This window comes from Sparus aurata, chromosome 13, assembly GCF_900880675.1.
Source record: "Sparus aurata chromosome 13, fSpaAur1.1, whole genome shotgun sequence".
In the NCBI taxonomy this organism is placed as follows: domain Eukaryota; kingdom Metazoa; phylum Chordata; class Actinopteri; order Spariformes; family Sparidae; genus Sparus; species Sparus aurata.
Window position 1 is genome coordinate 30,287,456 of NC_044199.1, and position 143,745 is coordinate 30,431,200.

At 40.6% G+C, this 143,745-nt stretch overlaps 11 protein-coding genes and 1 long non-coding RNA gene across 17 annotated transcripts; 7 read left to right on the plus strand and 5 right to left on the minus strand.

Moving 5' to 3' along the window:
• Positions 1 to 2,581: 2,581 nt before the first annotated feature.
• On the minus strand, positions 2,582 to 7,051 carry LOC115593590 (E3 ubiquitin-protein ligase RNF26-like). 2 transcript variants are annotated; one of them, XM_030437174.1, is made up of 2 exons: positions 6,545 to 7,051; positions 2,582 to 5,437 (listed from the first exon to the last, which is right to left on the minus strand). In XM_030437174.1, the coding sequence occupies exon 2, from the start codon at positions 5,429 to 5,431 to the stop codon at positions 4,181 to 4,183; it is 1,251 nt and encodes a 416-aa protein (XP_030293034.1). In that variant the 5' UTR covers positions 5,432 to 5,437; positions 6,545 to 7,051; the 3' UTR covers positions 2,582 to 4,180. The 2 variants fall into 2 exon arrangements, with proteins under 2 accessions (XP_030293034.1, XP_030293035.1); XM_030437175.1 differs by lacking the exon at positions 6,545 to 7,051 and adding an exon at positions 6,302 to 6,521.
• Positions 7,052 to 8,091: 1,040 nt separating this feature from the next.
• Positions 8,092 to 9,073, plus strand: LOC115593603 (histone H2B 1/2-like). The gene has a single exon (XM_030437189.1). The coding sequence runs from the start codon at positions 8,192 to 8,194 to the stop codon at positions 8,561 to 8,563; it is 372 nt and encodes a 123-aa protein (XP_030293049.1). The 5' UTR covers positions 8,092 to 8,191; the 3' UTR covers positions 8,564 to 9,073.
• A 3,003-nt stretch (positions 9,074 to 12,076) lies between these two features.
• Positions 12,077 to 13,887, plus strand: LOC115593591 (uncharacterized). The gene is made up of 2 exons (XM_030437176.1): positions 12,077 to 13,054; positions 13,867 to 13,887. Exon 1 carries the CDS (start codon positions 12,108 to 12,110, stop codon positions 12,966 to 12,968), a length of 861 nt encoding a protein of 286 aa, XP_030293036.1. The 5' UTR covers positions 12,077 to 12,107; the 3' UTR covers positions 12,969 to 13,054; positions 13,867 to 13,887.
• Positions 13,888 to 14,706: 819 nt separating this feature from the next.
• Positions 14,707 to 16,489, minus strand: LOC115593592 (uncharacterized). The gene is made up of 2 exons (XM_030437177.1): positions 16,362 to 16,489; positions 14,707 to 15,848 (listed from the first exon to the last, which is right to left on the minus strand). The coding sequence occupies exons 1-2, from the start codon at positions 16,428 to 16,430 to the stop codon at positions 15,096 to 15,098; spliced, it is 822 nt and encodes a 273-aa protein (XP_030293037.1). The 5' UTR covers positions 16,431 to 16,489; the 3' UTR covers positions 14,707 to 15,095.
• Positions 16,490 to 23,062: 6,573 nt separating this feature from the next.
• LOC115593602 (histone H2A-like) lies at positions 23,063 to 23,549 on the plus strand. The gene has a single exon (XM_030437188.1). It carries the CDS (start codon positions 23,114 to 23,116, stop codon positions 23,495 to 23,497), a length of 384 nt encoding a protein of 127 aa, XP_030293048.1. The 5' UTR covers positions 23,063 to 23,113; the 3' UTR covers positions 23,498 to 23,549.
• Positions 23,550 to 24,002: 453 nt separating this feature from the next.
• LOC115593597 (histone H3) lies at positions 24,003 to 24,549 on the minus strand. Its single transcript, XM_030437182.1, has one exon. The coding sequence runs from the start codon at positions 24,462 to 24,464 to the stop codon at positions 24,054 to 24,056; it is 411 nt and encodes a 136-aa protein (XP_030293042.1). The 5' UTR covers positions 24,465 to 24,549; the 3' UTR covers positions 24,003 to 24,053.
• Positions 24,550 to 28,417: 3,868 nt separating this feature from the next.
• Positions 28,418 to 29,142, plus strand: LOC115593594 (histone H1-like). The gene has a single exon (XM_030437178.1). The coding sequence runs from the start codon at positions 28,473 to 28,475 to the stop codon at positions 29,085 to 29,087; it is 615 nt and encodes a 204-aa protein (XP_030293038.1). The 5' UTR covers positions 28,418 to 28,472; the 3' UTR covers positions 29,088 to 29,142.
• Positions 29,143 to 29,652: 510 nt separating this feature from the next.
• LOC115593610 (histone H4) lies at positions 29,653 to 97,652 on the plus strand. Of its 2 annotated transcripts, XM_030437198.1 has the most exons (4): positions 29,653 to 32,220; positions 33,630 to 33,848; positions 76,557 to 76,875; positions 96,620 to 97,652. In XM_030437198.1, exon 1 carries the CDS (start codon positions 30,344 to 30,346, stop codon positions 30,653 to 30,655), a length of 312 nt encoding a protein of 103 aa, XP_030293058.1. In that variant the 5' UTR covers positions 29,653 to 30,343; the 3' UTR covers positions 30,656 to 32,220; positions 33,630 to 33,848; positions 76,557 to 76,875; positions 96,620 to 97,652. The 2 variants fall into 2 exon arrangements, with proteins under 2 accessions (XP_030293058.1, XP_030293057.1); XM_030437197.1 differs by lacking the exons at positions 76,557 to 76,875; positions 96,620 to 97,652 and having other exon boundaries at positions 33,630 to 33,886.
• LOC115593612 (uncharacterized) lies at positions 33,165 to 34,817 on the minus strand. The gene is made up of 3 exons (XR_003986336.1): positions 34,714 to 34,817; positions 34,241 to 34,328; positions 33,165 to 33,860 (listed from the first exon to the last, which is right to left on the minus strand). It is a non-coding gene; the product is annotated as an uncharacterized LOC115593612 (long non-coding RNA).
• On the plus strand, positions 33,709 to 45,206 carry ponzr2 (plac8 onzin related protein 2). 4 transcript variants are annotated; one of them, XM_030437185.1, is made up of 5 exons: positions 33,712 to 33,848; positions 40,339 to 40,451; positions 42,952 to 43,062; positions 44,360 to 44,517; positions 44,772 to 45,206. In XM_030437185.1, the coding sequence occupies exons 3-5, from the start codon at positions 42,960 to 42,962 to the stop codon at positions 44,892 to 44,894; spliced, it is 384 nt and encodes a 127-aa protein (XP_030293045.1). In that variant the 5' UTR covers positions 33,712 to 33,848; positions 40,339 to 40,451; positions 42,952 to 42,959; the 3' UTR covers positions 44,895 to 45,206. The 4 variants fall into 4 exon arrangements, with proteins under 4 accessions (XP_030293046.1, XP_030293045.1, XP_030293044.1 ...); XM_030437184.1 differs by having other exon boundaries at positions 40,357 to 40,451; XM_030437186.1 differs by lacking the exon at positions 40,339 to 40,451 and having other exon boundaries at positions 33,709 to 33,848.
• A 4,647-nt stretch (positions 97,653 to 102,299) lies between the features above and the next one.
• Positions 102,300 to 106,382, plus strand: LOC115593595 (heart- and neural crest derivatives-expressed protein 1). Its single transcript, XM_030437179.1, has 2 exons — positions 102,300 to 103,110; positions 104,807 to 106,382. The coding sequence occupies exons 1-2, from the start codon at positions 102,631 to 102,633 to the stop codon at positions 104,900 to 104,902; spliced, it is 576 nt and encodes a 191-aa protein (XP_030293039.1). The 5' UTR covers positions 102,300 to 102,630; the 3' UTR covers positions 104,903 to 106,382.
• A 1,831-nt stretch (positions 106,383 to 108,213) lies between these two features.
• sap30l (sap30-like) lies at positions 108,214 to 118,697 on the minus strand. The gene is made up of 4 exons (XM_030437180.1): positions 117,936 to 118,697; positions 115,403 to 115,525; positions 114,913 to 115,011; positions 108,214 to 111,326 (listed from the first exon to the last, which is right to left on the minus strand). Exons 1-4 carry the CDS (start codon positions 118,119 to 118,121, stop codon positions 111,198 to 111,200), a joined length of 537 nt encoding a protein of 178 aa, XP_030293040.1. The 5' UTR covers positions 118,122 to 118,697; the 3' UTR covers positions 108,214 to 111,197.
• Positions 118,698 to 143,745: the final 25,048 nt, after the last annotated feature.

The window sequence follows — 143,745 nt, forward strand, 5'->3', positions numbered from 1 at the left end:
GGAAAGTCTGGGCTGCTAAAATAAATAGTCGAGAGCAAACTTTCATCATCAGGTGCCCCAAACATGACTCTAATTAATAATCATGTTGATTCATTACAGCCAGATGTGGTCAACCTAATCACCAGAGGCATGCTGAAAATTGGGGTGACAAAAAAAAAAAAAAATAATAAAATAGAGGATTAATTTTTTTCAAGAAAACAGTTGAAATGTCAAGAATTCAAGTTGACCTTTTGATGCTGCATCAATCAGCGCATTAGACCGCCTCAACAAAATGCCTTGTGTAGATGAAATGGTGAGACTGTTCTTCAGAATCAGCTTTGGTAACAAGAAAGTTATTTTTCTTTTAGCCCCCCACACAAGCTGGGAAGAGGCGGCTGCACGAAATTGTATTTTGACTTTTTTCTTTAAGTGCATAATGAAACAAAAAAGCGTTTGACTAGAATTGTCTCCTTCAGGTTTAAGTGAAGCTTTGAATGCACAACTCGTATTTATTTTGATTTAATTCATTAGGGACGATACAGTTTTGACATAGGTCCAATATAAAGCATGTAACTGATGTGCTGCTAATTTCCATCCATTGTCCTTAGTTCGGCTTCTAACAAGTAAAACATAAAACACACACCTTTCAATGGTTTAACTGGTTTTGTTTTAGCCAGCACTTAACCTTTGTTGTAAAAGATTTTCATATCTGAAATAAGTTCTATATCAGTTGCCAATGTGTTGCAGAGTTGACAACCTCTTATGGAGAAGGCTGCTTGTCCAAATTTAGAGGTACTATGATAACTGAGCATATCTGTAGTGTGATATTACAACTTATAGAACAAGTACAAGATCTGAGCACTTCTTCCACGCCACCCAGTGATGAAAGTCTGGACCACGCAGGCACCATGAGCCTGAGCCACCTCCATCACTCAGTGTTTTATTTGAATCCTGCCGACGGAGCTCCTGTTACAGCTTGTTTGTCACAAACTCAACTAACCGTGAGGAGCGTCATCATGATGACGGAGGAGGACGCTGAAAAGAGTCTTTCTGAAAGCTTCTCAGAATCAGAGTGAGGATGTCTCCACTTCAGACACCTACCAGAAACCATCTGCTGCCTCTCACTGACTGGAAAACTCCATCTTTCATTTTCCAGAACAATTAAAACATTAAAGACAGATTTTTTAAATTCTCTTTATTTAAGAATTGCAGGTTTGTAAAAGCAGCTACAACACAAATATAAACACAAATCTTTAGATTTCAGTTCCTTTTTTTGTACAAGTTGATGAAAATATCTAAGACTTCTTCTCTCAGGTGGACAGAAGAGCTCACTAACACTGATTTGACTTTTTTTTTTTTTTTTTAATATTGTTGTCAAGTCTATACCATACAGACATTATCTACAAAAACTATTGACCCTCTTGGATGTTTTCTCCTTTTAATGCTTTCACAATTGGAATAGTGTTCAATATAATTTGGCTTTTTTGACAATAATTTATAAAAACAAACTTGAGGAAACAAAAAATCAACAAAACACAGGGGTTCATGTTTTTTAAACAGTGTTGAAATGAAAAATATAACACAAAAAAAGATGAAAATAAGATACATTTTAAATTGAATCATGTTATTTCTTTTTATTTAATTCATTTTTGACATTATGCACTGAAAGAGGATCAGGGAAACTGTGAAAAAAAGTATTTGAGATGTGAGAAAAAAAGTCAGAATTGAAATACATTTTCTAAACACAGAACCTGCTACTGCACAAGACAAAATCTACAGTATATTGTGTCCTTTGTAAACACAGGTTTTATGTAGGAATTTGGTATTTAAAGTGTATTTAAAGTGTATTTAAATACCAAAGTGTGTTACTTTATTTTGTTGCTTAATGTCCCAACGAATTAACTTCATCTGTCTTACTTCTTTGTTATGTTCTGTCAATGTTTTATTTGAATATTTACTTTATTGTCATTTATGTTGTATACAGGGTTCGTACAAATTTTTCAAGGTCAAATTCAAGCACTTTTCAAGCACTTTCAAGGGTCATTTTTAAGATTTTCCAGCACCTTATTGCTAGCGTAAAATACGTATCTAAAGGAATATATATACTTATGATTTTTTTCTTCACTTTTTATCACAATTATGTACAATATATTATGCTTTAAACATCTAAAATTATACTTCATAACAGCAAAAACTTCAGAAATTAATTATCCAGTGTGATCCCAATTTTGTGAAAGACACAGAGTTATAATGTCAAGCACTTTCAAGCACTTAAACTAAAATCCAAGCACTTTTCAGACCTTGAAAACACAACATTGAAATTCAAGCACTTTCAAGGATTTCAAGCACCCGTACGAACCCTGTGTATAGGTTTATATGTTGCATTCAATCTCACTTATCTGTTCTAACAAATAAAATTGTTTTCCAATCCAAAATACTCAAAATGGGATGTAATCAGTAAAATGTAGTGTGAATGAATATCTGCTGAAAAAGACTGAGTCTTCATTCTCAGAATATTCACCTATATTTTTTTCACAGTGGCCCCGATCCCCTTCCGTACACAGTGCATGATATGTAATAAATAAAATAAAAACAAGTAACATTAAATTTCAAATGTGTTTTATTTTTCTTTAATTCAACACTGCTCAAAAACATGAAGCCTTGTGTTTTGTCCATGTTGGCATTGTTTCCTCATTGTCCCTGCCGCTGTCTATTTAATAATAATAGTAATAATAATAATGATAATAATAATAATAATAATGATAATTTAAGTTCAGTCAGGAGCATGAAGAGAAAAAAGAAAAAAGACAAAGTACAAAAAAACTTACGTACAATAAAAAGAAAAGAACACCACACAGGCTGAATAAAAGGAGATTAAGAAATGTTTCAGTTTGAAATCAGCCAGTGTGTATATTGACAATTATGTAATAAATACTAAGACATGACTTCCAGTGACTTGGGTAGATTATAAATTGCTCACCTTCATACAAGAAAACGCTTGAGTCAGAGATTTTTTCTCAAACTATTGGAATGGAAATGGTGAAGTTTGAAAGCTCACATGAAGGACATTTTATAAATGTGTGGGAATGAGAACAAAGTGAGGAATAAATAAAAAGGAATGAAGTTTAAACTCAAGCTTTTTACGGAGCCGGTATTCTTCTTTACACATATTTGACAACTTTTAATAAATAAATATTCAGAATATAAATAACTTAGATAAACTTACAGAAACAATCGTAGCAGTCGCAAAGTATTTGGCACAAATCCTCAGCTGTATTGATCCAGTGTTAATAATCAGCAGCCAATCACTTCAGCTGTTATGAAATGAGCGTCCACACTTCATTTAAGAGCTTCTCCTTGTTTTGGCATTTTAAAGTTGATGGCAAACATAAATAAGATAATTTTTTTTTATCATTTCAAGTGTTAAAAGCAGGACGCACGAATACTGTTAAACTAGAGAAGTCTCCTGCCTTGGATTACAAAATATTAGGCCAAAGAGTAAATTAACATAAACACACAAATTAACATACCAGTAGTTGGCACTTTGCGATACTCGATTCTACAGACACAAATCGGCTCAAAAGCTTTTAAAGGAACTGTTCACCCAAAAATTTACATTCATTCATTATCTCCTCATCCCCATGCTGATGGAAAGACAGGTGAAGTTTTGTAGTCCGCAAAAAACATTTCTGGAGGTTCACAGTAAAACAGCGCTGCAGCATTCTCCTAAACAACTGAAGCGACTGGGGACTTGTTTTAAAGCATAAAAAACAACCCAAAAAAAGAAGAAAGAAAAATGGCTCCACACAGATCGTTTGTTGTGATCCAAGTCTCAAGAAGCCCCGAGATCCCAGACTGATTTGAAGAGATGTTGTAAACACCCTCAACATGTAGGCGAGTTCATGTACACAATACTTGTAGCCTAACATCATCATTGAAGATTTTGGCTTAAAAAGGGCGTAAATAACAAATCAATTTGGGATCTCGGGACTGATGGAGATTTTGATTTGACTGGACGAGCTGTATGGAGCCACTTTAACACAACTCCCCATCTACAGAAATGTTTTGTGGACATTCCATCAGCAGTGAGGACATAATGACCTGTTCCTTTAAGCTCAACACCCAGAATTTACAAAAAAAGTGACTATAGCTCCTTTGTTTGTCTTGTGCTGCAGTTTGTAGTTCTCTGATCCATCACCCGTCAGAGAAAGACGTCCATGGTCTGTGTGATCGGCTGCCTGCAGAGCGGACAACAGCGCTGCTGGGCGTGTCGGCGTTGGGTCAGGATGTCGGCGCAGTGCCGGCAGAGACAGAGGTGGCGGCAGGGCAGCAGAAGCACCGTCTTGCTCAAGTCCTGACAAATGACACACTTCTTCCTCTCCTCCTGCTCCTTCAGCAGGCGGAGCAGATCGCCATCAGTGGGGGGGCTGCTGCCCTCTGTCAGGGTGGAGTTTGGTCGGGACATTCTCGTCCTGCTGCTGCTCGCTGACTTGCGGTCCTGCTGAGAGTCCGGTAGGCTCGGCTCATTCGCTGACGGCAGGTTGGTCTCAGTGATTAAAGCATCTGTGTGCGGCAACCTTGTTGTACTCACTTCCTGTGCTGTCCTGGTGTCGACCTCCTGATTGGCTGCAGCTTGTTCCTGGATCCTCTGCACACCACGAGCTCTTGGCAGCGCGCTCACCAAATAAAGACTCAGCTGTCTGGCGAGGACAGGAAGCCTCGGGTTCAATAACAGCACAGCCACTGAGACGATAACCGCTGTGATGAGCAGGCCGTGTGAGTCCACCATGAAAACCGTGAAGAAGACACGTCCCAGTCCTCCCAGGAAGTCCAGAAGCAGCTGGCAGGGCGTCCACAGCAGCACAGAGGCACCGACCAGACAGCTGTAGAGGAAGGTGAGCAGAGTCAGAGCCAGCTCCACCACTTTGTGCACGGGGTCCGCCACCACCTCCCAGACACCCGCCAGCACAGACAGACAGTTCTGCATGCTGATGAGGACGATGTTGACCACCGTGTTGACAAAGTAGAGGACGAGGCTGAGCGCGATGCAGAGGCCTTCGCACGTCTGACGCAGGAAGCAGCTCCCTGAAATCAGCCCGCGGTGCAGCACATCCTTGATGCGCCACGCGACATGACAGGAGAGGTGCCCAACCATCTTGAAACTCTCAAACACTCCTCCCAGCGTCTGTAGCCAGCCCTCCACAATGTGCACAGCTCCACAGGCTGCACTGGAGACAGCCTCGCTGGCCGTGAGGAACGAGAAAAGGGCAAAGTTCCAGTATTCGACCAGAGTGGATCCGCTCAGCACGACCAGCGTGTTGTGGAGGGACGCACACATGCTGGACAGGACGCGAAACAGCCAGCTGAACGTCCTGATGACCAGGTCGAGCAGCAGGCAGCAGGCGTCCAGACATCTTCCAACAGCAAGAACGACGATGTTCACTCCATCCATATTAGGCTGCAGAGAAGAGAAATTGAGTTAGAGCTGCACCAGTCAACATACATTATTTATGCCAGGCAAAGATATATTTAATTTCTCTGTGAATTTGAATAATTCAGAATGCTTGAAAATCATATCTGACTCTGTTATGACCTCTGGTGGCATTAAGGTGACTTCTACAGGACACAGCAGCCTGGGAAAGGTTGAACTACATCTTTTTAACAGATTGAAATAGGATTTTATTCCAGACAGCACACATTTGAACCCATCTTAAACCCTAAGCTGTACCTAAGTAAAGACATAGCAACTGCCCTGCAAAGATCATTGTTGTTGGGATATTACACTTACATGGTACTGATCTCAATCATAACGCTACTACCACAAATTTCCAAATTAATAGGATGCACCCATGTTCAGTATTTACTGTTTTAACTGAAGACGTGTCCAAACATTAACAGGCTAGTAAAAGTAGTCCATGTGGGAAGCTCCCATTAAAAACACCAGTTCATTCAAATTGTGTTGAGCACAGATCCCAAAGTGGCACGAAAAGCCTGTAAATGCTACTGACATGCTCACTGAATTGAAGTAGAATTGGTGATGTATTTAAGTGGACGGATTGTAAGAATAAATGACAAGGAAACAAATTATTTAAGCTGAAAATCAGTCTAATTGAGTCTTGCTGTGTACGCCGAATTTAAGAGAGGCTCTCGTTAATGGTGGAAAATTATTTAAGCCGTTCTTCTCATGTTTGTCTAGACGTGTAAACTTAAAATTTACAGATTTCTAAAGGGAGTTTGGTATTTAAAGCTAGAACCTTTAGCTACTAGCAAACGCGAGTGGAGTCATCTGTGGATAGACAGCTAACGTTACTATCCTACTAACCTTTACAAACGTCGGTTACTCAACTAGCACATTAATTTCTATACATATTTATCCTTTATATCTTAAGTCCTTTAGCAGTCATTAGCAACAACATCATGCCGACCTATCGTTGCTACCGTTACCGAGTAGACCACACCCATTAGCATCAGCTAGCCAGAAAGAAATATATATCTCAAACAAAAACAAAGAGAAGCTTACGGGGGAGAATCGGTTGGGGGCCGTTTTTGAGTGGACATGACTCACCGTAACAGCATGGCGTGGAAATGCTTAACCGCTGGCACGCGTGAAGATAACTTCAAGTGTTAGCCATGATGTTTTAGCATGTTGTCATTAGCTTCTTCTTCGCTGTGTTTATCGCAAACGGACGAAAAGTGTGTGTACCGCCTACTACTGTCCGAGACCCTGTACTACAAGTCAGAGGGGGATAATGTACACTACACTGACAGCTTTACTTGTTACTTAACAAATTCAGAATTTTATATACGAAATATAGAATTTGACAATGACAAAATAGTTCCACAACTTCAACAGTTAATCCTCCTTATATATCATTACAGAGTATGTCAAGAGTATGTTAATACTTTTAGTATTTTCCTGATTTTGTTTTATCTCATATTTCTTATTTTATGTATTTGTTACTTTTATTCTATATAAGATACATTAAGTTAACATTTTCATTGCAGAACGGCTTAAAATAGAGTATTTTTACAGTGTGGTGTTGGTACTTTTCCTCGTGAGACCTTATTTCAGAAAAAAAAAAAAAAAATAATAAATCTTTGTATGTTACTATACAAAGACAGACAAATAATGTTTCGATCCAGCTTGATTTGTGTCATGAATCATGCATATGTTTGTCGTCGGCTTCAAACATAATAAAGTCTCAGCTGGCTGTAAAGAAATACAATATCAACACAAATTATCAACAACAACATGGCCGCCAACTCGGCATTGAAAATGTACTAAAATTATATTAAATCACAATAAATCTGTACATATTGACAACTGCAGTTATGTGAAAGGAGAGTTCGTCAGTTGTGTGAGCTGCTAATATACAAGAGCAGCTCTACAATGTTTAATTATAGGGTTTGGTGAGCGTTCAATGAGACAATATCACTAATGCCATTTAACTATTGAACCAGTGACCACAGTGTTACCAGACTCCCTTAACAAATCGCATCATTTTAAGAGTTTACAAATGAGGAGGAACTTGACAAACTTTGTAAAACTTTCCTGCGACAAATACTAAATATCTAATGTCTTGTTGTAAATTCAGCATTAATTGCAATACATTAAGATGTTTCTTTCCTCAAAGAAAGTGTCAGTTTGTCGCAGCATCTGCCTCTTTGCCTAAAGTGCGTCTTTTTCCAGAAAACTGCCTGTAAATAAAAACAACATCAAAATACCAGAATCCCTTTAAAATATCACTAAATGTAGTTAAATGTCGAGATATGAGAAATCCTGTCAACTCTGAACCGCGGTCTGTAACAAAACCTCAACTATTAGGGCATTCTCATTTATTCGGCAAACGTCTTATATGAATACATTTAATTATCTGTCCACAAAGTCGTTGACTTGTTTGTAGACGGCGCCACTACGTCATATGTGTGATTCATGACATTGTTCACACAGGATCAACACATAATTTGCCTCTCTGGATTCACTACCGTATAAAGTTTTTTTTTTTTTTATGAAATAAGGTCCCGTTGAGCAAACCGGAAGCGCCCGTCCGACGTGAGTTTGCAGTCATGAGGCGCATGCTCAGTCGCGTTTATATTCAGCCAATACTGTACGAGAACTAGCACAGTCTCATTTGCATAGAGCTTATATAAATACATTACTCTATCCTAGAGGCACCACCCGTCAAAGGAAACGAAATCGGCAGAATCAAAAATGCCTGAACCAGTCAAGATAGCGAAGAAGGGCTCTAAGAAGGCCGTTTCTAAGAGCGTCAGTAAACCCGGCAAGAAGAGGAGGACCAAGAGGAAGGAGAGCTACGCTATCTACGTGTACAAGGTCCTGAAGCAGGTCCACCCCGACACCGGGATCTCCTCCAAGGCTATGGGCATCATGAACTCGTTCGTGAGCGACATCTTCGAGCGCATCGCCGGTGAAGCCTCCCGTCTGGCTCACTACAACAAGCGCTCCACCATCACCTCCAGGGAGATCCAGACCGCCGTCCGCCTGCTGCTGCCCGGGGAGCTGGCCAAGCACGCCGTGTCTGAGGGCACCAAGGCTGTCACCAAGTACACCAGCTCCAAGTAAACCCTCTGAAACCATCAACACAAAGGTCCTTTTCAGGGCCACACACAACAAATCCTCAAAGAGTAATTTCCTTTAAGATTTGCCCTGTTAAAATTACAGTCCGACATGTTTGATGTGATTGACGTCCTGATATTGTGAGATAAGCGCAGCATATAAAAACTGCTGACTCATTGTATGACTCAAACGTATTTCGCTGGAAGTGGCGCAGTGTAGTTAGAAACTGTAGCCCACTGGAAGCTGCTCAACTGTCCAGCTGTGTCCACTCTCCCTCACTTGTGCTTAATAGTCAACATTTCTGTAAACTTTACTGTGTATATATTTCTGGGAGTGATATATTTAAATAATTATTACATAATATCCCAGTCTGGGATCATTAAAGTAATTCTATCTATCTCTGTTGGCCATACAAACACGTTTTAAATGCACTGTGATGTAACAGATCAAACAACATTCAGTTGGTATGAAAGTTATTGGTTTCAAATAAAGATTTTAAGTAACTTTTATGCCTGACGTTCGTTTCTCTCTATTATATATCAATTAATCATGTATGCTTGGATGTACTCAAACATAAGAAGGACAAGTATTCCAGGAAAGTCTCAGTGATATTTTGTAACAGTGATTTCATAATGCACTTTCAAAACCCTCTTCAAATCAATGTATTTTTTTTTTTAATTCAATTTCAGTTAAATGTCTAAAATAAGGTCTGTGTTTACCACATGCTGAAGATATGAACACATTGTTTTCTGCCATGTAAAAATACATCACATGTCACACAGAAATGGTATACAGATATTGTGGTCTACAGATACTATCCAGAGCTGGCTCTGTTGGCTGTTTGGGACAATACGATTATGAAATATACAAAATATCATGTAAATAAATGTAATTAACGAGTACTTACCAGACAGTAAATTACTTAATGAGTTAGGAATGTCGTAGTGTTACATGTGATTTTTTAATTCCCTGGTAAATCAGAATTTTTGTTTTGTGTTTCTTGAATATTTTTGATCAACAAATTTAATTTCACTTTAATTGCATATCACTAATGTTGAGTAGTGTAGCGAATTTCGCTCGGTGCAAGACCCTACTTCCGGTTTACTTCCTGACCTGATCTGCCCAAGCTGACCATATCGGATGCCCACAGACTCGTCCGAAAGGGATGCTCTGCCCCCCGGAGTAAACGGGAAAAGGGGTACAAGATGTACCTTTCAAGTTTTATTGACAACTATGAAGTTATGTTTGAAATTGATAGCAAAACACATCCACATTGTGGTATCGCTAACTAGCTAGCAGTAACTATGTAGCTAACATTTAGGTCAGTTGTCCTGTAGAGATTTTAGATTTGTAGAATTATCCATTGTTTTTAACGTTTAACGTTTTCTAGTTGAGGTGCATACGACCAAAAAAAAAAAAAAAACAAACCCCGCAGCACCCTGAAAAAGCGGTAACTTCTCAGAACCAGAAGAAATGATTATATCGGGCGCAGAGAAAACATAACCTATCGCTATCGGACACTGGCTGTACACACGGGCGAAAACGATCTTTTTTTCCTCCGTCTTCCTCGGCATCGTTTTAAGAATATTTGCGTCCACACGGATCCACTGAAAACGACCGAAAACGCTGTCGTTCATATTCCAGAACAGTAAACAAACAGTAGACGGAGAAACCGAACACAACAAGAAGAAGATGAAAATGGCTAGTGCAAGGAAACCAGAATCGTGTGGACCGTTAATGAGGTCCAACTGCTGCTGCGCTTGGCTAGTTGCGTAGGAGACGATCTATCAACTTCCGGTTTGAGGACGGTGGGCACATGCATTTCCGGTTTCCAACGCCGGCCAGTGTGTCCAGAATATAGAAACATGACTTTCTACACGCGCTGTCTCCAGGATCTTCCAAGTTTAACAATAAACGATATTAACCGCATCATTCAAGCTGCGACATCAGCGCCAAGGAGTAAGCGAGAGAAAGGCTTCAAAATGTACATTTCCACGTACATTGACAATTACGAAGGTAAGCTAATTTACTAGCTTAATAGCTAACGTTACCTAACATAAACAGTACTGAGGATTAGCTAGCTTGCTAACCAGCTAAATGTGCTATCTAACGTTGGTTATTTTGACAACTATGTGACTACTATGACCCAGTTTTAAGTTTGTTGATGATAACTTGATATTTTCCCAAGTATCAAATAAAGATCAACGGACAGGGAGAGTGAGCGTCCGAGCAACCTGCCACAGGTCTATGAGGAAACATGAGAAACCTCACAACCTCAGAGTAGGAAGATAGAAGATAGTTCAGCTGTTCGTCAGTTCTGCTCCAACCTTTTCAGGGGATTTGAAGTGGCTAGGATAGGTTCTGGAACTCTATAACATTAACGGCTGAAGTAGGTAAGATAAGATGGGCACCTGTCTCGTAAGGGTAGCATTCAAATATTTAGCCTTCACGAAACCCCCAGAAACTGGTTGTGGTGGCTGTTCTTTGTATGTTAAGTTTCATTTATCTGCATGCTGTTCAGTACTGTTGAACAAACTATATTTGAACGTAGGTTTGAGTAAATTAAGACGCTAACATTATAGACATCTCAGACTTACCTATTTTAATTTCCTTACATTGCAATGTTCCAAAAACAAAAGAGAAATATACTACTCTCTTTTTGTGATGTTATTGATAATTTGATGAGCCTACTACCACAGTTACTCAAAACAATCTGATCAAGTTTCTCATTTCTCTTTTTCTGTGTAATATTTAAGCTGATGTGTTAATATCTGCTTTATGACTCTTAACATGATAACGCTTTTTTCCCAAGATTGTCCTTGAGGACTCCTCCCCTGTGCAGATGACTGATGCAGAGTGTTCATGTGTGGCTGGAACAGCACTGTGCAACCATAATGTTGCACTGCTGTACCAGACCGCACACTACTCTCAGCTGAACATTGCTGCTGTTCCCCCAGTCCTGAGTTGTACAGAGACGGAACAACGCTGGCACAAGCCAAGAATTATGGTAAGTCGATGAGTGCTATAAAACCACATTAAACAAGGATTTGCTATGTGAATTTGCAGTACATTTTTTTTAGTCAGAGCTGAATTGTGTAAATGAATTGATTTTCATGTTTTTTTTTCAAGATTTTTTTTGTAAAAAAAGCCAACTTTATATTTGTATACTCTGTCAGTATCACACCCTACACCAGACAAACTATGAAGGAGACCCAATAGTTTTTTTAACGACTATTTCAATAAATGTTATTATTAATAGGGTGTGAAGCCAGGCCGGGTCAGTGACATGGTGGTGATGTCTACCAAGCCAAAGCCGAGGACTGTTGCTAATGGTGTAAGGTAATTATGTCTTGCTTTATAACCTGTTATACAAAACTGTTATTGTCTTTCAGTGTAAAATAATTCTTTCTTATTTGAATTATGAAATGTGATTCCACACAGGAGCACACTTTACAAAGCAGTGAGGGGGGACCTGCCTGATCCTGATGTCCTTAAATAGGCTGAGGTTTATGAGGACTTTTCAGCGGACATCGCACCACTCGTCACCACCATGGGAATCAGTGCTGATGTCCCACTGGTTGACTCAGCATTTGGGAAAGTTCAGGAAGGCAGTCCCATCTCCTACGAGCACCCAGTGCCTGTGAGCCGGACTGTGTTATTCCACCCAGATGCCCCTCCACCACCACCTCCACCTCTAGATGGTTACAGGTTGGAGCCTACTAGCTGTCAGTTTGTGTGCAGCCTCCAGCAGCAGCTACATCTGCAATCTCTAGAAACTCATTTGGAAATGGCCAGGAAAATAGAGGTTGCTACAAGGGAGCAGAGTGACTCTGTAGAGTGGCATAGAGTCAGGAGGAGTAGGATCACATCTTCCCGCTTCAGGGAGATATGCCATGTCCGTGGTCAAAGCTCAGCAGAACGCCTTGCTGAGCGAATTAAAAAGGGTGTGGCTCAAACGGCACCAATGAAGAGGGGCCTGGCACTGGAGCCTGTTGCCATTCGGGAGTATTGTTGCGCAAAGAGCACCAGTTACTGGCCTTGTGGCTTTGTCATTCACCCTGATGCTCCCTGGTTAGGGTCATCTCCTGATGGGGTTGTGTTTGATCCAGCTGAAAATCCACCCTTTGGCCTGCTGGAGATCAAATGCCCAAATGCCAAAAGTTATGTTGACTGTACATACTTGAGACTGCAAAGCGACACGATGAAATTAAAAAAGCAGCACAGCTACTACTGGCAGGTCCAAGGCCAGCTCCTCATTACAGGAATGGAGTGGTGTGACTTTGTTGTATTTGCAGAAGAGGACATGGTAGTCCAGAGGATCTACAAAGATGCCGAGGTTGCTGCAGTCCTTAGGGAGAAGGGAGATTACTTCTTTTTTTACTTTTACATGGCAGGTTGCTTGAAAATCTAAAGTCAAACTTTCACAGTTTAAGCTAACGTTAGCAGCTGTCCTGTCTCTAATTGATGTGTGAAAGTTTACACTCTAGCCCCTAACAGTTCCAGGGTTTCCTCTACATGTAATTGACTGTGGCGCACCGCCACGGCAAAATAAAAGCCGCCACACCTTAAAAATTCAGGCATAAATAAATCTAGTGTTGGAGAAAGGAAATATTTTACCATCGTCTTCCACCGCAGTATTTGACGTTAACTAGCATGTTGGACATTTAGCTTGATAATTAGCTAGAGGATTAGAGCAGAGTCCTGCACGGGTCTTATTTTGCAAACCAGCCCGAACCCGCCATATATATATAACCACATCCGACCCGTTTTCCGACAGTAGCACAAATTACATTCCGTACCCGAGCCAACCCGCTATAAATTGATACCAACGTCCGAAGGAAAATTGGACGGACGCAATTTTTAAAAGTGAAAGTAAGCCAGCGTGGGAATGGGAGTTCTGGGAGGGCGCACTCACGCATTAATGAGCTCATATGAAATATAAATGCTTATCATTTGTGTCGCTAATAATGACTGATGATAAGTGACGCCCTGAAAATGGCAATCGTAAAACCCGACCCGCCTCTCCAGGCGTCCGACCCGATCGCATCTGTGTCCGACACAGTACAATATTTTTCACCCATGCAGGACTCTGAGTTGGATAACTCCTCTCTTAAAACAAATAATAAAAATATTTCTTTACAACATGAATCTTCATTCCAAGCCCATGCGTTCATGATGGCTGTGTGAGAGCATTCCCTAAATAGCCTATGACATAAGTAAAAATATTACATTATGATGACCCAAACTGTACACCCCCCACCCCCCGCCCGCCAGCGCCAGTCTCGGAAAATACTGGAGGAAACACTGAGTTCCCACAATAAGTTAGCTCTATTTCAACACATTGGTGTCCTCTCAAATATACAAACGTTATATGCAAGTTAAACCCTCAGTCTTAAATCATATGAGCCATTTAGACCATTTTACAGGGTTTTTATTTTACTGTGTCATGCTAGAATAAAAAGCTTGATACAACATTGAAATGGTTGACTTTTGAGGTGTCTTCCACTTACCTGTTCTATGTTGTACATGCATGTTTTTCTGCAGTGTAAATGTTATTTTGATGTATCGGGCACCTTGGTACAGCCTGTCACAGCCACCCAGAGGAATTGTTTTTGGTCCCACAACTGGTAATTTTTTTCTGTAATTCATGGTGTGTGATGAGTAATGACCGACAAAGACATGTCTGTAAATGAACCATAAATCTTTCATGTGGCCTGAGGTATTTTTCTATTTTTAAACATCACCTGATACATTTACTTCTGTGTAATTAAAGACTTGAAAGACAGAATGGTTGTAGTATTTTACTTTTTTCATCAGAATAAGCCAGTAGAGTATTTTAACAGCACAGTCTTCAAGCTCTTTGAATTAATTTACGATAATTTACAATCTATTTTAGTAACAAAACAAATATATATATATATATATATATATATAGAGATAGATATATGTATCTCTATCTCTATCCATCCATCAATCTATATATATGCATATATACATGCAGTAGAGTATTTTAATGGTACAAACATAGTCTTCAAGCTCTTTGAATTAATTTACAATAATTTACAATCTCATTAATAACAAAACGAATATATATATATAGAGAGAGATATAGATAAATATATATAGATATATCTATCTCTATCCATCCGTCCATCAATATCTATCTATCTATCTATCTATCTATCTATCTATCTATCTCTGCATATATACATATAGTAAAGTATTTTAACAGTACAAACATAGTCTTTGAATAGCTCTTTGAATTAATTTACAATAATTTACAATCTCATTTATGCCAAAACAGAAATATATCGATCTATATATCTATGTGTATATCTATCCATCTATACACACACGTAGAATTGACTATATACAGTTGACTGTCATATTTACATGTCAGCATTGTTAACAAGCCCAAAACATTCTACAAATTGTAAAGTAGATCTGAGATGACATGTTAATGTTATCTGTTTAGTGATAAAGACAAAACTGTACACAGCATGCTCATGTTTTAGATTATAACTTCCATGAGTCACAATCAATGTTTACCTGCCCATGCCTTCACCAGTGGTCCATTCTGGTAGTTTACCAGGAAGCAAGCCACACTGAACAGCTGATCAATGCTTCCACACACTGATAGCGGTATGACTTTATCAAAGAGTTTGTTCTCCTTAACCCTTTGGATACACCGCTCAACGTGGACTCTCAAGTGGGCAATAGACTGCGTCTGCTGAACATCCTCCCTACACATTTGGGTGTTCCTTGACAGAAAGACAGGTCGGTAAACCTTGCAGGGAACAAGGGTGTCCACAAGAAAGCCCTTGTCTACCATAATGGCCATGTCTGCTGTGAGGAGTTTGGCAATGCCAGACAGCTTGAAAATCTCCCTGTCGCTCATAGAACCTGCATACAACGCAGACACAAAGGTGATGGGACCATGTGGAGCAATACCAATCATGGCCTTGAATGTGGTGTGTGACGTGTATGTTGAAAACACCTCACTCTGCAAAAGGAGAGAGGAGGGAGTTTGGCAAAAGATTTCTGTACAGTCAAGCACCACTTGTGTGTCAGGGAATGATGAAAACTCTGGTGGTAAGTGAGCTTTGACGACTTCTGCTGTTAGCCACAGGCGGATGGAACCAAGTAGATGGTACAGAAAGTGTGTCCAGGTAGCAATGATTCTGCTGACTGTGGTGCGGTGAATACCAAAACGGTTGGCAAGATCCCTGAGAGGCAGGCCCACAGACAGGTGCATCAGGAACAGAAGCAGTTCATCTATGGGTGCAAGTTTCTGTGAAAATAAACAAATAATGAAGAAATAACAAATTAGCCCTAGTTATAGGTTCTTGACTTCTTATATTGACTTCTTATATAAAAGACAAATAGGTTGATACTTTTTACCCTACATGACTCAACTGCCAAAGCCTGCAGTCCTCATCAGAGGTGTTGCTCAAGTAAATCAGCTGACAGGAAGCTACAGCAACACATCTGATGAACACTGCAGGCTTTGGCAGTCGAGACATTAAAGGTAAATAATAACACCCTATTTGTCTTTATATATGAAGTAAAGAAACTCATTGAAAACAGTGAAATCAGTACATATATAGCTGTAATATAAGTTAATTAGCAGACTTTTGTACAAACAACTTACAAAATGTGCAATCACTAAAGTATGTGGAACAGATCTTAGCTCAGTCATTATCTTTATATTTAATAAAGCAGAGGCCAATTCAATCTAACCTGTCTAGTGTTAACCGTGACATTCATTTCTTTTGTTTTTTGAGACCCTAATTACATAACTTACTGTTGCTCTTAGTTGAGTTGGCTCATTGCTGTTGGCAGAGGCAGCATGTGCACTGGTGATCCGCACCATCTTAGTTTTGACAGCAGGCTCCACCAGTCGCCAAAAGGCTTGGAAATGCTTGTATGACGCAAATCTAATATTGAAATGATAATCGCTTTAGACTTTTTTAGATTATGGTTGTTAACTATGTATTACTGAGAAACACAGTCTCTCTCTCTCTCTCTCGCTCTCTCTCTCTCTCACACACACACACACACACACTCCCTACCTCCCTCACAGACACACAGGTTAATTTAATGTTAATCCAAAAAACAATGACCAACCTTGTGTAAAAACGAATGTCTTCGTCTGATCCTGCAAGGCGTTGCAGCCCAAAACGAGACTGGAGCTGTAAAGTTTCAAGCTGGTTTTGTAGCTCCTGTGCCTTTTTCTTTAGAGCTTCGTTCTCGCTTGCCAACTCATCTGACATTACTGAGGTCGTCGGAGTGACGCAGTAATCATGCTCATTCGCCACCTGCACTTCCATCTCGGAGTCGGAGTCAGAGAGAGGTTGAGACGATGCTATGCCCGGGGAACGGCATCGCGGCCGGCGGTCCCAAACATTAAGCCTCGGTGTGGGTATGGAGTAATCGTTCCAGGCAAACAGGGAAGGTACAGCTCCTTTGTTTACTCTTCTCTGTCCCCCAGCTGTCACAGCAAAGTCACCAGCCGGGAAATGCCGACTACAGAGGCGAGTATTTTGGGTGGGACTGAAGTTGTCCCTACGGATCTTAATGAGCCACTGAGCCCGTACCTCAGGATCGACTGGAAAACGATGAAAACTAATTTCGGAGTTGTATCTGGATGAATTAGCACACCGAGGCACGCAACAATGTAAAGACGTTTTCTTCTCTTGGCGTTGATAAGTAAGTCTCTTCTCCTTAATCTTAAACACACTCATTTTTGCAATCGGCTATCGTACTTCCTGCTTCTCCACTACAACCGGAAACAGTAATGCCCACCCCGAAGAACCCGGAAGTTAAGAGACGCCATCTTGTGCGCCGGGCCATGTAGTCCGCCATTGTTGTTGTTGGTGTTATGGGACGTCGCGGGGTGGGGCGATGGCGTAATCGTTTTGGAAAGTATGCGGATTCGCCGTCCACATGAAAACGGGAGGGCTGCGTTTTCGGATTTCTCCACCCTGAGACCCGTTTTCAAAAAAGTGCGTTTTCAGGATCCGTATGGACGGTCGGCCAAAACGATGCAATAGGTGTGTGTTTTCGAAAAAAAAACGTTGTCGTCTGGACGGCTGTCAAATTCGGATTTGTAGTTTCAGTAACGAGTAATCTAACGCGTTAATATTTATAAACCAGTAATCAGATTAAAGTTAATTATTGAAGTCACTGTGCCTTACTATTATTTTTGTAATTTTACGTAGTAAAAATATATATTTTTGCTTTGTTCTTGCGTCTCGGGGAGTGATGTCATGCATGCGACAAGTCACGTTTTTCAGCATGAGAACACTCACGTGTAAGACTACGCAGTGACACAAACACATGTTTACTTGGCGTTACTATTAAAAATGCACTGTCATCATTATGTTGAGGCAGGGGTGTTGTCAGCAGCTGCTGAACGTAACTAATAAAGTAACTTGTATTCTAACTTAGTTACTTCTAAAAGCAGTAATCAGATTACTTTTTCAAGGTCATTGTGGCAACACTGATTGGTTCAGAAAACTACAGACAAGTCACGCACCCACTCACCAGTGGCTGCGATCAAGATTATTTTCCACCCTTGTCAGTGCATCAGGTTGTTTGATCAACTAACATTACATGAATGATGTTGAATTCCCACAGTGTCAAACAAAGACCCTGCAGGGAGAGTGACGGTCAGGGCTGTTTGTTATAGGTCCATGAGGAAGCATGAGAAGCCTCACGACCTCAGAGTAGGGGAGAACACGTGTTGAACCAGTTCAAGTCAGACTCTGGGGTATTTTTGTGGCTATACTTGGTGATGTGGATGTAGAATAACAATAATAAAACTTAAGTCTGTTTATTTTACTTTAACCTGAACTTTACTCTCATGGAAATCCCAAAAACTGTTTGTTACTGCTCCCGTTCTTTGGAGCATAAGTTTAAGTAAGCCCATTCAAGGTGGGAACATTGATCAGTGAGGTAAGAGCTGATTTTGTACCCTCAGTCTAGGCTATACTAACTTGGTCAAGGCTTTAGTAACACTGTTTTTCTAACTATATTATTAAACCAATAAAATATTTTAAGAGATTAGGGAGGCAGGCTTATTTGTTCTGGTTGTTCTGGTAGCCTAATGAATCATACCGCTACTATGTGCTTGAACAGTTAGCCTGCTCTCACCTCTCTTTAGTGTTTTTTATAGTTATTTTGTAATGACTTAATGTAATTGTAATACATGTTCCTTTGTGTGCACTCTCCAACAACATCTAAATCTGATGTCGCTTAACATCACTTTCGGTATGGCAAGATCCATCGAGGTGGCCACAAGGGAACAGAGTGGCAGCGCAGACTGGCACAGCCTGAGGAAGATGAGGCCCGCCTCCTCCAGGTTCCGGGAGGTGTGCCATGTCCGAGGTCAGAGCTCTGCAGAGAACCTTGCAGAACGCATCTGCAAAGGTGGGGTTCAGACAGCCTTGATGAAGAGGGGGCTGGCACTGGAGCCAGTTGCTGTTCAGGAATATGCCCACATAAAAAACTTCAGCTACCGGCCATCAGGATTTGTCATCCACCCAGATGCTGTTGATATTGCGTCGCTGAATAAGTGTTGTTCAATATTAACATATTAAATTCTACATGTTCTAATGTCATCTCTGGTGTGTTTTTATTTTCCTTTCAAGTCAGCAAAAACCCAAAGCTAATGTAATGATGACAATGACAAAGAATGTTTTTTCAGAAGCAAGATATATCTTTATTTTTATTTTTTTTTTCAAAATGTTTCATTGAAATTTCCAACACAATGTCATATTGTTGTATCTAACAGTGTGGGAAAAGAGACATTTACAACAGTATGTCAACAAATCCCCTGAACCCAGTCCCACCTACCCACTCACACCAGGCTGGGACAAACAACACACACACATACAAAGAAAAAGACGGATAGAGAGCAGAGGAGGAGATAGAGATAGAAAGACCTGAGCTTAGTCCTCCTCAGCATCCAGATAGGTATGGAGAGCCAACAAACTCCAAGAAGGGGTGACAAGTGTCATGAAATATCTTGGTGGAACTTCTGTAACCCAGCAATTATATGATGGAGAGCTTCCAATCAAGCAGAATCAGCCGGCGAGCCAACAAGGCTGAGAAAGTCAGGGCCCGCCTCACCTCAGCAGAGAGGTCAATGTCAGGAGGGGAGCCAAAAATAGCCAAGATATATCTTAAAGGGATGTTCCGGTGTAAATTTAATCCATGGTCTAACACACCGTGAAACTGTGTAAGAAGCCCTCTCGAGAGATCAAGTTAGCAGACCGCTAATTGACGTAGTTTTGGCAACCTCATAAAAAGACTGCACGATAACAATACACTGCAGTCTATGCCTCCAACAAGAAACCGCCATCAAAAAGCCACAAATCTCATCTGATGCAGACAGGCGCTCTATGCCAAAACGCTGGCGAAGTTTGAGGACTTCCTGCTGCTGTTGTAGCTCCGTAATCTGGCGACGTAGGGCTTCGTTCTCGTCAGCCAAATCATTCGCCCTCGCTCCTGTTTGTGGGACTACACAGTAGTCGTGATCTGGAGCCATTTCAGTCTCCATCTCTGAGTCCGAGTCTGACTCTGGGGCGGGACTCTCGGCCCGCGGGCGCCGTTCCAAGACGCTCGTTCTGGGCGCAGGTAGTTCGTACCCGTTCCACGAAAAATACACTGGTACAGTTCCCTTCTTCAGCCTCCTCAGCCCCCCGACAGTCACACTGAAATCAGTCTGCTTAAAATGCCGACTACATACCCGGGTGTTTTTGTTCGGGTTGAAGTCATCCCTCCGGATCTTCTGCATCCACTCAGCCCGTACCGCTCCGTCAACGGGGAATGCATGAAAGCTGACTTCTTTGTTGTAACGTGACGAAACGGTACATAACGGCACACAACAATGAAGTGCTGAGGCTCTCACCCTCTGAAAGGCAAGTCGCCTCTCTTGAGTCTTAAACACACTCATTGTGAAAAATGACCTTTCTGCTAAAAATGATCTTTCTGCTAATGTAACGCGGTCGCTGTTGTCTCTCGCTCTCGCTCTCTCCCGCTCTCGCTGTCAAATCACCGGAAGTTTTGACCGGAAGTACTGGCCCACACACTCAAGTTGGAACGTCAGCAATTTAGTTGGTGGATTATATCAGAATATCAACAGCTGTGTCATGCTACCGTGTGGCGCCACCCCCAGTTTTTATGTTAATGTGGGAATTCCACAAGGTTGTCCCATTTCACCATATTTATTCATATTAGTCACAGAAATGTTAGCAATTTACATTAAAAATTGTAATGAAATAAAAAATGTAAATGTCTTTGGCACCAATATTGTCATCAGCCAACTTGCGGATGACGCAACACTATTTGTACAAGACAGACACCAAATCCCAATAACAATCTAAAAAGTCGAAAATTCTCCAAAGCTTCAGGGTTAACTTTGAACTTAAACAAATGTGAATTATTTGCAATTCATGATACAACCCCTAAAAGACATCTGTAACATCCCTATTAAGTCAGAAATTAAATACCTCGGAATACACCTTACAAAAGACCAAAAACAAAGTCAATACTTGAATGTAGAAAAAAAAAATAAAAGAGAGTAAAGCCAATTTAAACTCATGGCTCCAAAGAGACCTCTCAATACTCGGCCGAATTTACCTAACCAAGATGGAATGTTTATCAAGGTGCATGTACCCAGTCTACTCTAATGCCATTTCAAATAAACTAATCAAATCTATTAACCAAATTAATCTGAATTTTATTTGGGGAAACAAGGCACACTATACGGAAAAAAGCAATATGGTTAAAGAAATTAAAGATGGTGGTTTAATAGTTATTGATTTTGATTGCCTCAATGGAACTTTAAAAAATAATTGGCTGAAATCTTGGATCAAACATAGCAACTCATTTTGGTACTCTGTTCCAAATTCCCTATTCAATAAGATTGGAGGTTTAAAATGTCTTCGTATGGCAGACCTCAACATCGATAAATTACCTATATCACTGTCAGAGTTTCATAAACAAATTCTATTATATTGGAAAATGCTATATGTGCATAACTTCTCTCCCCACACTACTATGCTTTGGAATAATAGATATGTATTATACCGAAATAAATCATCATATTATCAGGATTGGTATGAGAGGAATATATGGACTGTGATTGACTTAATGGATGCCAATGGTAATCTCTTAGATTATCAACAGTTTTGCACTAAACATAAATTCAACCCTCCCAAATCAGACTTTATTAAATTACAAAAAACACTTCCTCATGGATTTATTTTTCTAACCAAAAATATATTGGCCCACCAACCTATAATACCACAACTGGGCCCATTGTCAATACAGGGGATTTTAATCCTGGACAAAAAATGTAACAATCATTATATAAGAAACTGCCTCACTGAAACATTGTTTCCCGACAATAAATCAATTGATAAACTAAGAACAATGTACCTAACATTTCCCATACCCCCCAAAATGAAAGAAACACACTTTAACATTATGAACAACATTCATCCTTCTAAAGAATTATTTAGACTACGCTTTAATATCGATGACAATTTATGCACATTCTGTGAAAATGACATTGAAACCACGGACCACATCTTCTCATGTGATATAATACAAACATTCTGGTTTAACATTCACAATTGGATCAAACAAAAAATTGTATTGTTTCCAGCTGCTATCTCTAGAGATGATATCAATTTTGGGTTGATCTTACAAAACAAAAATGATGAACTCTGTTGCAATCTAATACTTTGTCTAGCCAAATTTTTCATCCACAAGAATAGAGTTATGAAGTCACCCCCCAAATGTATTGTCTTCATGAATACATTTAAATTGTACATGAAATCTCTAAAACTTCTAACAGAAATTAAGGCACAAAAATGATATAACTTAAAGAATTTTCTCACTGAAATAGATAGTTAAGACTAATTTGAATCCCCCTTGAAAAAAAATTTAAAGAAATTAAAAAATCAATGTTTATTCTATTTATATATTTTATTTTTCATTATTTATTTTGAGATGTTTGTTTTAATTTTATTTCAATTGCTCTGAATGTATTATATTGAAACACAAATGTGTATGTTCTTATTGTGAGTTGACTTGCACTAATGTTGGATGATGTTCACCTGGCATTTTCTATATACTTGCGCAATGTATGTACGATGAAAGACGTGCCAGATTTGTTTATTTTGTACGGTTTCAAAAAAAAAAAAAAGTTGGAACGTCAGCGGTCGCCATCTTGTGCACGGAGCGAATTACCATTCACTGAATACTTCTTAAATATAGTAATGTAGCTTGATATAGACTCGATGAAATTTATTACAGTAATTTCCGGTACAATCACTTTCCAGATTTTACTTTGAAATTAAAGGCAACCAAACCGGAAGCTATGTAGTTAATGCCGGAACTTAACACTAGCTCTTTTCTGATTGGACAACCATATTAACGCTCACTGTGGCCAATCACAGAGCAGCTAGGTTGCTTTATAAAGGCGGTTTCGGCGAATAAGCGGCATATTCTCTTTCTATCTTTGAAAAAGAACAACATAAGAAAATGTCTGGACGCGGCAAAGGAGGAAAAGCAAGAGCAAAGGCGAAGACTCGCTCTTCTCGTGCCGGGCTTCAGTTCCCAGTCGGACGTGTCCACAGGCTCCTGAGGAAAGGCAACTACGCCCAGCGTGTCGGTGCCGGCGCCCCCGTCTATCTGGCGGCCGTGCTGGAGTATCTGACCGCTGAGATCCTGGAGCTGGCTGGAAACGCTGCCCGCGACAACAAGAAGACCAGAATCATCCCCCGTCACCTGCAGCTGGCGGTCCGCAACGACGAGGAGCTGAACAAGTTGCTCGGCGGTGTGACCATCGCTCAGGGAGGCGTGCTGCCCAACATCCAGGCAGTCCTGCTGCCCAAGAAGACCGAGAAGGCCGCAAAGTCCAAGTAAAAGCCTAAACCCGGCTTTAACCAACACAACGGTTCTTTTAAGAACCACCCAACTGAAACTAAAGACGTAATTCCTTATTATCACCATGTATTTTACACATTATTAAAATTAATTTATATTAGTACTATACTACTAGTATTATTAAATTATTAGTACTTCATACTAAATTACAGGTGTTTACTCTTTTGACAAGAGCATAAACTAGTCAGTCAGGACACGTGTTTGCAAAGAACGGCGGTTATTCTGGGTAATGACTAAACCACTATATCGTTGACACCGTGTAAAGTTCATACCGCCATAAGACCAACTCAGTATCACTTATTACGCGGGCTACAAAATGTGGATTAATTAAACTCATGTGCAAACAGATTTTTTTTATATCCCCGCATCAGTCGGCGACCTTTTCTGTATTATGTCTTTTGCTTTACCATTTTAACACCATTACTGATCTGAATTCACTAAAATGGCGACCTGATGTCAGGACATGTTACTCTCACAGTATAAGTGTGTGGCTCTTAAAAGAGCCGTTGTGTTGTTAAACAGATGTGGGGTCAGTTTAAGCTCTCTCTCCACGGATGCGGCGGGCCAGCTGGATGTCTTTGGGCATGATGGTGACCCTCTTGGCGTGGATGGCGCACAGGTTGGTGTCCTCGAACAGGCCGACCAGGTAAGCCTCGCTGGACTCCTGCAGAGCCATGACGGCGGAGCTCTGGAAGCGCAGGTCGGTCTTGAAGTCCTGGGCGATCTCCCTGACCAGGCGCTGGAAGGGCAGCTTGCGGATGAGCAGCTCGGTGGACTTCTGGTAGCGACGGATCTCTCTGAGAGCCACGGTACCGGGCCTGTAACGATGGGGCTTCTTCACTCCGCCGGTGGCCGGGGCGCTCTTACGGGCAGCCTTGGTGGCGAGCTGCTTCCTGGGAGCTTTACCTCCGGTGGATTTACGGGCTGTCTGCTTGGTTCTTGCCATTGTTGCTCAACTGTCTCCTCTGTGTTCACAGATAAAGAATCGATGCTGTCTGACGGCAAACGGCGGCTTTATAAAGACACCGCTGGAGTGACGTCAGCACTGAGAGACTCCCGCGCTGTAAGCTGATCAACTATTGGAGAGAACATTTCAAAGTAACCAATCCTACACAGAGAAAGTTACTCTGTGAGTAACGACTTAACTGACTCATCCTTCTTCACTTCCTGTCATCCTCTGTCGCCTAACTGCTGTCAGTCTGTACACTGTCCACCTTTTGAAATAAATTTTCAGCAGTCATTTAGAAAAAAATACAGATTAGTCAGATTTGATAGACTGGAAAAGGTTGTCACCAAGTTTCCACGTGGCCACTGTTAAAGCACAGTCACCTCTAGATTTGGAATGAAATCATGAAACAGATGTGTAATACTGGGTTTGTTGGTGATGAAGGTTCTCTCGCTGCAACTGAACCTGTTTCTTGACAACATTTTATCTTTCATCCAAGAGGCTTCTGCGTTTCTCACTGAAGCTCTAAAGTACTTTAATAACGCACTCAGATATAGGTTTGTTGCTTTCAGTTTTGTTGTTCAAGGGAGCAAGTTGGGTGCACCACAGACCAATAGTAATGCTGGCTAGAGCGAAGTTAACATGCAGTCTGTCTGAATTAATGAAGCCACGATTAGACAAGTAAAATGCTTTAACTGCAGGGTATTTAGTCAAGAATGGAACAGAATGAAATCAAATGGAGGCCCAGATCAGACTGCCAGAGTTGACAACCAAGGCTCAGAAATGATGTCTTGTACACAGGAGAGCCAGGCCATGCAGTGCCTGTATGTGAATTATACAATTTAGAAATGAATTCTGTGTTTTATGTTGTATATGACAATGAAAGGAGGCAAGAAATGGGTTGACCTGTATTTTACCCCAGCAGAGATCAGGTTTTTTTGTGCAATGTGAATTTCTACACTCTGCTCTCACTCCTGGGTCAACTGACTGCAAGAGACACGAATTTTTATCACCTAATCTCGGCCTAAGTGACACACCCAGGTTCTTTTTTTTTATTTTATTGAATAATAATTGTACACAACATTTTGGCATAGCACATTGCAGTACAGAATAAACAAGGCACATGGACAAGCCTCAGAATATCATCAATCAATATCATCAACTGTGAAAGACGAAAGAAAGGAAGAAATCTCAGAAAAATAAATAAATAAATAAAATAATGATAATAATAATATTAGGGAAAAGTAGAAGTAAAATAAATAAATAAAGGGGGAAGAGCTAGGGGTTTTCAGTAAGATTAAGCTCCTCTACTAAGCTACAAAGTTTCAATGCTTTTTTTTTTCCTCTCAATATATTTTAAGGATGAAAAATAATGACATAATTCTTTATGAAAAACATAGAAATTAGGTTTGGATTTCATGCATCTATTTTTGGGAATACAAATTTACCAAGAATGATGAAATTGTTAATAGCCAGGTCATGGGACGACTCTTTCATAGATACACCATATAAAATATTTTCTTTTGTTAGAATAGAGAAATTGGGCATTTTAGGGACTAACCAGTCATAAGCGACACACCCAGGTGAAAACCCTAACATCCGCCGCGCAAAGTGATGACGCATTATCAACATCCGGTGGTGGCGCGTAAATAAGACTCGAGTCTATGGTGCGATCTTTTAACTACGTTTAATTACCGGACATACTGTTGGAGACTGAGCCCAATTTCTTCACATTTAAGTTGCCCGACGCTGTTTTGAAGCCAAAAACCCGACTTCCCGGTTGTGAAAATCATAGACGGTGAAAATACTTAAAACGCCTAACGAGACGGCTAACTTCCGGTTTAACTCCCGGCTAACTATAAGGAGGATAACATAATTTTATCTAGCGGCTCTTCGAGTCTTTCCAAATGTTATTGGACCGAATGGCTCAAATAATGACAGTGAAACGAGTCGTTTCGGGGGTTGTGACGCTCAAAACAATGTATCCCCCGTTTTACAGAAGTTTCTCTCACAATGCTGCTGTTGTTTTTTCTCTCTCCTGTTACAACTGTTTCCGGCGCATCCGTGACGTGACGCGACGTAGAACTCAACGCGTCGCTTTGTTGGGGGGTCACTCCATAGACATATATACATGCATGTATATATACATATATACATACATATACATGTATATATGTCTATGGGTCACTCAGCCCATAGACGGGTCAGCCATCCTGAGCAGGCTGAGGGGACTCGTGTTTTACTTTCAGCTCATGGCAGAAGAGCTTTATAGAGCTCAACATATAATTTTTTATTTTTGGGGGATCATGGGTTCCAGAAGTGAAATGTCCATTCATGCTTCAAAGAGTTTTAAACCTTAAACCAAACCAACAAACTATACAATGAATGATGACAAAACCTGAGTTCACAATAGAGTGTCGTAGTCAGGACCATGTCCAGGCTTTTTGGGCCCCCTATTTTATCAAACTACAATAGAGGGATTCTGAACCCCTTAAGACGATCCGTGGGGATGCTTCAATCTGTTACACTTTAAGAAGAAAACACTAATTGGCTGGATCAATAAAACCTCTCTCATATTCAAATTACACATCTCAAGCTGACCAAAGCGAGTTAAACCTACAGAAAATGATAATGAAAAGTAAACAGTGAGGCTCCTCTATGTCAATAACTGCAACAGGTGCAGCATTTACCTCAAACATGTTTACTGTAAAACAAAGTTCTTAAACATGAAAAATAACTCCACATTGAAATTCCCACCCCACCTGCCTAAAACTAATGAAAATAAAAAGTGGAACATTGCACAAGAGGAGTCTGCTGGATCAATTGGTTGACCAAACACTGGCCTTTGTGCTCGTGAGCCTGCAGGAGAGAAGATGTACCTGCTGCTTGCTGGCATGGAGGTGCTGAGGAACCCTCTGGCTCTGCTTGAGCTCCATAGAAGTTCCTAATTGCTGCTACAAAGACAAGGCTCCTTCGGTTACCCAGCAAAATTGATCATGTGCAAATATTTAGATTATTAATATTATTACATAATTTCTGTTTAGTTACTCTAATACAGAAATGCATAAACTGGTTGTAGTATAATATACTGATATGGGGCAGCTGTTAAGTATAGCATATGTAAGTATAGTCTATACATATTATGTAGCCTATTAAATGTTACACAGTGAAGAGGTTCAATTTAATTAAATTGAACTCATGTGTGTATATTATTGTCAGAATCAGCTCCATCAGCAAAGCTGCTGTCAAAATCAAAATAGTATATGTGGGCCAGATCCTCACTTTCTGTTTCCTTCAATGATAATGGCTCACAAAACAGTGTAGAGATTCACAGTGCTGTATCAGACAGAATTTATTTAACCGACAACATGTTCATTACTATTAGACTTATGACTAGTTTATTGATATTGAATCTCGTTCCCAGCAGCAGAATTGTTCACACCCTCAGTGAGCAGCTCTGATAGGAAGTCTGTGCTCGGCCATCATCAGTGTGTTTACTGCTACCAGAATAACTTCATTTTGTGAAAAACTGATGATCATCCGATAGTTGTTTTCACCTCGAGTCCCTAAACACACATGTGAGCCAGCTGGAAAACAGCTTTTGACGGAGCTCTGTTGCATTTTACGACATTTTTGGGGAGAAATGAGAGGGAAAAGTCGCCGAGCAGCGCTGGACACGACGGCGAATGTGTGAGATTTGGAGGCTCCCCAAACGAAACGCAGTGACCATCAGAGCTTAACATGACTTCTACATGAAGAGACACAAGTCCGCTATCTGCTCCACCAGTGTCGGCCTTCGGCACCTCTCCCACATTTAGTTTAAAGTCTTTTATTGATGAGGAGAAAACACAAGTGGCACGAAGTTCCGACTGCACAGAGGAGCCGCGGTAGGGTTGACTCTCCACGGTTCTCATGGTGTGTTTAAGTACAGCCCTGTGCTCAGAGTTCTTCACCAGATCAGACGCTCTCGTCTTGTTTTAAACTGAAACTAAACACTCGATAAAAGAAATGGCAGAAGCCGCTCCAGCTCCAGTCGCCGCTCCGGCAAAAGCAGCCAAGAAGAAGCGTGTGGCCAAAGCGAAGACCGGCCCCGGCCTCAGGGAACTCATCGTATCCGCTGTCGGCGCATCCAAAGACCGCGGTGGTATGTCTTTGGCCGCCCTGAAGAAGAATCTGAAAGCCGGAGGTTACGACGTGGATAAGAACACGGCCCGCATCAGGATTGCCGTTAAGGGTCTGGTGGAAAAGGGCACTCTGGTCCGCACCAAGGGAGTCGGTGCATCTGGCTCCTTCAAATTGGCCAAAACGGCGGCTGCTTCCAAAACCAAGAAGCCAGCAAAGAAACCCGCTCTCAAAGTCAAGAAACCCGCTGCCAAGAAGACCACAGTGGCTAAGAAGACCAAGGCAGCCAAGAAGACACCTGTCAAGAAATCCCCGAAGAAGGTGAAGAAACTCACAGCCAGGAGTCCCAAGAAAGCAGCCAAGGCCCCCAAGAAGGCAGTCAAGAGCCCCAAGGCCAAGACGGTGAAGAAGGTGGCTAAGAAGCCTGCAGTCAAGAAACCAGTCACAAAGGCAAAGACCACCAAGCCAAAAGCCAAGAAGGCAGCACCTAAGAAGAAGTAAGCTGTCATCAGTCTGAACGACCGTCCAACAAAAAGGCTCTTTTAAGAGCCACACACATCTTCAGAAAGAGTTGAATCCTGGTTATCAATGTCATTATAAACATGTTCAGCCACTATTATGTTACAATATATGGATACTTTAGTCCAAGAAATACAGTCAACAGAGGCACAAGAGTCACTGAGTGCAAGTATGTGAACTGTCAAATGAATCAGATGAGTAATGCTGCTGAATGTGGACATTTTTCATAAAGATGCATATAAAGTAAATGACATGAACCACAAAAAAAAGAAACAAAGTAGGCTTTCATTATTTTCCAAATTGCGATGAAATAAAGAAAAGTCCAGAAACAGGAATATTTTTGGGAAAAGAAACTGGAAAAACCTGAAACTACTTCAGTAATACATTAAAATAATTAAATGGGAAAATAAATAAATAGTTGAATTAAGACAAAGATAGAAAAAAAATAATCTTGTAAAAATAACTACTTGGATCAAATTATATCATTGAACGAATTCCTTGTTTTGTTGCATTTAATGACATGAATGTATTGACTGTGCCTTATATGATAAATGATTTTGGCAAGTTCAGTCCTCATAAATGATCCACAGCCCCCCTCTGATGATAGAATGAGCCTTTTTGTACATCTTGCTGTACAGTATAACAAGGAACTCATTCAATTTAACTTAAAGAAAATTTAAACCCTGAATTCAAATAAATCTTATGGATTTAGTCTATAAAACACTTTTGAGCGTCACAAAAAGGACAAACAAACTGACAACTATTGTCAACTTTTTGGACTTTCTCATTATAATTGTTGCGTTTTTGTATGTTATTGGGCGTTAAACAATGTGAGATCAATGTGAAGAAAAAGAATACTGATTGAATCTGTGATAAAGTGCAGTCGATTGATGTTTGATTCATGTAGAATACCACAGGTATAATGATAAGGGTTAGGGTTAGGTTTACAAGAGGAACACATACTTAATAATGAAGTTAAAAATAGTGCTTAATGTTATTTGTATTGTTAGGCTCATTCAAATCACGAGTTCAACATTTAAAACGTGTTGCAACTTAATTAACTTGTGGAAATGTTCAGATTGATGAAGACAGTTAGGAAAAAACGGTAGGAAGGACCGTTGAGTCTGGCCCCGCCCACCAGACCTAACCTCCTTCTTCCTTTACGTCCGCAGAAAGGCTGTAAATACAGAGTGCCTTCAGCCCAGCAGTACATTCGACTTTGTTGAATACTAGCAAACATGAGCGGAAGAGGAAAGGGAGGCAAAGGACTCGGTAAAGGAGGCGCCAAGCGTCACCGTAAAGTTCTCCGTGATAACATCCAGGGAATCACAAAACCCGCTATCCGCCGTCTGGCTCGCCGCGGTGGAGTGAAGCGTATCTCTGGTCTGATCTACGAGGAGACCCGCGGTGTGCTCAAGGTGTTCCTGGAGAACGTCATCCGTGACGCCGTGACCTACACCGAGCACGCCAAGAGAAAGACCGTGACCGCCATGGACGTGGTGTACGCTCTGAAGAGGCAGGGCCGCACTCTGTACGGCTTCGGAGGTTAAACCTCATCCCGACCAGTGAATCTGAAACCAACGGCTCTTTTAAGAGCCACCCACTCACTCTGAAGAGACTGTTCCCGTTGTCAGCTTTACTAATGAGTCTATATATTGTAGCTTCACTTCCGTCCTTATCCCAAACGACTAAGTTTGTGTGCCATGTTTCTTTATTTGCTGTTTTTGTTAGTGACTTGACTCAAGTGTTCCTGCAAATCAGTCAAAACGCGTTCAATGGCTCCCATGCAGTCAGAGTCTTAAGGGAAATGTTTTACATGATGCTGTCCATGATTTTGTAGAATTCTATTTGAAATTATATATAATCAGACAAGAGAAAGAAGGCAAGTGTTCTGTTAATTGTATTGTAGATTTGTATCTGTTTTATAAATGTTAAATCGAACGACGTTTTCTAACCTAGAAACGTGGCACAGACTTCAACCACTTCCTCCACATGTCACCCGCAGCGGCGTCGACACCATCCACTGCTTTACGGCAGTCGTACGGCAACCCAGAGGGGACATACTACCTCTAACGCGGCACAGTCTGTTACAATTTCAATTGCCACGTTAGTCATTAGTCTTTTAGGAAGGACTGACTTTTTACCAGTCACGTAGACTTTAGTAAATGAGGTGTTATAATAGACGTGTCCTCTTGGGTTTTTGATTATAGATATATATTCATAGATACAGCTACTAATAATCACAATACTTGAAACAAAAAAGGAACAATAGTTTAAATATTTACTGTCATTGTTTCAAAAACAACGAAACATGGATAGCAGCTCTTAGTATGACAAATGTAAACAGGTATACAAAAAAAATACTAAAAAGCTACTTCATTACATTTAAAGTCATACCTGGTAGTCATCACGACCTATTATCTGGAGTTAAAAATGCAATGCAATCATTAGAACAAAGACGCACTAGTTAAATCATAAACAATGAGGCATTTTTTTCCTACACAACATGCAGGAACCTTTACATTGTCAAAAAAAATCTAATATATCCAACATAATTATTGGCAGCAGATAACCTGCCAGATGTGGACTTGGTTGATTATTTAATCACATTGACAGTTTTCAGTGAATAACACATTTTCATTCTTGGAATTCTCTGTACTGGAGATGCCATCACTTCTCTCACTTCTAGTTGGGTTTTATCCAAAAGTACATTCAGCTGTGTGGACACAAACAGAAACTTGCAAGAAAACTGCATTTATCAACTTTAAATGCTGAACTGCTTCAATAGCTTGGTTTAAAAGTTGCATGCATCAAAATGCGTTCATAACAAAACCAGAGAAGTCAAGATCCAGCTAACAAGATGTGTTTTTCAAAACGTATTTTGACACTTTTTTGCACTTTTTTGCATACTTAACTCGGTGTAAAGTACAACTTTATCCATTCGTCTGTACTGTAATGATCATCAGTGTGGATGTAATACTCTCTTTGACCACAATATGGACAGCTATGGCAGTCTGGCGCTGTTCGAATTGCTGTTACTTGAATCTACTGAAATGCTAAAAGCGGAGAAGCAGCGATTTCAGTTAGCTTAGTTTAAAACGTTGTTTTTCGCAGGGTAAGCTTTTCTTTATTTTTATGTTTGTTTTGAATAAGAGTCACATACATTTTACTTGTTTAAGGTGATATCAGTATAAAATTATAAGATAATTTAAGCTCATTTTCGAGACATATTTAGCTGTTTATCCTCTGGAGGTCAGTGAGCAGGTAAGACTGTCAAGTTAACTTTAGCTTTAACTGTTTATTAACGTTTTGACTATTGATTGATAATTGATGTTTTGGTAGAAACAAATACTTAAGATGTACTTACTGAAATGTATACGTTGTTGCTAACTTATAGTAGTCAGCTGGAAAATTATATTCCCCACGAAAGTACTGTTGTGTGCTGTCGTGTAAACTAACGTTAGCTAGCTAATTTAGCTAATAACTCAGCAATTTCATATTAGATTAGAAAGGAATATAGAGATTGAGTATATGTTGGAGTTTTAATAATATCCAAAGTTTTAAGGCCTTTTGCCACTGAGGCTTAATTTAAGTTCAAACCACAAGATGGCGCTGGTTTACAGTTACTCGTTTAATGTAAATGTTCATTATGTTTTAGTTACCCTGTGGTCATGTACATGTTAACACCAAACCAGTTGACCAATTTATCTCAGTTGAATTGTAAGGAATTGCATTTGTTAGTGAGATTCAGGAAAATGAATGAAATCAAACACACACACACAAAAAAAACCTCAAAGAAAGCTTTCTCCATTACTTTCTGCAGTTACTTGTTCTTTGCCTACTTGAAAAAGACGGTTCACAAACAGCTGCTGCTAACTGATGCCAACAAATTCATGGCAAATATCGAACAGATAGAAGTGTGTAGCGTGATTGAAATGGCTCAATGACAAACTAAATTGACTGTGTGGACAGACATAAAAAAAAAGAACAAACATTATGTCCAGTCTTGATTTCACACCCATCATGTATATTTTTAACTATAACAGAACACCAACCAAATGTCTACATATTTGCAGTTTAATAAACAAACTCAGCATCATCACATATATCTCAAAAAGTAACGTAACATTTTCTGATTCCATCCACTTAAATGTGAACATTTCCTGGTTAATTTCCACCTCTGTGACAGTAAACTGAATAATTTTGGGATCGGACAAAACTAGACTTTTGAGGATGTCATTTTAGGCTTTTGGAAACACAGACCAAACAACAATTTGATTAATCAAGAAAATTAGCGACTCGTATCATAACCGAGGCGAAGTACAAAACTAGCCTAAACCTCAGAAATGACTGGTAGTATCGGGGCCTTGAACCTCCTGGACTTCCTGTATGTGGTGCGACAGCTGGATACCCAAACACGAACACTTCCTGTGTGAATGTAGAGACCCGCATGTCTTTCTCTTTGTCTGTTAGCTAAGAATCCACCGTCACTTGTCTGTTTCACTTCATCTGCCTTCTTTTCAGAGCGTGTTTCTCTGTCTTTGGTGACGTCAGAAACTCCACTGCTGCTGGGGTTCTTCAGGCAAATCGCAGCAGGTATTGAACCCATCTTCTTCCCCTCCTGGATCCATCCTCCTCGGAGAAGCCTGGCTGCAGTGAGGAAAGAGTCTGTTTGGCTCTGCAGCTTCTCCAGAGGGTCTGATGTGGCTGACATCCTACTTCTGCTTCTGCACTGGGTTTGAGGTACTAAAACACCTGCAAATCATATTTTTAAAGCATTAGATTAGATGACATGATGACTGTGCGCTTCAAAAATGCAGACTACCAATCTGCAATTGATGCGACAGTCCTAATTTGTTTGCTAACAAACAAGTCTGGCGATCAAGTTTAACATTGATATTTTGCATATACTACCAAAACTGTACTGATTCAAAGCTGGTTGCAAAAATGCCTCTTTTAACTGGTTGAGGCGGTCCCTGTGTTTTCATCAAGTTTCCTCTGGGGGGAGGCAGAGATCCTATTAAAGACCGATATAAGTTGGACCAATGCAAACGGCGTAAATCTCAAAGAAATCATTCTGAAAAAAGATTATCTTTTCATATGTGTGTAGTCCTGTTTCAGTGTGCTAAACTAACCAGTGGTTGCTGAAGCTGTTGTTTCAGTAGTGCGGTCAAAGTGTGATTAGTCCTTCTCTGGGTTTGGAGTCAGAGTTCTCTGGAGCTGCTGGAAGATCCAAAAACACATTTTGTGTCATTAGAAAATCTTTACAAATGAACAGAGCTGTAATTAACTGCATGCAGTTGAGTGCTTTTTCATTCTTTTGAGTATTCTTTGCCTAATGATGAACCCCCTCTCCCCCCCAAAAAAACGACTTACTAAAAAGTAATTCAAATGATATACTTGGTTTACAGTTTTGTAAATATTTCATTCAAATTCTAGTTTAGATCCCAGAGTTCCTGCAGTATCAGAGGGGTTTGTTCATATCTATCTTATCTAGACACACATGCATACATATGTTAACATTTATCAAAGTAATTTATCAATCATATCGTACATATACGTAAATATACACAATAAATTGTCATGTAGGTGTAGATGAAGGCAATACCAGATTTCAGTGCGAGATCCTCGTTTCTCTCTTCTCTCCCCTTCCTCCTCTCAGGACTGACTGCTGCACCACTGCTCTCTCTGTCTGACCCTCCCTCGCTTTTCTCTCTTTGTTCTCTCTCTCCCTCTCACTAACTCTCACCCCCCCCTCTCTTTTGCTCTCTCTCTCCCTCTCCCTCTCTCTCTCTCTCTCTTTCTGTAGCACACTGACAGCTGCTAACTTTTCTCCGTCGATCTGTAACCTTAATAGTTTGGTTTTCCGTGGTTCTTTATACTTTGAATCAAATGTGAACCAGAAACAAGAGCCTTTGCTTTGTGTATTTACCTTTTCTTCTTTGTCTTAAAATAATACTTGGGTAATATTGCATTAAGTGGTCGACATAATGTTGATATACATTTGTTTCAAACAGTTTTCATTCAGCAGTAGCTAGCACATAGATGTTGTGATCAATACAGTCCTGTGATGCAGAGAGGAAGTGTTGCTACAGTATACTTAAGTGTGAACGGCTGTCTGGTAATAACATACCTAAACTTTCGTGTAGTATGCAGTGTGCAGCATATACTGATTGAGTATGCAGTAGGCAGTATGTTAGTATGCAATACTATTTTGCATCCTGGGTTTAACGCCGCCCAAGGTGATGCGATTTTTGAAAGAAATTCATACAAGCCAGAGTGTTTTTTTTTTTTCTCTATACCTGAATGATAGCTGATGCAGTAAAGCTTAACTTAAGACAAACATAATGAAAACATGATTCAGCCCTGCCTCATGCTTCAAGTCAGTTTTTGTCAACATTTAGTCAAGACAGAGCATGGTTGGCATGAGCAAATACTCTTGAAAAATAAATGAAATGCATTGTCAGTGAAGGTTTTGTAGATTCGCTCAATATGAGCGGTTTTAAGTTAAGGTGCTTAAAAATGTTTCCTCTGCATTTAGAGTGTAATTTAAGCAGCGTTTTTTTCCAGCGGGACCTGGTTGCTGTTGGCGCCAGATAAATCATGTCATTAAAATGTATCTCATAAGCTTCCTGTTTTATCTGCACTCATTTTGCTTGTTGCTGAACTCAACCACCTCCGGGAAACACTTCATGGGATTTCGTACTGAAGGTCTGGATGTTGTGCAGGGCTCCTGCTTTGCTTGATGTTTGCTCTGCACAGACATGTGCTCCGTGGTCTTTAGTTGCTGAGTTCAGCAGGTTTATCTGATGTGGATAAAGCAGGACCATGTGTCTGTTGACACATATTCAACAATAATCAACAGCCAGCCTTTACAGCACAATGGCAGGGCTCAGGATTATTGAGTTTTAGGATACAAGTCATGAGTATGGAGTTATGATCCCCAACTGATTTCAGCTATTCCAACTATTTAAGGATAAAACCTGTTGTTCACATGTTGGTTAGCTGCTCCCCCTCCGTTCACAGAACTCTCTTGAACAAAGTCCCGACAAAGAGACGGAGTTGGATCGTAGCCCAGCAGGGTCACGTTTGCTCGGTATGTGCTGGCTCATGGTAGTCTTCAAACTGGGTCAAAGGGAATGGGAAAGCTGCTGGAACACAGACAGCATCACTAAAAGCCATATAATCCTGATTATACTGTACACCAGCCACAATCCAGTCTACAGTAAATACACTATTTCTGCTGAAGTAATGTTTTATAAAAAAAAAAAAATAGTCACAGTTGTTTAATGAAAATACTGAGCTTTATTTTGTATGTTATATATGTGTGAACCATCGGCCCTGGTCCCACCTGGTATTATCATCCGTTCAGAGTGATCTGATCACAAGTGGACAGCCTTAAGTAAAGGTGGGAACACATCTAAGACACATTGAGGGACATATTTGAGATCCTTTCATCGAACCACATTCAGAGGTGTTCTGCGCCACATGTAGCCACATTCTAGCATTGGGAACAGCAATGCATCCTGGGCCACACTTCAGGACCACCTACTCAACTGACGTCTTCTATGTAAGTGGAAGTACGTAGTAATTAAAAAAGTCAGGGTAATGACAACGATGGTGCCGATATGTACCTCATTTGTTAAAGCTCCTGTTTGTAAGATGGTAAAACTGATGCTTTGGGTTTCCCAACTCGTTGGATACTGACGCTTTAGGATTGTAGGTCGGGTCGGCCACCACCTGAAAGCGTCAGTATCTGACGAGTTGGGAAACCCAAAGCGTCAGTTTTACCATCTTACAAACAGGAGCTTTAAATAACTTAATCGTACTAAAATGCATTGAACAATCTGATGCCCGTCCCTGTATAAATGTGGTTGTTCTCAAGCTACCCTTTAAGTTAGCAGCTGAGGCTGCCTGCACAAAATGTGCTCAATTCTTAGTAGGATCAGTATATCAAATATAACTATGTATAACTCCTATGGGAAAGTGGTCTGAGACCACTGCATATATAATATATGATGTGCATTTCGGTTTTTCTACTTTTGTCAACCTGAGTAGTAGGTAAAAAACTGTGGCATTGTCTTTTTTTAACCTAAATGAAGGTGGATCTCCTGTCTTATTAGTGATTGTTTGTGCGTGTAGATATCATGACTGGACCAAATGCTGCTGCTGCATTATCAACCCAATCATCATTACCATCATATTCTTCATCAGTTTGACTGTGTGTTATTGGTAGTGGGCAGAAAAGACACACAAAGGCCAAGCTAAAGACTACCTTGGATTTTACAGGGTCTGAATGATGGTTGGTGAGGTAACTAACCACCAACAAATTCATCCTATTCATATACTTCTTCCCTTTATGTTGCTCTGTTCGACTGAGTTCTATCCATGGAGAGGTTCCTGCGCATTATTCCTTCACTCGCAGTACAGCCATAGCCTTTACTGTGAGTTGTGTGTGCAGTTGATGTTGTGCCACATTAAAAGGTCAAAGGATAAAGGATGGGAGAGGTTTATTTACTCATGATCCCGGCCCACATTTTTTAAACAAATACAAACGGAAACCTTTCAATCTTCAAAACGCTGGTTGCATCACTTTTACTTATCCAGTTATTCAAATAGTTTGTGAGCCAGGACGGTGATTTCTCAGTTGCGTGACCTTGATATCCCATTATTGCTTAATTCACCCAAAAGAGGGTCACAGAGAAGCTCAGAGATTAAGAGACGGTTCCTACTAGATAGAATACAGTATCACTTGTTTGCTCATGTGTTCCTGACCAGGCCAACGTATTGTGATGATTTATGCCGGCTTTAATCTCTCAGCGAGGTCAGGGTGGGTGGTTCGACCAGTCAGGCGTGTTTGATTTTGATTTTGCAAATTGCAGTGTGTCTCTTTCTTTTAACCATGTCGGCAGTCTTTCACTACACTTAACCAAGTCATTTTACATTGTAGTTGTCTAAACTTAAAGCGGAAATAGACAACTGTTCAAATCCCCCCCTCCTTGTGTTTCCCTCTGATGGAGGTTCCTGAGGTGATTACAGACCCGATGGGATTCATAAACACTTTTTTTCCAGAACATTGTGCAGAAAAGCTGTTTGGGGCAAGTTATAATTATTTAAATCCCTAAATCATTTTAGACAATAACATTTATTGTTAAACTATAAGAATGCTGCAACATGCTTGTATCAGACATCACAAGTGTTTCGTGTCATTGTAAAACATGTGTGTTAATGTATATATTGTAGGTCAGGGTCAGGGTTTCAGCACCGGCCCCAGTCGGGCTGTAGCCTACTTGTAACTTGACAGAGTGTTTGTGACCACTTGTCAAAGATAGAAAAGAGAAACATTTCCTCGTTTCTCTGCTCCTTCTTCACAAAAATGATCCTGTAAAAAAAAATCCATGCTGGTGTCTCTGAATGAAAGAGCAAGATATGTATTTTTAAAGCTGCCATTTTAATGCTCTACAATCATATAGAAAGAGAGGACAGAATGGTCTCTGTGCAAGAAGCAGTAAAAAAAGTTTGACCCACTTTTACACAATGCATGTACTCGTGAGCATCTGGATATCATATGTAAATGCAAACATGTGGTCAGAAAACGATCAGAGCCGCCAGGAAACACATCTGGAACTGTTCTTGCTCGCTTCATAACTGGATGTCAGCCAGCTGTAAATGTAGTCCATACATTTAGGTCAGCAGCATTGCGCAAGTGTACATTTCACATAAGCCACCTCAGAGTTCAGTTCACACAGATAAGTAAGAACTAGTTCACGTTCATAGTTCACAATTTCAGTTCACATTCCCAAAATATTAACTAGTGACCATGTTCTTCTATAGCAAGCAACAAAGTAATACAAAGCATTACTAATAGGATTTGGTCTGTTTGTATATCATGAATCCATAATGATAAAACATAAAAGGTCTGAATGTCTTCTGTGATTATTTATTATTTATATTTCCCATATGGAAAACAGTTATTGTTGTTAGTACGATTGTCAGCTGTCCACTGGCGATCCCATTACGCCGTAGGTTGAGTCTGTCAACCAGTCAGACGCTGTATCGTGACTTGTTGACCAGAGGCAGAGTAGTGTGATCCACACATGTAACGCTTTGTATTACACATGACCCTCTAACATGTACAACTGGGTTCTTTAAAATTCCATTAACTCTCATGGGAGCACGACACTGGCAGTAAAATGCCTTGCTCCCGTGCACCGTGCTTATAACTGGCAGCTCCACCAAACGAGATACCTGGCATATTAAGATCCAATCAAACTGTGCTCACAACGCTCACAGCTGCAAAACCAGAGAAAGCCTAGTTTCCAGGATGAAATGTTAGCAGTTACTTTTCTGCAAACAACAGCAAAGTGAACTGCTAACGTGCAAGAGTATATCGGCATTTGTGGCACAATGCATCACATTGCATGTTTTTGACCTGACTTTCACATCAGAAGGTTGTGGAGTTAGAGACAGGGAGTTCGAGTCTGCATTTCTGTATTTGTAAGTGTGAAACCACTGGGTCATTTTGATGACGGACCACGACATATGCCTTAACCTAACCAGACCATAAGCACAGACATGATTGAATTGACTTTGCATTACATTTATTCTGACGGTTTGGTTGCGAGAGACCACTGTTCGAGATAGTTTTTTTTCAACATTTGTAATCGTGAAACCCCTGGATATTTTAAACAATACACCATAACACAACAAAATCAGGTAAGTCAAAACATTAAATACAACATTTAACAGAAAGAAATGTGATGTTATTATGTATAGTCAGCTGACTAGTGTGCTGTTACAGATAGGTGCCTCACACTGATTAAGTGTATGGTTATGTTAGCTTGCTTACTTGATTGCACAAGGAATTGTGGATAGGCTGTCATCAGTATTGTCCAGCTTTGCAAATGATATTTGGATTTATTATAATGTGTATGTATGTTATGTGTGTGTCAGGTTTTAGAAAATTGATCACAGTGTTAAACAAACCAATGAAATTGTCAGCAGAGAGACCTAGATGCATGTTGAATAGCACTTATCAAAATAAAGCAACAGGAAGTTCACCTCTTTAACTTATGTGTGTTTCAGGGAAACAATGTCACGTTATTTTCACTCATTATGACATGGGTTTCGCCGGTGATCATGTGATGGCCCAACCTCTTTTCCTTGATCCTCTGAGGTTGCAATAAATAATAGCAGGGCTGGATGGACTGGTTTGTCTGGTTTTGCCTTTCAGGTGTTCTGTTGTCTGTAGGTATTTCTGAACATGCTGAGAAATGACACGTCAGTGCAGACAGAAGCTGTGACAGGACGTCCAACTCAAAGCTCCCTCACTGTACAGAAACACAGGTGAGACATTAACTGTTCTTTAGGAAGAGACTTCAGTTTTAATATGTAGATACTACATATGAATTTGCTTTTATTATCCTTAACAAGTCTATATTCAGTATTTGTATCATCATGTCTCTTTCGTTCAATGATTATATATATATATATATATATATATATATATATATATTATTGTAAGGCACGTTGTTAATGCCTTAACACTAAGTGCCATCAACAGAATTGGTACTTTTCTCAAGGGGACTTCGTTCATCATTATAAATACATCATGTTCTTCATCGGCTGAAACCATATTTTAAAGTAAAACAGTATGTATATTGCAAGTTAACGACTTGATGGCTAAAATGACCTAAAATTGGTGTTTCACAAGCGTTCTGATATGTTGAGATTGAGATTTTTTAAAATGAGCAAACGGAAAATGTTAATTTAAGAAGGGTAGGCAAAATAAGCTGATGCTTCAGCCTACACCTTTTCGGTCAAAGTGTATTGTATTGCTTGTTGTGTTTTTGTTTTGATTTGTTTTTGTTTTTGATTTATTTTGTTTTTGTTTTGTTATGTTTTGTTTTGTTTTGTATTTATACTTCTATATTTGTCTATTGTATTTGTTTTTTTTCTTACAAGACCGAAATAAACACACTAAACTAAAAAAAAATTTGTGAAATGTGGGTGTGAAGAGTTCAAATAGGCAGCGAGGGAACACGTCACACTGATTCCACGGTGAGAACGTCCTGAGCAGACTAAGCTGTCAATCATTAATCACTCAAACTAGGCCGTCATTTTGGATGGATGTATATTATTCACTTGCACTTTTACTTCTTTGTTCGATAGATGGAATGTACTTAACATTTTTGAGATTTTTGGTGCTACTTTTTTTACTGTCATTCCGCTACATTTTGGAGGCGAATATTGTACTTTTTACTCCACTACTTTTATTTAATAACATAAGTGACTAGTGACTTTGCATTTTTCATGCCGCGTCAGTGCCAAAGTAACCCATTTTCACATAATTACTTTTTGGATAAACAAAAACACTGATTACAGTAACCAGAAAAATGCTGGAAATCATATCTGATCATGGGCCAGACGGATAATCAGTTGACTGTAAACACATACATGTAAACATAAGTATATTTTACAGCGGACCAAAAGACAAAACAAAAAAAACAATATTCCAGCATACACCAGGATACATTTTACACCATTTTAGCAATTTTATACATTAAAAAGAGCAAACTACGCATTTCACATGTTGCTACATATCTTTTGTTATGTGCTTGATTTCCAAAACACCTCTTGGCAGTTAAGCACAGAATAAATCTCTGTTCTCAAACAACTTTATTCACAGCTGTAGTCGACAATTCCAGAGAAATATATTTGATTACTGAGTCTCATTCCCAGATCATCGCAGCCCGTTTGCTGTCCAAATGCAATGCAAATATTTGTCAACCTGGGAGTGAGACTCAATAATCAACTATATTTCTCTGGAATTGTCTATTTCATTTTTAAATAACTGTATAACTTTGTTAGAATTATTTTTTTCAATTTTTTTTACGGAAACACATGTTGGGAATGTAATACTGAGTAAATCTGATGAAGCTACATACGTAAACTGTAGTTTGCTCTTGGACATTTCCAGTGTGGTTGTTGATAAAATGGTGTCACTTCTCTTCATCGTACTTTTCAATAAGATATTTTCACTTTTACTTGTACTTTTTACAACACAGCTTTTTCAGAGGGCCTCTGGAAATTGAGGAAAAGTGTTGGATTGACATTCACATTCTGTGTTTCAGCGTTCAGGTCTTTCAAATTTAAAGACACTGAAATTTCCCTCCAGGATGAAACGTGTGTATGTGTTATCTGATTTGAAGGTAGAAAGATGACATTTGTCATTGCTTCCCAAAACCAAGAGTCAAACTTGTTTCTAATCTGATCGTTCAGGTTTGGCTTTTGAACATTCACTGTCACTCGTGCCTGCTGTGAACTTCATGGCTTTGTCACTCTCTAATTATTTGTGCTTCATACAAAGCACTTTACAATTTGACGTATGTGCTCACTGATGAAAGCGAGATGCTGTTCCAGGGAGCTATGTGATCATCAGGCGCAGCACTGGCTCAAGGACACGAGCTGGGAATCGAACCCTTTGGTGAACCTGCTCTACTTCCTAACCACAGCTGCCCCCACATATACTAAATGCATGAAAGGTGCAACAGTAAACTGGAATATCTCAAACAACACATCAAATGATAGTAATGTGTGCTCTGTGATGCATCTTCAGTGTTTTATAAAGAACAAATATTCATCAAACCCTGTTCCAATACCACAAAATCTCACTATGGTGTTCTCACTGAAACCACAAAGTCCAGGGAATATTTTGTATGTACCCGCAGAGATGTCACCAACTCCCAAGACGTCGTTTGTCGCCCTTTGTGTATGATTTTATCTCACACACGTGACCTTATTAAATATGGTTAACATGACTTCTGCTTCCTGGTTCCTCCTTCAGACGCCATCATGTCCACGTTTGTGGTCCAGCAGCCTCGGCCTGTGATGGTGGCCCAAAACTCTGATGAGTGGGGATCAGGGATATGTGACTGCTGTGAGGACGTTCCTCAGTGTAAGCATTTGATTCATTTTAAAGGAAAACTGTGATGTTTCTTTTTTACCTGGAACATATGTTTTAGTGTGTTAACTATTCATGCCCATCTATAGTTTCTGTATCAGTCTAGCTACAACGTAATTATTTGGGGCAATTATGACTGTCACATTCCCTCGCTTGTTTTTTCCACGTACAGTCGAAGGTTGTTATTCCAGTTGGACAAGATTGCAAAAACAATTTGTTTCCAGATGGACTTTCTTGTAAAACCTCTAACCTCTCTTAACAAAGTTGATTTGAGTCTCATTCCACAATCCGCCCTCCCAACGGTCAGTATTTGATGATTTGGGAGATTCAACTATCTTACAAACAGGGGGTTTAAATAAGAAGATCCTTTTTATAACCAGAAACTCACGAGAGGTGAGTTGTTGCCGGAAGACAACGCTTGAAACATGAAAGGAGTTTGGAGTTAACCCAAAGGTCTCAAGGTCTAAAGATAGCAGAATCTCCCTTTAACTGCTAATAAATGCATCTTACAATATCACAAGAAACGCTTTGCAAAGGTTTAACAATGACATAACGGGCAAGTTAGTTAATCTCAGTAAATGTGAAGTGATATTTTAGACTATTTTAATCTTATCAACTTCTTAAGCAGTCTATAAACTGTTAGCAAGTTTAGCAAGTGCTTATAAATGTTAAAAACATAAAAACATGTTTATGATGCTATAATGAACACTTACATTCTTATTAATGTTTACAACAATCTAATAAGGACCTTTACATCCCTATTATCACTTGTTACAAGGACCTTTATAGAAAGTGCTACATAAACATTAACAAAAAGACACTGTATTCTCACTTTCAGAATAAGTCCTATTTTTTTTCTGTAGTTTCTCCTGAAGTATATCTAATAAATTAAAAACACACTATTTTGTTATTTCCAGATACATAAAAATACAGTTATCCTACCAAGTCGTTCCCTCGTTGATTTGATTCTTATCTTTAAAATCTTAACACCAAAGAGATGTCAAAGTATTGAGCAACATTTTTAATTTACGTATTTAAAACCATGTTAGATGAAAAAACCCTGGAAATTATGCCACTAAATCTGATGTCAGAGAGAGAGAGACAGGGAATCCCGACTCTTTACCCTTTCGTGAAACCATAATAGTTATTATGGGAAGACAATCAATAAACCTTCTCATATCTTCATGTGTTTGTTAGGAAGTCATGTGTGTATTTGCGTCAGAGCGTCTGTAGGTGTGTCTTGTATCATTGTCTGTGCTCTTTTTCTGTTGCTATGTCTTTCCTGGTTCAGGTTGTTTCGCTTTCTGGTGCTGTCCATGTTTCGCCTGTATAACCACCAGAGATTATGGTGAGTGCCTCTGTCTCCCCCTGCTGGAAATATTTGGCGGCCTGATCCCTCCCATCACAATGTCCATGAGGGTCTCCATGCGGCAGCGCTACGGCATCAGAGTAAGTAATCTGTAAACCTTCGACATATAGTTTCTAAAGACCAAGTTGAAATAAAGGTAGATAAAAAATAAAAGACATTTTGGCTCGTGGGTGTGTAGAAAGATTGATAACTGTTAATCCGGTTACATGTAATTGCAGTTTACACATAAGTGACACATAGAGGAGGCGAGGATATGTTTGACTAGTATGAAGGTGTGTCGGTGTAATCTAGACTGATAATCGTTCACCTGTTGATCACTGTATTGTGTCTTCAGGGCACCATGTGTCGGGACTGTGTGTATTCGACCTTCTGCACATCCTGTTCCTGGTGTCAGATGTCCAGAGAGATGAAGAAAAGAAACTACCAAGTCGTTCTCGTCGGGGCCAAGACCACATAACCTCTTCGTCACCGTTATCAAACACAACCTGCTACAGATGTTACCAACATGTTCATATCAAAGCATAGCGGTTAAAAGAAAATGCTTGTACCCATGTTACTGACTGAACATGAATTTGTGCCTGTAAATATAATCTATTGAGATTATTTCATCCCATGTACTTTCTCCTTTACAGGCAACTGTAGCATGAGCATGTATTAGCTAATTAATGATCTCATCTTGTAGTTTTCTCTTTCTTTGTTTAAAGTTCTGGTTCTGTAGTAGTAGTATCCATACACAGAGCCATACACAGAGTATGGTTATCAATGATTTTTTTTAAAAAAAGAAAAAAAATGTGACAGACAAAAAAACAAAACAAAACAAAAAAAAATTATTTATCTCTCTCTCTCTCTCTCTCTCCATATATATATATATATATATATATATATATATATACATATATATACATATATTTTTTTTTTTTTCTTTGTTCAAGTCTGTCACATTTAACATTTTGGCTTTCAATAATTATCAATCTTTTGTCAATAAAACTGCGCTAAATGAAAACATTGTGCTGCATATTTACATATTTATACAGTATACAGTTAAGAGAAGGCAACAGGACATGAATACGTTGATCAGTAAGCAAATATAGAGCAAAGTGCATCCTGCACAGAAAATAGCAGAATGCATCCTTTAAATAACCACGTAGTGCCTAAAACATCCAGTAGAGGGAGCCACACACGTCATTATGAGCCGACATGGTTGAGGCCATGTGGGGTCACAGTGCATCATCAACTACTCCTGTGTTTTGATTTAGTGATAACACAGTGTGTCCAGGAAAAACAACTGTGCAATATGTTATTAATCATAGGGAAAACTGAGAAGTTCGATTGGTACCTTTTTAATCAATTCATTTCAGTGAAGAAACATTCAGAAAAATGTGAAATATGTCCACAGGTAAGGATACAATCAACATTTACTGTTAAACATAAGTGATGGATGAATATTTTTTATGTTTTTACTTCCTCATTTTTGGCTAAACCTTTTTATCTTTTTTTGTGCCATGTTTCAGTTAATTTGTCCCCTGTTAAACACAAGAAGTAAGAAGTAAGGATAAGATGTCTCATGTCTAAATCAACTCTAAACCCAAAATAACAGGATACAACTTTAAACTTCATAAAAGATAAATGGAATGTTACAGTGCTGTTCAATCTGATTGACAGTGTTGTAAGGTGTTTTATAATTTTGTCCACCCTCTGTGTGGTGGCTCCTTTCTGTCAGAAAAAGACAAGAAACTGTTGATGAAATGTTATGCATGATGGAAAAAAAAAGTCAAATGATGACGCTTTGGGATTGTAGGACAGGTTGGCCGCCACCCTGAACTTTTATTACAAATTTCACCTTTAAATGCGCTGTATGTAATTTCTACTTAAGAGTTCTGTCAATCGAAACAATAACAAAAGAGCGGGTAGCGCGGGATTAGTGTAGTTGTCATCTTCATTGTTAAACAAGCGCCGCTGTTGAAGAAAATCTATCTGACATGAGTCAGGCTATAATGTTTTGATGTTTTTTTTTAAGTCATGCTTGTCCATGATAAGTAATGTTAACTTACATAATGATCACAGACTTTCTTTCTCTCTCTCTGACGCGTCATCTGGTGATTTACGTGTTGAAGTTGTAGCCACTGTAGCATTTGTTTGAAATATTTGGGATATGTAAGTACACAATAACAAAAAATGTATGTGTTACAAAGATCTCTTCCTTTTAGACACTTGAATGCATAAATGCTTTGACCTCAGTAGTTTGACAGTATTGATATGATACCAAACTGTTCCTTTTTTGTTTAACTGAGTATTTTGTCAGTCTTGGATGAAGGAAACGACTAATTTGTGTTGTTAGGAGTTGCACGTGTACTGAAATGTGCTGCTTTTTATAGTACTATGCAGAATAAAAGGCCAGAAAAACATTTCTGAAAACCTACTGAACACTAACTGCTCAGCACCAAAACTACAAAGTTAGTGACTCTTTGGTAAAAAATGTGGAGCATTTAGCAGCTTAGAAGCCAGATATTTGTGTCATGAGTTGGCAGAGATGAAACCAGAGCTACAGGGGAGAGACTATTGGACTTTTATCATCATGTTTTTGGTGTTTTTCTGCCCTCTAGTGGCTTTAAATTGATTCAACCAGCTTTAAATAACATCTGTACTGTGTGGTCAGCCTGATGTTTTTCAAGACCTGTTGAATTAAAAAGAGGATGGCGCAGAAGAGAGTTTCTGTTCAGTTTGGAGTCTCTATCATGTCATATTTTGTCAAATTACTCCCAATAAACGTTCCCATTTTTGTTCGGTTTTGGCGTTCCAGCTGAGGCGATCCCTCCCCTCTGCTGGCACACTTGGCCCTGGTGTTCACTGTAAATTGCTCAGTGGGTTGTTTTTAATGGGATTATAATGACAGTTATGGTTTGCAAGAATTGATGTTTGTGACTTTTACGAGGTGTGAGTGAAGGGGCGGGTCCAGGCGGCTCATAAAGGCTGCAGGAATGTTAATTGGTCGAGGCCACTGCTGCCCTCTTTGTTCTGCTCGCTCATACTGGGCTTCTGTTGCGCCCGTTAAAGGCCAAAGAACTGATTTAAAATCTGTGACTTTAACCCCGCACACCCTCCGACGCCCCCCGCACACACATATGTACACAGATTATCCCACCTACAACCCCCTCGTCCGTCCCCGCCCATTCTTTCTTCTCTCCTGGAGAAAATGGAGCCCTTTGCTTCTCTCATTTCCTCCATGTTGCTTAATCAGGTGGTCGGCACCCCCCTCCCCGCTGGGTTTGATCCAGTGTTGGGGGAGTAATTTCATCACAGCTTTTTCTTCTTTTCTTTTTTTTCTCCTCTGGTCAAACGGACAGCTGCGTTTCCAGTCAGCGAGGGAGGTTTTTAAAAAGGCCAAAAGGGGATTGCTTCCAGTTTTTTCCATTATTTGAAAATATTGAATTAATAAGCATAATTTCAACACAACTGGAGCAAGTTTTTATTGTTTTGTTATCCACTGTCAGACCTCAGAACATCTTAGTGTTTTGTTTTATTCTTTAATTTTAAAATGTATGATTTGCTCCAACTTTGTACAGCCTCATCTTTTATACTCCTACGTATTTGGATCTCTTTCGCTTTATTACACAATGCACAAAGTCATTTCTGCTGCTGGCATGCTGATATCATTTTAGTGTTTTTGACTCAGTTAAACTTTTCCAGTTTGCGTTGTTTCCAGTTTGTGTTCCAGAATGTTGACATTCTTTCTTTGTGCACTCAAATAACTTCTTATAACAAAATGTATATGATGTGTGTCATATCGTGTCCACATTACACGTATATGAGCTGTCATGTTGGAAAGTGGGGGAGTCTGAGATCACTGTATAACACTGTGTTTCAACATCTGTAGGAGTGAAACCACTGGACGTTTTTAATACGCTTCCCAGCCATGTTTGTAAAAAAAAAAATGACATAAAATAGGAAATTGAACATAAAGATACAACAAGTTGAAACATTAAGAAGAAGTGGGTATTTAAGTTTCAAATGTACCTCTAGTTTTCAGAAATTGGCATAATTTATTCCCGCGATTGGGTTTTTAGAAACCATGTTAGCAGCAACTCTGGCTGAAATATCTCAAATATCACTGGAAGAATTGGAAGATGAATGTTATTAAATTGATCCCTTGACATCTCATCACAACTCAACCATCAAACATGACATTCCCATCATCCTCAGCTGTACTTTGTGTTTAATGCATATTAGCAAATGTCAGCATGGTAAATCAGTTGCGTTAACATCCTCATCAGTATGTCAGGATCGTCATTATGTTAGCATTTAGCTCAAAGCACATCTCTGGTTACACACTGCCTCACTGATGCCACGTTTACATGACAACGGTCTTGATAAATCTGTCTTTTTTATCACTCTTTATTTGTGCAACGCCAATTCACAACAAAAGTCATCTCATGACACTTTTAAACCCGAGCCAGTCTAGACACAAGACTTCCGTCATGAACAAGCACTTGGAACGAGCATCGGTAGTCAGACCGGTTGGGTTTAAAAAAATGCCTGCGTTCAGATGAGATCATCTGAAAGAGAATCCCTGTGCACATGGATCGGCAAAACCCTCTTAAAAACGCTGCAGTATGCATGCAAGGCCAGTTGTTGGTGGTGTGACTTTGTAATGACTGACCTCAGAATAACATCACGCGTCTCCGCACAAACGCAAAACACACACTCCGCCATTGTTATTGTTGTCCTCCTACTCGTAACACACATGTGCAAAGTGGGCCGTGACATCGCCGTTTTCACAGCGTATTTCCACTTTACACGGTGACAGTAGGGCTGGTGTTTTCAAGAGATTACACCTTAGAACCCAGTTTCAAAAGTTTGCAGTTTCAGGCCCCCAAAGCCCTGCCGTCATGTGGACAAACAACAATAGTTCACTATTTTCTTTTCTATTGAAAACCTTTCCATGTGAACGGCTGCTGAGTAGCAAGCGTGGCTGTACTCGCATTTACTTGCAGTTGATTGAGGAGGAGAGCAACTGATTTCTATTTTCCCTCCATTTCTATCCCAGTTAGACCTCATCGAGTCAACCTCACCACAAGAGGACCTAGTTTACTCTAAACTACACTCAGTCTTGCTGCAGTCAAAAATACGTCAACTTTTGGATGTGTAGGGATTTAAATTCCTCTTGAAAATAAGCACAATTGTTCTTCTCCTTAAAAGGAACTCAACTTCTTCTTGAAAATATGTGGACAACTTAAAGGGATAATGAGTGAATCCTGTGTGACAGGGCCTGAGACCTAAATCAGAGGTCAGCAGATGCATTTGAACCTGGAGTAGGTGGAATCTGCCCCGAAGCTGTCATCCTGTCTGTGCCGAGGTTTCCACCGTGACAGATAGAGACTGTGTCTATCTGCCCGAGTCTCTCCATAATTTCCAGGGGAAGTGTTCCTTTTAAAAGACAAGGTTGGAGTTGCCAGGGAGTCGGCTGATAACGGCTCAGCTTTAGATGGGGCGGGAGGGGCAGGCGTAGTCCGACACGGGCTATCAGACGACGGGCCTCCGGGCAAACAAACAGCTCTGACCTCTGAAAAACATACGGCAGCAGGGAGCAGCTGATAGTGAGAGACGGATAGGTGGAGGTTGGTGATGGTGCAGTGTGTGCGTGTGTGTGTGTGTGTGTGTGTGTGTGTGTGGGTGTAGGGGAGGCAAAGATCAGGGGCAAAGGGGCATGCAGGGCAAGCATTATCTGATCCCCCCCTGATCTGAAGTGTCTTAGTGTCTATTAAAATCAGAGGTGTGTGTGTGTGTGTGTGTGTGTGTCTGACTTGTGGTTAGTTTAATGAGCTGTTAACTCAAAAATAATCGATGGAGAGTTTTCGTGTCCCAGAATGATCAAAAAATTCCTGACATTCATGTACGCAGCCGCAACTGCGACTTCCTCACAATTTGACATCCAAACCGTAACATTCACACCCTGTCATAAAAGTTTTCTATCTGCATTCAAATGTTGGAATATTGGAGAAAAGCATTAAGAGTCCGTTCATTCAAATTACAAAAAGGTGAACAGCTTTGAAGATCACATAGTGCAGTCTCACTACGATATCTTCATTCCTCCGCAATCTTTCCAAGACCGCAACCAACTCGTTTTAGTTGTCTAACTTCGCATGAACAAACATTATTTTTCAGCAGATAAATCAAACATTAAACATATAATATTTTCCAAAATCATTCACAATTTATAGTCAACATGATAGGCGATGGTTATTCAGCAAAATACCCAGTTAAGGTCAGAGAAGTATCGCCTCTAAATCTTGAGTGTTGGGAGGAGATGGGATACAAACAGCTCAGTCTCTGGTGCTTCTGTCGCCTCCATCTCCGCTGACTGTTTACCAGATGTCGAGACCGAAACCAGCACTGCACCACAACACCATAATGGGCTACGTTGATAATTACTGTTGAGATGATTTAATATAGCAGGACAGTTGAGTAGCAGGAGGGCGTATCACAAGCCAGATCACTCCATATGATGATAACACCAGCTAAACTACAGACGGGATCGCACCCGCCTCGATCCCCTGCAACATCGAGACCTGAGGCTCCACAGTCGTCCAGTCACCGAACCTGCAGTTTGATCCCAAAGGACAATATGGTTGTGAAACTGTCACACTGGCAGAAATCCGTCCACAAACAAACAGACAAGATGGTGCGAAACTGATCTGCAGCTTGGCTCCTTTCCTGCTTCCTACCTTGCTTGTTATGTTCCACAGCTGTTGCTTGGACCACGACCATCTTTAATCTAGGCTTTATTTTTATCTCAAATGACACACATGAACAGTTTCATGACCAGTGATGGGCATGTTACTTTCAAAATACAATATATTACATATTACTGGTAACCTTCATTTTAAAGTAATGTCTTACATTACGGGATTGATGTCTATGCAGAGTAATGTATTACTTATTACACTCCTTTTTAGTTACCTTCAACAAAATGCCCAAATAACCTCTATAGAACAATTTAAAAGCCTAAATCTTTAAAATAAACAAGGGATGCATGGGCGTACGTGAATCAAGAATGCATATTTAGGTATGCACGGACGATTGGGCCTTGTCATTTGGCTACGAAACTTGGCTCATTTCAATCAGAGACTGAACAAAGAACTTAAAGGCTCGGCTATATTAAACACACAGCCTACATTAATATGGTCATGTTGGTGTGGATGGATTCTTTAAAAAAAGGCAATAAAGGCTTCACTTCGGTCAATAACTCAGTTTGTAACATCTTGCGTGACATAACTGTAGTAATAAATTACTGAAATATCAATAGTTACACATTAAATTACTCCGTTACCGGTAAAATGAACATATTACTGTAACGTGGTACATGGTTGTGGCGCTGTCACGCTGAAAAAAATCTGTCCACAGACACACAGACCTATAAACACCAGACAAAATACTTGGAATTGCTTCTGTGGTAGTTACAATCATGTCTGCAGGAACACATGTTGCCATGATGACAAACACGCGGACACCCACAAGGTGAAAACATCACCAGCTGATGCTGTCGCAGCTGGTAAACATTGGCGGAGAACGTTTGGAGAAACAGTAGATGCCACATGAACCATTTGGCTGATACAACACAGAAAACATAATCTATAGGCTATTTTAAGTTTCCTCCTCACTGCATTACTGAATGTAAACACTCGGTTTGGATGACAGTCACGTGCCAGCATTTTCTGAGTAGGCTGATAATGGAAAGAATGTGGTGGTCAAATGCACAGGCACTACACATTTTCCCATTTATTTGTGTTTCTGGTCACGTTGCCTGTGTGTGCGTGTGCAGTCGTGTGTACGTACGTATCTGCATTTGTGTTCGACACATACAGACAAATGAGAAAAGAGAGGGATGGGAGGATGAGCACCAGAGGAGAGGTGAGTGAACGGGAGGGAGGGTCAACAAATTCTTTGATTACTGAACCTCGTCAGTCAGATAGCAGAAGGCTCGAACAGGCGGCGAACACACCGGACAGCAGTGTCATTACACCGAGGACTCTCCTGCAGGATCTGGATTCATTTCTTTAGGGGAAGTTGTTATCTTAGTTTGATTTTTCCTTCTTTCTTCCAAATAAACCATGTTAACTTGCTGATGGTTCTACAGTCATTATCAAGTTTATAAGTATATTAAAAATAAATGGCAGAAAAAGCTGATATTCATTTGATTAAATCGTTGATCATGCAAACATTATATGATTCCAGCTTCTCAGATTTGAAAATGTTTTATTTCATTGTAAATTTAATATTTTTTGGGGTTTTTGACTGTTAATCCAGACAAAACAAGATTTCTGAATGATTCTAAACCTCTCATCCAACACATTTAGATGGACTTCCTGTAAACGGGGCCCCTCTCATGTGTTTATATCCGAGCTGTCTTCCACTAGGGGGCAGCACTGAGGCTTAAACTCATGCCAGGCTCCTCTGAAGAGGATCTCCTGTGTTGTTAGCCGTGATATACGGCTGCTGGAAACAACCTCTAAGTGCATCTCAAGGTTCATTGAAAGGGTGAATAAGATCTATAACTCCTGAGTGGACGTCGTTTTCCTCCTCTGTTGTGTCGGACAGCGACCCTTCGCACTTGTTTAGTGTCACAGAGTGACTTGATTTGGCCTGAAAGCACATTTTAAAAATCTAATTATCTGTTTCTGCCCATGAAGTCAACAATAAGAGCAGTTCCTTGTGTACTGAGATATATTTGTAGTTTTTTATTTGTAGTTGTTTGATTTGTATAAAAATGAATAAGCTGAGCAGTTTTATTTTGTGTCTTAAAATGTGAACTCTCCTCAACTGATTCTTGAGAAAGAGTCATCAAATCAGCACAATGAGCATCTAAGACTGTGGCAAATGTTCATCTTTTTACCCATGACAAGCTAAAACTAATATTCTGCTACTGTCAGTCAGTATAAAACTGGAAGATCGTCAGTCAAAGGATTTATCTGCAAAGGTTCAAGGGAAAAAAACAAGCACCAAAATGATTAGTTTTTATATAAATACATCAAATATAATTCAGAGTTTGGAGAATATCGTGGTGATTTATTAATAGTAAAGTGATTGTTTGATACCGATTATTAAAAAAAAACTATGTTGACATCTCAACTACTGTCCTCAGCTTGTCAGATGACGCCTTTCTCCCACCACACCACAGTTGGTGTGAATAACCACGGTGCAAATCAAATGTAGCCGATCAAACACATTTCAAGCTTTTAAACTTCCCGAGAGATCCAGTAAATACATTTTCGTCTCGCGGTGACTCCAACATCTGCAGACAGCTGAGAATTAATGTGTGTTACGGTAAGAGAGCAGCCTCACTGGAGTTACCTTTCACAGCCAGCATGAGGTTAAACTGTCCAGAGCAGCTGAGGGTGTGTGTGTGTGTGTGTGTGTCGCATTCACTGTTGGCTACTTTCACGAAACAGTGCAAAAAATCCTCTTAAAAATATATTTTTGTGAACATTCAACACAAAACGCAACGTTTTTAAATATTTCTCTCTTAGTGCTTTAAGTTGCGGGTGTGTTCGTTTTCATCTTGTTTCAATGTCTTAATAAACCCAGATTGTATCATAAGTGACTCCTTAATTAGCTTCTAAAATATGGTTAACTGTTGTTTTAATTGTTTTACAGTAGTATATTTATACCGTGCATTTGCTCGTTAGAATGCTTTAAAAAGAGGTGGAACAAGTCGGAGTAACAGTATACTGGGGAACCTTTAAGGCAAATGTGAGTCCACAAAAAACGTCTCTAAAACTTCTTTGTGACTTCTCCTAGAGTTTCTATAAAACTGTTTGACATGAAATAATTTGAGTCTGAAGTAATAAATACTCACGTATTACTTTCATTTTAAAAACAACACGATCAGAGGTGTTTTGGTCCGTTGATCCTATAATTCCTGACGTGTTTTGAATGTTGCTGTCTTTTTTTGTTTACCATCCTAATTTTTGTATTCGTATGAGATAAATCTGAGTTATCATCTGGTTTTTTTGGGGGGCTCAAAAATTTCCAAACATTTCCTTCATCATTAAACATCTACCAAGTTGATACTTAAAAAAAACCTTGGAAACCTGCATTGTTTATATATGTTGTTGCTTTCCAAATCACATCACTTTTTTTTTTCTTTTCTACTCTTGGCAGGTTCTGCAGCTTCCCTTAAAAACAGTTTATTTTACTTTACTTCATCACAACATTTTGCCTTAAACTTTCATCCTCCACTTAGCTTTGTACAGCAATAGTAGATCAACATGTTATTTATACACACACGAGTTGCCAGAAATCTGTAGTACTTACACTTGAATGCGTTGTCATCTGCCTGTGCTCTCTCAGCAGCTCAGTCATGTGACACATCTTCTGCAGCACAGAGGATTGTGGGCCACAATAGTCCAGAGAACCATGTTGGCTTGCAAACTGCAAAATGCCACTGAGTGCAGTCAGAGATGCTGGTAAATTTAGCATATAATACTGCTTTTGACAAACTAGTGGTAGGCCGATTGACACTTGTTATATCTTTTGGTAGTATGGGCATTGGAACACAGGCAATGTTTATTAGCTTGCAGCTTCGGTCTTCTTCTTCACTGCCTTTTTTAAAGTGTGTTATTCCCACCTGTTAATCAGCGGTAACAGTGTGTAACAGTCGTCTGGAACATGTATTGTGTCACCTGTGTGTACAGGAGGCAACAAGGCAGGGAGCCAAACATAAAAACTAGAACTGCAACTAACAATTATTTAATTCATTTCCACTATTTATTAAATTGTAGATTGTTATAATGATTGATTAAGTGTTTCGTCCGCTGATTCCCAAAGTGTGGGCTGTGTGAAGTCATTTACAATAAATAAATAAAACAATTTTAATTTGAAGTTTGTAATAAATGCCATTAAACATTTATGATTAAATATTTACATTTACAAATTTACAAATGTCATCATCTTCATCTCCTGTGTTGGTCAGACAGATGTGATTCAGGTTCAGTTTGGGTGGACCACAGCTGATTTCTCATTTTCAGGTGTTATTTTTAAGTTTAGGAATGATTGGTTTAGTCTATTAAATATATAAAAAAAAAAGGGGGGGGGGTGGGGAGCTCATCACAATTTCCCAGAGCCAAAGTGATGTCTTGATTTCACCAGTTTTTTCCAACCAACAGTCCAAAACAAAACAAAAAAAAATATCATCATATTCTGTCATAAATGACACAGAATAGCAGCAAATCCTCACCTTTAAAAAGGTGGAGCCACTGAATGTTTGACTTTATTTGCCTGAAAAATGAAAAAAAAAAAAAAAAAAAAAAAAAGTTGGCAACAAATGTTCTTTTAATCAGCTAATTGTTGCAGCTCAGGTGAAAACACTGAGTTCACACTTCTGATTGAAGCTTCCAAGATCACTTTCTTTACTGGAACTGGCTGAAGATGTTAAGACATGTACGACTTCAGAGCCTCACCAGAAAAATCTGAACACCAGTATCCAGAAATCTTCCAATATCTTCTCATTACACTCCACACGATACACTCATGTCTGTGTTACTTGGCATTTCTGTGTGCAGACAGCGCTCGGCCACTGCTATTTAAGAAAAAGGGTTTGTTGTCGTTTTCCCTCTTAATTTGAAATTCCTCACTTCCTGCGGGCAGAGACGTCATAAGTAATAAAGTAAAACCTACAAAGTCATAATTACAGGAGAATTTGTCTCTGGTGCAGATTATTGAGTGTATTTTTATATCCATATGTGGATATATATTTATGTTTTTTTGCAGTGCAGCCCTCTTTGACCCGCAACACCGCTAACTACCCTGACCTCCACCCCCACCCTGTGCCTGCACCTCCACCTCCACACCCCCAAACCTAGACTCTTTGTCACCGTGGTGATCGGTAGACTAAACACGGTGCAATATTCACCAGATCCACACTGGATCGTTACAACATTAAGACGATACAAAAGGAAACAAAACTCGTGACCCCGCCCCACCCATGTGTCCCCCCTGGCCTCCGTACACTCTCTATTTTAAGTCACATGGACAAAAAAAAAATCACACACACACACACACATACACACGGACTGAAGCATATATTCTTAACATTCTTCGGCCAGTAAACAAACGGGCCGGACAGATGCATCACCCCCGGCAGACAGACAGATTCTGAGGGCTGGGAATGTTTACACGGTCCTGTCGCCCTCTGAGGCCTCATCCAGAGCCGACGAGGACTCAGACGGAGACGAGAGAAACGCTGAGAGACAATGTTCATCATGTCATGAACTGCAACTGATACCGCTTCTGATTGGACTGCAAGGACGTACTCGTAATAGAAAATGGAAAAAAAAAAAAAAAAAGTGTTTTCTATTTAAGCACATTTGTGGTCATGAATTGATAAGAGAGCATCAAAGATGTTGTTACATTGGACATTTAGTCCATATCCAGTGATTGAAAGCAGATCAAACTGCAGTTTGTTCTCATTCTGGCGCATTTGTTTGAGACCGTTTCCAGTCCAAGATAGGCCATCCTGATGGTTTTGATTGATTTTCTTCTAGACTTTGTGTCGCCAAAAGAGGACCTGTTTACTTGACAAACTCCTTTGTGTGGCTGATTCACAGTAATTGAAAACAATAAATGGTTTAACTACAATATGTTGTGAGATTCAGTCCAAACTTGAAGTGGATGGATGCCCCACTCAAGTCAAAGTACAGATACTAAAAAAAGACTCTGGTAAAAATAAAAGTTCTATTCAACTTATTTACTCAAGTAAAAGTAACAAATTACAGGCGCCGCAACTTTACTCAAAGTATCAAATTATAAAGTCTCCCTCTGTAGGACATTTATACAGGCCATGTCTGGTCAAAGCTAACTGAAGCTCACGTCATATTAATATAAATCAAAGACTACTAAACTTAAAGGTAGAATCAGTAGGGTTTTGTCCCAGCTGTTCCTAAACGCACCACAAAGATAGTTGATTGTTGAAACTTATTTTCAGGACTAATAGCCACATTTTAGAGGGGTAAAACATCCAGAGCAAAGTCAGAAAATACAAAAATCTGCAGGGCTGCAGCGTATCTGCAGATGCGAGACACTAACATGCCTTTTCTCCCCATTCCAGTCTCCCTCTCTGTCTGTTTTTGTATTCTTATGTCTTTTACGCCGTTTTGTCTCGCTACGTCTGCCGTGCGTGATGTGCAGTGATTTATTGAAATCAGTCATGCGATGTTGGGAAGGCGGCAGTCAATGACTTAAAATTAAAACAATGCATAGTTCCCCTCAAATGTATTCAAACTAAAGTAACGAGCCTGTTTTGAAAACGTAAGGAGGAGAAAGTTCAGATATGTATGTTCAATTCTAGGGAGGAAAAGTCGAAAAATGAATACTCAAGGAAAGTACAGATACCTGAAACATCTACTGAAGTACAGTACAGTACCACCTCTCCCTAAAATATCTACCAGAATCAGTTTCTGGATCAGTTTGAGGTGAGGATAAAAAGTAACGGTTCCTTGTGGGTTATTTTTATGATATTTAAGTGCCATGTAATACCCGTGGAGGAGAACTTAAGCTGGCCCTGTGTGAGAAGTCGCTCACTCCTGGTGTTGAATCCTGAACTGGCCTCTTATCCTCACCCAGGCGATGGAGGAGATTCAAAACAAAGACACAATGCACTAATAGCTTGTTTCCACCACAGGAATTTGTCCCTGGAACCATTTCAAGAAGTATCTTACTTGCATTTACTCTCCTTAAACCAGAGGAACCTGGGTCTGAAATTTGTTCATCAGTCATAGTTCTTGGTGCCAGAAAAGTCCCCCCTCTGGGAGAAGTGCTTTCCAGTGGAGCAGGAACTATCTGAGTGGAGTTTGCAGTGCTAAATATCACTGACTATATGAAACCTGTAGTCACTCACTTCAGTGCAGCTTCATTTACACAGTCAAGAAGCCCTTGGATCCAGTCTTGGGAGTATTTCACTTATGCTGGACAGTAAAAAAAAAAAAGAAAAAAAAAAGGTCTGACTCGATGCAGCAGACGCAGATATTGTCTTTTTTTTTTCCTGACTTTTTTCTTCCTCGTCTTAAATGTTGGCATTGTACGTTTCAGCAAACAATGGATTGTTGGAAAGACGGTTGTTAGTTTACGTTGGCGGACTCTTAATTAACCTTAGCTACTGCTAGCTCTGGTATGAGACGAGGCCCTTGAGAAAAGTCACATCCTTTGGAATGTCGCAGAAAATTGGAGCTGAGTCCTTCACAAAGAAATACACAGTCCAGCTGAATTAAACATCGTCCACAGGCTTGTGTAGACAACTAAGAGACCAGGAAGGTCTCATTTTTCATGTCATGTTACAATCTGCTCACATATGGCCAATAAGGAAGTAAGTAATTAGTTCCTTCAACGTTTGTTTTTATGCATCTTTATGTTCCAGGGTAGGTTTAGTTTTATCTTGTTAAAACAGCATGCTTACGGTCAGGTTAGGTTTGGATAGGTACACCATTTGGTCAGGGTCACAGTTGCCAAGTCTGCTTATTATAAGCGACTTTGGGCTTGTTTTTCTGTAGAGTCACTTATAAATATTGGTAGTCGCGGGTTGCGGGTTTTAGGGCTTGTTGTTAAAGTGTCCCTCTTCCTATTGTATTGCATGTCACATTGATTTGAAGTCCTGGAACTAAAAAAAAAAACGGGTCATAACATCTAAAAATAGTAATAAATACGATGATATTTCTGGATTCAGGTTGATATTTGTGTATGTGCAAAGTGTAATAATCGCTCTCTTTTTTTTTATTTATTTATTTTTTTTTTTACCACGAATGGAGAAGTCGCTTGTTTTGGGCTTGTTTTCATAGGCCCGCTTGCTTGTTTCTCTCACCATATCTGGCAACACTGGTCAGGGTGAAGAAAAACATAGCTGGTTTTGTCGCCACAAACACAGCTTTAAAGTGTCCCGGCGTTTTATCAATAATATCTAACGGTTTCATGCATACACATTTAATGGCCAACCCGTAACAAGCACCCCTGTCCCCCTAAAATCGATACTCAACTTGTGTCTGTGCAGGAAACATGAATGAGAGGACTCATTGTGTTCAGCTATCAGTACTTTCGTATCCTCTAACTGAATCTCTGTAGTTTCTCGTGTCCTGTTCCAAACATCTGCTGTGTTTTACCGTTCCATCATGTTCACTTTCAGCTGTTTTAGGAGTCATGTTTAGTTAGGGTTGCTGAAAACACAGTTTCCTGTGATGCTGCTTCATAATACAAGCTTTTAAATGACGAAATATCAGGGGGCTTTTATTGTGAAGAAGTTAAAGTAAATGAAACATGAATTAGTGGAGCCATTTTGTTAGCTTAGTGATTTTCAATAGTTGGGATAAGCCCGTCATTGTTTTAAGACAAACCTTCAAACAGGTCGCACAGTCGTTGTGGAAATGCAAAACCGGGTCCAACCAAGTCGAGCCCGGCCAGCAGATGTGATCAAAAAACGGCACTAGATCTCCCACAGTGACAGAGGCTTTATACAACTTTTTTACATATATGCACTAGTGCTCGATGTGTAAAATTGGTTGAATTGGTGGCCTTGAGACACGTCTGTGGACTGAGTTGTTGTAGTGTGCCCTGCACTGGTGGCACTATTTGGCACTTGTTGGCAGTGGAGCATGTTGATGATAGAAACTCTTATTACCTGTTGATCTAAGCGCAGAAGAAGAATAATGAAAGAAGAAAGGTAAAACCCACACTGTTGATGTTAGACGACTTGACAGTCAGTCTTCGTCACTGTTGGTGTCCAAATTAACTTAATAGAAAGTGGTGGAAGTGGAGGGAACTTTTTGTAAAAAGGGCTTGTTGTCTGGACCTCTCATTTTAGAGTGGATGGCTTTTCTTCCCTCCTACGGATGAGATAAGATAAAATACCACCTAACTGATCTCTGAGGGAGAATTCAAGTGTAGCCCAAAGGTAGAGACTTTTCTTATGCCCTAAAAAGAAGATTTGGGACGCGTCTGACATTCAGCAAAGAACCGGTTTGTTTGCAGCACTTAGACGAGTCATGCGACTGAATGAGAACCAGCCAGCAGACATGTTGGAGTCCCCGCGGCCCCGGATACGAATGAACTGACCACATTCTACCGTGACTCCACATCACTCAAAAAGATATACGCCACTTCCTCCACACACACACACACGCTCAGAAAAAGCCTCCATCCCCGTCTCCATCAGTCAAGTCCTGTGGCCGATGAACTTCCATCGTCTCCAAGGTTGATAACAAGCCTCTTAAGCTTGGCGGCTAATCAAGCTCAAAGGAGGGAGAGAGGGAGAGATAGTGAAGTAGAGAAACAGTGATCTCTCTCTCTCCTTCTCTTTCCTCTTCATTTTCAATTTTCCCTTATCTTCCTCTCTCCACAGGGGGAGGTGGAGGGAGGCCTAATAGCCCGTGAGGGGGGCTCCGCAGTCTCTCCACATACCAGTCATTTACTTAAACTAGAGAGAGAGAAAAAAAAAAAAAAAAAGTCTTGATAAATTATCCGGGGTCACACGGCTTCCATGTTCCCCTGAGTTGCGGAGATAGGGAGCGAAGAAAAAAAAATGAAAAAGAAAACAGGAAAAATGATAGAAAAACCAAAAACAATCCGTCTCAGACGTCGGTCTCGTCTTTGATGTCCGTCCCATCAGACAAGCAGCACGAAGCTGAAATAAACAGAAACAAGTGGCTGCTGCGCTCTGCGGTTTGCACTCGAGTTCAACTCTTGATACGAACACACTTCCTCTACAAGCTTTAATAAGCTCCGCTTGACATGAAGCTACTGTGTTCCAAGAGTTTATTTCACTTTCTACCTTTTTCAAATTCTTTTAAAATCTGTCTCCTCTGTGATTGCCCGATCCACATATCTGCATTGGAAGATGATTAATACATCCATTACCGGAGATGTTTGCTTGAAAATGGCTCTGAGCCACGACAGCAGTGTTGCGTTGCTGCTGATTTATCTCTTTCGGAGCTTCTCTTGACTCCCTGTTTTTTCTTATTCTTTCACAACTCTTTCTTTTCAGACATCTCCCTCCTTCGTTTCTAATCATTTCCTCAAAACAAGCACACTGTATCATCGTGGATCTAATCCATGACGGTGATAAAATGCGGAGAAATTTGAAGCATGAAGCAGCTCAGTAAAAGAACAAAAAGAAAAAAAAGAACATAAATGAATTCAATAAGCAGCACTGTGAGGCTGTACTTAGCAAGCTCCCAGGATGAGCTGCCAGGCTTTGACGCCAACTTTCATAGTGGCCAAACCGCATAATTACCACGTCACATTTGAGTTTTTCTCATAAGCTTACATTTTGAAATCTTTTTGAGTGGCACAACTCCCACGAAATGAGTATGAGATCTGCTCAGACGAGGTGAGCCACATGATTAAATCATGTCATCCGTATTTAGTTTAACCACTCACTGAATCAGAAGTCAGGTGGTCTGTTGGCGGAGGATCCAGGTCATTTTATCTCCGGGGAAGTCGAGCTTTTTTTGGCTTCAAAACGAGAGCAGCTTTCACAGGAATGAACGGGACAGTGCTTCCACACTGTATCCAGGTCTCATTGCTAAAATGCTGATTTACCATGTTCACCAGCATGCTAACATCTAACTGTAAATCAAAGAATCTCTGTATGTCAGTCTGTATGTTATTCGCATATCTCAAGAACAGTTCATCCGATCCACTTTACATTTTGTTGCTGAGAACGGAGGGTAAAAAAGTACAATGTCGAATTTGGTGCAAATTGGTGCACGACTTGCTTTAGTCTGAAGCTGGGCTCACACCACCTGATTTTCCTAAACAATTTTATGTCAGACATAAAGAGAAATTCCACAGGTTTTCTAATCTTAAACATACACATGGCAAGATTTTTAAAATAATAGTGCATCACTACACTGCAGATAAGTTATCACACCAGAGGGAGCATTGCACCGGCTCCTGTGATGTCATGGGGAAGCAGACATAAACAAAATGGAGATTAGCGTGGTGCAACAACTTGATGTAGTAATGTCCCGGGGTGAGAAAAACAAAGACAGGAGGGTAAACGAGGCTGGATTAGTGGGAAGACGGACTTCTACTCAGGTTTTTTGATTCTTCAGAGAGAAACAGGAGGTGAGATTTTAAGTTTCTGTCAACAGTAGTAGGCTAGTTGGGCAAGAATGTCAGAGTCAGCTGCTCCGGCATGCCTCCCTTATTGGTTGTTGTGGTCCAGCTCTGAAAGTACCGATGTAATAAACCAGATTGCATAACATAAATATCGAACGTGTTTGATATTGTTGTGGTGGCTTCGATGGGTCTGTGAGCAGTTCAGAAGGTTTCAAACCGGATCTGTAAACCTTTTAGATTACAAGGTAATCTGTGCCGACTAACCTGTTTCGAACCAGCACTCATAGCACCGCTGGGGTTTATGATAATGTCCTTAGCTTTATGATCAAAACAAATGATTATTTCACCTGCCTTTCCACGCTGTTGATGTCTGACTCTCTCCCCCTTCGTTAATGTTTGGAGTGAGCTTCGGCAGGTGGCTGATTCGCACACATTACACCTTTAAAAATGTTGTTGCTGAGCGTCATCTGAACATGAATGTTCATGTCTTGCTCTTGAAGGGATGAGGACGGTAAGACGTTGTTATCGTCATTCCACCTGCTCACCTGTTGAGGCTCATAGACATCACATCTGCACATGTACAGATTGGTAAAGTTTCTCTCCGTCTCTCATCACTCTTCCTCTTTACTCTCTCTTATGTCTTTCCCACGACTCTCTTACCTCATCTTCACTCCTCCTCCTCCTCCTCCGCCACCCCTTGTCATCTCTCCGTCTCAAATCACCTCCTCTAACCCTTGTCCCATTCAGCCTCTCCACCATCTCTTCACTCTCCTTGTCTTGCCGTCTTCCCGCTTCTCTTCCCACAAACGGGAAAAACGTTCTTTCTCTTTCGTTTGAAGAGTAATATTGTTCTACCGACGAGAAAGCAACAGATAAACAGGAGGCGAGGACCTTCATGTGTGTTTATGTGTTTTTGTTGTAATTGGTTTCCTTGCTGCCTGCGTCCAACCAGCCGGATCTCACTGGAAAAATGTTTAGAAATGTTCTCGGTTTAGAAAAACAAAATACAGGACACATTTGAACTCCCGCAAAAAAGTAAATAAACAAAACCGATGATAAAAATCGTTGGAATTACATTCATGCTTCACAATATGCACGATGTCACCGACCAACGTTCAGTGCCAGCGTGAAATACAGTGCAGACAGAAGGAAACACAAGGTCCTGACTGCGAGTGAGCAAACGATTCGATATGAAGTCAGACAGGCTGAATCTGTTAAATATGCATTCTGGAAATCCCATCGGAGACCTAACCACTCAAGTTAAGGATTGAACTGCGCAAAATGTGCTCCGTAGTGCTGAACATGGGACCTTCACAGGGCTCGTTCATACACATGCACTGACTCGGCACGTCCGCCCAGCACGGCAGGAATTTGCATTTCCATTACAATAGATCTGCCGCCTGAAGGCAGAGATTAGAATAACAAAGTACAAACTTTTCCTCTCTACATCTGAGCACACATTTCTGAACTTTCTTCTCCTCACATTTTCAAAACAGGCTTGTTAGCGGAGTGCGAATGCATTCGAGGGGAGTATCAATTACTGTTTGTTTTGCGTGATTTCACGCAATCTTCCCAACATCACGAGACTGGTTTCAACCTGTCACAGCAGATGTAGCGAGACAGATTATGTAAAAGACTTAGGAAGAAGGAAACAGACAGAGAGGGAGGAATGGGGAGAAAAAGGCGTGTTAGTGTCTCGTATCTGCAGCCCTCTGCCTGGATTTTCTTATTTTCACACTTTGTTGCATCTCAGGACGCTTTACCAACCCAAAATATGGCTATTTGACATCCTGGGTATGAAACTCAGCGATCAACTATCTTTGAGGTGCGTTTAGGAAGAGCTGGGACAAATCCTACTGATTCTACCTTTAATTTTAATAGTCCTTGAATTATATTAATATTACGTGAGCTTCAGTTAGCTTTGACCACAAATGTCTGTTGAACGGTAGCGTTGTCTTCAGAGGGACGCGTTTTACTTTGATACTTTAGGGACATTTCATCATAGTACATTATACTTGTCCTGACTAGAGGTCAAACGATTGGCATGTTTCATCAGCAATTTGTTTTTAGGACATTAAGTTGACATTGTTTTTCAAGCAAGCGGCAACACGAGACCACCGACATCACATTCAACAAACAGTAATGTAGAGCTGTGTCAATGGTCGCAGAGTCAGAAGGTGGTCGGGCATCAAGAGAGGAGAAATAAAAGTGAGGAACAAGTGTGTGTCGAAAAGACAAACACACACAAACACACACAGACACACACACACACACACACACACAGACACACACACACACACACTCTCTCTACCTCTATCTGTCATCCCTCCTCCCCCCTCCTGGTTCTCTAACGTCACTCCTGCAGGGCAGATAAGGCCGAGCCGGGCTGTCAGCGGACGCCATGTCTGTCACTGTTCACACACACACACACACACACACACACACACACACACACCCACACACACATACACACAGACTGACACTGACAGAGGAGGAGGAGGGGTTGGAGTAATATATCAGTTCGTCAATTATGGATCCAGTATTGTCCTTTTGATTGCAGTGTAATGAGATCAATCTTACCAATATGGCTGAATCTGCCCTCAAGATGCACTTAGACAGGACTGCAGTCTGATTGTCCGAACCACTCTTAACATCATTAACTGCTAACTGTAAACATAATGCTTCTCCAGTCTGTACATCTGGGAAGCAGAGTCAGACAGAAACGCGTCACTCGGATGTCTTTTACTGCATGTTTTATAAAAAAAGTGAAGTTATATGCAATCTAGTCACCCATTTTTCATAGTCAACAAATCATTTCTGGAGCTTCACAGCAAAACAGTGTTGCGTTGTTCTCCTAAACGACTCAAGAAGATGAAAGTTGGTTTTAAAATGTGAAAAAAGGCTGAAAAAAGGACAAAATGGCTTCATACAGCTCGTCCAGCATAATCCTAGTCTTAAATTGATTTGAAAAGATGTATTTTATGAAGCGAGGTCAGGCTCCCTTTTTCTTCAGAAAGGGGTGCATGCTAACATTTGTAGGTTAGCAGCTATTTTGGTTTCGATTACATCTTAGAAAGGGGTGCAAATAGCATATTATGAAAATAAATGTTGCATCTCACAGCCTTCTGGAGACTTGGAATGTGGCTGTTTCTTTCCGGTTGTTCTTTTATGATTAAAAACAAGTCCTGAGATTTATAGAATGGACCATGATTTTCAAAACTAATGATTGAGACCATGGACTCATTAGGAAACTATTTTTTTTTACTATCAAGTGAGAATTAAGGTCATTTTCTCATAAGCTTACATTCAATTGGACCGCTTTTCGCCCCCTGTTGGCCAAGAGAAACACTCCAGGTTGAAGGCACTTTAGCATCGGCTTCAGTCCATATTATATTCAGTTAATGGCTAAACGACATCATTGCGAACATGCTACTGTGACAGCTGCTGCTATTTTTCCATTTACTCACCATAACTGTCAGTAAGCTGAACTCGGGACCATCTTAAAGTATTATTTCTTCACAATGATTATAATAAAATGAATAACTATAACCAGTCTACCTTTACCAGGGCAGCAGAGGCATCTCTTGGTTGAACACAAATGTGTTGTCTTACAGAAAAGATCCTTTGATTTACATACATAATAAACATTTATATAATATATGGATGAAATATAGTTAGTGGTTGATCCTTGTATGGTCCTTGTATGCATTCCCCCCAGGACACACACACACACACACACACACACACAGACACACACACACACACACACACCCTCATTCTGTCCAGGAACACTGAAATAGAGGCGATTATACCATTAAGGCGGTCACTAATCATGCTCGACCTTTTTCCTCCACATGTCGTAATGTGTTTCAGCTAAACCCCCACCCTCCAAACACACACACACACACACACACACACACACTAACACACACACACACACACACACACACATCCTCCTCATACACTCATTACATGACTTAAAAAACAGGAATTATTTGAGCTTTCTGTGCCTTCAAATGCTTCAAACTTTACTCCATTAAACCAAAACGTCAGATCCTCCAAGTGCTTGAAAACAATCACTGAGGCTTAATTACAGTTTTTTGACCCTGATCTGGCCCTACTTAAGACCCCCCCTCCCCACCAGCGACCCCCACGTCCTGATTCTAAATGGAGTCGAAGAAAGCCGGGTGTCCCCTCACCCAGAAACACACCTCGGCACTTAACATCCAGCAGCGTCTCTGGTCTAATTTCTCTTGAAACTGCTGCCTGTTAAAAAGCTCAAGGTGTTGCATATTATCAAGGCTTAACACAGGAGGTGGAGTGGGGAAGGAGGGGTGAGACATACATAAAGGGGGAGTGAAGTGAGAACATTTAAAATAGAGACGAAAGAAGCAATAAAACGTCCGAGAAGGAGTAAAGAATCTGCAACGGAGAAGATACAAAGGTGAAGGTTCAGGGCGTGCAGAGAAATGTTCATTTATTTATTCTCCGTCCTGGAGCATAAACTGATAATAAGTCACCCAGCAGGGGTCTTTGGATCTCCGTCCAGCCGTTTTACAGTAAAGGATTATAGGTCATTAAAAACAGGAACTGGATCAAAACAATGTGTTGCGATGAAAAATGGTGACGCCTCCCAGACGCGATGGAGCAATCACACCGAAACGCGATGTACTTCCGTGGGTGACCTTACAAAACATACTCACGCCATCAGACGCTCCAAATATGTATCCCATGATTCCTTAGGTGCCGTCGCGTTGGACGCTGCGTGTCTTGTAAACGTCAGCGGCGTGGAGGAGGTTGGAGGAGAGATGGCGTTGAACCCCGCAGAGAGACATTCTTCTTCTCAGCTTCACCTTGTGCTGAAAAGTAAATGTTTAAGCGAGCGGGGATAAACACCCTTAAATCATCACCATGAGCTGCGAGCGCACACCTTATGGGGGAATTCTGGGAAATAATAGTTGTCCCTTGGCTGTATCTGCGCGTGCATCAGGTGTGCGTGGAGGGAATTGAAGTCCCAGCACACACAGTCTCCAAAACAGACTTTGTTTGAGGCTGCCAGCCTCGTCGATGTTTCTGATCGTGCCGAGATAGACAGCAGGTCAATGCATCTTTTGGTGCACCCTTAATCCCGGCGGCGCAGATAGAGCTGCAGAGAATTTGGTTAAAAAAAATTGTGGGAAACATTATCTCGTCTGATTCATTATGACAGCAAATGCCTGTCTGAGCTTGGGATGTAAACACGGATTAGGCCTTTTTTATTTAACAATATATTTGCTTGGCTTTTCTCCCCTCTGTCCTCCTGAAAGCCAAACAAATCATTAACGTAATCGCGGCTGTGTGGCCGGGAGGTTACACGCCACGGTTACAGTAGGAGATAGAGCTGGGGCTCTTTATGTGCTCCACTAATTTTCCACAAACAAGGGATGTGACCTGATAGTGCTTCTGTAGGTCACAGTAAACAGAACATGACACATTTTTGACATCTGAATTAATCAGAAACAAAAAACAGAAGATACATTTGGAAATATTTTGTCTGTTTGCACATTTCGGGCCGTCACTTAATACGGCGGACAGGAAGTTATAATTGGATTTAAGAAATAGTCAGATGAATACGCAGCTCGAGAGAATGTTAATCAATAAAATGTTCCCTGGCATTACTTCAGAAGCTTCCTACTGAAACGTATTCCTCATGTGTTGCCTGTGTGGATTTGACATTTGACGGGAGAACAAAGAGACGTCTTAAATGATAGCGGGTTATTCAAAGAGACATAGAAGAGTAGAGCAGTGGCATGGCTGCTGTATAGCAAAAACAATTGAGATTTTGAAAATAAAGCCATAATTTTACAATGATGGAGAGTCCTATTATTCAGCTATATTCCAATTAAAACATAAATTGACATTTGTACAAAATGTGTCATATCACGTTCACATTGCATCATTATGACCTAACTTTCGTATTGGGATGTGGAGGGGATGGAGGCGGCGTCACAGCACCTTTTGTGAGTGTGACAAACTGCTGGCTAGTTTTCAGGATACATCTGGACAATTAGTAGTCGAGTTCATGGCGACCAAACCAGGTATTTTTAGCCAAAACATGATGTTTTCCAAACCCTGACCAAGTGGTTTTTGTGCACAGCGTTGTGACAAGCAGCGAAATGTTTGAACGTTTTGTTGCTTTTGCAGAAAAGCACTATCCCTACATTTGTTCTGGCTATCTAATTTAATGCTAGTAAATACAAAAACGAAAAATCAAAATACTAAATCCTCTCATTCCGTAAAATGTAATGATTTAAACCAGTCTGCAGAATTACATTTGAGTCATTAAGCAGCCAGGTTTAAGTTCATGCCAGCATCTATTGTATAGTGAAGCTGTAAGTTAGTGTTCGACGCCAAAGCTGTTGAAACTAACCACAATTAGAATGTGTTATATTTTTACCAAGATAGTTTCGAGTCAGTTGAGAGTGATGAATGTGCTTGATGTATGTTTTTTACAATAACTGTGTCAAAACACTGCAAAGCAGGGGATTTAATAGCTTCTAAAATAAAGATTCCTGGATCCTCTGTGGATTTAGAAACTTCCCTCTGGATAAAACTCACAAACTAAAGTCGTCAAACTGCCTTCAGTGATCACGAGGAAGCGGAGGGACACGACTTGTGTAGTATTGTTTGATTTTGCAGTCACAGGGTAAGCAAGCAACCCCCTTCCACCCCCTAACCCCCCCCCCCGACCCGACACACTCCTCCCCACCTCCCCCTCTGTATCTCTCAGCTCCCAGGAAGCTGCCGGGCTTGGCTGGAGCCAGAGTTCTGCCCCATCCATCATTCTTATCAGGGAGAGCCTGGCTGTACTGAGGAGAGCAGAGGAGAAGACAAGAAAAGAGAAAGAAAGAAAGAAAGAAAGAAAAGAGGAGGGAAAGAAAAGGGTATTTTTGAATAACAGGCACAAGGATATAAGATCATTTTTATGACGCATCAAGAGACGTGTGTGTGTTTGTGGGGGGGGGGGGGGTTGTGGTGCAGGTAGGTGGTAAGGTGGAGGTAGAGGTAGAGGTGGAGGTGGAGGTGGGGGTTAGGGAGTGATAAGCCCTGATACAAACAATAACAACAGGCACCATCCAGCCACATCAAAGCCCCCCATTTAGATTTTGGCTGGTTGAGGGGTTGTATATGGACGAGGATGGGGGGCGTAGGTGGTGCTGGTGGTGGTGTAGGGGTCCTCTGCAGTTACAGTTGTTCATCAAAGCCTCGGCAGCGGTCTGACCCCGCACCGGGACCAGGTTCAGAACATCTTTTACGACTCCGTTTCAAATAAACAAAACACAGCGAACAACACAGAGAAGAGGAATGTCCAAAGCGGCTGCTGATAAAGAGTTTACGGTCGGTCGCAGCAGACGGAGCTTTTACTCACTGCTGTGGATAAAGAGCCGAACGCCATAACTGTCAGCGTGTCCTCAGATGTCCGAGGGAGCGCTACACAGACAGACAGTGGAAACACTTTCACTATCAGAGCAGGATGTGCTGTCTTCGTCTTTATTAGATATCGTCTCAGAGCAAGGAAGGAACTTTAGTAACGATCAAATCCGTGTTTGTGTGAGGGTCGCCAGTTATGTCTTGGAAGGAAATTAAAGGAGCGGTTAACCAAAAAAAAAAAAAAATGTTTTAATTCAATCATTACGTCCCCCCCACGTGTTGATGAAAAGTCGGATGAAGTTTGACAGTCCACAAAATATTTCTGGAGCTTCACAGCAGGACAGTGTTCCAGCATTGTCCTCCTGTAAAAAAAATGTAAAAAAACAACTGGAAAAAAAGATACAGTGTCTCCGTACAGCTCGTCCAGGATAAACAACGTATCCGGAAGATCCCAAATTGTTATGAAAAGGCATTATTTACACCCTTGTTAAGATAAAATCTGAATCGTAGTTTCAGACGGGTTGCACAATAAGACCAAATCCCATTTCTGAGTTTTATCCCTACTACTTGTTAACAATGGGACAACCCGTCGTTACATGACAATCAGACATTTCCAACATGGCTTCTTCCCCTCATGTAATTTCTGTTATGTTACTGTGGCAATCCTGGTAATAGAGAAAAAAATAAAAAAATAAATAAAACATGGTTGCTCACAATTCATTCAGAAATTCATGCTCTCAATCAAGCCATCAAACAAAAAAAGAGCACTGCCTTGTTACCGGCCGCTAACATTAGCGGTGCTTTATAAGCTAACTTTATCCGCCCATGCTCCCGCCCTGCCCATCTGCACTGATATTACGGGAGCGGCGCAGAGTGCAGCAACTTCACTACTGGACCTTAGTTGCATTTCAGGCCTCATATGACATCTTAGGAGGGAAGGTGATATTGAAATATTTGAAAATGTGTGGCTGTAATGCACAAATCAGCTATGGTACATTAGTCTAGCTAGACAGTTTGCTACTGAGACACACCAGTCGCGGTTGTTCCACGCTTTTTTGTAATCTATCCATACACACCATACCCCTCTATCCTGACAACAGTCGGGACACCCTACACCTAGAGGTGAGTGTACAAATGGAGGGGTTGGGGACAAGGTTGTATCGGGATTGGGCCTAACTCTTTTAGATTAGTAGCTCATTAGATGAACTGTTCCTTTACTGAGATGTTCTATAATGGCCACCCAACCAGGCCGTATGCTTAGATCCAACCAACTCTCATTCTCACTTGTCAAACTAGGTGGTGTTGATGCACCATAATGCTAGTTGCCATCCGCCATAAAACGGAAAGATTAATTTAAGTATAATTGTTCTTTTCGTACACATTTGTGCAGTTACGCTCACAGACTCTCTTCTGCTCCCTACACTCTTATTTTCAGGGTGATAAATTTGACAACAAAAGGAAGCAAAAAAAAACACAATTAACAAAGTTGAAGATGAATTTGACTGATTTGGCTTCCTGATCTGATGTTGTGACTTTTTGGTGTTTTACTTTAAGGTTTTTTCCACTATGAGGATCTACCTTACAATTTTCCATCCATCTAATATTCGTGCTCTTGGTTTCTGGTTGCCAACATGACACTTTGTTTGTTTAATCACCTGCAGCAGAGCCTCTTCAGCTCACGATGTTAGAGGACTAAGCTCCTCTCTGGATGCGGCTTTAATCACATCACACAGTAAGCAGCACCTCCAGTTCAAACAGGCCACACTCATCCTGTCAGCTGCACCGCCATCAGCTGAGGCTCGACCGCTGCGACGCGCTGCAGCTTCAAAGCTGCTGCTCGTCTGGCTCACGCCAAAACCAGTTACAGTGGTGGAGAGCAGACCGCCGCCACACAAAGGAAGCTTTGCTTTAATGTTATCAGAGGCCGATCCACGTCTGTGCTGAGCTGTAATGATGCTGTATTTCCCTGCCTGTCTCACAACGGCCTCATGGCTTTTATAAGCAGGTCCTAATACAACTATACACCATTAGTGAGCCGCTTTTATTACGTTTCCAGCCCTGCAGAAGCCCATTCATCTCCAGCGAGATGGATCGCTCTTGTTTTTTGTGATCATCAAGATGAATGAGTTTATGTTTCCCTCTGGCGATGGAGGGGGAGGACGGTGCCTGCATGAGGATGAGCATCCAATCAGGAGGAAGAACACAAAATAAATGTGAACATTTCACTAAAACAAGAGAACTAAAAAACCCTTTGCTCATTTCTGAACACATGCTTGATTGTTCTTTTTGTATTTTTGATCTGTTTTGTTAGTTTGAGGTGACAGTTCTGAGGAGACTACAGCATCTGGTCCATGTTGTGTTTCTTGCAGATACACAATGCACTATAAATAATCATTTCAACTCAAAAATATCGTCTCGTTTTACGTCTTCTGTCTCTGTGACTGGACTTGAGAAAACTAGCTCAATAACCTCGAGATTTAAAATTAAGAACTGTTCAGTCACACTGATGAAAATCACAATTAGTCTTGATTTCCCTTTAGATTTTTCAGTTTGAGGAGTCAATTCTTCAGAAAAATCAGCTGCAGCTGCTCCTATCAGAGCTTCTTTGTTCCTGCGTCCTGATACAAAGACAATATGTGAAACTGCTCTCAGTAAAGCTTTTAAAGTTTAATTCTTTGGGGATTTGTGGGTCAGGGGTGAAAACAGACATTGCCTGTTAAATGTCAAGAGTCCTCAAAAATCTTGACTTTTTTTCACCATGCTATGTAAACATTTAACTGTTAAATTACATATTCTGCAAATTTTAGCTCCCTGGCAACACGTTAGGTTGGTAAAGCGTCCCGAGCAGCAACAAAGTGAGAAAATAAGGAAATCCAGGCAGAGGGCTGCAGGGTCTCTGCAGATACGAGACATTAACGCGCCTTTTCTCCCCGTGCCAGTCTCCCTCTCTGTCTGTTTCCGTCTTCTAACGTCTTTTACATGAATTGGTCTCGCTACGTCTGCCGCGCATGATGGGCGCCAATTTTGGGAGGGCGACGAGCAAAGATGCATAATAAAAATAATAGCTTATTCCCCTCAAACGCGTTCAGCTAATGTAACGAGTCTGTGTTGAAAATGAAAGGAGGAGAAAGTCAAAACGTTTTGAGAAAGTCAAAATTAATTCTCAAGTACAGTACAGATACCTGAAAAATATACTTAGGTACAGTAACAAAGTATTTGTGCTTTGTTACGTCCCACCCACCTCTGAGCAATGACAAGAACACAGTGGAGAAAAAACAAAATCACTTTATTTTTCAATTAGTTTTCATTTTGACCTCTAAGAGTCAACGGAGATAAATTCCCCCTCAGGTCATTAAAACCCCCCAAAAGCCAGAGACGTTACAGAGGACATGACCTCAGTGTCCTCAGTGGTCGCTGTGGCCGTCTGTACAAATCATCTTTTTAATGCAACACCTCATTGTTGGGTTTTGAATTGATTATCTGGGGAAAAACTCTGTGTGGATGGGGCTTTTGACGGCACACAAACAACAGGAAGAAATAAGAAAAAAAAGAGACAATCATCCACAAATTAAAACGTAAAGATTCCAGACCATTTGTACGACTTTGCGTCTGTAATCTTGGCAGAAGAAGCTCCTGTGCGGGTGTTGAGAGCTGCAGCCCAGGCAGATCCGTGCCGTCCAGACGGCAGCGGCCTCGCGTGCTCTTGCGCCGCTCGTTGTTTTCATAAAGGCCAAAGCTCGGAGGCCCCCTGACAGATACTGGGATGTAATTGGAAGCGTCTGGCATTGTGTGTCGGCCTACAACCTCAGTGCTTCTGTCTGCACGTACAGAGAGATTCCGACCTGTACACACACTTAAAGTCAAGTCACAGTATATCATGACCCGACGTCACAGGTTTGCTTTTACACTGATCTATTGGCTGTGAGAGACCGTGGGAGCAGGGAGTGGATGCCCGCAGGGATCATCCACGTTTGGTTATGAAGTAGCCAGAGAGAAAAAAATCAAAAGGTAAAGACTTATTTCAAACCAGGAGAACACAGTCACTGTGGTTTGTGTCATTTTAGGTTTTTATAAACTTAGAAAGTTGTATTATTTTTGTGGTAATGTAAGTCAGAGGATGGTTTGTTTAGAGGTGGTTTGGGAAATGTTTGTTTACTTATGTGACAGTTTAATTCGGTCTGTTTATGACATAATGCACCGCAGAGAGAGAAATTCGAACTTATTGGAATAAAATACATTTTCATTGTTTTTTTGTTTTCTTTTTCCAGATGAACGTCAGCTTTCAGAAAATGGTCACTAGTCTTCCCGGGTTTGGTACGAGAACAACAACAACACAAGATCACATCAAGTCAACAATTCAAGGAAACTAAAAGAGAACCTACAAAAACAGTTTAACTCTTTTTTCATCTATCATTTCATAAATATTGTAAATTCCCCAAACTCCTCCAAAACAAATGATGACATCTGTGACTCATAGAAGTGTTTTTTCTACTCAGTTACTCTACTTTAGTATAATTTCCAGGGACTGATGCTGTGCTCGACTGTTTCCTTTTTCTGCTACTCCATACTCCATGCTTCACTACATGCATGTGATAACTTTAGCTACAAGTTACTGTGCAGATTACATAATGCATCAAAGCATAAGTAATGTATTTTTTATTATTAAAGTATTATATCAGTAATGAAATTATAAAAAAACACCAATTCTAATATTTAGAAAAATGCTAAATACCGGATCTGATAGTTGATGAATCAGTTGACCCATACTATAAAGTATATACATTCAGGAAAATGCATTTATACTTTAATTTTTCTCTTGGCACTTAAATATATCTAATCTAATATATCTTAATCAATCACCATTCATTCTTTTACTAAGGTAACATATTTACTTTTACTCAAGTATGACTTCCAGGTAATTTATACACCACCGGTGTTTTCTGATTGGATGACCCTCACTGCAAAACTTCAAACAAAGTAACAAATCACTGCTGGAGGAAAATAAATCTGTTTAACGAGGTGACGATGCTATGGCTAAGGTTTGGTTAGGGTTAGGGAAATGGGTTTGGGATGCTAAAATTAGAAAACATTTTAGTTTGGGTCAAGATGTGGTTACGGTAAGGAAACGATTGTGGTTAAAAAAGAAACCATGAACAGGTTGTTTTAAGGCATTATAATGATGATGCTGTCGTTGTCCTTCTGAAGACAGGCCCAGCCACATATTGTTTTTAATTTATTTATCTTTTTATAATCCAAAACGTGGGTTCTGTGAAGCACAAAAATGTGCTGTGTTATCACAGTCCAGCCTGAAGTGAATTCAAAGCTGCTGTTGAAAATTTTACAGGCATCATTTTGGGCTCTTTTTAAAGGTCAGATTTGTTTTTACCTCCAGTTGTCAGAATGCTTCGGTCATTGAAATTTACTTTTCTTGCCGGAACGTTTAATGTAAAAATGAGCCTGCATGTGACCTGTAAATGCCCCTATTAACTGGAAAACACAATGGGTCCGTTGTACGTTGTCCAAGTTCAAATTAGATAATAATATCACTGAAAATGAACACTTGTTTGTCTGAGGAAATATCCAGACATCTGACAAAAAAAAAAAGCCATTTTGTGACCTCATCATTTTTAATTATAGTTATTTTTTAACATGAATTTTGTGCATATAAAATAGTCAAAAACAAGTGCTTTGGTTGAAAAACAGCCTATGCAAAGAGCAGGTTGCATACAATGACATAAACTTTTATTATTTCCAAGCTTGGGGCTTTATAACCCATTAAAATATCTTTATGGATTTGTCCCATTGGCTACATGATGTGTCAATCATCTGGAGGCTGGGGAGGGAGGGGATAGAACTAAGAGTTGGTTTCCTATGAAATCACTCTTTGGCTGTTGTAGGCCACGTGGAAGGCTTAGAAGTGCTCAACGTCTCATGTCTCCTTGGAAATATCTAGTGGTTTCACGCTTACAAGTGATGAAATGAGTTTTGAACAGTGGTTTCTGGGTTGACACCACCACCATCCACTCCAGCTCATATGAATGTAGCATGAATGTGATGCGACACCTATCGTAGGAATGTCAATATGGTATAGATGACAGAAACCGGGCTCGTTGTGGAAACTGTGGTTCCTGACATAATTAGATGATCCAACATGTGCTTAAAGTAGTTTGAAGTGTACTAAGGTCAAGGAATATAATTAAAAAAAAAAAAAAAAAAAGAGGAAGAAGAACAGAAACCGAGCTCAAAACCTTTGGAAGCGTTTAAATAAAGTTGTTTATTATCTCCGACAAGATCATGTTTTTTATTTGTGTCCATTTATATGTTTTGTTTATTTTTGTACAGTACCATCACTTTCTGTAGGGCGCTCACAGAAATATGTCTAGGTGCATACAAACCAGAAATAGTGATCTTAAAAATGTGCTGATACATCAATAAATGATAAAATAAAGGAGTTATATTATTACCTAAACATCATGAATACATTTTGGTTTGGCTTGAATGAAAAAACGCTGAAAACGTGACTCACGCCGTGTTGCGATTTTCACATAAATACAAGCTGCCTTCAAAGAGAATCTGATTTATATTTTTCATTTGAACGTTATTCATCCAGGTTGCTTCCTGCTTATCTCCGGCGGAGAATCACCCAAGACAGCAGCAGTTAGCAACTTCACAAGTGACAGCCTCAGACTATCTTGATGCAGAGAGCGTTACGCTTTGGCTGCCATCCCAAACATCAGACTGGACGGTACCAGCATGAGATCGCTGATAGGAAAGCAGGACTAAACAACATGTGACACAAGCAGAATGGACCATAAATCCCATCCAGGGCTCAGCGAGTATGAGCAACAATGAGTGGCTGGAGTGAACGGCCAGATGTGGAACGGTGCTGCTGAAGAGGGAGACAGATTTATGGCCGCGTCTTTAATGAGGTAACATCCTTTTCACTCATAAGACTTTTAAGAACTTTTTTTTTTCTTTTGCTCCCACATGCAAGAAAAAGTAATTCCTCTGGAGGTAAGACGAGGGTGCAGAGAAGGAGGGGAAAAAAAGCTGAGACGTAAACTGTAGGACTTATTTTTCTTTTTACGTCATTGAGGAAAACCACAGCAGAGGGGAGTTTCGGGAGTGAGAGGGAGGATTAAAAAACTGAGTAATACTTTGACAGCACTATAAACTGTGCAATATGATCTATAGTATCTTATTCTGCTGTGAATGGAGTGATTTGCACTTTTAATCTTTGCAGCTCGTGGGAAAATTACAGACTACACACCAAAAACGTTTATACAAAAGGTTTATAAATTGCTTAGTCGGAATTGGCAAATTCCATAAAAAGCTTTTTATTATGTGTCTCATTTTTTGCCGGCATTACAGTCAGGAATCTGTCTACAGACAATTTGTGGCTTATTTGTGCACTGACTCACAAGTACATGTGCTTTACTGTGCTGCTAATTGCTGTTAGCTTGACGAAAAATGCAAAGTTGCAAGTTAAACGTCAACACTCTGATCAACGTTTGTCATTTACTCGCTGTTGATTTTAAAAAAGGTGTAAAGGGATTTAATATCTTCGTTCTATCACACACATTTTACACCACAAAGGAAATTAAGGCGACATCAATAAAGAGAAAGGTGACAAAGGCGCTAGCTTTTAGCTTGAGAGTTGCAGGTGCAGGATGTAAACAAGCATTTTTTTTTATGTCATGAGAAAAATCAGACTTTGGAGCATGAATACAGTATTCCCATGGATTTTTAAGATGATAAGATGGCCTTGTGTTCTCATCAAATTAGTTTTTTTTTTTAATCATGTTACATGATTGCGGCAGTCTGGCAAGTGAAACCAGATACAAACAGTGTGTTGGCCCACGTTGATTAGCTAAATTGATTGCGTTAGTGCTGATATTAGATTATATTCAGTTTGTTGACAGCATCAGGGCTGTCAGAGACGACTGATAAGACTCAGAATATTAAAGTTAGGGTTGTTATTCTTGAAGGATTTTTTTGGGGGGTTATATTTATGGACAATCTCTAACCGTCACTCCAGTGTCAGTGGCTGCTGCAGGCCTCTAATATGTCCATCCAGTTGTCTCTTTCAGCCTTTGTAAAAAAAGACTGCACCCGCCTGCCTGTGCTCTTTTACACTCTGCACTCATTGCACACGACCGCAGTCTTCCACAGAACCAGGCGGATGTGTTACTAAATCTTTTTAGTGAGCTAGCGGCCCAAGAATGGCAGACAAAATGCCGCCAGAATTTCCCAATGCAAAAAGTACTAGCTTGACAGCTGCGTTTTCTAACATATGAGTTACCCAGGAGGTAGTTGGATATGGTTCAGTAGCAGTTAGCACAGCTGCTGCAGCCACGGCAGCAGTAACATACTCATTTAGCGGCTAACCTTAGCACAAGCACACAGCTACAGCAGTAAGTATTAACAGCCACGTTGGGTAGCCCTTTAAAACTGAGGCACATTCATGACTTGTCTTTTTGGATGTATTAGACAAAAAAAGCCAAGTGAGTGTTGAACTGAGCGAACAAACTACAGAGCTATATCGTTCTGAGCGCTTTTGTTTGAATACTTTACTAACGCCACCATTAACTGAGAGGCTAAGTGGATGAGTGTTCCTACGTTTTTATGATATGACATGAGTACAGGATGAGAATACAAAAGCTGCGTTGGTGGGGCTGTGTTTTTTAAGGAAAATTAAATAAAAGAAATCACGAATCTGAAGGATTATCAAACACCAACACTGCACCACGGCTAGTAATACTCCCTGGAAAGTTATCGCAGCGGCAACTATTCTGTCTGTGGTTAGAACGGTCATGAGGTAAACAGTAGAAATACGCCGTGCATGTAATCTAACAGGAATGTGCACTTGCATGTATTTGAGTGACCAGTGCAGCTCCTTGAAGGAGGATGTTTTATTAGATTGCAGCAATAATTGGGCCACATTTTTTCCCGGAGCCGTCAGCGAAAGCAACACTTAAGTCTGTGTTAACATGGCCTCATTATGAAAGTGACACGACATTATCATAGTCATTATTTTTGTCTCATCCTTAATCTTTTGAGAAGATATCTTTTAGGCTCCGTTTCTGAGATCTTTCACTCTGAAGCTAGAAATGTTAAATCTGTCCCCTCGCTGTTAGACTCTGGATTTAGGCTTTGGCCCCTGAGCCTGTGACCATTAAACCCCTTTTACCTGCTGACCCATGTACTTTTGTGTTGCACTACCAATAAACTAAAAAGCGCGCTGTCACATTATGATAACTTACGCAAGTTTATGAGAATTAGTTTTGAGTTTGCTGACAGACTATTTTCTCGTCAGTGTGTGACATCACATGAAGAAACAGCTGCCCTCAGCATCACCTCCTATCAAACTATAACCTCCTCTATTAAAAAATATCCAGAGGGAGGATCGGGGGCCCCGCAGCAGATTGCATGTTATGAAACCGAAGGGCCCCAGCTTGTTTTTGCTGAGGCGGTGGGCGGCCATTTATGAGCTGCTAACATGAATGAAACAAGGTTTTAAAACAGAGGAGGTAACAGAGGATTTGTGTGGCTGCACTCGAGGGCCTTCGCCTCAAACACTGGCGCAGATTGTGCTCGGGGCTCTGAATGGCAGAGTCATCACCCTCTAACTCCTCTGCTCATTATACAACCTCTCCAGCTTCACTCAGCGGTGTTTGACCGGCACTGAAGGACCCTACGAGAATGAGAAAACACACCACCAGTTTCATGAATGGGCACGGGCCCCCTCTCCAAATAAATCTGCGAGAAAAATACAAGGTGGGTAAATACTGACTGAGAGCGACAAGAGTCAAAATTGAATTTCCGTGGAAGTGATGTAATCCGCTGCCCCGGGTCAGACCGAGATGTTATTATCTTAATTTGAGGTTCATTAATCGCCCGGTGAAGCGGGCTGATGACAAGGTTTCCACCTTGTCCCAGCTGCACGGAGCTGCCAGCTGATTTAGGACGGCTCCCTGCCTCGGTATGTAAACCATTTGCTGCAGGAATGTATAAGCAAGCCGTAAAAATAGGATTTGGCTGAGACATACAAGACGGATCGCGCCGTAAAACAACGCGCCCTATCTCCACCGCAGCCTGGCGGGGGCGGTCGAGGTGTTTGGAGGTGGGGGTGGTGGGAACGGGCGAAGGGAAGCCCGCAGGTTCAGAGTTCGGGCCCTGCATGGCGACAGGAGGAGGGTGGGCGTGTTTAGAACCGAGAATGGATTATAGGCTCCGAAATGCTGTAATCCTCCTCACAAATAAACGATATATAACGTAGGAGGAGGCTTAAGGAGGAGACACTTTCACATGCAAACACTCGCTTTCACGTCTGCACACACACGCATCTTTCAGAGAGAAGAGGTCCCTGTTAGCTGAGAGACTACATCATAATCCGGAGCGAAATAAGGCAAAGCATGAGGAGAAATATCGACAGCATGATGCCTGGTAGCAGCACAGATTACCGCTTCCACATCCATCAGTTTTCTGAAATCGGCGAATCGTGTTTTGAAGCACACAAGAGCAGAAATTCACCAATAATCTGCGTCCCCCTCCTGAGAAGATACAGGACTGGCATCATAAGTGGCTTCAAATTTAGAGATGTAACTTAAAATGAGGTCTGACAGACAGAAGAGAAATATACGAGCTGACGTCGCGCACAGATCAGAGTTATGTCTGCACAAGAATGTTTGAGAAACAGCGACTTAAGCTTAATCCTAAACCAAACAACCCAAAGCAAACTCTGGGCTTCTTCCACGTTTACAGAGTAAAAAACTGTCTTTAATCGTTTTCTCAAACATGTTAACTGATTACATTTCAGAGCTGGAAAAAAAAAGATAAAAAGATGTATTACCTCACTCATAAGATCTGCTTCCAACATCGCTCAGAAATGAAAAACAGCATTTCCCCCTTCATTTATTGATTGAAACACATGATATGTAACATTTCTGTCAAAAAAAACAAAAAAAAACAAGTAGACCTCTGTTATATGTTTTGCTGAGTTGTGTACCCAAATGTTTTAAGTGATGATCAAACCCCAAAAATGTGTAATCGAGGTAGCGGTGCCTTTCAATCAGTCGCCTGTCGCTACAATTCCCAGGAGAGAGTCAGAGAGTGAAGATGGACCAAACCAAACACGAATCAAACCTTAAAACACGACCTCGTCGGGTCCTGCGCTGCTTCACAGCATCCCAAAACTGCTCGCTACTTTTGTTTTCATTGTTTTGTGTGAGAGTAAATACATACTTTCCCCACGATCACATATAGTCAAATATTCTGACATTAAGTCTTAAGCTAGGCTACAAAAGATTCAGCATCAAAAACCCACAACATGTTATTGTTTTCATGTAACCAGGAATGTCTCATTCTGTTCACGACGTCCCAGCAGGACAGCAGCATATAAAGACACAAACAACATTAAAATAAGACAATAAAAAAAGTTACAACAAACGATAAAAAAAAAAACTTTAATTAAAAAGGAACAAGCAGCAGACTGAAAACAGACAGCAGTCAAATTGTCCTCGATCATATCAAATAATCTATAAGGCGATCCTGCAGCTCACGCTGAGATGAAACATCACCTTCACCGCGCAGGTTCAAGGAATGACACATCATTTGTCTGCGTGACCGAAGGTTGCAGCTACTGAATGTGAAATGTAAACTCCTCTTTGTTTCATTAAACCCTGATTACAGGAGGACGTGACCTCTGTCAGCATACACACTTTTATATTTATTACAATGTACAGTCTTTTTTTAGGTAACTGATCTTCAATACAGTCACATATATAAGTAATAGTCAGTTTACACGTGGAATGCAATTACATACAATCACTCAAATACCGCAGTGCAGCAAGTACAATTTTTTAGTTACTGTACGTTTTCTGCTAGTTTATACTTCAGCTCCACCACATTTATATGATCAGTTCAGTTACTAGTTGCAGATTATACATTATTGTAACTCGTCTCACTAAACACCTTCTTACTTATGTAGTTGTATTTTTCCATAACGAGCATTAAGAATCATCTGCGTATATAAAACTCAATCATCTGAACCTTTGTTCTGTTTATCAGCTCAGTCGAGTACAGAGTCTGTCATGAACAATGTTCCTGCTGTCGTTCATTTCATATTGATTCCACCCGAAAAAACTATAGACTCAGTCGAACGTCTCAGTTACAGTTTGGTTTAATTTACGAAGGCTGTCAAATGTTTTCCTCATGAATTATTTTTGTAAGCAGCCCACCAACTCTGGCTGCTTGTTCATATGTATATCTGATATCGTACAGATTATTTCTTTTGCTTTTTATTTCTTCTTTCTTTCCGATCCTTTTAATTATTTATTTTTCTCTTTTTAATTAGACTTGTGTGGTTTTGCACTGGAGAGTGCAGGGTTTTTACACCTTTCCATCACGTCTTTTGTTGCTCCTGTGTGTATTAATTTGTATTATTTGTATACAAACAAACAAACAAGAAAGAATGAAAGAAAGAAAGACAATCACACTGATTCTGAAAATTAGAAAGATGCTGAATATCAGATGCAATAACCAACCTGGCTCATAGTAGCACATGTAAATATACTGTATGTATATTTTACTTTTAGTTGTACTTTTAATATTAATCACAACGAATATCAGAAACTTTAACTCAAGTTGGTATGAGTTACTGTCACCCTAACCAAAGTAATATTTTAGCAAGATCTCTTTTACTTTTATTGTGACTATTACAACTTTGAAATATTAAATAAATCCAAATGAAATTAGGTGATACAACTTTTGCACTTTTTGCTGCTGTTTTCGATCATCGTGGTCTCGTAAGTGTCCTCTGGTTGGATTTATTTTGCTTATTACTCTCTTCATTGTCACAGAAACCCAGAAAGAGAAAATGACTCAAGTATGGAATGTTAAGAAAGTTAAACAAGACAAACTGACAGGGGCAAAGTTGAGTTTGTATTTTAAAGTGAACCAGGCGTTCGCATGTTTGAGGTTCAGAAATGTCAAGACTCCAGTATTCATCATATTGCTGCGTCTCGTGTGTTTCCCCCGGCAGAGGATTTTATCTAAGATTCAATATCCGAGTCTGCAAACTTCATTATATATGTTTCATTTTAAAGGTCAAGCATCATAAAATATAGAGCTGGTACCTAATTATTTAAGTGGTTTGCAGTCTACGTTTTGACCCGCTAGAAGTAAAAACTACTTCCAGGATGATAAAAGCTGTAAACTCTCGATGCCACCGTCACTCTGGGCTCGACTGGAGCCTCAGTCGCTGTCAGCAGGTGCCCTCCGCTGCTGTTTCATTGAAAACTTTACCACCCGAGTGGAGAATAAACTACCTGTCACATGTTGTGTGTTTGGCTGTGACGATCGTCAGGACGGGGGAAATGACTCGATGTGATCTCGCGTGCAGTCCTCTGTCCTCTCGGGCTCACGGAGGTCTGGAGAAATTCAACTAGAGAATTCGGTTAGGGAACGGACCGGAGTCACATCGGGCCTATATTATAATTCAAAACAATAAAATTACGCCACACAGAAGTTGTTTGTACCGGACTCAAACACATCCAGAAGTGCTGTTTCCGCTTTGTTTTAATCTTCCTTTGTTTGGGGGAAATTTGCTGCCTGATTTCTGTCTTGACGAGCAGAACACCTGACATCAGGAGAGTAGCAGCAACGGTTTGTAAACTCAGAGAGAAATGCTCTGTTTTTCCTGAAGGCCCTGTTCACACTCACTGTTACATCTGTTGAACATCTGTCCGTTTAATATTTTAACTTTATAACCTGAATATAACAAACAATTAGCGACTAAGCAAAGGCAGTTACATTTTTTTTCCAACTCTAAATATCTACGTTAAAAGGTAATCTGCAAATATAAAACGTTATATTGATATTTAGCGGTAGTGGCACTTGTAGCCTTTTGTCAGGACCGTCCTGTCTTTAACCCCTTCAAAATAAATTCCTCTAATGATACATGTGTGCATCTTTTCTAGAAATTAGAACATTAAAGGTGATCAAATGTATTTTCAGCATCCTCAGCCATCACTTGTAAATCAATATGCTAAACTGTAAGTTGTATAACACTAAAGCACGTCCCTGAACGTAAACTAATCTGTTACTTAGGAGATTAGCTTTATTGGTCTACAGTCTGAGAAATCTGCTGCGGTTTTGTTTCCCTTCAAGTTTTTTTTTTTTTTTTTTTTTTTTTTTTTCCTGTGTCTCATCTGTTGTACAGACTGCGAAGTAGGTGTAGGCGGATTTTCAGGGCAGATGTTCAGCATATTCTGATCATCGGCATCTGTGACTTTTCTGTCAGATTGCAGATGAAATCAGCTAATTTAAAGATGTGCCTACTTTTTGTACCTGATTACGGCATTTGAGTAAATTCTGCTTGTTTTCAACACTGGTTGGTCTAAATTTTGACGCAAAGATTTACATTTTTACTGTACATGAACATCGGCCCCCAAATATCTGTTTTAAATCTCCTTGATTTTTAATAAAAGGCATCAGCCCTGAAATGCTTTGAGGCGAATTTGTGATATGTTTGTGATTAAAATTGACTTGATATGACCCATCCTGCAGTTGCTTAAATTATAAACCACCACAAAGGTTTTGTTCTCGCCCCTCCAGTCATTGGTTGGTTTGTTGCAGTATTAATGTTCAAATCTCATATATTTAACCATTTGAGTCTTTGCACAGCAGTGTGATTCAGTTGTGCTGTGATCCAACTAGGAGTGTCGCAATATTGTGGTATTCACGATAACCGTGAAACATGATAGAGTCAAAAATAACAACAACACAGAACAAAACGTGAGTTCATTCAAACATTTAGTCTTTAGGTGGATCATCAGTTAATCTTCCTTTGCCGGGGTGAATGCGCGGCAGGTGGCAGGCAAAATTGTGTATCGTGATAGTGAGGTTCATAGGGAAACAGTGTCAGCAGCGCCGATGATTTTGGAAGTCTCTTCTCCGTTTTGGGATTTCTTTCAGAAAGCAGCAGATCGGGATGATGTTTAAAGTCAAAGGGAGGCATCACTTCTGCCAGTTGGGCGACGCTCGCTCTGCTTGTCGGTTGTTCGCTGTTTTTGGAGTCAAAATGGCAGCCTCATCTCAACACAACACTGACGTCACGCACCTGCAAGTCATGCACAAATAGACACTGGAGGCCGGAAACTTAACAAAAACCTGCTCTGTCGTAATGAGGAGCTCCCTCACTTCCCAGCATCGCTCATAATTTAGCCTCCGTTATTTAGGCTGCGAATAACCGCTGGCCTAATTCGTTCAGCTCGGTGGCAGGCAGCACAAATGCTTCTCATGCAAATGAGGTAAATGTGTACACCAAATTACAGCTTGTCATCCTGCATAACCCGGTGGCGAGCCGGACAGTTCGCAGGAGCGATCGACCAGACGAGGCGGAATAAGAAGAGAGGCGGACGAAAATCTCCACGAGGCAAAGATGATTTCTGACTCTCTGAGGCTGCTGTTTGATTGGATTACAGTACAAATGTGTTTTGAAGGGGATAAATCAAAACGCTGCTGAAAACTGCCAGAGATTTGAGTTTCGCCTCACGGGGAGAATTGAGTAACAATGCTCACATTCAAAAGCTCATTCTCCTACTTTATCACACACTGTTCTTGTTTATTTTGTTGTGTATGGACGTGTACATGCAGTCTAATGCACGGCAGAGGTCATGTGTTAGAAGCCCTGCCATAAAAAAAGCCCAAGGGGCAAAAGGGGGGGGGTAGGAGAAGAAAGCCGGCAGAGGATGAGGAGGGGGAGGAGGAGAAGGAGGGCGGCGGCAGAGGAGGCGTCTGTTTTTCCTCAGGAGCGAGGCTGCAGAGCGAAGTCGACATGGAAAAGCCGGGGAATGGGAAAATGGTGCTGCACCGCGCCTGAGCCGAGCTCCCAAAACCTGCACTCAGTTTTACTAGACTCAGCTCTGTTAAGTTCTGTTGTTATTAGTCGTGTTCGGGTCGACGCCATCAGCTCTGGTCTGCAAACGGGTTCCTCAGCATTAATGAGACGAACACAAAGTACCAGTTCTTTCAAATCTCGTTAGGGGTCGTCACATGAGGTCTGAAACAAAGTAAACACGTGAATAATTTAGAACAAGGGTTGGACAAAATCAGCCAACCCAAACGCCGGAATAAATGTTAGCTCGGCTTGTTTCTGCAAAACCACAGATAAGTTCAAACTGTAAACTATTACATGTTGCAAGATTACTTTTTCAATTTTATGTTGCGTCTTCGCTGTACATGTCTTCTACTTGGGTTTAGTTGCAAATAAACACTTGGTTAGGGTTAGAAAAAGATTACGGTTTGGCTTAAAATACCTCTTTTCGTGGCCACGGTAACTGATGCCAGTGGTTTGACTGCCTGTCAAAAATACCCCGTTTTGGTCACCACAGAAGCTTTTTAGGAATGTCTGCAGGTCTCCTTATAAAAACACTGACTTTTGATGTGACAAAAACGTCTGGAAATATCTCAAAGGTGTCCTTACAAATATGCACTGGTGTGACTTTAACGGCGGTCGACCATTTGGCAGCATTGTTGTCTGTAATAACGCCACCGCTGTCCCAGCGGCGTTTGTGGGGACAGAATCAGGTATTTTATGTCGGACAAGGTCACCTAGAAATTAAAAATCAATAATTATCAAATCACCCTGTGCCGATGGACAGTCAGGTGACCTTTCATAGTGCACAAAACATTTCTGAAGCTTCACAGCAAAACGGCATTGCAGTGTTCTCCGAAAACAACAGAAGTAGCTGGAAACTTCTTTTAAAACGTAAAAAAACAACACCAGCTCACCGAGTGTAATCCAAGTCTCTACGAGCCCTTAGATCCCACATTGATCCAATAAGACGTTATTTACACGGTCAACAAGCTCGTGCACCCCTTCAAACACTTTAGTGAATATTTCCCTGTAAATAACATATTTTCAAATCAAATTGGGATCTTGGGGCTTCCAGAGTCCTGGATCATGTCGAACAAGCTGTGTGATGCCAATATGTTTTGGTTGTCCTTTCGCATTTTAAACAAGTCCCCTGCTACTCTACTTAATTGGAAAATGCTGCAATGATGTTTTGCTGTGAAGCTCCAGCAATCTTTTCTGTTGGACCAAACCTCCCCCTGGTTTTACATCAGCTCCGGGACTGAATTTTTCATCCCCTTATCCAAGTGTTTTTTGTGCCAAAACCTAACCAGACCGCAAGCACAGTGTTGTCAAAACATAATACTGTAAATTTAACCTAAAGAAACATAAAGTTGCGACATATCCAGGAGTGGCAGAAACATTTCCAGCGTTTGAACTGTTTCGAAATATTTATATCGTTAAGAAAATGACATCCATAATTTGACAGCCTACCTTACGTCATTCATGCTCATGCGACCCCCATCAAGCTGAAACAACCATTAAGTCCTTTTCTTTAACTTTTCATCGACAGTATTTGACCCGGGTATGATGTCAGCACTGTCGCAGGGTCTGTCGGGGGAACCGGGGGGTCCGCTGGCACCAGCAGGGCTTAGCCCAGATTGACCCTGAGCCTCTCATCTCTCTTTTCCCACAGGACGACTGACCTGGCCAGCCACAAACCACTCATGGTCAGATTTATGTTCCGGCCTCGAAATTACACCCAAGAATTCAGCAGTCATCTCTGTCTTAGGCGTAATTTAGAGTAGTTATCATTATCTTTAAAGTATCTTAACAGTAATCAGTGACAGTTTATATGTGAGATTATCAGAGTAAAACATTCAGAACCTCAACAAGTTCTTTGGAAAAATCCTCCTCTACATGTGTGGCAGCATAAAAAGCTTTTAAGGAATAAACAGAAGGTCAAAACAAAAGGATGCCACATAAACCAGTCATATGTCCACGTATGGAAGATTAGTTTATGGAGAACAATAAATCCAGATTTTCTTTTAGCTAAATGCTAGTGGATGAGGCGACAAGGCTGCCAAGCTGTTGACTATGGTTTGAATCTAGCATTTATAAGAGTGACATCATTGGATGTTTTTAGGGAGACCTCAGGACATCTCCAGCCGTGTTTGCAGCAACCAAAACAAGTATTTTAAGCTGAAACGTGATATTTTCCTAACCCTAACCGAGTAGTTTGTGTGCCTTAACCTAACCTGAACAAAAGCACAGCGCTGTGACAAAGGAGAAATAGAAAATTCTACCTGATGATGCAGAAAAGTAAAGTTCAGACTCATCTGAGGTTTCATGTTTTGGCTTAATAAACCTGGTTTCGTCGCTATAAGCATGGCTGGAAAACAACCCCGACATCTCATTAGAAATATCCAGTAAGTTTCTCGTGTGCTAATGTTGAAACGCCTTCTCGTTTAGCTGTCACGCCATCGTCAACCCCTCCACAGCTCATATACATGTAATGTGAAAGTTACTGTAGAAATGATGATGATGCTGGAATTTAATTGTGGTGACCGAGCTGGTTCATGTCACTTAATTAATAAATAAAATAAAATTTGGACATTTCTTTCATTCTCAGTGGAAAATTTATTATCAGATACATTTGATTTGTTAATATTTCTTTTGGGAAATGAATATTTATAACCTAACATTTTCGCGTGGTGTTGCTGTTGGCGCCGCTGTTAAAAACATGGCTACCGTTAGCAGCCTGGCTACTATCCAAAGCAAAAAGCAAGCACAAGAATCTCAGTTTGATCTAGAAACCCTGATCTCAGTCCTATAAAAAACAAGTTGTTCATGAGTAAGCAGGTCGGTAGGTTTTGTTACTTACTGAATGCCGGTTTTGAGGCGTCTCAAGTCCCGGTGGGAAGAGGAAACACGTGTCAACGGGGGAACAGACTTTGACACAACACCGGATCGCTCACCATCCAGTGAATGCCTGTCCGTTCTCTCTTGTTTTACCTCGGTTCCTATCAGTCTCCTTTGTTGTTATTTTTTCTTTTACACAGTTATGTCAGTCGTTCCACTGAAAAATGCCTCTTTCTGTTTTGGTTATGCAATTGCAGACAGGATTTCTTTGTGCCGTAATTTGTCCTTCGTTTTACCAGGAAAAATCCAGCCCGGTGGCAGAAAGATCACCACAATGAAAGCGAGGTTCATCAGGAACCAATCTATACAAGGATCGGGTCATTTTTCTCCAGAGAACGCAACATTTTCTATTTTTACAGGAACACGTCTTAAAATATTGCATTTTCCACTGAGAAATAAAATCTGCCTTATTGATGGTCACATGGGCAGAATTAAAAACAATCTAAAGCCATTACTGTGAAATTAATACATTTTATGTTGTCGACTAGGGTAGCTATTTAACTTCTCTCAGTTTTTTTATAAATTAAACTAAACACAGGTTACATTTTCAGTCAGCCAATACTCCACATTTCTGGCAGCGGCACACATACACAGTAAGTAGTCTGAACCCACAAATATCAGAACTTCCCCAATTATAATTTAACCTACATTTTCCTTAAAAGGTGTCTCCTCTCAGCTACAGAGCCTGTAACTCACTAATACATTATCTTTGTGGCTCACAGGCCCACAGAAGGAGCCTAAAGGTGTGAAAAAGTACCAGGGGAAAGTCCGCTCGCTGCCGCCTCGCCCTGCGATGGCATCCCACGCTGATAGTGTAAAGGTCATTCCATCAGCCAACAACAGGATATGGTTATGATAAGCATCCAATCAGAGCTCACGTAGCCGTGATAAGCATCCAATCTGAGTCTGAGAGCTTGTCGCTGCATTCCACAGGCTGATCCGACACCATCATGAGGCCTGAGCTGAGGGGCTATTTTAGGGCCTTTACAGATAGGAGGGAACACAGCGGAGACAAACTGCTGCTTCTGCTGCACTCGGGACAGCGACACGTCACTGTAACCCTCTCTGATTTTATGGTTAAAGACCAGATTACGTGACAGTGCTTGCAAATGCTAAACCTTCATTAATTAATTTTGCATCATGCATCAGAACACAGTCATGCCTGCAAATGAAGGTCCGGTGTTCATCAGCATCGTAGAAAAATCATCCGGCTCTTTAGCTGCTAAACTCGCTCGTCTGTCCGGCTGCTCAGACTCGCCCCCAAAAAACGCCAAGGCCCCTGATAATCATTTTAGTTATTTATTTATAATTAGTTAGTGTACATCAATAAATATAGATCATATACATCACATACCGAAAACACTACGTTTTAATAAAGCAGCAAAAAAAAAATTACTGATTTATTTTGTTGTCATGAAGACTGTTTGCATGCAAAATAAAATCTGCTCATCATTGCGAATATTGAGTTGAACTTTACAGACTTACGCTTGTCAAAACATGTTCAAACAGGAAAGGGTCTTCTTCAAACTGTTGCCAGAAAGTGGAGAGCACACCACGGCCCAAAACATTTAATGACGTTGCATTAAGATTTATTTTAATTGTTAAACGGTGGCCCAAACCATTAGATACTGACCCAGAGACTGAGCAAGGCACGTGGCCAGAGGGCCACCCTCCTCTACCTTACAGTGAAGAAACTTCGAGGAAAGATTTACATTGTCATCATCCAATAATTTAAGGGTTTGCGTCTCTGTTTCCAAAACTCTGTTAAAACAATGTTAACCTTTGCTGGAGATTAAGACTTGAGAGGATGGTCTTCATATTGATCCTGTGAGCAGAACCAGGTGTAATATGCTCTGTTTGTCAGCCAGAGATTGAAACAGAGCAAAGCAGATTTGCCTTCCTCCTGTCTTTGAGGACACCCTGGGCTTCCTGTCTCTCTCTACCTGTAGCAGGTAACATCAGTCAGTGGACGGACACGTCTCCTCACAGCACCGGGCAGTGAAAACATTTTGAATCCTGGGTGGCCCCGGCGGGGAAACGAAGCCCTCGCCCTGGTGTTTAACTCCGCTTCCTAACTGCACCTCTCCCAATGCTCCTTCCAGGTAAAACTAATGGGGGCGACTCCACATCTGTGGCCCATTCACCGTTTTAATGAGCAGGAGAGCGAGGTGGAGAGAGAGCCGAGTATGAATGGACAAGCAGGGACTTTAACTAGCTGCCTCCGCCATTAAGAGCCGGTGGGGCAATTATGTTACCGAGCACAATGACCTCCAGAGTGTTTCTATACAAAAAAAAAAAACCTTCACACAGATGAATTTCCTCTTTTTCATATTACATAATTAAAGGATTGATAAGTTGACCAACATTTAGGAAGCACACTTTATTATATTAATGTGTGCAAGGACGCTAAACTGGTGATAATATCTTAACTTTCCACTCAGTGTCCTTAATTTAATCCACTTTATTTCAAAATTGTAAGAGAAAAACAAATAACAATATGATATTTACACTGCAGACAGCATTTCAACTCACAGCACCGTGTTTACATCTGAACAAATGTGATATTAGATCATATTCTCAATGATTTGTTTCCCTCAGTCCCACATATGGTATCTTTGCGAGCTTTAGTATCTCTACTAGAATTTAAAATTCTGCTTCCTGGGATTAAAGAGCGTTTGGTTGCACAGCAGGAGTTGGTACCACACGTCACAGCTGTATAGTCTGGATTCTCTGTATGTTAAACAACGTTCTGCTCACTTCTTCAACACACTAGTTGACAAAACGGGTGAAAGAGTTAAAACTACATCTTCACTGCAAACGTTCATATTAACGAACAAATGTGATGCACGCATTTATCCAAAGATCAAAGACAATCTGCCTTGAGTTCCAACTGTAGAAAATATTAATAATTATTAAAATTGGATTGCTCCTGTTCTCATCAAAGTAGAAACTACCACCATCTTCAGGTGGGACAAAATATCAATACGGCAATATATCATTTCACTTTCTTTTGCCCCTCGATTACCAATCAACTGGTGCCACACATCAATATTTGCCTGACAATTTGACTCACCAGTCTCGACTTCATGACACCTCATGGTGTAAACTTCAGCTGTATCCTTACTTTAAACATTTTATCATTTTATTATGTGGACGTTGACAAGTTGCAGTCGAGTTATAAAACTCTCTGCCCTTTATTAGACATAAAATCTCAGTTAGTGTCAGATTCTGTGGAACTGACTCCAGTCAGAAAGATATTGTGATGTATTATCAGATTATTGTCTTGCAGTCAGGGCTGTGGACTGGATTTTACAAATACTGATGCCACCATCCTCCTGAACAATGTGGCCAGAAACCATAAATTAAGTCTCACTTCTTCAAATATTTGGATATTTTTTTAAATTATCATTATTATTGTTAGTATTTATTCCGTTAATTGTCTAGTTTTATTTGTTTGTACATTTTATTCCCCGACATGTCTCTGCCCTGCAAAAAGTCATGTCTTCTCCAAACAACAGAAAAAAATGCTTATATCATTGTGACAATGCATTCACAGATAAAACAGTGTTTTTTATTATCATTATTCAGACAAAGACCTAAACACACCAACTCTGCTCATGCCAGCAAGAATATCAAGATGGGGAAATGTTCCCTTATTTGTTTATCTACTGAGCTAAATCTCGTCAGATTTAATGCATTGTGTCGAAAAAAACGCCAGAATCATTCTGTAAAACACCCCTCAGTGTATGCAAACTCCCTCCAGGTTTCTAAAATACCCACATTTCCAGAAAGAGCCACAGAGGACATCAGTGCCCTCAGTGGCAGCTACTGCCGTGTTGCAATGTATTGATTATCCCGGGACACAGGAAAAAGAAACATGACTGTAGTCGTTCATTTAGACTTTTATAGAGACGTGAAGGCAGATAGAAATGGTGCCAGGCTGCCTGCGTTTTCCTGGGAGACTTCGTGCCGGTGGCAGACAGCATACGTTTACACGGAACCGACCTAAACTCTGACGGTGTCATAATTCTGTGACAGCTACATTGTGGAAGTAACATTCACTTTGTAATAATTCGTCAAAGCAAAAAAAAACATTTCTATGGCATGGTTAAGATAAATTAAGATGAAAATGAGGAGCTTGGATGGTAAAAGAATAGCAAAACAGATACATCAACAACAAGTCCGACCCTAACTTATGGAAGTTCTTCCCTTTCAGCGTTTTAACACTTATTACTCACTCTGTGAAACACTGAGTGGAGTGTTGCAGCCTCTCGTGTTAAAATGCTTTTAGAGAAGTGGGTCCCTGAACCGTCTCCACCTCTGGATTTCTCAGGGTCAAACCTTTATGTCGATGTTTTGACTGTCAGCCGCTCTAAAGCCTCTGGGCTCGTCTGACACAGAGCAGCCACCCTCTGTTAAATCTGCTGCTGTGAAATCATTAGAGCCCGGCCTGCCGGTGGTCCAGAGACCAGGACCCAACTGTGTGTGTGTGTGTGTGTGTGTGTGTGTGTGTGTGTGTGTGTGTGGAGGGGGGAGGCTGGGTTAGATATTTCTGACCAGTGTAAGAATAAAGACAGGATCAACATCGACAGAGGCTTGTAGATGCCGAATTACCTTTTAACTGACGTGCAGTAAGGCTACGGCGAAGAGCATGCAGCTACGGACAGCCTGCGCCGTAGGTACGGCATAGATTCAATGCAGGAAGCATAAATCAAGCTTAAGTTTGAGGCTGTAGTTACCCCTCTAGCATCACTTCTTGAAGCGTGGTGGGGGCGTACTGATGAGTCACACTGGACTTTGGCCATTACGTCACTTAAGATGCTTTATGTAAGTAGTAGTAGTTATTTTGACCCAGAGTCTTTTCTTAAACCTGTGTTAAGTGTTAATCATAGTATCTGAACTTAGGGTCAGCAAGCTTTATTTTGGAAGTGTAACCACATGGTGAATATCACCTATTATTGCTAAATTGACCACAGAGCCGTTCATGGGGAAAAGTTTTTATGCTGTCATTGTTCCATGATTTTTTTTCCTGCGTATCACCGATCGTGATCTTGACTCAGTCGTGATCTTTGTATTAATTAAAGCAATTTAAGTAAATCGACATCGAGCAACAGCAGTCTTCTCTCAGTTTAATAGAAATTGAATATCTTTCTGATTTTATGCAATAGAAAAAATAAGCGATATGCGGACGTCACCTTTTGCCCTCTGACATTTTGTACTCTTAATATTAACAGATTTTTTGTTTAATCTTGACTCGTCCCCCTTTCACTGAATGCTACTCTGCACTTTTTCTACAGTATATCATCAGTTACTACTGATTTTAATACTCTGCATAGTTATTATCATTATGATTTTTACTGTGGTGACTTGATTACTGCGATTTTCTGAACAACTTTTTTTTGTAATTTGCTTTGCAGAATCACAGTACTATAGGCTACTATTACTATAGATTTCAGTGTAAAAAAAAAAAACAAAAACACCTGTGATTTAAACACTGTGACCTCTTTTTTCTCTTTCATTTCCTGCTGATGACATTTAAGTTACAATTTTATTTTCACCAAACAAATTACTGCTGCTGCTGAAAAGTAAAAGCAGAACGCATTTTTTTTCCAAAGAGCTGTCAAACTACCAGCGAGTGTAAAAAAAACTGTCACGGACAGTTTGAATTAGTGCCGTGTCTAAACAGCTGACATTAAATTTACGTAAAAAAGTTCCTGATCATTAAACCCAGTGTCCAAATGATCAGATAAACAAAAACAGTTTTAAAGGTTGTTGCAGAAAGTGTCGGACTTTATGTCAGTTTACGTCTCTGCCACCTCTCGGCTCCACATTCCAGCCGTCCTGCTCTTATCTTTATTGGCTGAGGACGGGCGGAATTGCTGCAGTTAGACGACGGTTTGTGGAGCTTTGACAGGCAGATGACCAGAGAGACCAGAGAGCAGACGTTCGTGGAGACGACGACCACTTATCAACAGGGATAAAATATGGAAGAAGAGAAGAAAGCAGCTTCTGATGTGGTGGAGAATTTTCTGTGTCCGGACAGAAAGTGAGAGATAACTGGAAACTAAAACTGTTGTGAAGTGACAGCAGTAAAAGTAAATGATCTGGTAAAGCTTCCAACTTACAAAGAAATAAACTGACTCGTCTTTAGACTCAAGTCGTAGCTGAAGATGAATCATCTCAGATTCAGAGCCTGATTTGTAGAAAGAAAACAAAAATTTAGCTTAAATCAACCTGAAGGAACAGCCCAACAGTCTCCTTTAATCCAATCAAAAGCCTGATCCAATATCAAACTCTATATTTAAACCACTCATAACTATCATTTACAAAGTTTGGAAAAAAAGCTGCTGAGGGTAACTGTGGTTTTCTCTCCCCACATGTCTGGATCTGAACCAAAATCCGTCATATCCATTTGGATATACTTCTCAAACTATGAAAGATATGTTAAAACCGTTAGAATATCCATTATCTTAGCTGCACACTGGTGGTAATTACAGGTTTCTCTCCTCAGATGTTAGCGGGTGAAAATAGATTCCACTTCTATGAAAACATATTTAAATCCACATTGTGCAAATTGAAATTTCGGATCCAAATCCAATTCAAGTCGTACTCACCGTTATTGATATCAGCCACCTAAATACGTCTGTTTTTCTTCAAAATCCAAGACATTTAACCATTTAACATCACATCCATGGCCATGCTCTACACCTAATTAACAATGTGTTTAAAAAAAAAAAAAAACTTCAAAAATCAATGTCTTCAAATGTTCATTACAAAATCTGTGCCTCCCTTCTTCCTGTAAAACACAATGTCTGTGTACTAACTGATTTCAGCCCATAGCTCATTTAATCTCACAGTGAACATGGCTAACAGGTTGCCAAGAGACACACTTGGCAACAAAACCACCATGGCACTGTATTAGTAATGCCTTTTCAAATGAATGTGCGATCTAGGGGCTTCTGGAGACTTGGATTACGCCAGACGTGCTGCATGGAGTCATTTTGTGTTTTTTGGGGGGGGGTATCTCACGGAGTGGAGGAGTAGCCCACCCTTCAGACTTTAGCCTTTAGCCAAGAGACACGGCAGTGAAGAGCGACTCTGGAGTAGGAGTATAACCCAAGAAGAGCAGCAGCCGGCCGGTCAGGAGGGACTGCAACAGTCGAAGAGGTTGGTGTGTTTACTGGGGAAAGTACAGGTCACAATCCCAGGTGATAGTACAGCCACTAATCAACAGAGAAGAAGCCTGAAAAAATGCGACATTACCAAGCGGATGCTGCTACCCATTTTAAAACAAGTCCCCATCTCCCTCAGTTGTTTAGGAAAATTCTGCAATGCTGTTTTGCTGTGAAGCTCCAGAAATGTTTTGTGTCCGACACTTCACCTGACTTTCAGTCAGCAAAGGGGGTGAGGAGAAAATGACGAAATGGTCAGTTTTTGCTGAGCTGTTCCCTTGAAATTGAATTATTTTGCTCCACTTGAGGACACTGAGTGGGGTTAAGTCTCCCATCAGGCACCGGGCCATGTCATGACCCAGTTTGCCCACATTTCCCAGAATGAGGCGGAGCAGGCATGTCTAATTTAACCCAGTGGGTTTAATCAGCTTTGCGTGTCGCAGTCAATGCACACCAGAGGTGGATATATATACTGTAGGAGCCCCTGTATGATAAACAGTCGGGGCTGAGCGTGCTCGGCAGCGTCTTCCGTGCTGAGCGCGCTCGGCTTTGAATCAGGGCGAATATTTGTTTGGAAATGTAGAGTCGAGGGTAAGCACTCTGAAGAGGAGGGAAGCAGTGTCTATTGAAAAATCTACATGATGACACAAACAATTATGAGGAGAATTCATAACACGGCCAAGATGGCTCCCTATGACCTATTTTGGATGTTTCCCCTGGCAGAGCAGCGAGAGGGGAGAGAGAGAGAGAGAGATGACTGCAGGCGATTGGGGTTGAAAGCAAACTATGAAGAGACTATTACTGCTGCCCAGGTCTTTCAGCACCTCCAGCGATAGCAAGGAGAGAGAAAAAAGAAGGAGATCAAAAAGAGGAACGGTTCTGGTTAAAGGAAGAGAAAGAATGGAGAGAGAAGGAGCAGAAGTGGAGGAGAAAGTGACGGAGAGAAAGAGTAAGAGGGGGATGTGACCAGGGTTGTATTTCATCTCTGTGTAGTGGACGTCTTAATCAACAGTGTCAGGTTTTCTTTCTGGTGTTTTTCATGCTGACAACATGTGAGTGGCAAACCGGACAGAGAGGAGGATGTGCCCTCACCAGCCTGCAGGAAAATATGTAAATAATACCAGTAATATTATTGTTTTATGCAGCCACTCGTGATGAATTAAACCCGTTTGTGTTTGGACTTGTTATTAACCCGGCCGTCACTTGGAGCTGCAGTAGACGGTGCTAAACATACAGACAGACCAGCGCTTGCTCACGTTTGAGCATCTTTTTGTGACATTTTAAAGATGCGTCAATTCACAAAAATAACATTTAAAAAGTCGCAATCACGTTAACAAATCTTCTGTTGTTGTCTCCTTTTTATTAGAATACCAAAACGTATTTAAATTCAGCTGTGGGATTACAGAGGTTTTAGGTACCCAGCTTGTAAAAATCTGATTATTAAAGAGTATTACAGGAATATTGTATTTAGTGGTTGGAACCAGGGGCATAAGAGTAAAATATGAGTTATATATATGTCAAATAAATGTTCTGTATTTGCTATCTCTACTGCCAAAAGGGCAAATGTTAAATATATCCAGTTATTGATCCAAAACCAAAATACCTAAAACAAAACAATCGGAACTGAAGTGCACTTGCGTACATCACAAATGTCTTTGTTCTCCACAACTGCTAAAATACTGTTTATTAAGTATATCCTCACCCAAGTGTTTATGGAGTTTGAATATTAAAGATTGAATTAGTGCCAAAGTCTGCACAACAGTGTTATTTTTCAGTTTTTTTCTCTCCTGTAAAGTTGATCAGACCTTACTAACAGACCTCTGGTTCTCATCACTCGATATCTAAGTGGTACAAAAGGAAAAAGACACAATAAGTTCAGCAGAACCAGAGGTATTTGGCAATAAAGGGACACTGTAAGTCCCTCTATGGATGTGGTAATACTGCATGCAGCCTTGAGGTTTTCAGATCTTTACTTATTATTTTGTATTTACATTTTCAGTCATTTGAAAAGTTGCAACAAATCTTTACTAAGAACTTCTTTGTCTTCATCTTGGTTGGATCTTTTTCTTTTTTATGTTACTGCATCGTCCTGTGTTTTGTCTCTCCTCATGTAATTGATAAAGTGACGGATGATTGTTTTTGTCTATGTTTTCATTAGACAGATAAAGACAAAAAAATTATAATATGAGATGAAATCATCCTGATGTTGTACCCATGATCGCTTCATTTAATTTTTGAAATCTTATTGTAGTTGTTGAGTTTGCTGATGTTGTTGTGTAGTTATTAAATATATTGTCTATAACTGTATGAAATGAAATGTTGTTTTCTTGACAGAGCCTCTTGTCCATATCCTTACCAGGGACTACACATGTAAATTAGCTTAACTCCGGTATAGCTAAGAGGCCGGACACAGTTCCAGTCAAGTAAACATCTAAATAAATCCAAAGGATAGAGTGTGTTTATTCCCAACATGGTCCCAAGATGTTACAAGACAAAGGAAACACAAAGAAACACCAGGCATTCATCATAAAAAACTAAACAACACTAAAATCCAAAAATACATCACCACAATTTATCTCCACATCAAAAAGGACCAGCTAAAGTGATGACGTCATTCCAAATGTCATTATAAATCTTTTACGCTGTTCTTTCCTAAGCCGCTCTGATATCTAACATCTTTAACAACATGGCACCGGACTAAAAGAAAGAACTTATTGCTGCATTTTTACTCGAGGGGCTTCACATGAAAACACCCCGTTGTGCTGCGGTGGACGATTGTTAACTAAGAGCACAAGTATTGATCCTGTGAAGCACTTTATTCTAAAAAATGCTACACAAATAAAGGCTGTTCCAATATTTACACAACCCTGCAGTCCTGCCTTGTTACTGAAGTCACGCTCTGTGCTGTGCTCATTATTGCATATGGTTCCCTCCCTGTGAAATTAATGATGCATTAAAGTGAAAGCAGCGTTTGATGGTTGCAGCTGCTGCAGATGGAGGAACTGCTGCAATCCTGAGGTGTCTCCCCTCCACTGTTTGAAAATGCTGATTGGTCCCCCATTTATTTTGAAAAGGTTTTTAGGGAGAGTTTTGTTGACATATTGCTATTTTCCTGAACTGCAGCTTTTTTATTTTTCCCAACCCACAATAACTTCAAATACAAGCCTGTTTTGCTCCAGTGTTCACAAATACAAACGTCACCATGTGGTCTTGAAATACATCGAAAACTAATGCTGGCTAATCTTGTACCAAGAGTTCTGTCTCTGTTTACAGGCCCGTAAAAAACAACGTTGCATAGGGCAACTTTGAAAGCGCAATTTGTTCCGAACAGCTCGCGCCAAAAAAAGTTGGATTAAATTAATTTTGCACTGCTGTAATGCAATTTGTTCCCCTGCTCCAATTATCGACTCTGACATCTTGTGATCCCACATTGCACTGCCTTAAAGATAATTTTATATGACGTTATTCATCATATTGTATATATTTACATCATATCTCATTCGTCTGACCCTCGTGTCCCCACCACTCTCCACACAGAGTAACATACTTGTTTTAATCATGACCTCTTTTTTTTTTGTTTGTTTTTTTTTATTTTATCGCCATTGATTTACATTAAAAGTAAATAACATAAAATAAATCACCTTGAGATTGAGCTTCAGTTGCCATATAGATGAAATAACACACTACATTTATACCTGCAGTGACTACACATAAAAACAAAAAAATAGAATTAAACAAAATTTAAAAAAAAGATCAAATCAAATTGATGCCTCACCAAGGTGTCCATCTCGTGTTCAAGGTGGACACTTTTAGTTGTAGCTGGGCGAACACGTGCTCCATCATTTCTGTCTTGTTATTTTTTTTTATTTTTTTTTTCTTGAAATCATCAACAAGATATGCAGTTTATTACATTGTTCAGTGGTTAACAGCGGGTCGAGTAATACTTCCAACCAGGGCCGCAGCTACCACTGAGGACATGTCCTCCGTATTTATTTTTTCTGGGTCTAGATATCTTTATCAAGATTTATGCACACATATATATACACATATATACATACATAATATCTTGTCTTATCATTAAAATAAACAATTATATATAATAAAAAATTGCCAATGTATGTTAATAAACATTTTAGTTAATAGATATAAATGCTTAATAAACTTTTTATTGCCAATTGTTTATGAGGAAGTTGGTAAATGTCTGTGTAGTTCATTTATAAACATTATCTGGATGAGTTGCAACTGATGTTTTAATCTTTGCAATTGATTCATGAAGCATGTCATTGTTTCCTAACAGTTAAATTACTTAACTAATGAATTATTGATTTACCATATATTAATGACGGTTTTTATAAAGTCAATGAATTAGTTTTAGCAAGGAAATAAGTTCAATACATTGAAGTCAAAATTGGCCAAATGTGTTACTCTTCTTCTTCTTCTTCTTCTTCTTCTGTGGGAATTTGTGTCGAATATTAATCTATTTGCTGCAGCATATTATTTCCTAAGTGATTATCAGTGCAGAGAAACGCACAGAGTTATATTACAGTCTTTAAAAGGTTCTGGATGGATGGGTGACGGTGGGGGGGGGGCAGGACCTCAGTATGTCTAAGATCCTGGCTACGGCCCTGCTTCCGACTGCAGGTCCAGAAGTTTTCTCCCTCTCTCCTCTTAATGTTTATCCAAAAATATGTGTGTGTGTTTGGTTTTTTTTTTGTTTTTTTTTTACTGATAAATCTGAATCTGCAAAAGAAACTCACAACTGCAGGCTTGTAGAGAAGAACATGTCGAACAAATGCTAATTGGTTTATGCAATTTATGGCTGTGTGCTTGTATACTTCAAATATAGCCGTGTCATAGGCAGTATTTGGCGTTTTGGTAGTAATTGGAGATAAGAGAAAATAATGGAAATATTAAAATAATGTCACAAGCATCAAGAAAAGAAAAAAAAAACAAAACAATACCAGTAACTACATCGCTGTTTTACAGAAATATGTCGTCTCCAGGGAAGCAAGAAGAACTGTGCGCAAAGGTGAATATCTCGTGCGTATTTCCCGTGCAGACTGGTGCACATGCGGGACATAAAGTTGTGACTGATGGTTATTTATTGTAACGCGGCTGGACGGTGAGATGTGCCGCACACCGCCGTCCTGTAAACAGAGAACAGGCCAGCAGAGCTTTTTATGGAATACATGTAACCGTGCAGCGAGGTGACACCTCCTGATTTATGGCTGTATTTAGATAAGACGCGGCCCGTAAATGGTTTCTAAATAGCGTCAAGGTCATGTAATGTAATGGGATAATGTTTTTAGGCGATGGAGATAAGATGATATGTTTAGTGTGTGAGGAGCTGTGGGGAATAAAGGCGCAGATAAAGGCGCTGCATGCGGGCCTTTTTTTTTTTTTTTCCTCTTCTTTTCTTTGCCTTATACTGCTGAGGTATGATGACAACAGGCCGCGGACTGTGTGTCCCGAAATAATTCATCAGGCTTCATTTACACTTTCCAGAGCGCTCTGACGTGTACCTGCTGTTTTCACTGGAAGGGGAGACTCTGATAATGTGCGTTACGCGTTTCAGAAAATATGAAAAATCTTAGAACATCTTGACAAGCATCAGCTGGAAAGAAAAACAGTGAAATAATTCCATATTTCCAGAGTATATTTAAAGCATGACGCACCACATTGAAGCAGGATGGAAGTTTAATTTGATAAACTGTCATGTTTTCAATTTTAACAAACGTTCCCCTTTCCCTTATTTGTTCATCCTTAAAAAAAATAAAAGCATACTAAATTAGACACTTTATCTAAAACATGTTAAGTTTGTTTCAAAAGCAGGAGAACAAATCTCAATATGCGCACTTTCATATTAAAGGTGTCTTTGAGTGTTTAGCAAACACATCTTAAAATCCATGTGCGCACCCCACAAAAAAAAAACAAAAACAAAAAAAAGCCAGTGCAATTCCTGATGTTAATCCCTGCTGTCTTCACAAAGCTTGATTTCATACATGAGCTGACAAATTAAGTAACACAAGTAATTATATTCACCACTGAATTACAAAACTCACACCTCATTAACAGCCTTTGCCAAAGAGGCGGTGCGTAAATTCTGTGCGTAAAATCTCCCCAAAACAAACAAACAAAAAAAGAGTACAAAAAACTGCCAAAAAATATATTTTTTACTGAATATATACGAGTTTTTCCGTCATATGTGCACGATTGTGTTGTCAGTAACCAACTCCAACAAGCAGATATTGGCTCCGTATGTAGCGCCGTGAGATTATGGCACCATAGCGCATGTTATTCCAAACCTCTCCAGACACTCCTCCCATCCTGGGCGCTTTCCTCTATTGGCTGCCTCCTCTCCACGCTGACATCCAAGTCATATAAACCTGGGGGCCTCACACCTTCATCGGGGTCAAATTTCTTGGGCAAATCAGAGCAGAGTCTCCAGGAGAGGAAGAGGCACGAGTGGAGCCCAACAGCGCCGAGACTCGCTCCTTGGAATTATAAACGTTTTTCACGGCCTGTTTCACCTCGGCTGAAGTCGATCTCAGAATGGCGACGATGTAAAAAGTTGGTGGTTTTGTTTGGCTTGACTGGGGAGGATACATGTTTAGGTCTTGAATGAGTTCTGTTGGCTGTCGATCCACGAGCAGAGACCGTTGTGGGGCAGCAGCAGAGAGAGGCCGAGGGCGACGGACAACACGGCAGCGAGCACATTCGTCATCCCGCCCAACATGAACCTCATCGGGGGCTACCAGCATCACCACCACCTGATGCACGAACCCTTCCCGTTCGTGCAGCGGTGTCACCAGGACGCGCCCTACTTCCAGAGCTGGGTGGTGAACCACGGGGAGGTGCCCCCGGACTTCCAGATCCAGGCGCCGTACCCGGCCGCGGAGCTCGGAGCGCCCGTAGCGACGCACGACGCCCGACTTGAGGGGCTCCAGGCCGGGATGGGGAAGAGGAGGACGTCGGGGCCGAAGAAGGAGCGCCGACGGACGGAGAGCATCAACACAGCTTTCGCCGAGCTGAGGGAGTGTATCCCCAACGTGCCCGCGGACACGAAACTGTCTAAAATTAAAACTTTACGCCTGGCGACCAGTTACATCGCCTACCTGATGGACGTCCTGGCCAAAGACTCCGGGGAGACGGAGGGCTTTAAGGCCGAGATTAAGAAATTTGAGAACCGGGATCTGAAAAGAAAACGAGAGCCGGTAAGTCGAGGAAACTTCTTTTTTTTTTTATCCAAATAAACTCCAACAAGAGCACTTCAGTAGCTCGGTAGAGTTAGTTTATTAACTTTACATGTTGGGGGCTTTATTGTTATTGTTGAGGTTTTATTTTTCTGTTTTAGCCCCAAAATTTAAAACTAAATCTAGTTAACATGATTTTATGATATTCTGTCGTCAGTTTTCTGAATAATTTATAAAAGTCCCAATTAAATTAATATAAAATTTTATTTTTAGCCAATAATCTAACTTGACAGCAGAATAAAAGTGCAGCATTTTATATTAATATTTATGTTTTTGTGCGTTATGATCCATTAGAGTCAACACTGCACCTCAACCATCATTTATTATTTAACTGTAATAACCTGTTGGTAGATTTAGACCTTTATATATAACTATAACTGAATATAACTTACGTACATTTACTGACTGGAGTACAATTTTGAGGTACTTGTACTTATTGATTAACTCAATTTTTTTTTATTGTACTGTACTGTATACCACTTTTTACTCCACTACATTTATTTTATAATTAGTTATGATAAGAGCGATCTTTTTCTGTTTTGTTTTACAGCAAATTTTACTTGAACATAATTTAATTTAATTTATAGGCAATCAAGTTAAACAGAACACTGACTCCAGAGTAAGAAGTGTATACACACATGTTAAAATATATTATTAACTTACTGCTAAGTACTTTTGATACATTACATTTAATGTCAGATACTTTAAGACTTTTACTCAATCACTTTGAGTGACTTTCACTTTCACCAAAGTAACATTTCACCACCATATCTTTACTTTTACTCAACGTATGTTAACTTTCACCAACACTGTCCCTCTGACTGTAACGTGGAAATAAAACGGCCCCTTTTTTAAAACACCTCCAACCACATAATGGCAGTTATATCTTCATGAACAGAAAGGAAAAGGGTTTTAACGCCATGGCGCAGAATACAACGAAATTAGAAGACACATATAAAACTCACACTCAGTAAACAAACATTTAGTAAACAACATTACAGCCGAATTAAAGGTAGTAAACAGTAGAATACTACAAGAGACTAACAATCTAGAAAATGAAATACAATAAAAAAAGACAACGCAGTATGTGTTAAAATATACGTTTATTTATGTGTTGCTGCACCAGAATAGTTGCAAATAAATGTAGTTAGCCTTTAAAACAGCATTTCCTCTCATATGTAACGCAGGTCGCCAATTCAAACCAACTAAAATTCAAAGTCAAATAACAATTTAGTTGTTTATTTTTAAATGTGTATCATTATTTAACACCATATTAATTGACGTAAAAGCCTGTTTTGTTCCCAATTTAGTTCATTATTTTGGTTAATGAAAGCCCGTGATGTCACGGCGGTGATTGCGTCACTGAACCCCCCTTAACAACAACACGTATTATTTCAATATTTTTAAGATCTGCTGAAGTTTGGACTAAATTTGATCGTCATTTGTCTATTATTTGCATCACATATTGTTAATTTACGTGTTTATTTCACAGTTAAATGCACCAAACTCGACTCCACAGGGCGCCGAGGCTCTCGGAGGAGTTATTAGCGTGATATTAATACGTCCTGTAGAGATATTCATGTTGAGAGCGGCTCTCAGGTGGAGCTCTGTGTGTCTGCTGGTGATAATGTGTTGTTTTGGTGTTTTGGTGTTGCAGACTGACGGCCTGCAGGACTCGTTAGGAGCCGAGAAGAAGGTGAAGGGCCGGACCGGCTGGCCGCAGCAGGTCTGGGCTCTGGAGCTCAACCAGTGACCCTCCTCCTCCTCCTCCTCTTCCTCTTCCTCCTCTTCCTCCACCTCCTCCTCCCAGACTCTGGATTGAAATCAGATAAAAAAACCACTGACTGTCTGAACGTGAACACACCGCTGTGCGCAGGCAAAACGGAGCGAATTCAAGGACAACACGGACACAAAAACAAATGGATGGACAGTGATGTTGCTCTCCTCCTCTCTCCTGACTGTCGGTGTGTTATTTGTGGTATTTCTGCTTTTTTTTTTTTTTTTTTCTTTCTTTCTTTTTTTTGATGTTCCCACCCCTCCAGTACTGTAGACCAGATGTTGCCACGGTGTCATAAAACATCTGTCTGCCTTAAACAAAAAAAAAAAAAAAAAAGTAAAAAAAAAAAAGAATAGTGTTTTATCTGGCGGAGAGTTGGTTGTTTCCGCAGGAAGAAATAAATAAATTATAAACAAATGAGAAGAAGAGTGCATGTTGTGATCTGACAGGAACGCCATGGCAAAAAAAGAAAAAGAAAAGGGAATTTATTTTTTACATGTTTTTGATTTTTAGATGAGATAAACGGGATGCAGCGGCTGGATTTGTGTTTCTCGGATACTTAACGGCGGCACAGAAGAACATCTGAGTGTTAATGATCCGTGTAAATTATCTGAACTATTAAAGAATTGGTTTAATTCCGCTGTGAAATTAAATTATGTGAGCATTAATTGTGATATATATTCTGGCCTGAAAGACATCACACCTGCATCTTAAACAAAACAAAAGTGTGTTTTATTCTGAAATATTCCTAAATCAAGGCATTGACCTGCATGCGTTTTCTGGCAACTGGATTCGGATTTCAGCCAGACTACTTTAACGCAAGACGGAAATAAAATTGAAAAATAAAAATATAAAACACCCAGAGCCCGAAAACAAACGGTCTTTCATGAGCAACTTATTCTGTGTCATCCCGCTGAATTCGGCTCAGTACAGACATGTAATTAGCACATTATTATCCCACCAGTGTTCCTGTACTGCGGCTGTCGTCTCCTGTGTAGAAAGTGATTGAACCGACTGAATCTACCTCACTGTCCTCTGAGAAGACGAGCACAGACTGAACGATGACGCACAGCTTCTCTCCGACGTGTAAAAGAAAAACACTCAAAAGCATTCAAACATTAAAGGTTTATTGTTGTGCGACATGTGGATGGATGTGAAGTTATATTAAAGTTCCGTAAATAAATGGATTATTTTATGACACTGCAGCTGAAGTGACGGTGCTTTGTTTTCTTCTTCTTCTTCTTCTTCTTCTTCTTCTTCTTCTTCTTCTCCTTGTCTCATGTAACGTGTGTTTTTTCTCTGATGGGGAATTAAACGTCCCAAAAACCAGCTGATGTTTCATTTACAGTGATGAGATGTAACTGTGTACATTTACTCAACTGTGGCGCAGTTTTGAGGTATTTGTTCTTTATTTGCCATCTTTTTAAAAATATAACTAAATCAATAATTATCAAAATACGTGGATTAATGTATTGGTTACTCTTTGCAGCTCTACACACAAATATGTTGAAATTCTTTAATACCACTGATGGAGTGTTACTATATACATTTACTCAAGTAGTACAAAAGTACAACTTTGAGGTACTTGCACTAGTTTCTTATACGTTTTGCTTGTACTACAGTTTAATACTACACACTGGAGGCCAATATTTGACTTTTTCTCACGTTTCGCTTTTTATTTGATAACTTTGGTTACTTTTCAGATTACGTGTTGCATCAGAGCCGAAGAAGTGCATTTTGTAATTAATTTATTTTATTGATGATCAGATATTTTTAGAAAAACAAAAATAAACTTAGTTGATAATCAGAAAAATCCTGAAATCCTTTTTGAATACATGTATAATTTACTTTTACATGTACCTTTGATGCCTTAATGCATTTAATATCAGATACTTTCAGACTTTTACTGGAGTATTATTCACCAAAGTGATATTTTAACACAATATCTTTACTGTTACTTAACTTTTCGGTACTTTTTACAACCCTTTTTTTTTTTGTTTTTTTTTTTTACTTTTTTGCTTTTATTGGTGTCACCTGAAAAAAATGAGTTTATTAGAAAATCAATCACATCATTTCATAATTATTAAAAATAGGAGGTAATTCTAAATTAATTTAACTAAATCCCAGAATACAGTTTTCATCATAAGTACTCCACGGTCACAATTTTTATATTTTTTTTTTATTCCACTTTAATTATTATTACTATTAATTGTTAGATTATACATCTGAATTTCTCACTCTCTTTAATCGTACCAGTTCTAATATTAATTTAAACAATTGAAATTGAATTATAACTTATAACCAGTGTCAGAGCTGTTATTTATGTGTCCCTGCTCTCCTGGATGTGTTTTCTATTCTGAGAATTAATACCCTGTTCAGGTCAGAAAACTTTTACACAATGTTTTATCTCTAACATCGCGTCGAATCCTCCTCTGCATGCATGTAATATTGTATTCAATGCATCTAATAATTACAAAACTCTCTCTCCAAATGGCTCGAAGATGTTCCGCAGTGATCACTGCTGCAGACTGTGTAAACAACTTTTATAATCTTAGATGTTAACAGCAACATTCATTCATTCATGTTGTATCTTCATGTTGATTTGATTCTGTTTAGAGGTCAGGGATGTTTCAAAGTGCACCTACATTAAAAGGAGAGGCGACGCTGACACCTAGCGGTCGAACGCTGTTACTGACACAACACAGCCTGAAGAAACTAGCAATCACTGGAGCTGCAGTGATTAGTTGATTTAAAAGGCATACATTGCAAACTATTTTGATAATCAATTAATCGTTTAACTCATTTTCAAGCAAACATTTTCTGGTTTCAGCTTCTTAAATGTGAGAATTTGCTGCTTTTCTTTGGTAAATGTGGAGTTTGGACTGTTCTTCCGATTTTTTACAGACTTAACGTAAAAAAAAAAAATTCATACTGAAAATAATTCTTCCAGCTAGATTCTTCACCCACTGTTCCTTTATTTTGTGGGAGGTAAAAATGCTCTTTAAATGATATCGGATCCATTGTTATCAATTATCGTTCATATTCTGGAAATGGTGGACACGTCAGTCAATTAAAGGAACTTGGGATCCTCGTTATTACGACACAACGGGTGTTGAAAAAGTTCAGGCATCCTCGACGTAGAAAGACAAATCCAACCTGGCTGCATTTTTTTACTCGTTCTCTCCAACCTTAACTTCAAAACTTACGATCATGATCATATATGTCGATAAATTCAGTGTTAAATCAGCTGCAAACAACCTGTGAATGAACAGAGAGGAGACTGCTGGTTCTTTCTGTACAATACATTTATTATTAATATTATCATCATCATTAGGAGCAATAAGCAGCCATATTTAAATATGTTTTTTTTTTTTCTTCTAATACAACAATTAGGTTAATGTGGCCTGGCCTATGTGTTAATAAAGTCCGTTGTTTATCTACATGACACTAAGAAACCTACAAGCAAAACTGAAAGTATAACAGACACTAAAAAAAAAAAAAGACAGCAAAATAATTAAAAAAAATAACCCTGTCAGAAGAAGACAAACTCAGTGTGGTGGACAAACTTAAATACAGAGTGTGACGATCCGATCTGTAAAATCAACAAGACAGAAGTGGAGCTGAAGAAGTCGTCTTTGACCTGCAGCAGTGCATTAAGAACTGTGTGTATTCACTTTTCAGCAGTTTTGGATTCTTCATATTAAATGTTTTCTGTTCAGCTGTGATGGCAAGTGACCAGAAGACGTCAGTGATCCCAGCTGTGACCCAATCCAACAAATGATGATGACCTGACTAAGCAATTACTCGATGACTTGTAATGTCGATTAACAATCACAAAGACAATTTGTCAGAGTGCAGAGTCACCACGTTAAATTACAAAATGTGTGAAACCACTTGAGGTGCCCAATTAGATTTGTGCTGGATTGTTGAGACATTTTAGGGATGTACATGATTTCACAAGATTATTTCAAATATGAATAAAAATGGGGGGGGGGGAAAAAGAGCTGGAACGATTAACTGATTAGTTGTCAGTTATTGAAATAATCACCTACATTGTCATTACAGTCGATATTCCCCAGCGTTATTGGCTTGTCACAGACGTCAGCGTATACGTTTTCCAAAGCTGACCGGTATTAAAACTTTGCTTTTTAGAGATTACAATGCAGAAAAAGATGCTTGAGGTGATCAATGTGAAAGTTTAAAGTTGCTAAACTGTAAAATATCCTGTCCTCGTGTCACATCTTGTTCACAAGTGTTTAATAACCACATGTGTGTCTATTGTCTGGTGTCGTTCCTCTCTCTTGACTTAACTGAATATTTTTGGGTTGTGGATAAAACAAGACATTTGGAGGATGTTATCTTGTGCTTTGGAAACCAGATTTCCCTATTTGGGGCATTTTGTAGAACGAACAACAAATCAATTAATCAGTTGCAGCTCTAGTGGAAAAAAAAAAAAAGAATGTTTTTAAGATCTCAGACAACTTCTACTGAGCTTGTGTTCAGGCTGATGTCGAGGGAGGGCGTGTAAAAAAACAAACAAAAAAAAACATTGAATTTGTTTTCTGTTGAGTCAATCAACATTTGAGACGTCGTCCTCTATCGACACTGCTCTTAAATATTAAAAAAGACGCTAATAATTACTCTGACATTCCTATCACACACGCTCAAACACACGCTCCACTTCAAGGTGGATAAATCAAAAAATCAAATACGCTGACGGACACAACTTTATACAACTTAAGGCTGAACTAAAGAGAAAAAAATGAAAGGGAAAACAAAATAAATCAACCCCCACCACCTGCGACGCAGAGGAAATAAATCAGTGTGTGTTTCGGACCAGTCGCCGGAGATGAAATGTTGGCAGTTAACATTTCTGCAAACCTCGCATACAATTTCAATTAATTGAATTTCCACACAGCGCGTCACGCTACGTTCAGGCGACTTCCATGCAGGGAAGCAGAGCGGACAGTGTGGGAGTTGTTGGCCCCAGTTCAAGTCTCGTGTTTCAACATTTGTAAGCGTGAAACCACTGGATTGAACAGTTGACATAATCAAAAGGTGGCGCTAGCATTTGCACGCAGTTGGCCTTCCAACAGTTTTAAGCATTGAAGCTTGAAACCACTGGATGTTTTTTTTGCGGGGGGACCGCGGCCATTCGACACGTGACACGACGAGATATTTTTAGGAGACCGTGGGAATATTTCCAGCCACGACTGTGATGAATAAAACAGGTATCAGAAGCCATACCATGTCCTTCAACCTAACCTAGGAACCTAGTTTATCATTTTAATTTCAATACCAGTTCAGGGGATATACTTGTGAGCCTGAACCTGATCAGAGCATAAGAAATGTAAAGTTTTAACTCATATGTGGTTTTGCAGAAACGTACCTTGCCAACGTTCACTCTGGCGATTGGGTCGGTGTGTTCAAACGTACATAAAACAGCTTTTAAGAAGGTGAAGAGTGAGTCACAACCAGATGCTACATCATTCACCACCATCCGTCCATAAACGCGTCACTTCTAGTTGGAAAAGGGCGGCTAAGAGATTAAAGATCAGGACTCAGATCAGCGTCCTTTTGTTTATTTTAGACATTATTGAAAATTAAGGTTTATATGTGAATTTTGTGCAACTAAAGGAGTAAACTGACCCTGAGTCCTGAGGAGTTTGGCGCCCTTTTCAGATGATTCATTCATTCGCAATAAAAAACCAACTCTTTATTCCGCCCCAGCACTCCTTCCTGTTTGGCACAAGCATTCCTCGTGGTGAACGTGTTAACAGTCAAATCGGCAAACAAAACAAAAAAAAATACCCCAAATTACCAGAGAGTGTTTTGTTTTTCACTCTTAAGGCAGCTATAATCGTACATTGCATTCAACCAAGTTACGTAAGATCGGACGCTGTTCTTTTGTACATATTGACAGGTTACGTTACAGCATGACGACGTGAAACCCTGCAGACTGAGTCCTGGTCCTCGACAGTCTTTAGGAACCGGGCTTTAGCGGAGCAGAGGAAGAAGGGGGGTGAACCGGAGGAGAATCAACCATCGTGGCGACGTTTAAAGAGGACAGAATGAGCAAAAGCGAACTCATCCCGCCCTCGGTTCTCCTCCATTTTTCCTCAGAGGACAACAAAGAGTCTGTGTCTCAGAGGAGTGGGACGGTGACAGGGGAGCAGGAGCTGGTTGCCGGTTGTTGCCGCTTGCAGTGTCCAGGTTTCGTCACTGTGGTTGTTGATGACTGTTGGAGCTGCAGTGGTTGATGTCGGGGAGTTTAGTCCAGCGGTTTGCCGCCGTCGCCTTTCTGGTCCAAGCGACTCTTGCTGCTCTTCACCATGTAAATAAAGTAGGTCAGCGTCTCCTTCTCGTTCACCGGGATGTTCCTGAAGTGACGACTCACCGTCTGCAGGAAGAGGAAGGACAAGAATTTAGAAGGAAATCTCAGTGTGCATATCTCATACAGATCTGCATAGCATTCAGGAATTGACAGGTGTTTTAAGGAAATGGGGATCAATTTTAGAAATCGGTATTCTCAGCACATCGTCGATAGCTTCACAACATTGGTTAGCTTGGCGCAGAAGATGGTGAACACACGAGGAGTTTCCATGGCATTTGTAACTTTGTAGCCTGATACAACACGTCTTCAGGCCCACACAAAGAACTAGCAGCGTCCAAGACCGACTGTTGCCTCACCTCATGTCGTCCGCATCTCAACCAAAAAGGCTGCACTGAAGAACATGCAACAGCCAACTAGTTCCTGTGTTCTCTAGTTTGTAATCATCATTCAAAAAAGAGGATGTAAGAGACTCAGGAGTTCTCTAATCAAGAATATGCAAAAACAGGTAAGAATCATGGATACTACAGCTACAGACTCAAGGTGCTTTTTCTCATTCTCGTCTCGTGCACTTATTCACTCAGCTGGACAGCCGAGCACTGTGATTTCTCTCACTGTCGAAAAGCTGCTGTCAAGAACCGACCAGTTTCAATGGTGCAGGACACACAGCGAACACTGGGGCCACAGGTGCTTACAGATGGCCAGGGGTGAAAGTTGCACTCTGGTTAAGTTTCATCAAACATCAATTTAGCCTGTGGAGAGATTATAGAGCGATACTTCCACAATCTCAACATAAGTACCATCAAAGGAAAATGCCACATAAAAAACTGTTTGGACAAGTTGGCGGATTCTTTCTGCTTCAACATTTGACAAGTTCTTAAAAAGCGGCTAAAATCTAGGGATCGGATCAGACCTGATATTGAGCACGTCACATTATCAGAATCCATGTTTTTTGTGTTCGATTGCCAGTGCTGATCACAATTTCCCAGAGCCTGATAGGACATCTCCAAATGGCTTATTTTGTCCAACCAACAGTACAAAACGTAAAGACCCTTCAGTTACTGCCTGAAATAACAAAGAAAAGCAGCATATCGTCATGTTTAAGATGCTGGAACCAGATAATGTTTTGACTTTTTTAACCTGGAAAATGATTGAAAACTATATATCAAATTATCAATTATTTTAATTTTTTACTGGAAATGTATATTGATTCCAAATATCATTTATCAGAATCTGCCCTGAACAAACATACACCAACAACTGAGAATCCTCCAGCAGGAGACATAAAGACGGCACTGAAGCCCGGCTACTGGTTGTTTGGATTCAGAGGATCTGTGTTTTCCTCTCTGTGCTCTGCAGCCTCTGGTCCTCCTGAACGGGGCTGAACTGGAACAGCTGTAACTGGTTTTGGCTGTTGACTGGTGCTTTATTAATGATGTGAGAGGCTCATTAATAAGAGCGCCTGAACCTGACTTACAGCCGGGGGGAAACATTCAACTTACAGCCCAGTTTCATTCATTCATTCATTCGTTCGGTCAGTCCTACTGCTCGACAGCCGAGTCACATCCGACCCCGCCCTGCCGCCACATACTGGGGGTATTTGTCAGGACTTGGGCTGAGCCAGCTGCATCAAGTCCACCTGTCAATTTGGCAAATTAGTCTAACAATCTCCCCGTGACCAATTACTGAGGCATAGGACCTGTGACACTACGTATATCACAGTAAATGAGTATTATGGAGCTGAGAGTTGAGAAGAAAGAGGCTTAATGAGGGCAGCCTTCAGTGTTACACAATATGAACTAGACGGGTTATTAAATCCAAAGAAATCCTTAAAAAGAGGAATCCAAGAAAAAATTACCACAGATTCAATTTTTCTATTTGAAAAGTTGTCAAAGTAAGTTTCTGTTGCTCTAAAAAGGACTGATGAAGTTTTTATAAACCGATGGTCACCACAGTGGCTACAATTTTTTATGACATTGATTTTTGTACATCTGTTAGCAAATGCCCGACTGAACTGTATGCATTACAACATGCTGCAGCATGAGTAACAACGTCTCATGCTGTTGCCATGGTTACCATCACAGCCTCAGCACGAGACCTACAAAAAAAATATGACACGTTCAAATCCGAAAGGACTCTATAGACTCACCATGAACAGGTCACACACTTTTTTATCCTGCCTGATAATGCAACATTGCTAGTTAGCTGACAGCAGCCAGTGTGCCGCAGAGACCTGTGGTGTGTTTAGCTAATAGAGCTAACAGCTAATCACACAACAGGACTGAAAGCTTCTGTTCAGAGGAACATGAAGCCTTAAACAGCAAAAGTATGCAAAATTAGATTTACACACTTTAAAGGGATATTCCGGTGTAAATTTAATCCATGGTCTAACACACCGTGAAACTGTGTTAGACTCCCTCTCGAGAGATAAAGTTTGCAGACCGCTAGCTAACCTAGTTTTAGCATCCTCAGAAAAAAACCCCATGACAACAATACACTGCAGTAAATGGATCCAAATATAATACCGCCATCAAGAAGCCACAAATAATGCTCAGAACAGCACCAAACCTCAGTAACATTAGAAACAGGGTCCCAGCACATATTTCGAGGCATCAAACATTTGATATAGTTGCCGTATTTGTCGGAATAGATAAACAAATCTCACCACCCAAGAAGCCTCCTTGTTGTGGGGAAGCCCTGTGAGTCGATTACCGAGTCCCGCAGTTCAATAATTATCATTACTGCGGGACTCTACTGCACTCGGTCGTTTCTGAGGATGCTAAAACTACGTTAGCTAGCTGTCTGCAAACTTTATCTCTCGAGGGGGAGTCTAGCACAGCTTCATGGTGTGTTAGACCATGGATTAAACTTACACTGGAATATCCCTTCAAGCATTTTCAAGTGACTTCATCACGTTAAATGTGATCGTTTGTGCTATAAACAACCAAAATGATGTTTCATGATAGCATGACGATGATTTTCTTTTGATACAAGGCAAAATGTCCATTGTCTTTTAAGATTTATAATCATGTTTAAAATCTCATAGCATGTAAATTGTCTGATTGCAAAAACTTCCATCACACTCCAAGGTGACTTCTTCAAGTGTCCAACCAACAGTCCAACACTCACACACAAAATATTCATGATAGTATAGAGGAAAAATCCACCAAATCCTTATTTCAGCGGAGCAAAAACCAGCAAGCTTCTGGAACTTTTGGCTTGATAAACAACAACCGACGATTACTCTAATGTGGCACTGCATCCATTCAAACAACAATCCAGAAGTAGCAGCAAGTTAAGTTGTGTTGATCTTTCTACGTATATTTTGTTCTCCTCTTATCCTTTCGGTCAAAACAATGCTTTTAACATCCATAAATGCTGGTAAATTAAGATGTATACAACTTATACGTTTCGGGCTCGACATTTAACAAACCCATCCCGGACTGTCAGTGGGCCATCAAAGAGCTCTACCTGAACAACAGGTGCTCTTTGAGGACCAGGCAGTGTGCCAAAAAAAAAAAGTAATTCTGACATATGGTTAGGTTTCCGAGTTTCACTGCTGAACAAAATGGCAGGACAGCGCAACATGCACAGTACAAAGTACGAGACATCCATCACGTAGTGGACAGCGTCTCCACATTGATTCAGTTGTTACCTCTGCCAGCTGGGCCTTGTTGAGTCCGGGTCTGGTCTGCAGCTTGTAGTGTCGCTTGTAGCGTCTCAACGTGTTCACCTGCAGCTGGAAAAGATCGACCTGAACACACAACAGACACAAGAACGCAGTCAGTCAGTGAATTTTGATATATGCAACTTTTCATCCATCTTGAAAACATTTCAATGATTTGCTGCAGACTCTCAGAGGACTCCTCTGTGGAGAAACTGGGTCATCGCAGCCATAAACACTAAAAAGCACAACTAAGTAGAGGACAAACATCATTATTATTGCTCGTTTTACAAGAAAAATAAAATATTTTCCAGTATTAGTAATGACGGTTATGTAAGCACGTTCAAACAGCAATTCCACCATGAGTTGATGTTTGAAGGCGCCCCATTTTCCGTCACTATGTTTACTTTTGTTCCTTTGCAGAAAATAATCTGTTGTGCTTAATTAAAATGTATGTGTTAAACATTTCGGTCGACATTACCTCCGGCACCTCCACATCATGATCAGGGGACTCTCCTCCATCGTCGCTGGTCTTCCTCTTCCTCTTGTTGCGGACGCTCTGGATGAAGTTCTTGTGGAAGTCGCAGATGTATAAGTGCCGTACCTATAAAATAGTGAATGAGTATTAAATCTTCATTGTCGATTAATTTCTACAGTAATGGATTAGTTGTTAGGTGTATAAATGTTTTGCCCACAAAAGATAGTCAGTTTGTCATATTCACATTTAAGAAACTGGACTAAGAGAATTTGTACTTTTCTTTTAAAAATAACAAACAGATTAATAAATCAAGTATCAAAATACTGATCATATTTGGTAACTAATCCATAATTCTTTGCAGCTTCACAAACAAGTATGTTCTGAAATACTGGTCTTGATATAATAACAGCATTTTAGTACTGATGCCAAAATGTGTTTTCTTCCTTGAACAAACTTCAGGAATGTTAAAATTCAGATGTATAATCAAACACAGCAGTGTTAAATGTTGTCTTTACATACGCAGCTCAACATGAACTGTAACAAGATAAACTAATAAACAACTGGCAGAGCTGCATCTTAAAACAGGAAGTGTGTAGTCGAAGTGGTTACACACAGGACCTCAGGGTTTTTTATAAACGATGCAAACCCTAACCCGATAAAAAAATAGTATTGAGAATCGATTCCCTGCCCTATTTACAGGTAGTCTATAGTCAACAACTTGGATTAATTCTGTCCTCCTGTGAACTCGTGTGCATTCATTCCTCTAAATCACAACAAGAACATGTGAGTCGACACGAGTCGCAGCAGAGCACACACTGAAGACAGCTGAGCTCACTCCTCCGGCTGTACTGCTTCAGCGGCAAGTCACAAAGCTTTCTATGAATCTCAAAGCAGACTTTCATTAAACATCCATCCATTCAGGGAAGACTCTGCTGTCTTACGCAACATGGAACATAAATAAAGACATTAAATCTACATTTGGTTGTTTGGATGTCGGGGGGCCCCGGGGCAGAGTTTAGCAGAAGACCCCTAACGACAGACCCCCTGGTTCTTCCAACTCTTTGTGCATTGTGTACGCATCCTGCTGCCTTTAAGTACTCATCAGGTACACAGCACACAGCAGATTACACACAGCGGGAACACAACCCTGCCCCCAGCTCTGCTGAGTCTGTGTGGTGAGTTAATTAAAAGGCGAATACTGTCCAGAAAACACAACGCGAAAAATAAATAGAGGTATTAAATCTACATTTGGGTGTTTTGATGTCGGTTAGCCCGTCTTTCATAATATTCTGAATGTGTTCTCTGGTTGGATGTGTACATTTGTATGATGGACTGTTTAAGAAAAGGGAATTAAAACAAGCTTAAGCACTAATACTGTAACTAAGGTTGCAGCAGTTCAGCGTGTTATGAAACCTGCTGGTTATTAACAGTGTACATTTGTTCACCTGCATTATTGATCTCTGATGCATTAGTGTTGTTACAATATTTTTTTTTTAATGAATGGCATTTTATGATAGAATGTTTTGTTATAAGTGTCTGACAACATTTGCACGATGATTGCGATAAAATTGGTTTATATAATCAGTCAATATATCGATATTGGAATCTTTAACTTCCCATTACCCCTATCTGCACTGGCTCCAAAAATAAAGTAGCAGTCGGGCTCCAAAAATAAGAATAAAGTGATATCCCAACATCACTCACTAATTTTGAGTACTTAAGATTTATGAGTCCTATATAACCTTATTATAATTCAAATGATCACCCAGAGGGAATCTCGTGACTTCTGAGGGCCTTGGGGGTCTGAGGCCTTTGGATGGTTAACTTAAATGTCTCTGTCCCAGTTGTCTAATTCAACAAGTTTCTGTCGTTATGTTCTTGTAAGGCACACAACACGTGTTGGCCTGACAGTGAAAGTTAACACATCTTCAATTTAAAAACAGTGACAGTGGGGGCAGAAATGAGGAGGAAACTCGGAAAAATCACCACGAGGAAAATAGTTCCAGGGCGGCGTTGTGTTAACTTTAAGCTAACGTGTGTGTAATCTGAAGTATTTCGACCAACGTTTAACTGCTGGTAGTTTTAAATGAGGCCCCTTTGAGATTGCTGGTGTTTAAAAAAAAAAAAAAAAAAAACATGGTTAGCTTCCCTGGCAACAGCCATTTTATGAAGAGCAGCAGCGGCGGAGGCGTGTTGGAGGAAACTGTTGCTGGAAGTTGATGTTGTCCTGCACGTCGTCCGTGTAGCTAGCTAACACAGCTAACGTTAGCCGGGGATTTAAACCGACTGCGAACAGATTCAGTTTCAGACAACACCTTCAAATCACAGCTTATGTAACACCAACAACAAGATGAAGATCTTTATGTGCTCTTTTGTTTATTCGTGTTAACTGACGCCGTCAAGCTAACTCGCGTTAGCTAGCTGACAGCTGTGGAGTCTGAAGTTTCCCCAAGCTAACTTTCAGCGATCATCTTCCACTCACAGTCACAGATTTCTGTGTCAAAACAAAGCACGATTGTCTTGTTATGTTACTTACGCTCTTGTCGATGTCCAGTTTGAGTTTCTTCTGCGATATGCTCTTCTGGATCCTCTTGCTGAAGGAGGCGTTTCCAGCTGACCGGCCGCAGCGCTCTCCGTCCTCGATCAGACAGCAGCTCTGCCCGTAAAACGGCGGAGCAGGCGGTCCATCGTGGCTGTCTTCCTCTGTGCTGAACCCATTCATTCTGTACGACTGTGGTGCTCTTTGCGTGGCGATCAAAACAATAAAATAATCAGCAAAAAGCCAGCGTTATGTTAGCTAAGAAGTCTCTTGTTCACGCGTTGCCCTTTTGTGAAAGGCAATCCGGTAGCGTTAGCTAGCACGGCTAAGTGGCTAGTTCGCGAGCTAACAGCCCTGGATGTTTTATCCCGGCACCGGCGACTTACTTCGAAACGTGACAACCTCTGTTAACAGACATATTCATACCGACCTCCGGTAGATTCACACCGCAAAACAGCTGCTGCTAACGTCAGCTAGCTCCACTGCTAGCAGAATCGCAAGGTGGCTGAGCTGCCGCTAACGAACAAATTCCTATGGTGAGACCGCCGCCGTTTGTCCCCGCAACAAACCACTACGTTTCAGCAAGACTCGCATATGACAACAAACTCATACGATACCGAGTTAAAGGGCGACAACCGGCAACAACAGATGACACAACTTTGGAGAAATCTCGTATTTAACAGCCTGCACCTCAACAATCGCGGCACTCTTTCAGAACACCTCGTACAATGGACATGCTCCGTGTCTTTGGCGGAAGTTCCCGTCCTGGACGCCGATTGGCCAATTTCGCAGGAAGGCGGTACCAGCGTATAAATATTGGCACTCCATTGGCTGTAAGAAACATCAGTATCCTAACGGCTCTTCCTGCATCACTCGGTGTCATGTTTTGTACTATGAATAGGAGTTAAAGGTGGCGTCGCCCTCAGTTGAACTACAAAACAGAAACTATAAATAGTACATTTGTATCATCGACCAATAGGAAAACGTTACAGTGATTTTTATCAGCTCGACGTCTTGTTGAATGAATCTTTAATGGACACGGACGCACGAGATATCCACATTTACAGACGCTTTACCGTGAGATCGGCTCTCTGGGCCAGGCTGGTGAGACAGAGACGGTATTAATATGCAGCCTAATGTTACAGTTAAATGTTCACAACTTAAAGACTCCTCAGTGAACTGGCTCATCTTCCTCTGATAAACACAAGTCCACACGAACTCGCACATATCTGTTGACATCACCAGGATGTGATTCCTATTTTAACCACAAGGGGGAGACAGAAGTCAACAAATGGATATAACTCACGAGGGCTGACACTGAAATTCCTTCACAAACTGTCACTGTACCTGTTCAGGTGTTTTGTTTTTTCAACTATTGAGGCAACAGCACAAACATTATAACTGTAACTGAGGTTTAAAGGGGGATTCCAGCAATTTTGTATAGCTGGGGAGTGTCAGAAAAAGAAGGCAGCTGAGAATGAGCCTGACTGTTTTGTGCATAGAAATAGTCAAGTAAAAAAAAAAAAAAACACTGGATCCTACAAGTGCCAACCAATAAAAAAAACACAGTAAGTGACAATATAGTAAGGGTTATTTTCATAGACTAGAGCTTATACAGCTGGTTCTTTAGATTGAGTGGCACTTTCCACAATAATTACCCTGAAATTTGTACGTGAAATTGGTTGAGTCTCCCTTTTTTAAATTGTAAGAATCTTCAAAATAAAACAGCTGATATGAGTTTAAAGACATACTCTTTCAGAAGTGGTAAGGATCCAAGTGGCAGTTGATTAAATCATTAGCAAAAACACATCATTAAGGGTCCCACTATTAAAACATGCCAAAGAAAAAATACTTGATTTGCAGCAGGCCGATGGGTCCCTGACGCACCAGGCCGTCGGTCAGCATCTGTAGCCCTCGATTTTGCGATGCATCCCGCTGTGTCGGCACTAGTCAGCCCTTGTCAGTTGCTTTTGTAGCTGACTTTGCATGTTGAATCTGCAGCGGAAATCAGTCTGATTGAGCCTGTCGCTGTATCGCCATGATTTTACCTATTTAGTGTGGTTTACTTTGTTTTTTGGCTTTGCCTCTTTGCCAGTGTCATGTGGAACATTTTATCGGACATATTCTCTATTAGAAGTCGCTATATGAGTATGACTGGTGCGAAAATGATGCTGGTTTATCCCGATAGTTAGTATTTCAACAGTCACGAATCTTCAGGTTTTACTTTTTAAATATTGACCACCACCTGGTGGTATGGAGAGGTATTTCCTCTCACACAGGTACAGATCTTATGAGCTAGTTAGCCGTCAGCTGTCGTCTTTGTCGCCATTAGTTCTTGGTGCTTCTGCTCCTCGATGTACCTCCAAGATTGTTTCAACATATTTGGAAGGCCCTTTCCCATTTCAACATGACTTTACCCCTGGGCACAACACCAGATCCATACAGAAATGTTTTCCGCTGTGTGTTGTTGAAGAACAACCCCATCCCGCTCCTTTGGGATGAACCGGTATGCCACGCTTCATCATCCAACATCTGCTGCTCATGTGGTTGAATGTGAACAAATCACTGCAACAGGTTCCAACATCTTGTGCCTGGAACCAGAAACCTGTTTCGGCAGTCTAGATGGCCACATTCTGAGTTGTGAGAGTTAATTTGGGACGCAGCGAGTCAGCAAATCCAGAGAGAGAGCTCTTTAAAAGCCCACTTAAATGCGAAGGCGTCTGTTTTTATGCAGGTTTACTAATGATGCTCTTTGTTTGTTGTCATTTTGTCTAATGTGGTATTTGCTCTCATGTGCAAACTCCCTGCCTCATCATGCTCCCCTAATAGCCGAGCGAGGACGAGGATGTAATACTGAAGAGAGGAAGAGACGGAGAGAGAGAGAGAGAGAGAGAGAGAGGACCCTATAAAAAAATATTAAAGGAGGAAAGACAATTGGATTACGTTTTCTGTTGGTAATGGACCCGGGTCCAATAAAGACTCTTTAATGGATATCTCTGACAGGAAGCGTAACAGCCTGGTGTCTCTCCTCAGCCACGTAGGGCTCATGAGTGGACGAGAATACTGATTGTGTGCTGACTGATTGACTTTAAAAGTGGCAGATGATGGAGCGCAGAAACATTAACAGGTTTTTCACTTCGCAATTTAGAGGTTTATATCATCAGGGAAATGCTTCTAAGAGCCAATAACATGTAAAGTGGTCTCTCAATGTATTCAAAGTTGTCCCTGCGCCTCCTCTCTCTCTGAGCTGGTGTGACAAGCTGAGCGTTATATGACATCCCATGAGACCGGAGGAAATGGGCCACACTGAAGAGCAGTATTACTTCAGCCATGAATAAATCACAGCGGGCTAAAAGCTACCCCGGCTTGTGTGTTGTCAGATGAAATGATTACCAGATCAACATTTAGTAAAAAAATGTGTTTTAGCGCCGTCGGTCACAGAGATGATTAAAGTCGTAAAAAATAAAACACAGGAGGCGACAAGTGAGCGGATCAGAGTGTTCTGAGCACAGAAAGGTCCGCGGGAACGTATCCGGAGAGGAGGTGATCACGGTTTGAATGAGCAGCCTCTCAAACAGAAGAGATAAAGTAAGAATAATGAAGGAAGAATGAAAGAAAATGTTAATGTTCTTTAATCTTAAAAATAAGAAAACTAAAATGTTCATAATGTCCATTGCTGCAGCACCTCTGTTCACCCTCAACGCTCCTGTCTCTTTAAGGCCTGCACTCCTGAAAAGCCCAGTCTGCTCTGATTGGTCAGTTCTCACAGTTCTTCATCATCGTGATGTCACAACCTTACAGAAGTCCTGACGGATCGTTTGAAGCCACAGTATCTGAGAACAGGCTGTACGCAGCTCGCCTTGGATTGAGTTTGATACTTTCACAGTATTTATTTGGCACCTAGACTTATTTGTGTAATGAAAGAAGACGATTTACACAATATGGTGACAAAATGTTAGAGAGGTCAACAACTATCAAGCTATTAGTGCAGTTGGAAGCAAAACATTGCACTCAAAACTCTGCCCTGCTTTGTGTTAACAGACTACATGAGAGGCCTTGGCCAACTGTATTATAAAATATATTTTTAATCTCATTACAGGAGCCTGCAGAATTATTCGGAACATTTATTGATACACTCAGACTACAGCGCAAGTTGTCAAGTACTCCAAACAACTTTTTAAAAAGCTTTTTATTTATTAATTTTTTTAAACACACCACTGTCTGAAAACACACTCTTAGTGACGATATATGTACACCTATCCACTTTAACACAGGACGTTAACACTTTATAATAATCATTAATAAATGGTAAATGTTGTCTGCGACACTTTGAGTGCATTCAAGGAAAGATTGTCCAAAAGTATGTGCTGTCCCTTAAAGGAGAACTTCGGTTGATTTAAACATGCAGCTTCATTGCTCAAGCTACCCTTGACTTGCCAGTACCGAAGACGCGAACACATTTGGTCCAACCATTACAGAGCTCCTTGAACGGAGACTTAGCATTGAACGCTAACAGCATGGGGTCAGAACTTTGCACTGTGTTTTAAGCGTCTTAACATGCTCCACATCTCACACCAAAAGTTATGCAACATCAGCAGACACCTTAGCACACAGCACTGTAGCGTGTATGACTCAAACTGAATAAAAAAGTAGTTAAAACAGTGTGTTTGTGTAAGGAGCTACTTACCTGTTTGTTGACATCCGTGTGTTCCGGTAGCTAGACCAAACTAGCATATCCATCGAGTGTGCACTTAACAGGCTTAACAGGCTATTGTAAGGCTCATGGCTCATGACAGGCTGTAACATGGACATGTACATTATGAACATGTACACGAAAATGCTGGATTACGTTTCCGTCTCCGCCAGTGAGGGAGTAAGCGCACGCTCGACGGATCGACTAGTTTGGGCTAGCTACCGGAAGACACGGATGTCAACAAACAGGTAAGTAGCTCCTTGCACAAACACACTGTTTTAACTACTTCTTTATTCATTTTGAGTCATACACGCTACAGTGCTGTGTGCTAAGGTGTCTGCAGATGTTGCATAGCTTTTGGTGTGAGATGCGGAGCATGTTAAGACGCTTAAAACACAGTGTAAAGTTCTGACCCCATGCTGTTAGCGTTCAATGCTAAGTCTCCGTTCATGGAGCTCTGTAATGGCTGGACCAAATTTGTTCGCGTCTTCGGTACTGGCAAGTCAAGGGTAGCTTGAGCAATGAAGCTGCATGTTTAAATCTACCGAAGTTCTCCTTTAAGAAAATGTCATGTGAAATTGGCGTTTTCATATTTAAAAATCACAGCCTCACATTTGAATTGAAATCTTAATATGCTACAAGAAAAGTTACGCATGAATTTGACATTTTTACACATGAATCGCATGCATTCACAATGTGATTGGCATTTTTTTCCCCTGTAGATTAGAATTTCCACGCGTGGAAACATCACACATTTTCTTCCCACATTTTCATGTGAGCTTAAAATTCAACATGTAAAAACGATAAGCCAATCGTAAAATATTCACTTTCACAGTGATTTGCTTTTTTTCACAAATGCAAATTTCACCATAAGAAATTGAATTTTTTACATGTGAATCACATGTGTTGGTGTTGTATGTGTTGAGCGAGATGATGTAGTTTACTGAGCGCTTTCACATAATCACTTGAATAATAAATTAACTATGACTTCATTGACTTGGAAAATTACATTTTATATTGACAAACATCGTGTGTGTGATTCATGACACAATTCAAGCTGGATCATTAAATTATTTGTCTCTCTTCTTTTACGTTTTTCCAAAATAAGTTCACATGTGTTCCACCAGAAGATTGGAGATAGATAGATAGATAGATAGATAGATAGATAGATGTGAGCCCGATTGCTGCTTCAGATCCTCCAGCAGGGCTTTATTAATGGTTTTTAATAGTCTATTTTATGATTCATTGTCACTGTAAAGCAGGTTGTGGCTGTTTTAAAAGGTTCTATAAATTATTTATAGTCCATCCAGTCACATTGTCTTCCACACATGACGTTTTTTGACTCCTCTTCAGCAGATGTGACACAGCACTTTATGAAAACTACAACCCTCAAAAAAACCACCTGCTTCTGCAGCAGACTGAATGTGACTGAAAGCCAATTATCGTGCCTGTCACGGAGGGGAATGGGAAATTTCCACCACTGTCTCATTTTCTGACACTGTGGAACGTGAAAGGACAAACAGGTCCGCTCTGTGTGGAAACCATTTCTGGGTGGGGGCCTGATAAGCCGTCTCGACACCATGACACGCCGTCCGTGGAGAGACAGCGACGCAGTCTGAGGCTGATCTACCTGTGAGCGCAGGTCTGCTCGATCTGACAGGTGATGTTCAGTGTTGAGGAGACACAGTGTGGAGCTGTTTGCTTCACAAAACAATAAAAAAAACAACAATTATCACAAACACATGAACCATTGACACATTTTCGACAGCTCCCTCTGGAGCCACAGAAGGATATTCAACTGTTGACGCTTTGGTACTGTAGGTCGGGTCGGCGTCAGTATCTGATGAGTGGGGAATGTCACTCAAAAAAACCAATTTCTTACTCTTACTCAGGATTCAAACCCTGCTCTCCGGTATAATTATCCACCATCGTGTCTGTGCAGTACAAATATGAAGCATTTTGTCACCTATATAAAAAAAAAAATCATTCTCACGTATAATCACAAACTAGAATGGCGCTCAATAGAGAGCATACCTCTAACTTTTATTCAAACTATAATCCAGTATCAAATAAAACATATTTAAGTCTGCTATATCTAGATTTGTATCTTCTAATACTCTCTCAGATACCAGCCAGCTGTTAGATGGACATACTTTTTAGTGATGTGGCATATTTTACTCTAATGGCTGCGCTACAAACATTTCTTATGTGCAATCTGATATTTTTAGCCATCTTCAATAGAGCAAACTCCTCTCCACAATCTCTTGTCGTCTGCAGGCCACCTCCAGTTATGCCTTTAGACACTAGAATGGCACCTAGTAGAGCGCATACCTCCACCAAGGCCCCAACAGCCCCCTTCATCAGCATCACATTGTTCTCACTCACAGATGTCAGCCTCCTTCATTCCCTCAGAAATCAGCAGAAAAGATCCTGGATCTGTCTCTTTAAGTTTAAGGGGTCTGTTCCGGGCTGAGACCGTCCTACATCCGAGTTTGGAGTTATCAGTACCTGAAAACATGACCTCATAGGAGGTAATAAGTAATACAGGTACCGAAAGTCCTTCTCTGAACTCCTTTCATCGTGCAATAATATAACATTTTCATATTTCTTCTGTAAACCTCTGTTTGACCGTGACTTCAGGTTTATTTGTTGTTGCTGATTATAGATATAGAGTTTATTATATCGAATATATGCCCATCACGAGCTGGATTTACTCTGTCATAGCATCTGTAGCAGAAGACAGTTCTGTTTTCACACAATGGATACAACCAAACGACGTCTCTGACATCTTGAGTTGAATAGAGTGAGAAAACAGGAGAGCAAACATGCTTTCTGTGCTGCCGCTCACCGATTCAATCTACAGTCACGATATATGAAGAAAAAAATACTCCAATTGTGAGAACTGTACCCAAACACATTAAATCTGATTCATGGGAAATACAGCGTACACAGAGTTTCTAGGTTCCACAGGAGTAACTTTTTCTTTTCCTTCCCAGCAGCCAGGCCTTCAGTTTGAGTTGTAGTGCCTCAACAGGAAGCGATCATGACCTGACCGCCGGCTTCATCACTCATAGAGAAACACCGGCCCAGTATCGATTCAAATATATAAAAAAGCAAACAGAGAGCATCAATATGTGTCTGAACGCCGCCGACCCCTTTATAGCTCAAAGTGCTGTGCATTAAAATGTCGAGGCGCGAAGTTGCCTCACAGGTCCGCGCTCTTAAATCAAAGAGTGACAAGAAAACCACCGAACGACTTAATGATTAAATCCAGATCAATCCCCGTGTTCTGTTTACCGTTTTGTGCCGAAACGCACAGATGATGCTTAAGAAAGTGTGCAAGACTCCGACGCTCTCGCCAGGCACGCCGGCACTTTGACTTATTGCTTTCTGACCTTTCGTGGCATTTGGAAAGGGCAACTCTGCAGACAGATGGTGCATACACATATGTAAATTGATAACGTTAGGTGACGGCAGCTGTGGGCCATATAAAGTGAGTCAAATTATTTGCACCGCACCTTTATAACACCTCTCTCGGACGTAACTGCCGCTGAGATTTGAGTTATCGGGTCGTTTTCTTGTCACTAAAATCCGTCAAGTCAATTTTATTTACACGGCTCAATATCACAAATCAGCCTCGAGGGGTTTCATAATCAAAACTATCAGCATGGACTGAGTGAGGAGATACAAAAATGTCAGACTGAATGTGCCCTTTATGGAGGAAAGACGGGCCAGTTTTATGTGGCTAAAATTTTAATGGACTCGACCTCTGACCTCGCTGTCATTAGATATTCTCTTCGTCTAAAAACCTCATTTCAGGTCCTAAAGCGCCGAACAACACGCTGAATAAACACTCGTTGTGTCCAGCATGAACCTTGACCTCCAGGAACACTGATTGGTGTGTCCAAAAAAAAAAGAAATTGGCTACGAGCAGTACATCTGCATTTTCGACTAAAACCAGAAACCGACAACACAAAAAGAAGGTCTTCAGGGTCGGTTAGTGTTTACGGCTTCACAATACCCAACTTCCCCAATTACGCGAGGTTAAATATCTTTTATGTGGGAGGTTAATATCTAATTAGATGTTTACAGGAAACATCATATTAGAGCCAGAGGAGAAGAAGCATGCAGGGACTTTTTTTGGTCATGAATTTGTTTCTCAACATTGTGAAAGGAAATGTTTCTCCCACATTCTGTTCCTCAAGCTTTTAACTTCCCTTGGCTCATTGTTCAAGTTACATCACTTCTGCAACTGAAACACATGATCAATATATGATAAGTTATGATATTTATATATGTTTTTTCACAATCTGTGCAACACGTTCTCACTCCCAACTCGTCAAATGCAGCAGTTTAGTCAGAGCCATTAATCTTCAAACTGTAAGACTCCCTCTTGCGTCAGTTTTGCACGTGAAGCTTTAAGATAAGACGTGACGTTATTGATCACTCACTAGGGCAAATCACCTGTTACAGCAGCGGTTGGGTGATAGATACAGAGATTAAACACAGGACAAGAGGACAAAATAGAAAAATAATACAATGGAAATACCCATTAAAAACACTACCACCAATAAGAAATTAGAAAACAAAAAAAAACAGGGTAAGTGCACCCATATGATATATATTAGATGTGTATATTAGCTTAGACTGCACAGGAAGCAAACAGGAAACGACACAGGATAGTTGCAGAGTGCCTATTTGAGGGATGTACTGGATGCATTTATATGTTTTATTGATATGAATAAATAGATAATATCCATGGGATATGTAGTGCATTATGTAGTTAAGTAGGGACAGAGAGAGGGGGATGAAAAACAGCGGTGTTATAATATGAGCTCACCGAAGTCCAACTAGACTTTCAAAATAAAGCGTGCTGACAATTAGTTTGCATAGAATGGCATTCTGACTTTCGGGATGTTACCTGCGCTGTCTTGCAGTCACAGTTTGGTTTGGTTCAGGGGAAATATACAGGAACTGAAGAAGGGTGAGAGGTGAAACGTCTTCAAGAACCTGAAACACGTCCAGTTTCCTACGATACAGCACTTTTGATTACCATCACCTGGATGACTGAAAACCTTCACCGACATTTTGTACATTTTGTTTTTTCTCAACATCTCTCTGCCCTGCCAAAAATACCCATGTATTATCAACTTTCACGTCAACTTTTTGCGAGCCAGTGAAAACTGTTTATATCATCCTGACAGCGCATTCACCCAGTGGGTTCTTTCAATTGATTATTCAGACAAAGACCTCAACACACAGACTCCGCTCATGCCAGTAAGAATATTAAGTTAGGGAAATGATCAATTCTTTCTTTGTTTGTCTACTGGGCTAAGTCTAGTCAGATTGAATGCATTGTGTCCAAAACAAAGACCAGAATCGTCCTAATATACATTGCATCATATTTTTTCAGTGTGTGTCAATACGTTGTTGCCCTGTAAGGTCGTGCGGAGGTGCATAACGATTTAAAACTGATGGTTTATTCAGTAGGAAGAAACTTTTGTCCAAAGCAACGGATAAATTAAATCCAAAGCCTTCGAGAGTGAGTGCCAAGCAAATTACTTCTTTTGTTGGGAAAGGGATAGAGGAGTATTTAGAGAGAGGGAGAGCATATTAGGTGAGAAGTCAAGCGATTTGAGGAGTGAAAGGGATTCTGTTGATATTAAGTTCTTAAATCTAATAAACACAATAAAAAAAAAACAAATATGCATGCAGCTGATTCTTTTCTCACTCGTCCCTCATCCACAGAGAGGTCAAAGTTCAGCGTCAGCAACGCGGCCGCACTGATGGAACCTCCCCGGCGAGCTTAACCAGGCTGAATATCTGCTGACGCGGGGACTCGAGGCTGTTCCCCAAACATGATCCTGACACGTATTAGCATCTTTTCCCCTCGTTTCTCCGCTCTGTCCAGTCCTGCTGTGGACGCTCAGAGAGAGAGAGAGAAGCTCATTCCTCTCTCGTTGTGACAATTCAATCTGTTCGGCATCTTCTCGAATGAATTATGGATGAACCCCAGCAACCTCTGAATGCGGTGGAGATTTACTTTTGATCGAGTAGCCGCTCGCTTTACAACTCTGTCCGTCGCGATCTCAGGGCGGAAAATGAGCCATCAGCAGGTTCTCTGTCGTTTCGATTTGAGAATCTTAATCTGTATTTTATTTTATTTTTTTTCTTAAATGGGGAAGACACAAGGAAAACCATCCCACAGCATCGTGTTATTTTACACTAGTTGGCTACTTTTCTCTACTTTCTTATCTCGTTGTCACGTTTGATCAGTGCATCTCTGGTGAAAAGCCTAAAAACAGAAAGGTCGAGATCGTTTTAGCAACAGGTACGTGTCCGTGTAATGTTCAGGTGTCCACATAAGCTACATCAGACAGCTAATGGAGTTTGCTCCTGCGTAGTTACGCGGGGTTTATGCAACACCAGAACAGAACCTGGTTTGTCCACTTGAGACTTTCAGCTCAGCAGTTTGAACCTGCTGTCAGACATGAAAGTCACTTCCGCTGCTGACGAAGCCTCCGACACTCAACATGAAACTATTACAACAGAAACTGGACAGAGTAATCTTGGCAGAGACCTTCACAGTGAGCGTTGGAACATCTTTAGATCATCCCGGGAACCACAAAAAAATCAATGATGTGACATGTTAATCCTCGTGTTAAGAAGACAGAGCTTCATCTGATATGTCTGTCAGTGCAATCGTCGGCTACAAAACCTCAGTGTTGAATCCTAAACTTTTGACCGAACCGACGGTGAAAGTCGTTCAAAAGTCTTTCTGAAGTTTCGTCAGAGTTGTCGGGGGAATCATCTTATTTTCTCAGAGACCTCGCCTCCCTTCTCTCCTTCTCTGCGCCCTCTGTCTTGTTGATATTCAGATAAACAGGCGGGTTAAGAGTTCATCCTCCGGTCTGAGAGAATCTCATTCTGCCTGGCTGACATTTATGTAAAAGAGAAGGAATAATGGCTCAGGGTTCGTGATCGGCAGTAAGCCGGGGGCCGGTCAAAGTCAGTGACTCAACAATGTCAATTTTCCGTGCTTAGTTTGCTCCTCTGGCGCTTCTGTAGGATAATAAATCAGTATTGGGTGATAATGAACTCACTTTTTAATTTGGAACTTTCTGTAAGCTTGAGGGTAAACATGCAGGAAATTGGAGTCGAATAAATTGAGTGATTAAGCATCAAATCTGACTCGTTCCGAATGCACAACGTGTATGAACAATTGTTGAGACTAAAGCAGGTTTCCATCCAAATGCAGCTTCATTTTTCTCTGAGCAGACGAGAGAAAATGTCAGCTAATGTTTGTGTTTTCCCACCGCTGCTGATGGGAGTATTTTGTCGAACCAGAGTCTTGAACTTTTAAAGCTCCAACAGGGAGAACAGTGTAGATAAAAGAGGAGCATTGTGGGAGAACTTGGGAAGGTTGAACACCAGATGGATGGAAGCGGTGTGAGGAGGGATTTGACGAGCGACTGGATGAGAATCCTGGCCGCTGGTGAGGACGGGCTGAATCCTCCCGATGTTTGAACAGGAGGATCTACAGTAGCTATAGTTTGAACAGCTATTACTACATATGTGTTCCCTGTCTTTATCTCTGAAACACAAATAACCTTTGACAGAAATGCGTTTATCTGCATTGTAAAAAGGAAGCGCAGGTTTTGGATTGAGAGCAGCGGGCGCAGGACTCTGCATGAAGAGGTAGGTCTTACTGGCTTCCGCTACATGTTCCACAGTCTGGAGCCAAGATATGTTATTCCATCCCGGAGCTTTTTCACACTTAAATCGATTCCAAATCTTTACAAGGGGACAAACCTTTCCGTGCAAGTGCCCCTCAACTCTGCTCACAGGGTAGCAATAACCTGCGATGCCTGGACATCCAGAGCTACAGTCTCATATGTGACCGTTACAGCTCATTATGTCAGCAGTTAATGGAAGCTTATGTCCTACGTACTTCAGACGAGAGCTGTGGATGATGCCACACAAGCGCAAATATGTGTGAGTTTCTCAAAGCAATGGCAGGCGAGTGGGGAATAGAGAAACACGCCCTGGTTCTCGTCACCGACAATGCTTCTAACATGAGTCCGGCTGCTGAGCTTGGCAACTTTCTTTTAACAGTGAAACACTACATTTAACACAAATTAAAAAATAATAATTTTGATATTACAGTTACACTATACAATATAGAAGGTGCTGTGAGGTATTACATGCGTTTACACGTTTGATGCTCCAAAAGCAGTCAAAGTTGAGGGACACTGTGTCCTGGATGTCAAACTTTTAATGTGAAGGCTCTCCAGACACCTCCATCATGAGTGACATCGAGTCATATTTCTTAAGGTTTTGCATTGTCAACTTCACTTAGAACAGAACTGCTCAAAATACTCTCCTAATGTTCTGCTGCATTCAAGGTCAGAAGTCAGAATTTTTAAACTCTAGGTGCTCCAGGTGTGTGACGCAAATCTTAATATAAAAAAAACTTGCCTGCACGTGACAAAATTCTTTATTCAAGTGTACACACAGGAGTGAACCCTCAGCAGTGCACGCATCAATATAGGAGAGAAAAACGACTCATGACTTTTATTTTAAGTGGCATTTCAATGTCAGTTTTCCCAGTAGGTCATTTGAAATTTCCAAATTCTAGTTGTCTGAAAGGCATCAGCGTCTCGCTGTTGGTTTCTGTTTGAGCCACGTTTGTAGTCGTTGTTGAACGTTCGATTTTATCCTCAATTTCATTCTACTCTCCTGTACAATGACAATAAAGACTATTCTATTCTATCTCTACGTACTATATTACCATCAGAGTCCATCGTCACTCCAAAATCACTTTAAAATTTCTACATACTGTGTATTTAAAACCATTGGAAATACTGATTTTCAAAAAGTCTTAAAATGTAAAATGGCTGTGGAAGATAATGAAGTCTAATTTATTTATTTTCTCTCTTTCTTTGGTGTTGCAGATATTCCGGGTTATTCTATGGATTGTACAAAAGTTCCTTTTTTGGTAAATGATTGTGAGGAATTTGTGTGAATTTGCTTCATATCATGTATGTAACCGAAATACAAAATATGATACAGTCGAAACATTTCAGTATTTTGATTCTCTAATATTATTTTATTTTCAGAATATAGTTCCAGGATTCCTCAATATACCACTAGAGGGAGCTCACGTTCTTCCTCCAGTGGTTCACAAGCCATTGTTTAATACGGAAGAGGATTAGGGCCACATGTGAATTTTTTTTTTAGTTCTGACTTTAAAGTCAGAATTCTGAGAAAAAAGTCAGAATTCTGAGAAAAAAGTCAGAATTCTGAGATTAAAGTCAGAATTCTGACTTTTTTCTCAGAATTCTGAGATTAAAGTCAGAATTCTGACTTTTTTCTCAGAATTCTGACTTTAATCTCAGAATTCTGACTTTTTTCTCAGAATTCTGAGATTAAAGTCAGAATTCTGACTTTTTTCTCAGAATTCTGAGATTAAAGTCAGAATTCTGAGATTAAAGTCAGAATTCTGACTTTTTTTCTCAGAATTCTGAGATTAAAGTCAGAACTCAAAAAAAATTTACATGTGCAGACTTCTGACTTTATTCTCAGAATTCTGACTTTTTCTCAGAATTCTGACTTTAATCTCAGAATTCTGAGAAAAAAAGTCAGAATTCTGAGATTAAAGTCAGAATTCTGACTTTTTTTCTCAGAATTCTGACTTTTTTCTCAGAATTCTGACTTTAATCTCAGAATTCTGACTTTTTTCTCAGAATTCTGACTTTAATCTCAGAATTCTGACTTTAAAGTCAGAACTACAAAAAAAATTCATGTGTGGCCCTAATCCTCTTCCGTAGTTTAAGAATTGTGGTAAATGTGTATGAAAGAAAACTACATGTTCCAGTATTTGTGTAGCCTGACGGAAGTACGAACTCTCATTTCGACGAATAAGTCACCTTGTTTGAAGTGTTCCCTGCTGTCTGTGCCGATGACGCGGCAGAAAGCAAGGTAGGTAATAACTTAGCCTTGTCCGGGCGGCTTCTCGACTCAAAAAAATGTCTGTCGTGGACGTAGGAGCGTCAGATAGAGGGAATGGGAAGAATAGCCTGGTGTCACTGGAGCAGGTGTCATGACAGCACCGAGTATCCTTGTGTAGATATGTCTGAGATTCACACGTTCATGCCCGAACAATGGAGTGAGCGGAAAACTTCTGATGAAAGAGGTTGTTCGGCGACATTAAAGCAGCAGTGACATGAGTGGAGGTTCGGATTCTCCTTTCAGCTGGCAAATCAAAGTCATTTTCAGCCACATGTTCTGTGGAGTATCTGCTCTCTGGCTGAAGAATGGATGTGCTAAATTATATCAATTTGGTCCAAAAATACTCGACAGAGGACACTTCTGACAGGCTCATGATTTTTTGTTCTCAGCTGAGCTCCTGGAAAAATAAAAAAGTCCAGAGAAGCCTGCGAGTGTGTGTGTGTGTGCAGCTCTGCAGAAGGGAAAATTAGATTAAGTTTCTGGAGGTTTAGTGAGAAAAGTGTGAAAGTCAGTTACAATAAGAAGCTCAGTCAGTCATTTATAAAAGCCAAATATTGCATTTCATCAGTGGAGAGGCAGCGAGGTGGGGATAAAGCACCTCGGGTGGGGAAAAAAAAAGGAGAAATTCAGACTTTGTTGGAGTTCGTTTCCTCCCACAAACTGAAGCTCTGACTCTGTTGGGATCAAATTTGGGGAAGTTTGCTGGGCCGGGTCGCAAGAGTTCATCTGTCAGTCTGTCAGTCACAGGACAAGGGTTTTATCATGCGTCATTTGGTATGTGTTATAGATTCATGATTTATTCCCCCCCTTGTGAGGAATCGTGTCCAAATTGTAACGATCCGAGATGAAACCAGCAGCTTTACAAACGTCACTTCAGAAACCTGACTGATGGCGTGTTCCTCCATGCTTGTCTTCAGTCTGGGCAGCAGCCTGCTGGCACACGGCCTCTGTTTACAAAAACACCCACTTATGTCTTTCATGCCGTCGTCTTTATTTTTAATCCCTGCTGACATTCTTACAATGTCACAAGGAATTAAAATGGCACAAGCCAATCTGTCACAGAAGAACGGGATAATAATTGGAAGGTCTTGTGTTGGCAGGCGTCTCTCTGCTTGTGAGTTCTTAAAGATTTGATATTGTGATAGTTTTGTGTGTTTTGAATGTGTGAATCGTGGAATGATGTCATGTTTCAGCGTTGATAACAACATGACGGAGCATGACTGCGGCGGTTTTGAACCACGCCTCCGTCCTGTCCTGATAAGTTTGCAGAAAAAACAGTTTTTTAAAGCGCTCAAAGACACTACCAACCTTTTCTGTATTTAGTGATTAAAGGTGGAATATGGAATATGAGCTGAATGCCGCCATCTAGTGTCTCAAGATCGCAGTCGCAACAACAAAAAGGTAATTCCAGCGGTCGGGTTGCCAGGTTTGGACAGGGCAGGAGGATTGAGCCGCCTCCGTTTCCTCCGTTTACTGGGTGTGGAGGTCGATGGGTCACGATCAGTATTCTCATATCTAGGATCAACGTGATATAATGAAAATAAGTATAGCAGAGGAGTTTGGCCGACAGGTAACGTTAGCTAAGTTAGCAAGCGAGTTAGCTTACCGATCCAGGAGAAAGTTCGCCATTTCCGCGTGTGTTTTGATGCCGTGGAAATCCTTTACCTGAGTCCACCGAGCGTATGCTTCACCGATATTTACTCTGGTTTTTGCTCTTCTCCGGTCGCTCAGCTGCTGGGACAGATAACGCACCGTTCGCTGGGGCTCTGAAGAGCTTGCAGACTCCGCCATTTTACCCAGTGTCAGCCTAGCTGTGCCGAGCTTTGCCGAGGTTGCGAAATTGGCAACCCGCAATGCCGGCCGCTATTTGGCTGGTACGATGTAAACAGGAAGTCATTGTCGAACCCGTCAAAATTTCTTAAATTATTTATTTCAGACTAAATATAATTTTTCAAGGAAACGCATTACTTTTAATCTGCGCCCCTCTAAACGCCCCGTGGATGTATTATTTTTGAAAAAATATAGCTTTTAATAAGCATATTACATATTCAACCTTTAATTATCGCTAACATTTACACTTACTAAAAACATCATGGATCACTGTTACCATTTAAAAAAAAGAAAAAAAAACTAATTTAGTTTAGTACAGATTACACCGTTTTTGTGCTAAGCTAACCCAACCACCTGCTGGATGTGGCCGTTTATTTCATCGGAGCCAGACAGGAAGTCGCCACTGAGCATCCAATTAATTTTCAAAATAAAAAAAAACCACTCTGTGAAGTCTCTGGATTTACAGCCCAGCAGTGTCAGAAATAAACAATGAATAACTTTCTAAATAGACAAATGAAAAGGATTTACTGAACCACCATGGAAGCACAACAAATAAGGAGAAATGATGAAATGAACCCAATCAGAGCAATTCAACAACATCAGGCGGGCATGACGATCAGCTCCTCCAACGCTCCCAGTCAGATATAAAGTCACATGGAGGACAAAATATAACGAATGAGGATTTTATGTGTTCACCAACGCTGCTGGACATCGATATCAGCAGATATCCACTTGTGGAAATATACTTTTGACCAATGATATCCTTTGTTTGCCTGATTTCTGCCTTTGCTGCCGTGATAATTACTCCGGCCACTAGAGGTCGCAGCCAAGCAAGAAACGTGGATACGGGTCAGAGGAAGCTGCTTCAATTGTCAACCTAAATGGCCGTGTTCCTGATGAGAAGAAGCTGGTCACGGTTCATAAAGTCGTCCACTTATCAATGAGCTGATGTGTTGGAGGTGTGTGTGATATTGACTCGACCTCCTGTAGTTGGACGGTTTCAGTTTCCGTGACCATTAAGGCCTAATGTGGTAATTTGACAGAGAGCAGCTGAGCGTTCCAGTGCAGCGCAGGGTTAATGTGGTGTCCAGTTTCATTTCCTGGTTATTAGCGTTGAGTGATTACGACAGCTTTTCTGGGAGTTTAAATTCCCAGTGCTGTTTGTTCTCTGCTGCTGTGTGAAAAACCTCTGAACAAAGAGCTCTCTCTCTCCTTCTTTGTCCTTTATGTCATTACAGCTTGATCCTCCTTTCTTACTCTTTTCCAATCTTAAATGCGTTGATGTCCGCAGCACACGCACATGAGAACCAAGATGAGCGAAGAGACAGGTGAGTGTTTATCGTAACGCTGACAGTATAATGCATTTAAAAACTTGTTCATTTGATCTGCATTAACCAATGAAACTGGTTTGTTGAAACCGGCCCTGGCAGCCAACATTTATGAAGCGAACAGTTAAATCCACTTAAAAATTTGGCAATTTCCTCCTTTACCAATGCCAGGAGATGAGCTTGCGTTTGTTTTTGGGTTTTTTTCAGTAACAGATTGAAAAGCATAAAGAACCAGTGGCCAGAACTTCAAGACATGTCATAGCATCACACCTGAAAAGGGGCAAAAATAATAGTAATTTATTAATAAGCAGTAATAAGTAATTGTGGATTGTACCCTTTCACATTAAAAGACAAAAGCCAGGTGTTAGCGGGTATCTTGGCCAGTTTGAGGAGGAATTAGGTGCCTGAAATATTGTTCCTCCCTCTAAAGTGGTGTATAAAAAGAGGTTTAAATGAAAACAAACTAGTAAAACCTGCAGGTGCTACCGAAAGTCTTGCACAAATAGTAATGCAGCACTGATGTTTGGCCTTGTGGATCTTTTGTTCACCAGTTCACTCGGTTGCCTTTTCAAAATTCACTAATGCATCTCTTCTTTTTGTCCACTTTTGATAACAGACTCTCTCCACCTCCCCACTCTCATACTCTGAGTGTCATTCATTTCCAACAAAGAGACAAATGTCACAGTGCACAAGGTTATTTCAGACTTTATGTAGATATCACAGTTATAATCGTTATCATGGTTTCGTTTGGCTACAATTAATCTAATTTCAAGACAACCCTGCAGGTAATTAGTTGAAATGTGATTTTTTTTTTTTTTTTTCAATGACACTCAAACAAGGTGGAAGAATTACCATGTAAAAACCCTGTGCCTCCTTGCTGATGACTGTCTGTCGCTGGTTTATCTTCCAGATATCGTCTCCAATTTTCCCAGACTCCACAGACGCTCGTGCTTCGTGGTGGAGTAGTCTTTCTCTGCGTCTTTCAGAGAGCTGCCGCCGTTAGCGCTGACCTGCTGCCTGGAGGACGTATTTCGATCTCTGGGCTGAATCAGGGAGGACAAATAAACCACTCCAAATCCAGTCCATCTTGGACGTGTGCCATGATTTGTGTGATATTGTCTGGATCCAGGCGGCGGGCTTATTAATAATTCCTTCCGTGCAGCCAGTGGTGTCATTTGTATTTAAAGTGTTTCTCTAATTGCCTCCTCCCATTGAGATAATTATTTCTCCATTGTGCTGTGATCCTACAATCCACAGCGCCGACTCGCTCAGTGTACAGAATGACTAAGTGGAGGGAATAAAAGCTTCTGTTTTGTGATGCTAACATCGTGTCTACAGAGGAGGCGCTCGCTGTGTGTGTCCGACACACTGAATTCAACACAGCGTCACTGCAATGACATGTTCAAATATAGACAGCTGGATCAGTTAAGACAGAAGCTTCAGCGTACCGTCAAACACACGACACAGATGATTTAAAAACCCTGCTGAAACGCCTCCTGTGTGGAGGCCATAAAAGACTGAACTCCCAAGAAAACATGACAGCATTGGTTGTTTGTCCAAAAATAGCGTTTGTTTAGAGTTTGTACTGTAGTGGATGGCTAAAGACAAATACATTTTTGAATTGTGCCATGAACTACATACATGATGTTTGTGATTTTGAATGACCATTTTGCAAGTCAAGAAAGTTGCAGTTTGTTGTACAGATAAATGGTAAAAATGCCATTTGGTTTTGTGAAAACCTCAGTGAGCTACCATCACTTCTATCATCTCGCCCAACATGGCCTCCAACTCGGCACAGAAAAAGTATTTAAAAGGTGAAAGTCACAATCAATCTGCTCGACAGCTGCAGTTATCAGTCATTCTCCGATTATCGGTATCAGCGCTTTTTCTGTCAGATTGCGGATAAGATGATTTTAAAAACAGGCTACCTCAGCTGTGATGCAGCATCCTCTCGCACAACGTCTGAAAATACAACAGCCTATAAACACCGAATAATCCAAATCTGCATTGTAACAAAAAAAGTTTTGAATAAATGCTTTTCATTTCGTTTTCTTTTCCGCTGTTTCCGTGAGGGTTGCGGGATGTTGCCGCTTTTTTATCCCCATTCAAATAAATGTGTGGTGAGTATAAAGTAGCAGAAAGTGAAAAAAACTCAGCTCAGTTTGAATTTTTGACATGACGATATTTGAATATCGTCCCTAAATATCAGTTTTCAACCTCCCTGATTTTTGCTCATCTGTTTCAGCCCCTTTCTAATTAAGCACTTTCACAGTCTTGTGCTTGTTTAGTTTAATGACAAACTGCAAAGTTGTGGTGTTGAGAAATTCTCTATTTAAAGTGTGGCTTTGTTAGAAAAGTTCAGTCTTTGTTAAGTGTCTGCAGCTGGTGGGCGGATCAGCTCGTTAGGCATCATTACCACCAGGCGCCGTTAGCTAATATAAAACCTTCCACTGTATGTTTGCGCTGGTTTCCGGGACGACGACTGACACCAGTCCAGTCTTTTCTTGCATTTCTCTCTTGCGGCCACCACAAGCTTTGTTTTTCCAGTTTTTAGTTGGTGTATCTTTGAAGTCGTTGAATCCTGAGCAGGGCACATTTAGAGCTTCTTCAGTTAACTTTTCACATTTTCCATGTTGGACATCTTGAGTCACCTCTCATGTTGTGTCAAGCAGTAGTAAACAAGAAAACAAAATGGCTGCTATCAAATTTCGACGAACTCATGAACATTTTTGTCTCAAACAGCCTTATAAACAGTCAGGATTTTAAAGTTTAAGATTTGAAAACTGCCTCCCTGTGAATAAAAAAAAATGCTCTTCTGATTCAAAAACAACCCCGAGCCACTAATACGCTACACAGAATATCTTCAGACTGTTGCTTATCCCAGGTATATCCAAATGAGACCCCACACACACGGTATCTTGTAATTTACCTTCCTCCTGTTCCTCAGTTTGCTCTCCGGCAGCAGCATGAATCAATGCTCTGATTGCAGCTCTGTGGTCATAAATAAACACAGCTTATCGGCTGCAATACACATGTATTCAGATTCTTGTTTCTATTCAAGGAAATCTGCTTTTTTCTAAACTAAATCTTTTTAAATTATGCCCGAAATGAGTCATTAAAAGTTGCTATTTTCCACAGAAAAAAAGGAAGATAATTTCTCTCTAATGGAACAACATTTATGCTGTGAATGTGTGGGGCGGTCAGACCATTAAATCAGTCTACCACCTTTGTTTTTATTGACCTCAATTATGGCTTCTTCTTTTAAGTTTTTTTTTTTTTTTTTTTTAATGGTTCTGCTCTTTCTGCAAATGTGTTTCAGAATCCTAGACAACGCAGGTAAAGCTTTCGCTCCTTCTTAACGATTAATAAAAGCAACAGCCATTAAACGACAGGGCGGGGGAACGTTTTGCAAATTCTCACTGAGAATCTGTGTTTTCTGCCTCTAAAAGCCTGTCAGTCGTATCCGTGTGCTGCGTTGGTTTTCATCCAACATCCACTGGGTTCAGGTCACTTTGCAGCGTGAGCAGATGGCTACACACTACTGAATCTTGGACAGCAGCAGCGTTGTCAAAGCGCCAAAACACGTGTCGCCAGAATTTAGTTTCCTTGTCCCCCTAAATGTCACTCCACTGCAGCCTGGATGGGAATATATGGTTGCAACAAAAATTACACTATGGAGACTGTATGCACTTATATTCAAACTGTTGCAAACTTGTCTCCTAACTAACAGAGCTATCAGTGCTTTTCAAGATGCAGGATCAATATAGTGTTTAAAAGAGGCTGAATAATCAGAATTTATTTTATTTTAATAGATGAAGATATCCTAAATAATATTAACCATCCAAATTTAACTTCTGGCCATTATGACAAGGTGTTTCTTCACTTTATATATTTGCTTATTACTTTGGCTGCAGCATTTTCGATATGATTGATTTTGAGTAACACTGACTACGTTTACGTGCACAAAATGTTATGGTTGTTGTCTGTATTCCAAAACAGCCACTATTTCCTATTAAGCTGTGTACAAGGCAGCTGTGCATGCTCAGATAAATGAACACAACCTCTGTCCTTCTGTTCAACCACCTTTTTGAGGAGGTTGCACTGCAGTATTTTGGATAATCCAAAAACCTGTTGACATTTAGCTCACAATGATTACAATTTATTAATTTTTTTCCTTTCGAACCAGAAATACAGATTTAAAAATCACAAGAAGACTCCAAGGTACTCTCTTTTAAATGGTTAAAATGGTTTTATTGTCACGGCACGGTCACATTTAATCAAACTTTGACAAGCACTGATCCTCCAGGCACAACTTACCAAAAAGTCGCCCCCCCCCCCAAAAAAAATTCTAAACGATGGGAATATTTCCACAAGGTAATGCTGTCCTCTCTGCCATGTCGCTACATTGAGTTAACTAGCTATTGCAGGCATGCACACCTACACAGCTGTAGGTTTACCTTCTGCTGGCACTGCTTCCTTTCGATGCAAATCTATCTGAGCTCCTCATTTCAGTCGTTTGTATCCACCATCTCACTTTTCCGATGAGTTCCCTGAGCTCATCTCAAGTAAACGGAGAGCTATGCTGGTACAATCCTGCATCACAGATCTCATACTTAAATATAAACGAGTCTTATTTCAATAATAATTTTTTTTTTTAGCCAATTATCATCCCATCTTAGTGATAACAGCTTGACAAACTCGAAACAATCTGGGTCTCCAGCAGGCACCCCAAGTTTCCCCGCCGCCTCTCAAACAAACAGCATTAGCAGCTGTCAATCATCTGTTCTTGCCTGACCTCAGCCGTCACTCTTCTCCCTCGTTTCCTGACATTAGTAATCTGACTCTCGTACGCCTTCGCCCTCATCGCCTTTGATTCCTCTTCCCCTCCATCTCCTGCCACCTGCGAGCAGCCCATTTAAATTTAAAAGCACCCAGAGGACTCTCAGCCTGGCTGTGTAGGGCTCTCTGCTGCCCTGACCTGGATAATATGTGGCTCTTTTAATAACGGGTAATGAAACTTACCACCTCGGCGCTTAGCACTGATGTCTCTCTCCCTGCCCTGATCACTTATTCTTCTTCCTCACTTCCCTCATTTTTAATTCTTTTATCTATTTCAATTTATGCCCGTCTCTTTCTTTTAGTCTGCGTCTGTCTCTCTGAGGAGTCTGAAGGGAATCTATAGATGGTAATTATCTCCCTCTCAGGCCTGTCTGTCTGCCTGAGACACACACACACACACACACACACACACACACACACACACACACACACACACACACACACACACACACACACACACACTCCCTCTTTGCTCGACCATTTTATTCCATCACTGAATGTCAGAGGGTGAATCAGCGCTGCCCAGTCAGGAATGATGTGACAGTGTTAACACCCTGCTGTCACAAACACATCACTCTCCCCCTTCACTTTCGGCAATCGGATGTGTGTTGTGTTTCTGCCTCCGGAGATTTACTTTAACCGGATGAATAAGAAGGCTCGTATTTGAATGGAAACGGTGCTACTATTTCTGCACACGCATTATGAAGGTGTGGGTAATCCTGAAGAAGTGCTTGTCAGATTGTTGGAATCCGCCTCACCCCGCCCTCATCTTTCTGATGTTGGATTTGCAGGCGCTAAGTCTGACAACTTTTGTAATCTTCCCAAACAGACCAGTGACAAGCACGCCCATTTTAGACAGCAACGGCAAGGTGTACAGTTGTGGGGAAGTATGCAGCGTGGCCAGAACTGACCTCTGACTGCCTCCGTGACCTTGTATGTATACAACCAGCTGCAACGCCTTCAAGGAGAGCCTTTCCACGTAGGGTGCTACCTAAAAAAGTGAGTCCGAACACCAGCGAACTCTGGCGCTGACTGGACATTCGTAAGTTGGAGCGCTGTTGGAATATCCAGAGCGACACAGCATCGAGAGCAGTCGGTGTGTTTCATGAACAGTTGCAAAGGGGTTCGTAGCTAAATGGGAACAACCGGTGTGTAAACCAAAAATAATTAACACATGCAAGCAAGAAGAATGAGCTGTTTGAGCGTGTAACGCTGACTAACTGCCGACGAGCTTTAAATAAACTTTGTGGTGAGCAAACCGTGTAATAACGTCACATGATGCAATTAAGAACCTTCCCATATGCTTATTTTTATAATATTTAGCGTCACATCCTCCGCGAAATGACTTGTTTCACTTCCCTTTCAGTAAAATTCTGTTTCAATATGAGTTGATAAGTTCCCCCAGCTGGCACAGGAATGCACAGAGGTGAAGCAACAGGCTGTGGTTTGATGCCATACTCGAGGCACCATGTCTAGACTGCTGCTGAAGCCTCATCCCCTCAAAAGGAAAGGAAACCTTCACATTCCTGGTGTGTTAATTGAAATAATTCAAATACAAAAACTCATGAGCTGCTTAATGAATGGAATAAAGATCCTTATGTGGGGCTGACACTGTCACTCCCAGTCTGTCCCTGTAATCCTGACCTCCATGTTCATCCTCTTCCACAGGAGGTGGTGGTGGCACTGGATGTCTTCACCCAGCAGTGGTGCAGATGTGGAGCACTGCACTCGCTGTGATGACATTAAGCTTCCAGGGCCATGAAGAGGATTCCCCACCATCCTTTCATCATGCTGAAGGCCCCTCTCTTCAATGTATCTGGCTCTGGCGACGTTGATCTCCATTCTGCGCCCCCATGGCTTCCATTATTGGGTAATGAGGGTGAGTGGCACATTGCAACATGCAGGTAGATATCCCACATTTCTTTGCACCCACATGTCATGGACTGAAGCAGGACAACCAGCAAAAATATTCAAAAATCTGCCAGTCGTGTCACAGATTTCCTGAAGCTGGACAGGCTAGAGGATTTTCCTGTTGCTCTTCCTGTAATCTTGTCCGTGCAGATTTTGCGGTGCCTTGATGCGGACTTGGTATCCATCCAACGCGGTGGCTGAAGGCTGGGCTGTTGGAAGCAGGATGCTCGAGAACATGGCAAACTTTTTTTGTCGAGGACAGACAGGATGGTAACATAGATTTAGTAAAAGCTGAGGACCTTAATGTAGACAGAAAGACAGGTGGGTCGAAAAGCTGAAGGCGAGCTTGGGTAAAACAAAGTTGGAATCCACAAAAACAAAAGGCCGACAGCAAAACAGGAATCCAAGAGAGTGAAAACGAAATAAACCAGTGGGCTAAAACTAGGGAGACAACAGGCTCAAAACAGGTCTGAGGAACAGAAATGAACATGCAGCGGTGAGGAGAAACACTGACTTGAATACATTGAGACTAACAAAGAAAACCCAGGTGAAGAGGAAAGGAGGTAAGAGTAAAAAGACAAAGACAGGAAGTGTAACACAAAACAGGACACTTGAGGCTAAAACCTACAAAATAAAGCAGGAAACTGAAACCCAAAACCGTGACAGTACTTGAAACATGGTTGTCTTTTTCATATTGCAATCACTCCAGCAATGGACCCTCTCCGGAGCAGGGCCAAGCCACAACATTTCCTGTGATGCTGCTTCATAATAAAAGCTTTTAAATTACTTAATAACGGGGGGCTTTTATTGTGAAGAAGTTATAGTAAATGAAACTTGTTTGTAACTGAATTAGCTGAGCCACTTTTTTAGCAGTTATTCTTTGATAGTACCGCAGGAAATGAGACAAGCGTGTCGTTTAGTTTAAGATGCATCTTTAAGCTGGTAGCCCATTTGTGGTGGAAATGCAAATCCCTGCCGTGCCGAGTCAAACCAAGTAGAGCCAGGCCGGCAGATGTGATGATAAAACAGCGAATGTGTCAGCCAGTAGACCACCCGGAGGACCAGGAGAGACATGGGTGTTGGGGGAGGCACATATGTTGCTTCTCTCCTGCTGATGACAAAAAAAAATGTGTAAATGCATCACTAGCGTGCTTTTTCCCCCCCCCCGTCTTGTTTTCATCTTTAAACGCAGTGA

Excerpts from the sequence above, each read along its gene's own strand:
- LOC115593590 (XM_030437174.1), bottom strand. The coding sequence starts at position 5,431 with ATGGATGGAGTGAACATCGTCGTTCTTGCTGTTGGAAGATGTCTGGAC.
- LOC115593603 (XM_030437189.1), top strand. The coding sequence starts at position 8,192 with ATGCCTGAACCAGTCAAGATAGCGAAGAAGGGCTCTAAGAAGGCCGTT.
- LOC115593591 (XM_030437176.1), top strand. The coding sequence starts at position 12,108 with ATGGGAATCAGTGCTGATGTCCCACTGGTTGACTCAGCATTTGGGAAA.
- LOC115593592 (XM_030437177.1), bottom strand. The coding sequence starts at position 16,430 with ATGGTGCGGATCACCAGTGCACATGCTGCCTCTGCCAACAGCAATGAG. Across the intron at positions 15,849-16,361 it reads CAACTCAACTAAGAGCAACA|AAACTTGCACCCATAGATGA; the intron begins GTAAGTTATGTA and ends TTATTTTCACAG.
- LOC115593602 (XM_030437188.1), top strand. The coding sequence starts at position 23,114 with ATGTCTGGACGCGGCAAAGGAGGAAAAGCAAGAGCAAAGGCGAAGACT.
- LOC115593597 (XM_030437182.1), bottom strand. The coding sequence starts at position 24,464 with ATGGCAAGAACCAAGCAGACAGCCCGTAAATCCACCGGAGGTAAAGCT.
- LOC115593594 (XM_030437178.1), top strand. The coding sequence starts at position 28,473 with ATGGCAGAAGCCGCTCCAGCTCCAGTCGCCGCTCCGGCAAAAGCAGCC.
- LOC115593610 (XM_030437198.1), top strand. The coding sequence starts at position 30,344 with ATGAGCGGAAGAGGAAAGGGAGGCAAAGGACTCGGTAAAGGAGGCGCC.
- ponzr2 (XM_030437186.1), top strand. The coding sequence starts at position 42,960 with ATGTCCACGTTTGTGGTCCAGCAGCCTCGGCCTGTGATGGTGGCCCAA. Across the intron at positions 43,063-44,359 it reads CTGTGAGGACGTTCCTCAGT|GTTGTTTCGCTTTCTGGTGC; the intron begins GTAAGCATTTGA and ends TTCCTGGTTCAG. Across the intron at positions 44,518-44,771 it reads GGCAGCGCTACGGCATCAGA|GGCACCATGTGTCGGGACTG; the intron begins GTAAGTAATCTG and ends TTGTGTCTTCAG.
- LOC115593595 (XM_030437179.1), top strand. The coding sequence starts at position 102,631 with ATGAACCTCATCGGGGGCTACCAGCATCACCACCACCTGATGCACGAA. Across the intron at positions 103,111-104,806 it reads TGAAAAGAAAACGAGAGCCG|ACTGACGGCCTGCAGGACTC; the intron begins GTAAGTCGAGGA and ends TTGGTGTTGCAG.
- sap30l (XM_030437180.1), bottom strand. The coding sequence starts at position 118,121 with ATGAATGGGTTCAGCACAGAGGAAGACAGCCACGATGGACCGCCTGCT. Across the intron at positions 115,526-117,935 it reads AACTGGACATCGACAAGAGC|GTACGGCACTTATACATCTG; the intron begins GTAAGTAACATA and ends ACTATTTTATAG. Across the intron at positions 111,327-114,912 it reads ACAAGGCCCAGCTGGCAGAG|ACGGTGAGTCGTCACTTCAG; the intron begins GTAACAACTGAA and ends CTCTTCCTGCAG.